The sequence below is a fragment of the Microchirus variegatus genome (genome assembly GCF_963457635.1).
Source record: "Microchirus variegatus genome assembly, chromosome: 16".
Classification (NCBI taxonomy): Eukaryota; Metazoa; Chordata; class Actinopteri; order Pleuronectiformes; family Soleidae; genus Microchirus; species Microchirus variegatus.
The window spans coordinates 2,518,176-2,660,206 of NC_139817.1; the positions used below are offsets into that span (position 1 = coordinate 2,518,176).

General features: G+C 45.3%; 10 protein-coding genes across 10 annotated transcripts in view; 8 read left to right on the forward strand and 2 right to left on the reverse strand.

The window, feature by feature from the left end:
- Nucleotides 1–13,936: 13,936 nt before the first annotated feature.
- Nucleotides 13,937–38,417, forward strand: kcnd2 (potassium voltage-gated channel, Shal-related subfamily, member 2; the record flags this gene model as incomplete). The annotated part of the gene is made up of 6 exons (XM_083902843.1): nt 13,937–15,048; nt 32,271–32,433; nt 32,881–32,979; nt 35,374–35,469; nt 35,572–35,828; nt 38,222–38,417. 6 exons carry the CDS (start codon nt 13,937–13,939, stop codon nt 38,415–38,417), a joined length of 1,923 nt encoding a protein of 640 aa, XP_083758969.1.
- A 4,509-nt stretch (nt 38,418–42,926) lies between these two features.
- On the reverse strand, nt 42,927–49,820 carry tspan12 (tetraspanin 12). The gene is made up of 7 exons (XM_083902122.1): nt 49,216–49,820; nt 45,854–45,936; nt 45,602–45,737; nt 45,428–45,493; nt 44,724–44,831; nt 43,602–43,745; nt 42,927–43,509 (listed from the first exon to the last, which is right to left on the reverse strand). The coding sequence occupies exons 1-7, from the start codon at nt 49,279–49,281 to the stop codon at nt 43,195–43,197; spliced, it is 918 nt and encodes a 305-aa protein (XP_083758248.1). The 5' UTR covers nt 49,282–49,820; the 3' UTR covers nt 42,927–43,194.
- An 845-nt stretch (nt 49,821–50,665) lies between these two features.
- Nucleotides 50,666–55,921, forward strand: ing3 (inhibitor of growth family, member 3). Its single transcript, XM_083902498.1, has 12 exons — nt 50,666–50,784; nt 50,929–51,000; nt 52,233–52,333; nt 52,492–52,557; nt 52,657–52,753; nt 52,854–52,925; nt 53,012–53,128; nt 53,236–53,399; nt 53,500–53,693; nt 53,811–54,003; nt 54,833–54,871; nt 55,005–55,921. Exons 1-12 carry the CDS (start codon nt 50,757–50,759, stop codon nt 55,119–55,121), a joined length of 1,260 nt encoding a protein of 419 aa, XP_083758624.1. The 5' UTR covers nt 50,666–50,756; the 3' UTR covers nt 55,122–55,921.
- A 745-nt stretch (nt 55,922–56,666) lies between these two features.
- On the forward strand, nt 56,667–73,571 carry cped1 (cadherin-like and PC-esterase domain containing 1). Its single transcript, XM_083902497.1, has 20 exons — nt 56,667–58,052; nt 61,150–61,309; nt 62,987–63,081; nt 63,173–63,257; nt 63,340–63,406; nt 63,490–63,622; nt 63,723–63,856; nt 64,191–64,263; nt 64,586–64,735; nt 64,816–64,893; nt 65,741–65,859; nt 65,954–66,018; nt 66,111–66,297; nt 67,355–67,523; nt 70,990–71,089; nt 71,185–71,542; nt 71,636–71,737; nt 71,964–72,051; nt 73,094–73,240; nt 73,373–73,571. Exons 1-20 carry the CDS (start codon nt 57,786–57,788, stop codon nt 73,559–73,561), a joined length of 2,766 nt encoding a protein of 921 aa, XP_083758623.1. The 5' UTR covers nt 56,667–57,785; the 3' UTR covers nt 73,562–73,571.
- Nucleotides 73,572–75,757: 2,186 nt separating this feature from the next.
- On the forward strand, nt 75,758–82,218 carry wnt16 (wingless-type MMTV integration site family, member 16). Its single transcript, XM_083902499.1, has 4 exons — nt 75,758–75,893; nt 79,886–80,112; nt 80,985–81,313; nt 81,393–82,218. The coding sequence occupies exons 1-4, from the start codon at nt 75,787–75,789 to the stop codon at nt 81,867–81,869; spliced, it is 1,140 nt and encodes a 379-aa protein (XP_083758625.1). The 5' UTR covers nt 75,758–75,786; the 3' UTR covers nt 81,870–82,218.
- A 2,865-nt stretch (nt 82,219–85,083) lies between these two features.
- Nucleotides 85,084–110,982, forward strand: stab2 (stabilin 2; the record flags this gene model as incomplete). Its single annotated transcript, XM_083902844.1, has 68 exons — nt 85,084–85,122; nt 86,323–86,447; nt 86,519–86,634; nt 88,027–88,112; nt 88,195–88,357; nt 88,439–88,561; nt 89,589–89,785; nt 89,904–90,031; nt 90,914–91,047; nt 91,153–91,232; nt 91,769–91,918; nt 92,002–92,145; nt 92,247–92,309; nt 92,404–92,520; nt 93,088–93,141; nt 93,219–93,299; nt 93,969–94,121; nt 94,721–94,780; nt 95,065–95,166; nt 95,247–95,333; nt 96,209–96,320; nt 96,414–96,591; nt 96,675–96,768; nt 97,377–97,535; nt 97,629–97,724; nt 97,803–97,895; nt 98,550–98,597; nt 98,695–98,822; nt 98,917–99,019; nt 99,110–99,187; nt 99,882–99,971; nt 100,058–100,165; nt 100,266–100,397; nt 100,505–100,633; nt 100,725–100,787; nt 100,874–100,972; nt 101,058–101,253; nt 101,371–101,466; nt 101,654–101,711; nt 101,799–101,872; nt 101,944–102,069; nt 102,153–102,226; nt 102,307–102,378; nt 103,048–103,167; nt 103,240–103,284; nt 103,367–103,470; nt 103,547–103,679; nt 103,786–103,902; nt 103,989–104,048; nt 104,131–104,295; nt 104,376–104,465; nt 104,542–104,688; nt 104,785–104,844; nt 104,929–105,052; nt 106,373–106,522; nt 106,597–106,701; nt 106,788–106,895; nt 106,984–107,177; nt 107,256–107,397; nt 107,515–107,648; nt 107,740–107,905; nt 108,922–109,028; nt 109,126–109,245; nt 109,336–109,482; nt 109,569–109,679; nt 109,772–109,903; nt 110,680–110,787; nt 110,875–110,982. 68 exons carry the CDS (start codon nt 85,084–85,086, stop codon nt 110,929–110,931), a joined length of 7,554 nt encoding a protein of 2,517 aa, XP_083758970.1. The 3' UTR covers nt 110,932–110,982.
- Nucleotides 110,983–111,145: 163 nt separating this feature from the next.
- ovch1 (ovochymase 1) lies at nt 111,146–115,742 on the reverse strand (the record flags this gene model as incomplete). The annotated part of the gene is made up of 12 exons (XM_083902845.1): nt 111,146–111,331; nt 111,419–111,555; nt 111,649–111,747; nt 112,512–112,669; nt 112,753–112,972; nt 113,055–113,087; nt 113,176–113,326; nt 113,412–113,551; nt 113,635–113,824; nt 113,892–114,151; nt 114,549–114,629; nt 115,685–115,742. The coding sequence occupies 12 exons, from the start codon at nt 115,740–115,742 to the stop codon at nt 111,146–111,148; spliced, it is 1,713 nt and encodes a 570-aa protein (XP_083758971.1).
- A 2,710-nt stretch (nt 115,743–118,452) lies between these two features.
- LOC310938353 (UPF0606 protein KIAA1549) lies at nt 118,453–126,672 on the forward strand (the record flags this gene model as incomplete). Its single annotated transcript, XM_083902846.1, has 19 exons — nt 118,453–118,552; nt 120,248–121,528; nt 121,608–121,690; nt 121,774–122,073; nt 122,211–122,391; nt 122,500–122,559; nt 122,664–122,815; nt 122,887–123,064; nt 123,147–123,331; nt 123,516–123,721; nt 123,800–123,927; nt 124,129–124,343; nt 124,434–124,669; nt 124,750–124,885; nt 124,999–125,292; nt 125,382–125,438; nt 125,509–125,632; nt 125,727–125,881; nt 126,448–126,672. 19 exons carry the CDS (start codon nt 118,453–118,455, stop codon nt 126,670–126,672), a joined length of 4,296 nt encoding a protein of 1,431 aa, XP_083758972.1.
- A 4,109-nt stretch (nt 126,673–130,781) lies between these two features.
- On the forward strand, nt 130,782–137,864 carry svopl (SVOP-like; the record flags this gene model as incomplete). The annotated part of the gene is made up of 15 exons (XM_083902847.1): nt 130,782–130,905; nt 131,030–131,121; nt 131,391–131,489; nt 131,645–131,716; nt 132,768–132,892; nt 133,184–133,247; nt 133,352–133,477; nt 134,608–134,736; nt 135,601–135,674; nt 135,796–135,992; nt 136,088–136,199; nt 137,127–137,208; nt 137,309–137,398; nt 137,648–137,761; nt 137,853–137,864. 15 exons carry the CDS (start codon nt 130,782–130,784, stop codon nt 137,862–137,864), a joined length of 1,512 nt encoding a protein of 503 aa, XP_083758973.1.
- Nucleotides 137,865–139,754: 1,890 nt separating this feature from the next.
- mical3b (microtubule associated monooxygenase, calponin and LIM domain containing 3b) overlaps nt 139,755–142,031 on the forward strand; it is a gene marked incomplete at both ends in the record, with an annotated part of 16,522 nt that continues 14,245 nt past the window's right edge. Inside the window, 9 exons of the mRNA XM_083902848.1 lie at nt 139,755–140,018; nt 140,102–140,309; nt 140,390–140,503; nt 140,586–140,687; nt 140,778–140,933; nt 141,182–141,282; nt 141,379–141,636; nt 141,721–141,836; nt 141,914–142,031. The exon at nt 141,914–142,031 is cut by the window's right edge and continues 9 nt beyond it. Coding sequence (XP_083758974.1) covers nt 139,755–140,018; nt 140,102–140,309; nt 140,390–140,503; nt 140,586–140,687; nt 140,778–140,933; nt 141,182–141,282; nt 141,379–141,636; nt 141,721–141,836; nt 141,914–142,031 — 1,437 coding nt within the window. The remainder of the gene's footprint in view (nt 140,019–140,101; nt 140,310–140,389; nt 140,504–140,585; nt 140,688–140,777; nt 140,934–141,181; nt 141,283–141,378; nt 141,637–141,720; nt 141,837–141,913) is intronic.

Genomic DNA, 142,031 nt, shown 5'->3' on the forward strand with positions numbered 1-142,031 from the left:
CTTATTAATGTCCAGATTGGGGACTTGTTGGTGTCCAAATTTTGGACTTGTCGGTGTCCAGATTGGGGACTTATTAATGTCCAGATTGGGGACTTGTTGGTGTCCACATTTGGGACTTGTTGGTGTCCACATTTGGGACATGTCAGTGTCCACATTTGGGACTTATTAATGTCCAGATTGGGGACTTGTTGGTGTCCACATTTGGGACATGTCAGTGTCCACATTTGGGACTTATTAATGTCCAGATTGGGGACTTGTTGGTGTCCAAATTTTGGACTTGTCGGTGTCCAGATTGGGGACTTATTAATGTCCAGATTGGGGACTTATTAATGTCCAGATTTGGGACTTGTTGGTGTCCACATTTGGGACTTGTTGGTGTCCACATTTGGGGCTTGTCGGTGTCCAGATTTGGGACTTATTAATGTCCAGATTGGGGACTTGTTGGTGTCCAAATTTTGGACTTGTTGGTCTCCAAATTTGGGACTTGTTGGTGTCCAAATTTGGGACTTGTTGGTGTCCAAATTTGGGACTTGTTGGTGTCCAGATTGGACAGATTGAGACTTTGTCCCACTCCGTCCTCTCAGTGTGGTGAATGTTGGGGATTTGTTATGTCCTCCTCGTCCGTCCAGGTCCTCAGTGAGATTGACACTGGGGACTCGTTATGTCCTTTTCTGTCCTGACCTGATAAAACTTGTATGAGCTTCAGGACCAGTTCTTCTGCCTCTGGTCCTCGTGGACCTCTGAGCACCCTGAGTCTTGTTTTAATGACTCGCTGTCCACTGTCCACTGTCCCCTGATGTCTATGACGAGGACGGACGTGTCTCACAGGTGGACAGAACTACCAAGGACAAATGTGAAAACGAAGACTCTTTGTTTCCAGTGGAGTGAGATGTCCTGTCGATGTCTGTCCACCAGAGACACTGAGGACACTGAGGACAGACTCACAGAGACAGTTGGACGGACAGCGCTGAGTCACAGCAGCAGATTAATGTCTTGACCTTTGCTGCGACGCGTTCTTCCACCATATTTATGATCATTATTTCCCGTCTCTCGCAGCCTCGTCCTCCATCTCCCACAGACGACAGGGACGGAGGACGAAATCCGAGCCGAGACACAGCAGAGCGGAGACGATCTTTCATCATCAGGAGGACGGAGGAAGTGTCCGAAAACAGCTGACACTGGTAACCATAACAACAGCACTGATGCCGCAGCGGTTTAGTTTTCTGTGGACGTTAAGCTAACGACATGTGTCCTCATTTTAGTCAAATATTGCTCAGAGTTGTTTAATCTGCCGGAGAAAAAGTTTCCCAAACCTCATTCACTCATTCCTTGATTTACATAAATGCTGCCCGCGTATGCTAGCTGCCAGCGTATGCTAGCTGCCAGCGTATGCTAGCTGCTATCATCGTCCACCATTTGAACACCAATGTTGCTTTTCCACAACACAGTGCTAGCATAGCTCTACTCAGTTTCAAAATCTACTTGTAATTCTAAAATGTACTTAAAATTCCAAAATCTACGCATAATTCCAAAATCTACGTATAATTCCAAAATCTACGTATAATTCCAAAATCTACTTATAATTCCAAAATTTACGTATAATTCCAAAATCTACGTATAATTTCAAAATCTACGCATAATTCCAAAATCTTGCATAATTCCAAAATCTACGTATAATTCCAAAATCTACGTATAATTCCAAAATCTACGTATAATTCCAAAATCTACTTATAATTCCAAAATCTACTTATAATTCCAAAATCTACGTTTAATTCCAAAATCTACGCATAATTTCAAAATCTACGTATAATTCCAAAATCTACATATAATTCCAAAATCTACTTAAAGTTCCAAAATGTACGTATAATTCCAAAATCTACGTATAATTCCAAAATCTACGCATAATTCCAAAATCTACGCATAATTTCAAAATCTACGTATAATTACAAAATCTACGCATAATTCCAAAATCTACGCATAATTCCAAAATCTACGCATAATTTCAAAATCTACTTAAAGTTCCAAAATGTACGTATAATTCCAAAATCTACACATAATTCCAAAATCTATGTATAATTCCAAAATCTACTTAAAGTTCCAAAATCTAAATCCCTGAAAACATGTGTTAATCTCCAATATTTAGCAAATCTAGCTAACATAGAGTTAGCTCGCGCCCTGTCACTTGTTTAATTTGCATTCTTGCTAACTTCCTGTTTGTCAACAACGAACGGGACGAACTCTGAGTCACTTTCTTGATAAATAGTTTCATTTTGATTGATGTTATTTTGGTGTTTTCGTGCTAATTAATGAGGCAAACGCAAACAAACGGCGAGAAGACGAAGTCGTGAATATTTATGAGCAAAACTCTGCCTTTAATCAACACAAACACTCATAAAAACACAGCGAGGAGTCGTTAAAAACAGATTCTGATCCGCTCCCTCGTTCAGGACCTTGAATGCTCCGCGGCGCGGTGCGTTCACTGACACAGCTGCTGTAAGTAACAGTGATTATCAATGATGTATGTGAGTGTAATTCAGAGTCACAGCTAAAGAACTTAATTAGGTCACTCTCTTGTTTTAATCACCTCTCTGTCCACAGAGCGTCCTCGTCCTCCTCACACTCTCTCACTCTCAATCTCACACTCTCTCACTCTCACTCTCACACTCTCACACTTTCTCATTCTCTCCCTCTCACTCTCACACTTTCTCACTCTTACACTCTCACACTCTCACTCTCACACTCTCACTATCACACTCTCACACACTCTCACTATCTCACACTCACACTCTCTCTCACTCTCTCACTCACACTCTCTCTCACTCTCTCACTCTCTCTCTCACACTCTCACTCTCACACTCTCACTCTCACACTCTCTCACTCTCACACTCTCACTCTCACACTCTCACTCTCTCACTCTCACACTCTCACTATCACACTCTCACATTCTCACTCTCACACTCTCACTATCACACTCTCACAAACTCTCTCACTCTCTCTCTCACTCTCTCACACTCTCACACTCTCTCACTCTCACTATCACACTCTCACTATCACACTCTCTCTCACTCTCACACTCTCTCTCACTATCACACTCTCACTCTCACACTCTCTCTCACTATCACACTCTCTCACACTCTCACTCTCACACTCTCTCACTCTCACTATCACACTCTCACTATCACACTCTCACACACTCTCTCACTATCACACTCTCACACACTCTCTCTCACTCTCTCACTATCACACTCTCACACACTCTCTCACTCACACTCTCTCTCACACTCTCACTCTCACACTCTCTCACTCTCACTATCACACTCTCACACACTCTCTCTCACTCTCTCACTATCACACTCTCACACAGTCTCTCTCTCACTCATACTCTCTCTCACTCTCACTCTCTCTCACTCTCTACTTTTGTTTAGAACCGTAACTTGTACGAGACGATAAGTTGATTCTGAGTGTCTGATCCCAAAATCCCTGGAATCATTTGCGTAATCCTGCGTCAGGACTGAATCGTCTAATCTGTGCTTTCTCAGGATTAAGACGTTGTAAAAGTGTTAGAGTCGTTTGTTTATATTTTATACCGTGAGACTCAGTCTGTGAGTGTAATGAAGGAGTGAGTAAAGGATGATGAAGAGCAGCCGCTCACAGCAGATTAGACTGTGAAGCTTCACTGAACCTCAATGAAGAACATTAAAGAAAAACTTCATCTGAGAGTGAAAGTGACTTTTAATCTGTTTGTCTCTCTGGATGTTCTGCTGACTCAGCGCCTTCTTATCGCAATTCGTCATCTATTAAAAGTGTGAAAGTCACTTCAGACTAATTAAAAGTTCACGTCCAGAACGTTCACATGGGGCCGCGACAGGAAGTCAGCGTCACATCATCACAACTAGGAATAAACCATTTATAGATCTGTGAGCTCCAAACACTGGCTCACGGCCCTCAGAGGGGTCGCAGGTGATTAATGGGGGTCCGTGAAAAAACTGTTTAGTTCAGATCTATGTTGATATGTTTTAAATAACAGGTGTTGAATTAAGTTTAAGTTAATTAGTTATTGCAATATTTTGTCGGACGATTTCTATATACGTGTATATATGTATGTATATATTAGCATTATCAGTATTTTGCAATATCATGATAATATTGTGCCGTGACTCAAATATAGTGATATCGTATCGTGATAATATCATATGTGACTCAAATATAGTGATAATATCGTATCGCGATAATATCGTATCGTGACTTAAATATCGTGAAACTATGATATTGCGACTTAAATATCGTGATATCGTAAATATCGTATCGCGATAATATTGTATCGTGACTTAAATATCGTGAAACTATGATATTGTGACTTAAATATCTTGATAATATCGAATTGTGACTTAAATATCGTGATAATATCGAATTGTGACTTAAATATCGTGATAATATTGTATCATGATATCATATTTTGACTTAAAAATTGTGATAATATCGTATTGTGACTTGAATATCATGATAATATCGTAACGTGATAATATCCAATTGTGACTTAAATATCGCGACAATATCGTACCATGATAATATCCAATTGTGACTTAAATATCGTATCGTGATAATGTCGTATTGTGACTTAAATATCATGATAATATCGTATTGTGACTTAAATGTCGTGATAAGATCGTATTGTGACTTAAATATCGCGATAATATCGTATCGTGATAATATCGTATCGTGATAATATCGTATTGTGACTTAAATATCGTGATAATATCGTATTGTGATAATATCGTATTGTGACTTAAATATCGTGATAATATCGTATTGTGATAATATCGTATCGTGATTTGAATATCGTGATAATATCGTATCGTGATAATATCGTATCGTGATAATATCGTATCGTGATAATATCGTATTGTGACTTAAATATCGTGATAATATCGTATTGTGATAATATCGTATTGTGATTTGAATATCGTGATAATATCGTATTGTGATAATATCGTATCGTGATAATATCGTATTGTGATTTGAATATCGTGATAATATCGTATTGTGATAATATCGTATCGTGATAATATCGTATTGTGACTTGAATATCGTGATTATATCGTATTGTGATAATATCGTATCGTGACTTAAGACGTGTTAGAAAAGTTTAAACGCTGGTGTAAATGTCTTCATGTCATTACTTAGTTTTTCTGTCCGTCCTCTGATGTCCAGGTTTGTGGACATCAGAGGAGACGCGAGGACAGTCCTGCGTCCGTCCACACTGAAGACAAACGAGCCGCGTCTCAGCGTCCAGACGCCCCGTCCACCGTCTCAGGGACACTTTTGCTTCCCGTCGGTGAGAAGACGAGGACAGTATAAACCCCGTCCGTCCTTCAGTTCGTCTCTGAGCGGCTGTTTACAATCTGCTGCGTTCACTGACCTGGAAAGTGAATCAGACGTTTGACTGCCCGCTGAAAACTTTCCCCCTGACGCTTTCCCACAATCCTTTGCTGCTGCTGCTGCTGCGAAAGGAAGCAATTTTCAAAAACGTCCAAAAAAGTGAGAGGACGGAGACTCGGCAGGATTTGTTTTTACTTCTTTTTTTGACTCTCAGCCGCAGCTTTAATCAAACCCTCGTCTGATCTCGAACCTTTTTCTTCTGTTTTTCTCGGCCTTGAAAAGGCGGGAAACTCTCGCGCGTCCTTCGTCCTCCAGAGCCTCGTTTCATCGTCCTCTTTTTCACTCTCTCGCTCTTTATCGCTCCATCCATCACCTCCCGTCCCGTCCACGCTTTACTGCGGCTGCAGCGTGGACGCGCCGCGGTTCGGCTTCAGCCGCTCTGGCTCTGCTCGTCATGCCTGGCACTGACGAGGGAAGGGAAACGAGGAAACGATGGAGGAAAACACGTGGGATTGAGGTTGTATTCAGATTACGGGGCGAGACTCGGGTGTCACATTTGTTCAGGTGATGAAGTCGGACTGTGTGATAATCTACTGCTGCAGCTGGAGACGACCAATCAGAGCAGAGCTGGATCAATGCTATTCTCCTGCAGTGTGTGTGTGTGTGTGTGTGTGTGTGTGTGTGTGTGTGTGTGTGTGTGTGTGTGTGAGAGAGAGAGAGAAAACATGTAAATGTGTGTTTTCCTCCGATTCACTCTCTCTATCATCCATCAGCCTCACACTGGATCCTGAAGCTGCAGAGTTTTTTAATTAACCCTCCTCCTCCTCCTCCTCCTCCTCCTCCTCCTCCCTCTGCTCCTCCCTCTCCCTCCCCCTCTATCATCCAGGAGGCCGGAGAGAGGGAGGCCGGAGGGAGAGAAGTAGAAGAAGAAGAAGAAAAAAAAAGTGAGGAGTGAGGAGATAATGAGGAGATGGAGCTGGAAGCAGAAGAGAGAGAGAATCACCTGAACTGATGGATGGAGAGGAGTGTGTGTGTGTGTAGGTGTGTGTGTGTGTGTGTGTGTGTGTGTGTGTGTGTGTGTGTGTGTGTGTGTGTGTGTGTGTGGGGGGGGGGGGGTCGTCTCCTCATTACCTGGAGTTTCATCACCGTCTTCTTCCACCTGGATGTCACGTTGGTCACATGACCCGTGAATAAAATCTGGATCACACTTCACTGACGGAGAGAGGAAGTTAAACCGGGGCAGGGAAGTTTGTGTGAGGCGTTCAGGGACCGACGTGTCGTGAATGTGGCGTTCAGGGAAGACTTTTCTCTTCAACATGTCATGAGGCGTTCAGGGACACACTTCTGATCAACATGTGATGAGGCGTTCAGGGACCGACATGTCATGAGGCGTTCAGGGACCGACGTGTCATGAGGCGTTCAGGGACCGACATGTCATGGGCCATTCAGGGACACATTTCTGATCAACATGCCATGAGGCGTTCAGGGACCGACGTGTCATGAGGCGTTCAGGGACCGACGTGTCATGAGGCATTCAGGGACACTTTTCTGATCAACATCTCATGAGGTGTTCAGGGACCAACATGTCATGAGGCGTTCAGGGACCAACATGTCATCGGCCATTCAGGGACACATTTCTGATCAACATGTCGTGAGGCGTTCAGGGACCTACATGTCGTGAGGCGTTCAGGGACATTTTTCTGATCAACATGTCATGAGGCGTTCAGGGACACTTCTGGTCAGCATATCATGAGGCGTTCAGGGTCACTTTTCTGATCAACATCTCATGAGGCGTTCAGGGACACTTTTCCGATCAACATCTCATGAGGAGTTCAGGGACGGACATGTCATGACGCGTTCAGGGACATTGTTCTTATCATGTCATGAGGTGTTCAGGGACCAACATGTCATGAGGTGTTCAGGGACCAACATGTCATGAGGCGTTCAGGGAGACTTTTCATCAACATGTCATGAGGCATTTAAGAGCACTACTGATCGACATGTCATGAGGCGTTCAGGGACACACTTCTGATCAACACCTTATGAGGCCTTCAGGGACTATTATGATCATTTTCATCTCATGAGGCGTTCAGGTACACATCTGATTAATAATCTTCTTCATTTGTGGGGGTCTTTCAGGACCTGGTGCCAAACCAGGACCAGAACAAGGACCAGGACCACTTCAGGGTCCTCATTTTTTTCACTTTCTCTTTCCTTCACGTCTCATAGATTTTTCTTCACCAGTCCTCCCAGTGCCCCCCCGTCCTTTATGTCCACATTAGACACATCTTTTCTCTGCAGAGGTGGGCGGAGCTTACACTATATATAGAAAATGGAGGATAAAGGCGAAGTGATTCTAAAGCTCCTGGGAGAGAGAGAGAGAGAGAGAGAGAGAGAGAGAGAGAGAGAGAGAGAGAGGGGGGAGGACGTTCATGTCCAGTCAGTGTTGTCTCACCTCGGAGCTGCACAGGAAACAGGAAACAGGAAATAATGTTTTCTTTCTCATGTTCAATCCCTCACAATAAAAGGTTAAAAGGCTTTTAATGTGAAAACAGGAAGTGCCCGACAATGGACCAGTGACCAATCAGACGACAGCTCAGGTGTCTCGTCTCTAGAGTTTGGACATGTTCCTGAAACTGTCCAGAGGGAGGCGCTGTTCATGTTCATGTAAACATCTGCAGAAGACCACGTGGACATTTTCTAGAACTTTTCCTCTGTCAAATGTCGGAAAAAATGCTAACATTTCATGTAAAAACAGAAGGAAAGTTTGGGATACTTCACGTACGATGTTCCGGACAATGCTGAGATGTTTCCAGAACATTTTCAGGACATTTCCAAGATTTATTTTTAGGACTTTCCTGGAACCTTATCTAAACGGTTCTTGGACATTTTAGGGACAGTTCCAGAACAATTGTAGGACAGTTCGAGGACATTTTAGAGACTTTTCCAGAACAATTGTAGGACAGTTCGAGGACAATTGTAGGACAGTTCCAGGACATTTTAGAGACTTTTCCAGAACAATTGTAGGACAGTTCGAGGACATTTCTAGGACATTTTAGGGACAGTTCCAGGACATTTTAGAGACATTTCCGGAACATTTGTAGTACAGTTTCTGGACAGTTCCAGGGAATTTTAGAGACTTTTCCAGAACAATTGTAGGACAGTTCCAGAACTAGTTCCAGAACTATTGTAGGACAGTTCCAGGACAATTGTAGGACAGTTCCAGGACAATTGTAGGACAGTTCCAGGACATTTTAGAGACTTTTCCTGAACAAGTGTAGGACATTTCCAGAACAACTGAAGGACAGTTTGAGGACAATTGTAGGATAGTTCTAGGACATTTCTAGGACATTTTAGGAACAGTTCCAGAACATTCGCAAGATGTTGTCTAGACATTTCCGATATTTATTTATAGGACTTTCCCAAAAACGTTTCTAAACAGTTCCAGGACATTTAAGAGACATTTCCAGAACTTTAGCAGTAGGACGTTGCCTAGATGTTTCAAAAACATGTCCCGCTGTTTTCTTCTCCAGAAAATGTCCACAAACACTTCTGACAACGACCATGTGACCCAACGCCGCGTAGATCATCTCGAGTGTTCTTCACCTTCAGAGACGCTTCGACTGAAAACTTTACTCGTCTTTTTTTTTTGAAGGACACAAACAAACAGACGTGAAAACGGGAAACAGTTGACCTTTGACCGCTTGTCTTCTCGGAGCCGGACGGACGATCGATAAAGACAGAAAGATTGATCGTCTGAATCTCGCTGCTGTCCATCACTGTCGTCTTCATCCATTCGTCATGGACATGGACACGTTGGTCCACGTTGTTGTCCAAACCCGGAGAACTCGTCTCTGTCTCTGATTTTAGCATCTAGCATTAGCGACTCGTCGTAAACGAGGAGACGCAATCACTTACTGCGCCTTTATTCCTCAGCGCTAACATTACGACGCCCTAGCAACCACCGCGGCAACCATCCGTCAACGTCTGCTTTAATGTTATCATAACAATCGACTGCAACACCCCGACGGCCACTTAATGCACCATTAGATAGCTAACAACCGCCGGGTAACCATGGCAACAAACTGGAATAAAAAACTTTATTACCGTTGTTATGCTCGTTTAATCGCGGGAAAAAATTTCACTGAGCATAATTCATTTTGTTAGCGAACTGACACCGAGCGAGCATTAAGACGCGGTACTGCCTTAGCAACCGCACCCTAGCAACCAAGCGTTCATCAGGTTTTATTTCTTTCGTTAACTGCGTAACCCTGGTTCTCCGAGAACAGGAAGTGATGACAGCGAGAGGTCAGAGGTCATGTGGTCCGTGACATCACATCCTCTGGTCCCAGGACGTCTCTGGTTGTCCTGTCGGAGACACATCGGGACATCCTGACAAATGTAGTGTCCACTGTGTCCACAGAGGGCTCACCTGGTGCCCCCCCTGGTGCCCCCCCCCCCCACACACACACACCTCTGTGTTGCTGACTCAGCGTTCTGCAGCAGGAGACAAAGTGTGCAGTCACCATGTGTCTCCGGTTTGAAGGACGAGTCCTTCCTTCCCGAGGCCGATCGTCCCCTCGAGACGATTTAGGACACGGGGATCAGAGCCAGTGGTGCGTTCAGGCGCTTTGTTCTTAAACCTGAATGAAAAACTGTCCCTCGTGTCTCGAACCCTGTCGTCTGAGTCTTAAAGTGGTCTGAGACCAGAGACCAAGCTAAAGTGAACAGGAAGTAACGACGTGAGGTCACTGAGGTCACAGTTAAAGTTAAAGAGACCAAAACCTGGTCCTAATGAGACGGAACTTTTGGACATTTTACACAATCAAGACTTTACAATTATTACAGAGGAAACACAATCAACACACAACTGCTGTTTGCTGCTGTTGTGTGTTCATTGTGTTGCGGTATTATTGTTGTGTTTTGTAAGTAGTTGTTTTATATTTGTTGTTTTGTTCTTACTAATGTTGCCGTTTCCGTCTCCGCAGCAGCAGATTGTTGTTGTATTGTTGTTGTGTTGCTGCGTTGTTGTTGTGCTGTCATTGTGTTGTTGTTGTCGTTGTCGCTGTGTTGTGGTTGTGTTGTCGCTGTGTTGTCGTTGTGTGGTCGTTGTGTGGTTGTGTTGTCGTTGTGTCTCCTCCTCAGCAGCAGCAGATGATTGTTGTGTGGTTGTTGTCTTCGTTGTGTTATCGTTGTGTCTCCTCTTCAGCAGCAGCAGATGGTTGTTGTGTTGTCGTTGTGTTGTCGTTGTGTTGTCGTTATGTTGACGTTGTGTTGTTGTTGTTTTGTTGTCGTTGTGTTGTCGTTGTGTTGTTGTTGTGGTGTCGTTATGTTGACGTTGTGTTGTTGTTGTTTTGTTGTTGTTGTGTTGTTGTCATTGTGTTGTCGTTGTGTTGTCGTTGAGTTGTCATTGTGTCGTTGTGTTGTTGTTGTGTTGTCGTTGTGTTGACGTTGTGTTGTCGTTGTGTTGTCGTTGTGTTGACGTTGTGTTGTCGTTGTGTTGTTGTTGTGTCTCCTCCTCCGCAGCAGATGGTTGTTGTGTTGTCGTTGTGTTGTTGTTGTGTTGTCGTTGTTGTCGTTGTGTTGTGTAGTCGTTGTGTTGTCGTTGTGTCTCCTCTGCAGATGGTTGTTGGTCAGTGTGTGAACACAGATGAAGAAAACAAACTAAATAATAAATGTTTAAAGTCAAATAAATAAATAAAAAAAGAATTCTTTGCAGCTTCAGTCTGAACGTGTTCAAGGCCAAACAGCAGCTGCTGCCCCAGGGGCTGATGGGAGGGGGGGGAGGAGGGGGCGGGGGGGCCTCACTTTACACCTTTGGTCTGTTTGAAAATGAACCTGAAGGGTTTTTTTTTTTTTACACTGACAGAAAGAAGAGGATGAAACATTCAGTTCATTTAACTTTGTCTTTTCTGTCAGCAGGGGGCGCTGTGGTCCACAGCCGCTCTTACGTAACGTCACTCGCATGTAATTGGAAAAATATACATATTTAATAACGTTTGGTATGATCACGTTTGAACTTCTTTTAAAACGTCTCACAGCGGCAGGTGTCCCCGCGGTGAGGTCACGTGAGCGTCCAGATAAAGGACGATGTCCCCCTCTTTGCGATGCCGTCTCTGGGGGACAGCGAGGACCTGCAGCGGTGTCAATAACGCTGTCCAGAGGTGGGAAGAAAACGAGCGTCCATACAGATGAGGACGTTTTCCATTGATCTGTGTGTGAGAGAGTGATGTCTTCTGGGACAGAAAGAGTGAAAGTGTGGACGACTGACGGCTAATGAGACACATGAAGGACACGTGTCCTACATGCTGTGGAAAAAGTGCTGCATGAGGACAAACGTGTCCCCTGGGTTTCTGAGAGACGCTACTGTAGCTAACGAGGTGGACTCTCTGAGTTCATGGATGGACGTCACATTATGAGCGCCCCCCTGTGGTCAGATTTAATACTCGAAAAGTCGGACAAAGCCCGACATGGATTTTAAAATGGCTGCTTGTATTAGCAAAACATGTGGTGCGTTGTTATTGACCGGTGTTGCTAACAAAGGCTAGCCCAAAATACGCATGTGTCCATGTGAATGAAACGCAGAGTTAGCTGCTCAGACGGAATGCTATGGTAAAAGCGTTAGCTGTCGACTGAGATCACAGAGTAAAGTGTTAGCTATCAGATAGCGGAGTTAGCTGTCAGCGCAGTACGGGCAGATTCAGCTCTTAGCTCAGATCAGACAGCAAAGCTAGCTGTTAATACAACTAATTCACCTATTTAGCGCTTAGCTAAGTTCAGCTAAGAGAGTAAGCTGTTAGCTAAGGCCACATTTAGCATTTCAACATCTCAGATAGCAGAGTTGCTGTCAGCTCAGCTTAGTGACTATACTGTTAGCTAAGCGCAAAATTAGCTCTTGGCTCAGATAGCAGAGTTAGCTATTAGCTCTTATAGTGATTTTAACTGGTAGCTCAGAGTAGAGTTAGCCTTTAGCTTAGATAGCATTAGTAGCTGTTAGTTTAGGATATAGGTAAATATGTCGCAACGTGATCGGATGGTGTCAAAAAGCTATGGCTAGCTAGTTAGCATGACCGTAACCCCTGACCTTTTGACCTGATTAAATGATAGAGGGACGTTGTTTTGATCTTTAAAACTAGCACACAACAGGCTTACGTCTTCGCTCTTATGCTATGCTACGCTACGCTAAGCTAACTGTAACGCAACGTGTTGTTTAAAATCTAAACACAGATGTCTTTCTTCTTCTTCTTCTTCTTCAGAGTCTGTAAAAAAAAAACCACCTCACGTACTTTTGTTCTGAAGTTTCGTCAAAACGCGAGGAAGACGATGAAGGTCGGACATCAAAGATACGTTCAAACAGGATGTCTCACTCCATGAAGACAAGCGGAGACAAGTGAGGTAACTCCACGTCTTTCATTCTTTTCGCCGTTTGTTTTCTTTGGAGACCTCAAGGCCGTAACCACGGTAACCAACGCGACAGCTAAACTACAGTGTGTTCACAGTCACACACACACACACACACACACACACACACACACACGTGTGTACAAAAACAGTACATTCCTCTTAACTTAATTATTCATCTCATCTTAAAGTTTTAAGATTGTCAACATGACTTCACAGAGACACACAATCAGCAGTCAGAGGAGGTCTCACTCTGCTGCCAAATCAGGGAACAAAGAAAACGACCCAAAGGAGTTCCGATCAATGAGTGTGTGTTTGTGTGTGTGTGTGTGTGCGTGCACTGAATACCATGCTTGATTGATCTCACACACACACACACACACACACACACACACACACACACACACACGCTAACTGATCAGCTCTTAATTGAACTCGTCGTGACGTCATCACACACCTCTGCAACTCTTTGACTTCCGCATTGATGAAGATCCTCTTCACTGATCTGATGATGATGATGATGATGACACACGTGACGTTTTCTCTTGACAGTTTCACTCTGCGTAAAGGCGGAGTCACCGGGCGACACGCCCCCAACTAAGAGTGTGTGTGTGTGTGAGTGAACACACACACACACACACACTGGTTCTCAGCTGCTCCACAGAACAAGTCGCGTCGTCTCTGCAGGTGAACATCACTCTTCTCCTGCTGTAGTTCAGTTCACTTCAGCTCGGTTCGGTTCGGTTCGGTTCGGTCCTCTTCGCTGCAGGTGCCGGAGCAGCAGCAGCAGCGAAACCCCGGGTCGTTCCGGCGGACAGAGCCGGAGTACAGCGTGCCTGTGGCGGCTTGGCGCAGCTCCGCGTCCCGGTGCAGAGCGCGCGTTTGTCCGGGTCTTAAACTTGTTGTTGTTGGTAAGAAAACGAGGAATTCGGATTATAAACGAGTTTCCGGTGTTTTCTTCACTGGCCACGTGTGGATCTGTGTGGTTTTTGGCGGGTTTTTACGCGTCAGGTTTTGTGCGTAAAACTCCCTCCATCTGTTGCCCGGCTCTGAGTCGTTCCATCCGCGGATGTGCGGTCGCTGCTCCGCCGCTCCGTGAACCTCCTCTGACGGCTCCAGCTCCAGCTCCAGCTCCAGCTCCAGCAGCACCACCATCATGGCAGCGGGGGTCGCGGCGTGGCTGCCGTTCGCCCGCGCCGCCGCCATCGGCTGGATGCCGGTGGCCGCGGCGCAGATGCCGCTCCCGCCGCGCGAGAAGCGGCGCGGCAAGGACGCGCTCATCGTGCTGAACGTGAGCGGCACAAAGTTCCAGACGTGGCGGGACACGCTGGAGCGGTACCCGGACACCCTGCTGGGCAGCACCGAGCGCGACTTCTTCTTCCACGAGGAGACCAACGAGTTCTTCTTCGACCGCGACGCGGACATTTTCCGCCACATCCTCAACTTCTACCGCACCGGCAAGCTGCACTTCCCGCGCATGGAGTGCATCGCCGCGTTCGACGAGGAGCTGTCGTTCTTCGGGATCATCCCGGAGATCATCGGCGACTGCTGCTACGAGGACTACAAGGACAGGCGGCGCGAAAACCAGGAGCGGATCCAGGACGACGAGGAGAGCGAGCAGAACAACGACCTGGTGGCCTCGGACCTGAGCTTCCGGGAAACCATGTGGCGCGCGTTCGAGAACCCGCACACCTCCACCATGGCGCTGGTCTTCTACTACGTCACCGGCTTCTTCATCGCCGTGTCGGTGATGGCCAACGTGGTGGAGACGATGCCGTGCGGACTGGCGCAGGGCCGCGGCCGGGAGCTGCCGTGCGGCGAGCGCTACGCGCTGGCCTTCTTCTGCCTGGACACGGCGTGCGTCATGATCTTCACGGTGGAGTACCTGCTGCGGCTGTTCGTCGCGCCGAGCCGCTTCAAGTTCGCCAAGAGCGTGATGAGCGTGATCGACGTGGTGGCCATCATGCCGTACTACATCGGCCTGGTCATGACGGACAACGAGGACGTGAGCGGCGCCTTCGTCACGCTCCGCGTCTTCCGGGTGTTCCGCATCTTCAAGTTCTCGCGGCACTCGGCGGGACTCCGCATCCTGGGCTACACGCTGAAGAGCTGCGCGTCGGAGCTGGGCTTCCTGCTCTTCTCGCTCACCATGGCCATCATCATCTTCGCCACCGTCATGTTCTACGCCGAGAAAGGGTCCAGCGCCAGCAAGTTCACCAGCATCCCCGCCGCCTTCTGGTACACCATCGTCACCATGACGACGCTCGGGTGAGTCCCCCGCTCGGCCCCCTTTAAGGGTGGGTGGTTACCCTGGGGGGGGGGGGGGGCGGGGCTCAGGAAATGGGCGTGGCCGAGGAGGCAGAAAGTTTCAAAAAAAGTAGAAAGTTTGTTTTTGTGTCGCTGTCCATGGTGCTGAAAACAGACGACCAGAGGGAACTACGGTGTTTGGTCACATTTTAACCTCCATAACTCACATGGGTGAAGTCACATGACTCTAATGTGTCCTGGGGAGCTTAAAAAACCTGAAAAATCAGTTAAAAAAATTACACGTAAAAGTGTTTATTTAATGAAAATGTTGGAGTAGAACGTCTCGGTGTAAAGGAAGACGTCTCTGCGGTGGACGGGCGGCGTCGTTTTCTCCGTCGCCGTCCGTGTTCAGACACAGGAAGTCGAGTTTCACTCTGACGAAACATTAGTTCACACCTGCTGAGACAGGTGTGTTTACACACACAGACACACACACAGACACACACACACACACACAGACACACACACACCTGCTGCTCAGGTGTTATGTAACCACAGGGAGGCGACGGCGTCAGAGCGTCTGTTGTTGTGAGACAGGAACCAGGTGAGACAGACAGACAGAGACGTATATATATTTTATATACGTTTATCTGCCTTATTGTTTTCACTCTGTGTGACCAGAGACACTTCCTGTACCGGTGGACGGGGACAGAGGACAGTTAGAGACAGTTGAGAGAAGTTGAGGACAATTTAGGAGAATTGAGAACAGTTGAGGACAATTTAGGAGAATTGAGAACAGTTGAAGACAGTTTAGGACAATTAAGGACAGTTGAGGACAATTGAAGGCAGTTGAAGACAGTTAACAGTTTAGGACTGTTGAGGACAATTGAAGACAGTTGAATACAATTGAAGGCAGTTGAAGACAGTTGAGGACAATTAAGAACAGTTGAGGACAATTGAAGGCAGTTGAGGACAGTTAAGAACAGTTGAGGACAATTGAAGACAGTTGAAGACAGTTGAGGACAATTAAGAACAGTTGAGGACAATTGAAGGCAGTTGAAGACAGTTGAGGACAATTGAAGACAGTTAACAGTTTAGGACTGTTGAGGACAATTGAAGACAGTTGAATACAATTGAAGGCAGTTGAAAACAGTTGAGGACAATTAAGAACAGTTGAGGACGATTGAAGGCAGTTAAGAACAGTTTAGGACTGTTGAGGACAATTGAAGACAGTTGAGGACTGTTGAGGACAATTAAGAACAGTTGAGGACAATTGAAGACAGTTGAAGACAGTTGAGGACAGTTAAGAACAGTTGAGGACAATTGAAGACAGTTGAAGACAGTTGAGGACAGTAAAGAACAGTTGAGGACAATTGAAGACAGTTGAGGACAGTTAAGAACAGTTGAGGTCAATTGAAGACAGTTAAGAACAGTTGAGGACAATTGAAGACAGTTTAGGACAGTTAAGAACAGTTGAGGACAATTGAAGACAGTTGAGGACCGTTAAGAACAGTTGAGGACAATTGAAGACAGTTGAGGACAGTTAAGAACAGTTGAGGACAATTGAAGACGGTTAAGAACAGTTGAGGACAATTGAAGACAGTTGAGGACCGTTAAGAACAGTTGAGGACAATTGAAGACAGTTGAGGACAGTTAAGAACAGTTGAGGACAATTGAAGACAGTTGAGGACAATTGAAGACGGTTAAGAACAGTTGAGGACAGCAGAGGACAGTTGAGGACCAGTGAGGACATCTGAGGACACACGTTCCAGCGTCTGGTCGTCAGCATTAAAAGTTGATATGAAGATAAATGTGAGACGAGGCTCAAAGAGACACTCGATCCTCACAATGTCTCCAGGTGTTTGACGTGTGTCCTCGTGTGTCCTCGTCAGGACGAGTGGACAGGAAGTGGTTCAGAGAGTTTAAAGAGGGACAGTTAATCAATCACAGATAACATGATGCAGGTCAGTGAACGTGTGGGACGGACGCGTTAATGCAGCTAATAAAGTCTGTCACACACACGCACACACACACACTCACACACACACTGTTTTAATGAGGTGTGTAATGAAGCCTCCTACAGGAGCAGTCGAGCTGAAAACATGAGTTTTGTTGTCAGAGGAATTACCCACGGTTCCTGAACGCTGCACCTATTTAATTCCGAAATGACCCTTTAATGGAGGGACATCGCCGTGACAACGCCGCGACAACACCGCGGCCTCGCCAGAGCAAAGCTGATGTCAATCACAGCAGCAGAAAAACACCCTCAGGGTGGGTAACGTGGGAGGATTTGCATATTTGGAGTCATGTGACAGGAAGTGGGCAGGTACCACGCCCACTGGCCACGCCCCCACTTCCCTGTGAGCGGTTTACCGCTCGGATGCTTTTTACGCATGTAGTGACGTCATCAGAGTGTCGACCAATCCACGTGAGAGTGTTGGTGTTTGTCCACACCGTTTTCAAAATAAGAGTCTTTGTTTCTGTTTGTCCACACGAAAAATAATACGATGGAAAAAGTTTTTCAAATTAAAAGTCCCAGTCTCTGTTAGTCCACACTAAAAACAACACCATGCAGTTTCCAAAATAAAAGTCTCAGTCCCCATTCGTTCACACGAAAACAATACCCTGCGTTTTTCAAAATAAAAGTTTCCGTTCCTATTTTTTAGTCCACACTAAAACACAACCATGCAGTTTTCAAAATAAAAGTCTCAGTTTTTGTTAGTCCACACTAAAACACAACAATGCATTTTTAAAAATAAAAGTCTCAGTCTCTGTTAGTTCACTCTAACAGGAGTCTTTTCAAATTAAAAGTCTCAGTTTTTGTTAGTCCACACTAAAACACAATCATGCAGTTTTCAAAATAAAAGTTTATTTTCCCATCAGTCCCCACTTAAACAATCAGCAGTTTTCAAAATAAAAGTCTCAGTTCCTGTTAGTCCACACTAAAATGGTATGTACTTTTCATAATAATAGTCTCAGTCCCCATTCATTCACAGTAAAACAATACCCTGCATTTTTCAAAATAAAAGTTTTGGTTCCTATTTTTCCACACTAAAATACACACTTGCTGTTTTCAAAATAAAAGTCTCAGTCTCTGTTAGTCCACTCTAACAGGAGTCTTTTCATATTAAAAGTCTCAGTTTTTTTTAGTCCACACTAAAACACAATCATGCAGTTTTCAAAATAAAAGTTTATGTTCCCATTAGTCCACACTTAAACAATATGCAGTTTTCAAAATAAAAGTCTCATTCCCCATTTGTTAACAGTAAAACAATACCCTGCATTTTTCAAAATAAATGTTTCCGTCTCTGTTAGTCCACACTAACAGAATAAAATGCACAGTTTTCAAAATAAAAGTCTTTTTTTTGTTAGTCCACAATAAAACGAACAATATTTTTCAAAATAAAAGTCTACTGCTAATGGTGTTGACACAAAATCTTCATCATCATCCGATGATGAGGTGAATATTGTGATCATGGGTTTGTTGTGGTTTTGCTGACATCAGCTAAAATAGAGTGTGTGCGTGTGTGTGCGCGTGTGTGTGTGTGTGTGTGTGTGTGTGTGTGTTATGGATGATCACATCCTGCTCTTGATCTATGAATCTTGGCTCCGCCCGCCGAGTCATTAAATCACAATCGCGACAAGGCAAAATCAATTTCTGCCGACTCATCACAAATAAACTGAAGTAAAAAAAAAAATAAAGTTTGAAATAAAACTATAACTTTATTGAAAATCATTACCAGTGACGATGTTGTTTGGGTTGTGCAGCACACACACACACACACACACACACCTGACCACCTGACATCACGTGTCCCTCCGCACCTGTGGGGGGCGTGGCCTGTCCTTGAGTCCCTGGATCAGGTGTCCTCCTCGTCCTCCTCGTCCTCCTCGTCCTCCACATGCTCCCTGTGTGACCTGATCTCCAGTCAGTATCCGGTGGCTGCACCTGTCACCTGTGTGCACCTGTGTGCACCTGCGGGCCATGTGACCCGTGACCTGTGACCCCGCCCCCCATTGGCCACGCCCATTCCTAAAATAATCCACACGTGAAGAAGACAAATGTCCCCGCGACACGTGGACTCACGTAATCTACGAGACACGTAGTCCTGATCCTGCAGACATGTAGACGTGTCACATGACCTGTGTGTGTGTGTGTGTGTGTGTGTGTGTGTGTGTGTGTGAGATCATCATGTGTTCACAACACTTTTTTCAAAATAAAAGCCAAACCACACGTTTTTCTCTGTTCCGGTTAGTCCACACTAAAACATTAGCATGCAGTTTTCAAAATAACAGTATCAATCTCTGTTGCAATCATGCAGTTTTCAAAATAAAAGTATCTGTTCCTGTTAGTCCACACTAACACAAAAAACCAGCACAGTTTTCAAAATAAAAGTCTCAGTTTTTGTAAGTCCACACCAAAACACGATCATGCCGTTTTCAAAATAAAAGTATCTGTTCCCATTAGTCCACACTTGAACAATATGCAGTTTTCAAAATAAAAGTCTCAGTCCACAGTAACTCAAAAACCACACAGATTTCAAAATAAAAGTCTCAGTTTCTGTTAGTCCACATATTTCAAAATAAAAGTCTCAGTCAACAGTAACACAAAAACCACGCAGATTTCAAAACAAAAGTCTCAGTTTCTATTAGTCCACAGATTTCATAATAAAAGTCTCAATTTCTGTTAGTCCACAGATTTCAAAATAAAAGTCTCAGTTTCTGGTAGTCCACACTAACACAAAAAACCCACACAGTTTTCAAAATAAAAGTCTCCGTTTCTGTTAGTCCACACTAAAACGATATGAACTTTTCATAATAGAGTCACTAAAACTAAACTATGCAGTTTTCAAAATAAAAGTCTCAGTTTCTGGTAGTCCACACTAACACACAAAACCCACACAGTTTTCAGAATAAAAGTCTCAGTTCCTGTTAGTCCACACTAAAACGATATGAACTTTTCATAATAGAGTCACTAAAACTAAACTATGCAGTTTTCAAAATAAAAGTCTCAGTTTCTGGTAGTCCACACTAACACACAAAACCCACACAGTTTTCAGAATAAAAGTCTCAGTTCCTGTTAGTCCACACTAAAACGATATTAACTTTTCATAATAGAGTCACTAAAACTAAACTATGCAGTTTTCAAAATAAAAGTCTCAATTTGTTGGTCTACACTAACACAAAAAACCCACACAATTTTCAAAATAAAAGTATCAGTTCCTGTTAGTCCCCACTAAAACAATATGAACTTTTCATGATAAAAGTCACTAAAACTAAACTATGCAGTTTTCAAAATAAAAGTCTCCATATCTTTTAGTCGACACTAAAACTAAACTACGCAGTTTTCAAAATAAAACTCTCTGTATCTTAAGTCCACACTAAAACAAACCATTTCACATTTAATTTTTGCATCTTCTTCTTCGAAACACATACCCACAGTTTTCAAAATAAAAGCCTAATTTTCTGTTCCACCACACTTTTATTTATTATTTAAAGTATTTTTTTAAAGTCTCAAGTCAAATTTTCTTCTTCCTTCTATTTGTTTCTCTCTGAAGTTGAGACAGAGTGAGACCTCTCTCTCTCCCGCTCACCGTACAGCGTCTCTGTTTGATCCGTTTACGTCGGATGTAAAACATCAGTGCGTCTGTTTGTAGCTGCACACACACACACACACACACACACACACACACACACACACACACAAAGGCAAAAAGGTAAATTGGTTGCTGTGGAAACAGCCTGGACCTGAGCAGCCGATTGGCCCTAAGCATGTTAAGTGTGTGTGCGTGTGTGCGTGTGTGTGTGTGTGTGTGTGTGTGTGTGTGTGTGTGTGTGTGTCAGAGCAGATTGCACATAAACAGTTTGGACGAGTAACAGATGAAAGTTAACTAAAAATAAAAAAAAAATCAGATGGTTCAGTTCTCTCCCTGCACCAAACCTCTGGGGGACACAGGAGCTGCTGGTCCTCTGCTGCCTCGTGTGGCCAACTTTGTGTCACTGAGGTGAATCGGAAACCAAGGTTTTTAGACGCCAAATTTTTCAAAATAAGTCATTTGAAGTTAGCGGAGGAGGCGGCAGTGGATCGACGGCTCCCTGTGAACTCCCCGTGTGCTGCGACGTTAAATCGACGGTTTTCTCTATGGGGTTTTGGTGCAGGGAGAGTGAGCGGATCAAAGAATATCTTTAACTTTAAAAAGTCTTCGTAACACACAACAGACACTTTTTATGGATCTGTTTCTATTCCTGGTTTTTAATATCATCTTTTGTGTGTGTGTGTGTGTGTGTGTGTGTGTGTGTGTGTGTGTGTGTGTGTGTGTGTGTGTGTGTGTGTGTGTGTGTGTGTGTGTGTGTTATGTAATATGAGCACACGAGCAGGTGCGGAACAAAGAGGATAAACTCGCCCTGTGTGGGGTAGGGTGACACACACACACACACACACACACACACACACACACACACACACACACACACTTCATGGGCCCCGTGTGTGTGTGTGTGTGTGTCAGAAGTTCAGGAGGTGTGGTTCTCTGGGGGTTGTCATGGTAACCGCAGAGGCTTTACTGTTGTTCTGTTGGTTCTAATGGTCCTGCTGCAGAGTGATGATGATGATGATGATGATCTTCCTCGATCTGTTCCGTTGGGCCTCGGGATAGTTGTTGTTGTTGTTGTTGTCGTCGTCGTCGTCGTCGTCGTCGTTGTCGTCGATGTCCGTTGTTTGTTTCCACGGTAACGAGCAGCAGGTCACAGGAGCAGCAGCTCTGGTCAAATCACGTTAAACCATTTAAATCCCTGAGATTCATCCATTATACACAAGGTGAATCACATATTTACAACGTACGTTCATCCAATATTCATGAACGCACCTTAATGTCCTCGCATTTATCAAAATAAGAGTCTAACTCTGTATTAGTCCACACTAAAATAATATGCTGTTTTCAAAGTAAAAGTCTAACTCTCTGTTAGTCCACACTAAAACAATACAGTTTTCAAAATAAGAGTCTAACTCTGTGTTAGTCCACACTAAAACAATACAGTTTTCAAAATAAGAGTCTAACTCTGTGTTAGTCCTCACTAAACAATACAGTTTTCAAAATAAAAGTCTAACTCTCTGTTAGTCCACACTAAAATAATATGCAGTTTTCAAAATAAGAGTCTAACTCTCTGTTAGTCCACACTAAAACAATACAGTTTTCAAAATAAGAGTCTAACTCTCTGTTAGTCCACACTAAAACAATACAGTTTTCAAAATAAGAGTCTAACTCTGTTAGTCCACACTAAAACAATGCAGTTTTCAAAATAAGAGTCCAACTCTGTGTTTGTCCACACTTAAACCATACAGTTTTCAAAATAAGAGTCTAATTCTGTGTTAGTCCACACTAAAACAATATGCTGTTTTCAAAATAAGAGTCTAACTCTCTGTTAGTCCACACTAAAACCATATGCACTTTTCAAAATAAAAGTCTCAGTCTCTCCATCAGTCCACAGTAACAAAAATCCACGCAGCTTTCAAAATAAAAGTCTCAATTTATCTTCATCCACACTAAAACAAACCATGCAGTTTTCAAAATAAAAGCCTCCGTTCCTTTTAGTCCACACTAAAACAAGCCATGCCGTTTTCAAAATAAAAGTCCCCTCTCCTTTTTAGTCCACACTGAAACAAACCATGCTGTTTTCAAAATAAAAGTCACATCTGTGACGTTTTAAGGGCCTTTTAAAGGGTGAATTCCCTCATAAAAACTCAGAGTATTGCCTTTAATTCCCCGATTAAAAAGGCCGTCATATTTTTGCTTAATTAAGGCCAAGTTTTGCAGGTTTAAGTAATTATTTCTTCTCCAAAAAACAGAATTGAATTCATGAGAAAAAGCTCTTAAAGACACAGTAGATGCTAATGTGTTGCCGTGGAGATAAAGACCCTCATGGAGATAAAGACCTGCTGTGAGCTGCAGGTGAATCTCATCTGTGGGAGAAACCACTGAGGTGAAAACTGTGGGATTGAGGGGTTTTTACAGAGGCGATGGAGGCCCGTGATTGGACGACGGGGGTCACGCGGCAAACGTGGAGTAAAGACGGAGGACGGAGAGGAATCAGGAGGAGAAACGTGTTTTATTTGTGACAAAACAAAACCTTTAAACTGTGGTTTGATCAAACTCAGGGTTTTTATGTCTGTTATAGTTGATTTTCCTCTTCTTTCAAACGTTAACGTGACGTTAATTTAACTGTTTATTCACAGTTGTAGAGGTTTTTCCGTCCTGAAGGCTGCAGTTAATCCCTCAAATATAATCCCTTAATTTATACAGGGATTAAAGTCTAGCTCTCACTTTGACTTCAGGTAAAAAAAAAAAAGAAATAAGGTGTTTTGAATATTAATGAAGGTTTATTGAGGTCACGAGGATTTCTGATTTATAACCTTGTTTCTGACTCGTTTTTGACTCGTTAGCGACTCATCGTTTTGTTATCGACTCGTTGTGACGAGTTTATGACTCGTTGGCGACTCATCGATTTATTGCTGACTCGTGATGAGTTTTTGACTCGTTTGTGACTCATGGATTTATTGTTGACTCGTTGTGATCAGTTTTTGACTTGTTGGCGACTCATCAATTTATTGCAGACTGACTGTGACTCGTTTTCGCCTCCTTCGTGACTCATCGTTTTGTTGCCGACTCGTTTATGACTTGTTTTTGACTCGTTGGCGACTCATTGATTTGTTGGTGTCTCGTTGTGATGAGTTTTGACTCGTTGTGACTCATCGTTTTGTTACCGACTCGTTTGTGACTCGTTTTGGACTCATTAACGACTCATCAATTTGTTGCTGACTCGTTGTGATGTGTTTTTGACTCGTTGGCGACTCATCGATTTATTGCCGACTCACTGTGACTCGATTTCGCCTCCTTTGTGACTCATTGGGTTGTTTTTTCGACTCGTTGGCGACTCATCATTTTGTTGCCGACTCGTTGTGACGAGTTTATGACTCCTTTGCGACTCATTGATTTGCTGCCGACTCGTCGTGGCGTCTTTTCATCTCGTTTGTGACTCATCGTTTTGTCGCTGACTCGTCAAAATCCACGTAATGATCTAAACGTAGCGGACGGCGTTTGTCCTCCGCGATGATGTCGACCTCAGTAGCTGTTTCCACGGCGACCTGTGGTGGACGCACTAGAACCCCGATCACATTTCGTTCCTCTGTCTGTTTATTATCGTCACACGTCGCATGTCGTAGCATGTAGCTAACGGTGCTGTACCCATTAGCTCGTGTGTGTGTGTGTGTGTGTGTGTGTGTGTGTGTGTGTGTGTGTGTTAAGAGCAGCAGAGCGTGAATTGTAAACACTTTTCTTCTGGATCGCCACGGCGACCAGATGGTGCTGCATGAGGACCATCACCAAGGTGACCGCGAGGGCGACGACCACACACACACACACACACACACACACACACACACACACACACACGTACATGTGTAACTTGACCCTGACCATGTGACCTGATGTTGACTCGATTTTGATTAATTTCAGGTGGAATCACCTCACAGATGTTTTCACCGGTGGTTCCCTGGTCACATGGTCACATGGTCACATGGTCACATGGTCACACAGACAGTCGTGTCATCGGCGTATAAAAGAATCACTCAGAACTTTCTGGATCTGTGGAGAACTTTACCTGCTCATAGCTGTTACCGTGAAGATGTCGCATCTGAACTTCTTCAATGTTAATTCGTCACCAGATTAAAATTCTGAATCCAATCTGGATGAAACTTTGTACGATGGCAGAGAACCCGATCCTGCATACACGTACCAAATTTCAAACAAATCCGTTGAGTTTTGACAGAAATATATAATTATAATTTTGGGTAAAACTGTTCATTCTCACACTGCAGTCTAACCCTAACCCTAAAACTAGGTCTTAACCCCCAAAAAGGTCCTTTAAAATAGTGAAGACCAGAATAAATGTCCTTTTTTTTGGTCCTCACAAAGACACATACAACAAGACACACACACACACACACTGAGCGAGTTGATAAGTTAAGTGTCTCTGAGACTCGGTGATAAGAGGCGTTCACTGACTCTGTGATAGTGCTGCGAAATAAAGTGGTGCTCTTATTCTCTTTAATGACACACACACACGCACACACACACACACACACGCACAAATGAAGTTCCACTGTTGGGGGTGATGGGGACAGAGGGGTGTATTGGGTTACCACGGCGACAGCAGCATCCCTCAGGCTCACCACGGCGATTAAAACCTGCAACACAATCAGCTTCGCTTCCTTTGCCCAAATTAGGAAGCGGACGCGAATAAACGACAACAAAGACACAAAGAAGAAGAAGAAGAAGAAGAAGAGAGAGGGTTTTAAAATCAGTCAAATTCATGATTAAACTCTGTCGTCGCGTGCGGCCGACGATCCCATCGCTGATCCTCGCGTGTCGTCGTCGTCGTCGTCGCGGTCCGATGGCGCTCTGTCGTGTGTGGGCGGAGCCTCTGGCTGCCATCTCCTTATGGTGGAGATGCTGTGGGCGATCGTGTGTGTGTGTGTGTGTGTGTGAAGATGTTCGGAGGAGGATGGTATCGTCGCCCGAGGACACACACACACACACACACACACACACACACACACACTCACTGATCTGTTTACACTCGGTTGTTTTTTTGCTTAACAGTGAAGATTTGTCGTCGTTAAAGACACAACGACGACACAAAAAAACACGTTTTTAGCCACTAAATAAAAGCCTCATCGTATAAAATCCACGTCAGTTTACGTCTATTGTATCTTCAGAATGTTTTTGCCTCTTTTTCTCACTTTAAAGCCACTTTTTCCGTCAGGAAACCGACGTTTGCGCCGCTTTCTAAACCCACTCGAAAACCGTCGTTTTTTTAGCCTGTGGCGACAAAGGAGTCGTAGATCCGCGATTTCCGCCGTCAGCGATCTCAGACGTGCTATTTTGTGTGAATTCTGCCTTTGAAAACCTTCGTTCGGGACTCACCTCGGTGACGCAAAGCGACCACACGAGGCAGCAGTAGACGGTGCAGCGCCTGTGTCGACGTGAGCTAAAATCGATGGTTTTTCTCTGTGGGGGTTTGGCGTGAGCAGGAAAACGTCGTTTTTCTGTCGGAAAAGTGCGTCAAACGGTGAGATTAAGTCGCAAATATAGATTTTTTAGGGTGACTCTTTTGCTAAGTGGCTAAAATGGGTTATTTTTTTTACTGCTGAGTCATGTTTTCACTCCACGCTGTCAATGCACGCACACTTAAAACACATGCAATAGCCCTTTAATGAATAACATACACAGTAATAGTCAAATAACATCCAATAATGTGCCGTGAAATGAAAACAGGAACATGAATGAAGGAAATAAAATGACCTTTTTCTACTGTTTTTTTTTTTTCTTCTAATCCATCTCTCGACCTTTTGCGAGCTTTTCTTTTATCTTCCTTTAAGCTTTAGTGTGTGTGTGTGTGTGTGTGTGTGTGTGTGTGTGTGTGTGTGTGTGTGTGTGTGTGTGTGTGTGTGTGTGTGTGTGTGTGTGTGTGTGTGTGTGTGTGTGTGTGTGTGTGTGTGTGTGTTCCCTGCAGGGAGTCCGTCAGCAGATCCCGGATCAGAGCGTTGCTCATTTATCTGAGCTGGTTATTTATAGACACTGAGACTCGCAGCTGGAGGAGGAGGAGGAGGAGGAAGAAGGAAAAAAAAAAAGAGCGTATTCATCCTTTAACATCAGACATCAACACGGCGCTAATCTCTTTATCCATATGTTTTGATTATTTAATCGGATTAATCGCCCCGTTTACGTCTCTCGTTTTAACTCGATTAAACCCACACACACACACACACGACTCAGGTGACCTCTGACCTTTGACCTGAGGCGGTTAAACGAGTATTTTTTTAATACTAATAATTAATGAGATTTGTTTGTGTTTAAAGGGATTTGTTGAGGGTATAAAGTCATTAATCAGGGATTAACTCATGATGTTGCCAGAGCTTAATTTTGGGCGATTGAATTCAGGTTTTAAGGGATCAGTTAAGGATGATTTCAATTATTAATTTAAGGCTGTTTTCATTCCGAGAATCTTTTTGTTTTTTGAAGAAACAGCTCACTGTCAAAGTGCATTAGAGCAAATGGATCCGGATTTTCAAAAATTCATTAAAATTATTTCTTAAGAGATTTGCAAATATTTTCAACGGATCCTTGTTCAGGGTGATGCTGACTATTGTGATGCTAAATTTCAAGTCATTCCGAGATACTTTTTGTTTTTGAGATTAAACTCAGCTCACTGTCAAAGTGCATCAGGGAAAATGGATCATTTCCTGAATTTTCAAAAATTCATGAAAAATATTCCTTTAGAGGTTTTCAAATATTTTCAACAGATCCTTGTTCAGGACGATGCCGACTATTATGAGGGTAAATTTCAAGTCATTCCGAGATACTTTTTGTTTTTGAGATTAAACTCAGCTCACTGTCAAAGTGTATCAGGGCAAATGGATCATTTCCTGAATTTAAAAAAATTAATTAAAATTATTCCTTAAGAGGTTTGCGAATATTTTCAACTGATCCTTGTTCAGGGTGATGTTGACTATTATGATGGTGAATTTCAAGTAATTCCGAGAAACTTTTTGTTTTTTTGAAGAAAGTCAGCTCACTGTCAAAGTGTATCAAGGAAAATGGATCATTTCCTGAATTTTCAAAAATTCATGAAAAATATTCCTTAAGAGGTTTTCAAATATTTTCAACGGATCCTTGTTCAGGGCGATGCCGACTATTATGATGGTAAATTTCGAGTCATTCCGAGAATCTTTTTTTTTTTTTGAAGAAACTCAGCTCACTGTCAAAGTGCATCAGGGCTAATGGATCATTTCCTGATTTTCAAAAATTCATTAAAATTATTCCTTAAGATTTTCGCAAATATTTTCAACTGATCCTTGTTCAGAGCGATGCAGACTATTATGATGGTAAATTTCAAGTCATTCCGAGAAACTTTTTGTTTTTTTGAAGAAAGTCAGCTCACTGTCAAAGTGCAATGGATAATTCAAAAATTCATTAAAATTATTCCGTAAGAGATATGCAAATATTTTCCACTGATCCATGTTCAGGGCGATGCTGACTATTATGATGGTAAATGTCAAGTCATTCCGAGAAACTTTTTTTTTTTTTTTTTTTTAATTAAGGTTGTTTTGGGATGTTTGGGGAGCTTAATTGGGGATATTATAAGGATTTGATTGGGGTGATTTAAGGATAAATTAAGGTTGTTTTATGAGTTTATAAGGGATTCATTTGCCTTCAGTGCAAGTGTGACTTCTGTGGTGTGTTCAGGGTCCGTCGGGCGACTGAAAGTTGATCCGTTTAAACCGAAGACGGTTTACGGTCGTTAGAGAGTGAGCTCCAGCGTTTACACGCTGAGCTCATTAGAGGATTTTCACGCTTCACTTTTTTTTCGCTGAGGCTGCCTTCAGGGGTCAGAGGTCAGAGGTCAGAGGTCAGGGGACAACAGTGCATCTGACACACGATCTGCTGCTCAGTCTGTCACGTTAGAAGAGTCGATGTCCGTCCTCCGTCCTCTTCGTCCTCGTCTCTGTCTTCTGCTCTTTGTCAACATGTTTTTTTTTTTTTTTTAATCTCTTTCTTTTATTTGAGGCTTTAAAGTCAGATCAGCTCTGAGCTGAGCTTTGAGCTGCGGGATAATGGGCTTCATCAGTCGCCCGCTGAGCTGCTACAAAGCTCCACAGTTCCTCCTGCTGCTGCGTTACCACCCGCCAACAACACATTACACACACAGTGTCACACAAAGACACACACTCGTCAAAGTTGACATGTCACATCGGAGGGAAGCGTTGACGACCGACGGCCTGAGAGAGTCTTAGTGTTCTTCATCCAAGTCACTGAGGTTCAGAGCAGAGTGAGACATCACGTCTGGCCGGGGCGAGACACCAAGTTCAGAGCAGAGTGAGACATCACAAAAAGTTGATGAGGTCATGAATTTGGAGCAGAGTGAGACATCACATGTCTCTGAAAGAGTTTGTGAGTTTGGAGCAGAGTGAGACATCACGTCTTTGAAAGAGTGAGTGAATTTGGAGCAGAGTGAGACATCACTTCTATGAAAGAGTTCATGAATTTGGAGCAGGGTGAGACATCACTCGTCTTTGAAAGCGAGAGTGAATTTGGAGCAGAGTGAGACATCGCTCGTCTTTGAAAGAATTTGTGGATTTGGAGCAGAGTGAGACATCACTCCTCTGAAAGAGTGAGTGATTTTGGAGCAGAGTGAGACATCACTCCTCTTTGAAAGAGTTTATGAATTTGTAGCAAAGTGAGACATCACATGTCTTTGAAAGAGTTTGTGAATTTGTAGCAGAGTGAGACATCACATGTCTTTGAAAGAGTTTGTGGATTTGGAGCAGAGTGAGACATCACATGTCTTTGAAAGAGTTTGTGGATTTGGTGCAGAGTGAGACATCACTCATCTTTGAAAGAGTTTGTGAATTTGGAGCAGAGTGAGACATCACTCATCTTTGAAAGAGTGAGTGAATTTAGAGCAGAGTGAGACATCACTCGTCTTAGAAAGCGTTTATGAATTTGGAGCAGAGTGAGACATCACGTCTTTGAAAGAGTGAGTGAATTTGGAACAGAGTGAGACATCACTCGTCTTTGAAAGAGTGAGTGAATTATGAGCAGAGTGAGACATCACGTGGGCTCAATTAAAGGACAAAGATCTTCTATAGAAGAAGATGAGTTGCGGCGTCGCAGACGAAAACCACCAGTTCTTCGTGTTTCTGCGCTGAAACAGAGCCATGAGGAGCACGGCCTGTAGGTGGCGCTCTCTCCGTCACCGTCTTGTCTTCACCGTCATTAACTCACAGCAACAGATGAGGCGTTCAAAGACGGGTCAGGAGATCAGCAGATCAATGCGTCCCCTGTGTGATGTCATCCATCAGTGGACGCTCCTGTGGACGCGAGTGACGGGACGAGACTCGGCGGACACACACACACACACACACACACCTCGCCGTGGTCACATGGTCACATCATGGTCACATGGGTCTCTTTTATTAATGGCCGCCGCGTCTCTGAGGTCAGGCGATCGTTTCGTGGCGAGCAAACGTGATTGATGGTATGTTTTGTTTTTTTCCGACGTCGATGTGACGCCTCCTTGTTAAACACCGAGGAAGATCTTTGTCCTCTGTCACTTTAATGTCCGTTTAAAACGTGGGAATTTATTTTTTTTATACACAGAGCTGTCCTCGGAGACAAAAGACGACGTCCAGGTGGTGGACGTTAATAATGGACACGCACACACACACACACACACACACACACACACACACACAGATAATCTATAATACATGCTGACTCTCATTAGTGTGTGTGTGTGTGTGTGTTAATGGTTTGGTCCAATTGAAGCATGAATGATTCAGAGGCAGTGAACGCAACACGAAGTCACTTTATGAAACGTTAAACATGTTGTTAACACACGACACGCTCTGTGCGTGTGTGTGTGTGTGTGTGTGTGTGTGTGTGTGTGTGTGTGTGTGTGCGCACAAAAAAAACACGTTAAATTTTAATGTTTTACTTTGCGATGATTTAACTGAAGCCGAAGCTTCGTAAAAACATGTTTTTTTATCCCTTTAATGTACTAAATATATATATTTTTTTCTCTATACAGCGCCACCACGAGGACAGTGGCCTGTAGAGGGCGCCATTATCACACACACACACACATATGCAATATCACACTGTTTTCACCTATTGTGGCGTTTAACTACAATTCCCATGATCCCTCGGGGCAAATCCCTGATGTTACCGCAGCCGAATTCACGAACACGAGCACCTCTTTTTAGAAAAGTAGGTTTTACGCTTATAAACACGTCATACATCACTGTGACACTGAATTAAACCCTAAAAATCACCATTTTCTCTATGAGGTTCTCAATGCAGCGTCGCTGCCTTTGCTTTCAAATGGTGTTTCGCCGTGTTGACGTCAGAAATCATGGTTTTATACTAAGTCAGAGTGTGACGTCACAGCAGCCGAATTCACGAACATGACTTCCTGTTTTCAGAAAACTAGTCTCTCACTGATAAACATCACATACATCACTGTGACACTGAATTAAACCCTAAAAATCGCCATTTTCTCTATGAGGTTCTGAATGGAGCGTCGCTGCCTTTGCTTTTTAACGTAGTTTCACCGTGTTGACGTCAGAGCTGATGTTTTATACTAAGTCGGAGTGTGACATCACAGCAGCCGAATTCACGAACATTACTTCCTGTTTTTAGAAAAGTAGGTTTTCACTGATAAACACCTCATACATCACTGTGACACTGAATCAAACCTAAAAATCTTACTTTTCTCTATGAGGTTCTGAATGGAGCGTCGCTGTCTTTGCTTTCTAGTGGTGTTTCATCGTGTTGACGTCACAGATGATGATTTTATACTAAGTCAGAATGTGACGTCACAGCAGCCGAATTAACTAACATGACTTCCTGTCTTCAGAAAACTTGTCTTTCACTGATTAACACCTCATACATCACTGTGACACTGAAGGAAACCCTAAAAATCGCCATTTTCTCTATGAGGTTCTGAATGCAGCGTCGCTGCCTTTGCTTTTTAACGTAGTTTCACCGTGTTGACGTCAGAAATCATGGTTTTATACTAAGTCAGAGTGTGACGTCACAGCAGCCGAATTCACGAACATGACTTCCTGTTTTCAGAAAACAAGTCTTTCACCGATAAACATCACATACATCACTGTGACACTGAATTAAACCCTAAAAATCGCCATTTTCTCTATGAGGTTCAGTTTGAGCTTTTTGTCTGACTGCGCAATATCAGAAGCTGCAAATTGACCGCGTCTGATGTCAGCGTTTCGTGTCGCTCGCGAGTCAATAAAGTTTTAAATTGGATGGAGACGGACGTCCACTGGGACTGTGGACACCAGTGAGCGCTGAGCATGCTGGGAAGCAAAAGGGCGAGCATCATCACAGGGGGGGGGGAGAGAGAGAAGAAGAACACGTCGTCCTCGGAGACGTCGTTAACTCGGACAATCTATTTTTACTCTGACTTAAACAAATGTGTTTACACTGGGTATGATAATGAAGGCGCCACAGGGACGCAGCGCTCTGGCTCCGCCCAGTGGACGAGCACTGAACTGCAGCTTCCAAACAAGTGTTTAAAGATGCAATTGAGGTTTTATTTTAATTTTTTTTTTTTTTTTTTTTTTTTAAGATCTCCTCTGACTCCGCCCCTTCCTGTCCCCTCAGGTACGGCGACATGGTGCCGAAGACGATCATGGGCAAGATCTTCGGCTCCATCTGCTCGCTGAGCGGCGTCCTCGTCATCGCGCTGCCCGTCCCCGTCATCGTCTCCAACTTCAGCCGCATCTACCACCAGAGCCAGAGGGCGGAGAAGAGGCGGGCGCAGAAGGTGGGGACCCTGAACGCACCACGATCCCACCCCCACCCCCCGAAATCCCTCCCCGGTGCCCTCTCACTTTAAATGTCCGTCACTGTATGTATGCGTGCATGTAACGGGAGATGGACGGTGCGTTCACTGTCCCTGCTCAGTTTAGACGTTTCTGTGCAGAGAAGAGGGGGGCGGGGCTTAAAAACATCAACAAACCACTTTCATGGTTGTTTTTGAGTCACGGTGATTGAGTTAGGAGTTATTATTCACACACAAGAACACACGGTTTCTGTTTTTTAAAGTTCATTTTCATTTTCTGTAACTATGAACACGTTCGCATTCACAAGCGCTAACGGCTAACGGCTAGCCGGCTAAATGACGGCATCTTAGGCCGCGTCACGTACCCTCGCACACACACACCTGGACAGACGAGCTAAACGAACGTTCTGTGTATGTGTCCACACGCAGAAAACCAGCCTCGCTAGAATTCACGCAGCGAAGAGCAGAGGAGCTAGCGCTTTTTTGCGGTACAAACACAGCCGGCCGCCGGTCGACCACGACGAGGAGGTAACAGTGGAAACACAAACAGTCGTCGCTGTCGTCGCGGTGGCGTTGCTCTACTTCTGTCTCCTTCCTTTTTTTTTTCCCTCTTTGGTTGTTGAGTCGTGAGCAAACATGACCTCATGTATGCTAATGTTAGCAAAGGCGCCGCAGGCCGCTGCATGACAAGGGGAGGTGTAGCTGTTTAACTTCACTCCAGATGTTTGTCGTCGTCTTCCGACTCACTTTTCTGGTTCAACCATAACATTTCTTCGCTGCTCACGTTATTTTTCAACAAAACAAGGTTTTCAGGCTAAGCGCTAACAGCTAGGAGCGCTATGTGAAGCCTCCACAGTTATTTTTTTATGATTCATACTTGACACACCAACAAAGATGGCTTCCTTAGAGGAAGTCATGTGACTTTGCTACTGTCACTGATAAGCTATCTTTTGGCTAACCTTTAGCTGTTTTTAGCAGACTTTTAATCAAATTACAACCATTATTTGGCTAACTTTTATGTTTACCAATTTTTTGGCTAACCTGTCGCTATCTTTTGGCTAACCTTTAGCTGTTTTTAGCAGACTTTTAATCAAATTACAAACATTATTTGGCTAACTTTTAAGTTTATGTTTACCAGTTTTTTGGCTAACCTGTATCTATCCTTTGGCTAACTTCTTGTCCGTCATGCTGCGTTCCATTTGTGGTCAGAACTTGGAATTTTCAAGGTCAGGAACGCCCCCCCCCCCCCCCCCCCGGACATCTTTTAGTCGTATTTGTCGTATTCGTTTCACCGTAAATCACATTTCGCACAAAATCATAGACATGTTGCTACGCTAGTTGTGTGCGCCGAGACTGTTGTTATCGACTGGTATCGCTAACAATAGCTAGCCCAAGATACGTTTGCATAATTCTCAGCTGGAACGTGGTGAACCTGCAGGGACGTCACTCCGAGTTACGATATCCGTAACTTGTTTGGTGAAGGGGGCGGAGCTTATCACATAAGGAAAGGCCATGTGACTGCGTGTCATGGTCACAGCTTCCTGTTTGGCCCCTGACGTGGATTTAAAGCGCCCCCTACAGGAAACTGTTAGAGTTGAACCGATGTCACTCCTCGTCTGTCGCTGTGTTGTTCCTCTTCTCTCTTACCAGACGTGATTCCTCTGTGTTTTGCATGAGCAGCCACCAGGAAGCAGATCTGTCACCTTTCACTTTTCCTTCCTCTCAGGCTCCGCCTCCTCTTCCTCTGTGTTTTCCTTGGACTTGCTTTGGTTGGTATTTTGTTTGGCTCGACTGCATCGCTGACTGTTCTTGGCATCAATAAGACGCGTCTTGGGTTTCATCAGAGTGTGTGTGTGTGTGTGTGGAGGAACGAGGTCAAAGTGAGCCAGTTAGCGGGGTCGTTTAGAGGGGGGGGCGGAGTCAGTGCGACGCAGAAGTGATGATGGAGGCGTCGACATCTGAGAAGCTCTGGAGATCATTAGTTTTATCTTTTAAGAGTCAGGTGAGGTAATTGAAACACACAGAAGATGTGTCAAGTTTGTGCTAAACTGTTAGCTAATACGACAAGTTTTGTTAACAATGAGGTCATTGACTTTCCTAAGGGTTTCCCGACTTGTTAGCATGATTTACGTTAGGGTCCTTGGAACAGGGCAAGGGTCATGTCCTTCTTTGTAAGAACACAGAAGATGTGCTAAAGTGCTAAACCTGAACAAGTCACCGCTAGGACTGTTAGCTAATACGAGAAGTGTTGTTAACAATAACATCATTGACTTTCCTAAGGGTTTCACAACTTGCTAGCATGATTTACGTTAGGGTCCTTGGAACAGGGCAAGGGTCATGTCCTTCTTTGTAAGAACACAGAAGATGTGCTAAAGTGCTAAACCTGAACAAGTCACCGCTAGGACTGTTAGCTAATACGAGAAGTGTTGTTAACAATAACATCATTGACTTTCCTAAGGGTTTCATAACTTGTTAGCATGATTTGCGTTAGGGTCCTTGGAACAGGGCAAGGGTCATGTCCTTCTTTGACTAAGATTGAGTCGTTTCTTTGAAGCTACCAACATTTTGTGACTTAATGAGAAGGTTCTTGGATCCATGACTTGGGTTAAGTGTCTCCAGCAGGAACATCCATGATTTCCATTAAGCTAGCTAAGACAGTGAGATGTTCATGTGTCCTTAAAGGTCTTAATAATATTTTTTAACCTACAGTCTGACCACCAAATGTTTCTTCCAGTGACGTTATATTTTTAAGTTGATTCACGTTGCCGACTGATGTGCTACAACCCTAAAAGGCTCCTTCCTCCAGGAGGGTCCTCGGAAGTCCGAATGATGTCTAGAAGTTTGGTGTTCAACCTCATTCAGATCAGCCCTCGTGTGTGTCCTTCACGGAGCTCACGTCGTCTTATGTCTTTGTCCCCGCAGGCGTCCAAGGAGGCGGGACAAGCGCTGGTTTCTAACAACAACCCCACCTTTGAGGTGCACCGCCATCACCTGTTGCACTGTCTGGAGACGACCACGGTGAGTTCATTCATCCGCCTTTAGACCTTGTACTAAATTTCTCACCCAAACATCTCACCATCCCCGTAAACCGCCCCCCCCACCCCACCCCCTGTTCCTCAGAACCACGAGTTTGTGGACGAGAAGCTGTACGAGGCTGGCTGCAGGGAGGTGGCGCTGGTGAAGCAGGCTTCCCGCGCCTCCTCCGTCTCGTCGTCCTCGTCCTCGCCGCCGCGCGGCCTCTCGTCGTGCTGCGCCCCGCGCAGGAAGCGGAAGACCTTCGGCGGCGTGCCCAACTCCAACATGGCCGCCGCCGGTCTGCGGGGCAGCGTCCAGGAGCTGAGCACCATCAAGATCAGGGAGAGGCCGCTCACCAACAGGTAGGCGGGGGTTCTGTTGGGTTCTTTGAAGACGTTCTGATTTCGGATGTAGGGGTTCCCAGGTTCATAAACCCTCGGTAGCACCTTGGGGTCAAACAAGAGAAAAGGTCGCCCACCTGGAACCCCGATGGAACATTTTAGTAGCTTGTAGAACTCAGACCAGTACTGATCTTGGTCTTAACTTCCTCTATTGGCTTTGTCAATTTGATCAATCGTTGCTTCTCGATGAGGATTTGGAGCCGCTCTAGGTAACAGAAGTACTTATCGGAGGTTGTTCCCGGCGGGCCTGCGAAAGAGGTTGTTAAGTCTTTTTTTTCCGAGCGGCTTCATCCAGATTAAAGTGTCTTGCAGGGGGTTGTTAAGGAGATATTAACGATGGCTGCCGTTGCCATGGTTACCTGCCAGTCTGTCGTATCCAGTTAACCCGAAGCCAAAGCGGAGAACACACGAGACGTGTTATAGCATTATAACCGAGTCTATAAATACGCCCGCATTCGCTGTTCACATAAACAGAGCGGTACACTTCCTGTACATGAACACATGCAGCGTGGATCATGTGACGGAGCAGTTCCCATGGAGATCCAGAGCAGGAATCCCGAGTATGTCCAGCTGTGGGACGTCTGGGATCCGTCTCTTGGACGTGGACGAGGACACCCACTGTCTCTCTGACTCTGTTTCAGCTCAGTGTGTTTGTGTAACCGTGTATAAACACACGCTGTGGATGTACGGACGTAAATGCTAGCGTCTCTGCGTCCAAATCGACATGATACGCGGCTTTTACTGCCTTTAAATGCCGCCTTTATGTTAAAACTATCACTTTGCTGCACTGCCCCCTACAGGTTATCGTTGGGATCGAAAAAACGATGTCGCAAAAATATGAGTTTATCGTCTGCATATGTAAAAAATCCACGTATAGGCCTTTAAGTTACGTTTGTCGTATTCGTTTCACAGTAAATCCGTCATACACAATCGCAGACGCGTTGCTACGCTAGTTGTGTGCGCAACTTGTGTGTTGTTCGACCGGTATCGCTAACAATAGCTAGCCCGAGATACGTTTGCGCTTCATACTTCTCAGTTACGATTTCCGTACTGTTAGTATGCATCATTATAAACTTTATATCAAATGTATGTTATTTATATTAAAACTATCACTTTGCTGCACTGCCCCCTACAGGTTGTCGTGGGGATCGGAAAAACGATGTCGCAAAAATATGAGTTTATCGTCTACATATGTAAAAAAATCCACGTATACGCCTTTAACTTACGTTTGTCGTATTCGTTTCACAGTCATACACAATCGCAGACATGTTGCTACGCTAGTTGTGTGCGCAACCTGTGTGTTGTTCGACCGGTATCGCTAACAATAGCTAGCCCGAGATACGTTTGCGCTTCATACTTCTCAGTTACGATTTCCGTACTGTTAGTATGCATCATTATAAACTTTATATCAAATGTATGTTATTTATATTAAAACTATCACTTTGCTGCACTGCCCCCTACAGGTTATCGTGGGGATCAGAAAAAATGATGTCGCAAAAATATGAATTTATCGTCTGCATATGTAAAAAATCCACGTATAGGCCTTTAACTTACGTTTGTCGTATTCGTTCCACAGTCATACACAATCGCAGACATGTTGCTACGCTAGTTGTGTGCGCAACTTGTGTGTTGTTCGACCGGTATCGCTAACAATAGCTAGCCCGAGATACGTTTGCGCTTCATACTTCTCAGTTACGATTTCCGTACTGTTAGTATGCATCATTATAAACTTTATATCAAATGTATGTTATTTATATTAAAACTATCACTTTGCTGCACTGCCCCCTACAGGTTGTCCTGGGGATCGCAAAAAACGATGTCGCAAAAATATGAGTTTATCGTCTGCATTTGTAAAAAATCCATGTATACGCCTTTAACTTACATTTGTCGTATTCGTTTCACAGTAAATCCGTCATACACAATTGCAGACATGTTGCTACGCTAGTTGTGTGCGCCAAGTGTGTTGTTCGACCATTATCGCTAACAATAGCTAGCCCTAAGATACGTTTTCGTTTCATACTTTCTCAGCTGAAACGTGGCGAACAGTTACGATTTCTTTATATAACTTTATATTAAATGTATATTATTTATATCAAAACTATCACTTTGCTGCACTGCCCCCTACAGGTTATCGTGGGGATAAAAAAAATAAAAAAAACGATGTCGCAAAAATATGACTTTATCGTCCGCATGTGTAAAAAAAATCCATGTATAGGCCTTTAAGGCTTCAAAATAATCTACGGATTATTTAAGACTAACAATGATTCCGGATCTGATCTGATCCAGGATCAGGATTCTCAGCACTTACGTGTCTAATCTTTAACCGTTGTGTTTTCTCATTGTAGCCGTTCCAGTCGATCCAGTCTGAACGCCAAATTCCAGGAGACGGTTCCTCTGAACTGCGAGCAGCCGTACCTCACCGCCGCCGTCATCAGCGCGCCCACGACGCCGGGCGCCGCGCCCAGACGGGACGACTCGGCCGCCGCCGCCGCCACCGCCGCCGCCGCCGACTACTCCCAGGCCAACATCGTCCGGGTGTCGGCGCTCTAGGTAACGCCAACCCACCAGCAGGGGGACAACGGGGACCGCAAAGACTCGGATTCGGTCGGTTCTGGTGTTTCCACGCTGGACGTCGTGAGTCGGCACAAACTTTTAGTAAGTCCACCTGATTTGGGGGAGGAGTCAGTGTGAACGAACAAAAAGGACAAACTTTTTCAAAAGTGAAACTTTTTTGCAAATGTCTGCGTATTTATTCTAAAAACGCACACAAACAACTGGTGTAAATGTAGCATTGTTTGTTTTTTTAGCGCGGTTTAAAGGAGAATTCTGACGTTTTAGGAAGGTCACCCAGGTTAGCCAGTCACACCACATTCGGACGAATTTCATAGCATTAGCGTAGCCCGTTCCATCGTGAACAAGACCCCCCCGAGATGCTTAAACTCCTCCTCTTCCTCCTCGGGCCCCGTATCTGATGGAAGAGCTAAGCTAACGAGGCTCCCGCTGGTTTTCTATTGGGGTGAAATGACCTCCGTACAGCGTGGTCTGATACAGGCTGGTACAGTCGGACGAATTTCACACATGTTTTTGTTTAGCTAGCGTAGCCCGTTCCATCGTGAACAAGACCCCCGAAATACTTAAACTTTTCCTCTCGAGGTCGGACCGCTCCACGGTCCCGTATCTGATGGAGGAGCTAAGCTAACGAGGCTTCTGCTGGTTTTCTATTGGGGTGAAATGACCTCCGTACAGCGTGGTCTGGTACAGGCTGGTTCATGTATACGCAGACGACTCCCTCATCTACGTGGAATGGGCATTGAACTCAACACTGCGAGGGTTACTTTTCCACGTTTTCTTTATTCGACTCTGGATTTTTCCGACCGTGAACGTTTCACGCGTTAATCTGATCCCGTTCTTTCAATTTTTAAAAAACGTCTTTTGTCCACAAAAACAAAACGAAACACGTGAATCGATTATCGACTATTAGGAACACCTAGCTTAAACTAAAAAAGAACGTGCTAACATATTATATTTATTTTAAAATTATGTTTAAAAAATGACATAAATTTGCATATAATTTGAATTTATTTTCTTATTCACTATTTTATTAGAAATGTTTGTTTGTCTTAAATTTATTTTCACTATTCTAATTTCATTCTATTCATTTTTTTATACTCACTGATGCACTTTTCTTATTCTAATGTTTCATCGTTTCTTATTTATTTGTTGACATACTGTATATATGTGTGATTTTATTCACACGTGACCAAATCACACGCCGATGATTCGTATATAGAACGCGAGTTCATGTAAAACATGGTAAATATTCTGCTCCTCCTAAAATGACAGTGTTTTCCTTTAAATCTCAGAGTTTAGTTTGAATATTTGAGCATGTGACTGTGTGTTTGAGTGCATGGACCGATCTGTCATCCCTCTGCATGAAGCTGACCGTCTTCCTCTCTGCTGTACAAAAACACACAAAAACACACAAAAACACACCATGAAAACCTTGAAGACGTCTTTAGCTGTTGTTGTTGTTGTTGCAGTTTTGTTTTGTTGTTCCTGAAGTGTGCGTTTTCCATTCGAACCAGAGGTCTCCATCTATTATTCATGACGGTAGTTGACAGAATTTTCAGATAAAAGTGTTTAGGAGCATATTTAAGATGCTTAATTATTGTATAAATAACAAAAATAACCAATCGTAAAGTGGTGGGCCGCACGAAATCAACTGATGGGCCACATTTGGCCCACGGGGCCCAGGTTTGAGACCCTCTGATTTGTGCTACGACATCAATTTGGTTTTTACAAATACAGGGAAAAACTACTTCTTGTTGTTTTATTTTATCCTAAATTTGACACTAGCTAGCATTGGATAGCGCTAGTATTAGCAAATACTAGTTGTTTTTCCAGACAAAAACAGCTTGTTCTTATACAATTATTAGCCAAGCACTATCTAAACCAGTATTAGCTCGCACTTAACAAAATTATTGTTAGCCTACAACTGAGTTGATAAACTGATATTAGCTAGGACTGAACTACTCTTAGCTAGCTCTTATTTTCTAAGCTGATATTAGCCAGTATAACTAAACTATTGTTAGCCTATAGAGCTGATTTGGAACACATAGGACTGAGCTAGTCTGAGCTAGTTCTTATTTTCTAAGCCAATATTAGCTAGTAATAAAGCTAGCTAAAAAAAAAAAAAAAAGCATTAGATAGTGCTAGTTATCTAAGCTAGTGTAGCACCCAAGGTGTATGGTCTTCTACTTCTGGTTTGCTAATTACAATAACTATTTTTTTTCCCTAAGCATACCTTGCTAATAACAATAACTATTTTTGTTAGCATACCCTTCATGTCTATGACATCAACAAACACACCACGCTCACTCACTCTCTTTAACTCCAAGCTAGTGCGTACGCTAGTGTTAGCCAGCACTAATAATGCAAACTGGTATTAGCTTGTACCCGTTAACTGAGCTGGTATGAGCTAGCACTAGCTTACATTGACAGATGAAGGGATTGTGGAAATAATAAGAGTATTTTTTGTCAGAGATGGTTTTGTGGTTTTAAACTGTTAGCTTTAGCCTCTTGGTCATTGAGGGAAAACTGTAACACGAATTAGCATAATGTAGCTTCTGCACTGAACCAGACCGACATTTGATACAAACTACGTTTTCCTAACAAAACATTGAAAGTCTTCTTCCCTGTTTAAGGAAACTCTTGAGACTTTGTGTATTCGAAGAGGATTATCTGGATTCTGGATTCACCTTGTGAACGTTTCTACGCCACAGATGGATTTATTTTTAGTTTTTTGTAACGCACACCGGATCAGGTTCAGTGAATCTCTGAATTCCAATCTTTCCTGCGTCTGCCGTCGGAGAACCAAAGTTTCATCACTTGGACATTTGTGGACGACTGAAATCAGTCGATTTCGGCTGATGAATCATCTCAGTCTGGAACACTGGAACTGTTGATTTTTTTTACTTTTTTCCGTCCGTAAACGTCGGCCAAATTCAACTTTTTCAGACGACGATGCAAACTTTAACCCTGCTGACAGTCACGTTACGTCATATGCAAAATTGCTGTTGTGGTTCTTAACGTTGTACATGTTTTTGTTTGCGAGAACATTCCACGTGGTATTTTTATTTTATTTTATCCAAAATTTGACACTAGCTAGCTAGCATTAGATAGCGCTAGTATTAGCAAATACTAGTTGTTTTTCAGGTTTTAAAAAAAAAAGGCTAGTTCTTACAATTATTAGCCAAGCACTATCTAAACCAGTATTAGCTAGTACTTAACTAAACTAATAACTATTGTTAGCCAAGAGCTGATTTGATACACCTAGGACTGAGCTAGTTCTTATTTTCCAAGCCAATATTAGCTAGTAATAAAGCTAGTAAACAAACCTAGCATTAGCTAGTGCTGGTTATCTAAGCTAGTGTAGCACCCAAGGTGTATGGACTTCTACTTCTGGTTTGCTAATAACAATAAATATTTTTTTCCCTTAGCATACCTTGCTAATAACAATAACTCTTTCTGCGTCCCTAAACGTTGGCCAAATTCAACTTTTTGCTAACTTTACGCAAACTTTAACCCTGTCATGTTTTTGTTTGCGAGAACAGAGATGACAGAAACATATTTTTGGGTTCCTTTCATGTCGTAATTCCTGGTGTCGTGAACATTCCATATGGTATTTTTATTTTATCCTAAATTTGACATTAGCTAGCATTAGATAGCGCTAGTATTAGCAAATACTAGTTGTTTTTCAGGTTTAAAAAAAAAAAAAGGCTAGTTCTTACAATTATTAGCCAAGCACTATCTAAACCAGAATTAGCTAGTACTTAACTAAACTATTAAGTACTAGCTAATATAGCTAAACTATAGCCTACAACTGAGTTAAGCTGGTATTAGCTAGGACTGAACTAGCTCTTAGCTGATATTAGCCAGTACTAATAACTAAACTATTGTTAGCCAAGAGCTGATTTGATACACCTAGGACTGAGCTAGTCTGAGCTAGTTCTTATTTTCCAAGCTAGTAAACAAACCTAGCATTAGCTAGTGCTGGTTATCTAAGCTAGTGTAGCACCCAAGGTGTATGGACTTCTACTTCTGGTTTGCTAATAACAATAAATATATTTTTTTTCGCTTAGCATACCTTGCTAATAACAATAACTCTTTTTGTCCGTAAACGTTGGCCAAATTCAACTTTTTGCAAACTTTATGCAAACTTTAACCCTGCTGACAGTCACGTTTACGTCATATGCAAAATTGCCGTTGTGGTTCTTTACGTTTTATTCATGTTTTTGTTTCTGCGAGAACAGAGACGACAGAAATCTATTTTCCGGTTCCTTTCGTGTGTGTCGTGATTTCCTGGTGTCGTGAACATTCCGCGTGGTATTTTTCTACAACGTTTGCATGGTCTCGATGGATCGGGACGACGCGTTTGATTTGTTTTTACGGTTTGTGTTTTATCGACACGGGGGGGTTTTGAATTGTTGAGAATTGTTTTTCGTGTAAAAAAAAAAAAAGGAATAAAGAGAGGAAAAAGTTTGAATTTAAAGGATTGTTTTGATGAAGTCTGTCAATAAATAATCTTTAATTCATTCACAGCAGTTGATCTCGTCCACACCGGCTCCGTCTGCAGGGTCTGGTGATCGAATCAAACGTTCCATTTTTATGAAGTCCAGTGAGAATCAACGTCACACATGTTCTTATGTACAAATATATTATAATAATTAACCCTTTCATAGAGTCTGGATGAGTTCCTGCTCACAGGTGAGTCAACGCTCCACTAAATTCCTCCTCAGGCCTGCAGGAGGCGCCGCTCGGCAGTGGCCTACGACAGTCGCTCCATCTCAAACTGCACTTCCTGCGGTTTGGCGTGGCCACACCCCGACTGCGGCGCTCCAGCTGATGAGGGTCCGTGCGTCACGGTCACGGGGGCGGAGTTGGCGTCCGCCGGCGGTGACCCCGCTGCCGCCGCCGCCGCGTCCGTTTCCGGGGCCTTGCGTCCGTAATAAAGCGCCCAGAGCAGCGTGAGGGTGAGCGCCATGGCCAGGATCTGAGCCACGCCGATGGACACGCCCAGGAAGCGCAACACCTGCAGGTGCTTCGTCCCGCGGATGAAGGAGTAGATCTTTGGACCGCAGCCCTGGAACATGTTCAGTTCAAGATGGCGTTACGTTGTTTTTTTTTTTTTAAATAAACAGATAGAAAAACGAGCTGAAGATCGTGGCGTCTCACCTCTTGGTGGAGGTCGCTGAGGTCGTGGTAGTGGGCGTGGCGAGCGCAGCCCGGATACTGGTTGGAGCAGCAGGAGTCGGGTGGCCACTCCATCTCTGTCATCTCCAGCCAATCGGTGAAGTACATCACGCCGCAGCATTTGAACTGTAAACAAACGCGGGTCACGTGGCACCGGGGTCAGGACGTTAAGGACCTTTTTTCTGGCATAAACACTGACTAAAACCTGGTCCTAATGAGGCAGAACCTCATTTCTGAGGGAACTGGTTAGGCTAACGGTTGGGGTTGGGGTTAGCGGTAAAGAGGTTAAGTTAAGAGTAGGTCTCCAAGAAATGGATGTACGTCAATGTAATGTCCTCAGAAGTCATGGAATTTTCAAAACCTGGTCCTAATGAGGCAGAACCTCATTTCTGAGGGAACTGGTTAAGCTAACGGTTAGGGTTAGGGTTGGGGTTAGCAGTAAAGAGGTTAAGTTCAGAGTAAGTCTCCAAGAAATGGATGTACGTCAATGTAATGTCCTCAGAAGTCATGGAAATTTCAAAACCTGGTCCTAATGAGGCAGAACCTCATTTCTAAAGGGACTGGTTAGGCTAACGGTTAGGGTTAGGGTTGGGGTTGGGGTTGGAGTTAGCGGTAAAGAGGTTAAGTTAAAAGTAAGTCTCCAAGAAATGGATGTAAGTCAATGTAATGTCCTCAGAAGTCATGGAAACCAGAGTTTGTGTGTGTGCATGTGTGTGTGTGTGTGTGTGTTTCTATCCTCATGGGGACCAACAAAAACGTACAAACCTATCTTCGTGGGGTCATTTTGACCTTGTGGGTCAAGTTAATGGGTTTTTTCAGGGTTAAGAACTGGTTTAGGGTTAAGTTTATGTCCATGATATGTCCTCTCAGAGGTGGAAGAACAAGTTTGTGTGTGTGTGTGTGTGTTCTTGTATGTGTATCTTTGTGAGGACCAAAAAACTCACTTTGACTGGTCCTCAGGTTCTTTTGAGGTTTAAGACTAGTGTTTGTGTGTGTGTGCGTGTGCGTGTGCGTGTGTGTGTGTGTGTGTGTGTGTGTGTGTGTGTGTGTGTGTGTGTGTGTGTGTGTGTGTTTGTGTGTGTGTGCGTGTGTGTGTTCGTTCACCTCTGTCTGGAAGCTGTTCCAGGTGTGCGTCAGCCACTGGTGGCGCTGCAGGCCGTAGTTTGGCATCCGAGTCTTGAGGCTGATCATATCAGAGCGCTGCACTGACGGCTGCACACACACACACACACACACACACAGACACACACACACACACACACACACACAGTGATGATGATGGATTGGTCCTAATGCTCCGCCCCCCCCCCTCCCCTCCCTGATAAACACCAGGTGTGTCCACTCTGCTCTGCTGATAACAATCTGACTTCATTACCCACAAACCCCCGCTGCAGGCAGGTGACACCACAGTCACCGTGAGGTCAGTGTTTACATCAAATTGTGTGACTTTTGCAAAAAAAAAAAAAAAATTCCCTTAAATCATTTAATTGTAGAAATGTTGTCATTTTTTGTCATTATTAACTTTTATTTTGTATTTTTTTATTTTTTCTGTTTGTCAGAATTTTTGATTTTGTTGTTGTTTTTGTTTATTTTGTTGCCGTCTTGCCCGTGTGCGTGCGTGTGCGTGCGTGTGCGTGCGTGATAAGCAGCAGCTGTCTCACATGTCCGTTTATTCTTAGACGAGAGTTTAGTTTGAATCAGCAGCTGAAAATATCTGAACCCTGCAGCTGCTGCTCACACACACACTCACACACACACACACAGTGACAGCAGGGGGCGCTGTACTCCCGGGGGGGGGGTTTCCTCACCTCGTCGTACGTCCACACTGCGCTGGACAGCTCCACGCAGAAGATGACCAGCAGACTGCACAGGTACTGCAACACACACACACTGTGTCACGTCAACGTCTTATCATCGTCACCTGACCTCTGACCCCTGACCCCTGACCCTTGACCCCCCCAGGTGTGTCTTTGTGGACTCACCCAGGAGAGCAGCAGCAGGTCACAGCGGAGGACGCCGCAGTATCCCACCATCGCCACGATGATGAGGAAGCAGCACACGGCGATGATGACGGGATGGACGGCCGGAGAGTACGTGAGGACGGCTGCTTCCTCCAGCCTGGACGCACACACGCACACACACACACACACACACACACACACACACTGGTCGTGTGACATCATCACGTGTCTGAGCCGCAGGTTTTTTTTTATTTTTTTTTTACGTGAACTCACCTGGTGTGGGCTGTCAGGGTCAGGACGGTGTTCAGAGAGTCTCGGATCCACGCCGCCACGCCGAGCACACACGCTGACATCAGCTGGACACGCACACACACACACACACACACACACACACAGAAATAAACACACACGGATCAGTTTCTGCTGCCTACAAATAACATCTCGGAATGTGAGACATGTTCCCACAGACGGACCGACGTCCTGCTTTCGCTACAAACATCGACTTTCACTTTAAATCTTTTTTATTTTCACTGCGATTGTTTTAACTCTGACTGTAAAACTATAATTTATCACATTTAACTCACATTGTAAACGTTTAACATTCCACTGTAAATCGTTTACTGTCGCTGTAAATTTGAACCTTCACTGACTGTCGTTGAATATGCTGTAAACTCTGAACGCTTCACTGTAAATGTTTTACTCTCACTGTAAACTTTAAATGTTGATTGTAAACTGTAACTTTTCACTGTAAACTTTAACTCACACTGTAAACTTTAACTCTCACTGTAAACTTTAAATGTTCACTGTAAACTTTAACTTTCAGTGTAAACTCTTACTGTAAACTTTAAATGTTGACTGTAAACTTTAACTTTTCACTGTAAACTTTAAGACATCACTGTAAACTCTTACTGTAAACTTTAAGACATCACTGTAAACTCTTACTGTAAACTTAAATACATCACTGTGAACTTTAACTCTCACTGTAAACTTTAAATGTTCACAGTAAACTTTAACTTTCACTGTAAACTCTTACTGTAAACTTTAAGACATCACTGTAAACTTTAACTCTGACAGTAAACTTTAAAAGTTCACTGTAAACTATAACTTTCACTGTAAACTCTGACTGTAAACTTTAAAACATCACTGTAAACTCTTAACTTTTCACTGCAAACTTCAACTTTTCACTGTAAAATTTAAACCTGTTCCTGTAAACATTTATCCGATCTTCTAACTGTAAACTTTAAACCTCGTCTTGTTGTTTCACTTTCACCGTAAAACTCTAAACTTTCACCGTAAACTTTACAATATCACTGCAAATCTTAACCTTGACTGCAAATCCTAACTCTAACCTTAAACTTTAAACCGAGTCTTGTTGTTCAACTTTCACCGTAAAATTCAACTTTCACTGTAAACTTTAACTTTCACTGTAAACTCTGAGTGTAAACTTTAAGACATCACTGTAAACTTTAACTCTCACAGTAAATTTGAAATGTTCACTGTAAACTTTAAACTTCCACTGTAAACTTTAACTCTCACTGTAAACTTTAACTTTCACTGTAAACTTTAACTCTCACTGTAAACTTTACAATATCACTGCAAATTCTAACTCTAACTGGAAATGTTCACTTTTCACTGTAAACTTTAACTCACACTGTAAACTTTAACTCTCACTGTAAACTTTAAATGTTCACTGTAAACTTTAACTTTCAGTGTAAACTCTTACTGTAAACTTTAAATGTTGACTGTAAACTTTAACTTTTCACTGTAAACTTTAAGACATCACTGTAAACTCTTACTGTAAACTTTAAGACATCACTGTAAACTCTTACTGTAAACTTAAATACATCACTGTGAACTTTAACTCTCACTGTAAACTTTAAATGTTCACAGTAAACTTTAACTTTCACTGTAAACTCTTACTGTAAACTTTAAGACATCACTGTAAACTTTAACTCTGACAGTAAACTTTAAAAGTTCACTGTAAACTATAACTTTCACTGTAAACTCTGACTGTAAACTTTAAAACATCACTGTAAACTCTTAACTTTTCACTGCAAACTTCAACTTTTCACTGTAAAATTTAAACCTGTTCCTGTAAACATTTATCCGATCTTCTAACTGTAAACTTTAAACCTCGTCTTGTTGTTTCACTTTCACCGTAAAACTCTAAACTTTCACCGTAAACTTTACAATATCACTGCAAATCTTAACCTTGACTGCAAATCCTAACTCTAACCTTAAACTTTAAACCGAGTCTTGTTGTTCAACTTTCACCGTAAAATTCAACTTTCACTGTAAACTTTAACTTTCACTGTAAACTCTGAGTGTAAACTTTAAGACATCACTGTAAACTTTAACTCTCACAGTAAATTTGAAATGTTCACTGTAAACTTTAAACTTCCACTGTAAACTTTAACTCTCACTGTAAACTTTAACTTTCACTGTAAACTTTAACTCTCACTGTAAACTTTACAATATCACTGCAAATTCTAACTCTAACTGGAAATGTTCACTTTTCACTGTAAACTTTAACTCACACTGTAAACTTTAACTCTCACTGTAAACTTTAAATGTTCACTGTAAACTTTAACTTTCAGTGTAAACTCTTACTGTAAACTTTAAATGTTGACTGTAAACTTTAACTTTTCACTGTAAACTTTAAGACATCACTGTAAACTCTTACTGTAAACTTTAAGACATCACTGTAAACTCTTACTGTAAACTTTAAGACATCACTGTAAACTTTAACTCTCACTGTAAACTTTAAATGTTCACAGTAAACTTTAACTTTCACTGTAAACTCTTACTGTAAACTTTAAGACATCACTGTAAACTTTAACTCTGACAGTAAACTTTAAAAGTTCACTGTAAACTATAACTTTCACTGTAAACTCTGACTGTAAACTTTAAAACATCACTGTAAACTCTTAACTTTTCACTGCAAACTTCAACTTTTCACTGTAAAATTTAAACCTGTTCCTGTAAACATTTATCCAATCTTCTAACTGTAAACTTTAAACCTCGTCTTGTTGTTTCACTTTCACCGTAAAACTCTAAACTTTCACCGTAAACTTTACAATATCACTGCAAATCTTAACCTTGACTGCAAATCCTAACTCTAACCTTAAACTTTAAACCGAGTCTTGTTGTTCAACTTTCACCGTAAAATTCAACTTTCACTGTAAACTTTAACTTTCACTGTAAACTCTTAGTGTAAACTTTAAGACATCACTGTAACCTTTAACTCTCACAGTAAATTTGAAATGTTCACTGTAAACTTTAAACTTCCACTGTAAACTTTAACTCTCACTGTAAACTTTAACTCTCACAGTAAATTTGAAATGTTCACTGTAAACTTTAAACTTCCACTGTAAACTTTAACTCTCACTGTAAACTTCAAATTTCACTGTAAACTTAAACTCTCACTGTAAACTTTACAATATCACTGCAAATTCTAACTCTAACTGGAAATGTTCACTTTTCACTGTAAAATTTGAACTTTCTCTAAATTTGACTCGACGATTTTATATCACGCGTGATTTTCAACAGTAAATCAGTTATGTTTCTGCTTGATGATGATGATGATGATGATGATGGTGATGATGATGATGATGATGAAGATGACTCGCACTCACCCAGAAGAGCAGGTTGAGCGCGTACAGCAGACAGCGCAGACACCTCACCGCGTCCTGCCGAGCCATCCCGACCCGCTCACCTGAGCCCGGGACACCATGACGTCATCTGAGCCCGGGTCACCATGACAACAGAACCCACTGAGGAACCCACTGAGGAACCCACCGAGAAACACGCGGGTTTTCAGTCACACGAGATTCCTCTCTGTGCGTAAAAGGCGCATTCTGCTGCTGCGCTCCTTCTCTCTCGGCTCTGTCCGTCGTCTTCTCTCGGCACTTCGGGTTTCTCCGTCACTCGCTCGCTCTCTGCAGGGGAAACTTTCTTCGCGACAGGTGGTTTCTCACTTTGCTTTCAGTCCCGCCAGAGGATGGAGCGCGTGGTTCTGACGCTTCTGGAGCAACGGTCGCGTGTTCGGCTCACAGCGTGGAGTCCAAAAGTGATCCAGACCAGAACTTTTACACACTGAGACGACAACTGTGACCGAGGACGGAACTGTAAAGTCCACGATCCAGCTCCAGAATCCGCTCCGGGTCCGAACCTGTGAGTGTGGACAGAGTCCTGTGTCCTGTGTCCTGCTCCGTCTTCTTCCTCCTCCTCACTAATTAGATCCGCAGCAGCCGCTCCCTCCTTCCCTCCTTCCCTCCTTCCCTCCTCCCTCCTCCTCAGAGTCCTGGGGGAGGACAGAGGAATGTGTGTCAGAGGGACAACAGGAAAACACGGACACGTGGAGGCCTCTGCTGGCAGCACCGACACTGTCCACACACTGTCTGCAGTCCTGCGGAAGTGACTTCTGTTGTTGTTGTTGAAAAAAATAAAATAATAATAATAACAAAACCACATTAAACAGTTCGTTTTGCACAGGAAATGTAACAAAACCGGTTGTGTATCCATCAATATCTGGTTTATTATATACTAATATACATGTATAAATTATGCATATAGTTTATTCCTATGTTTACACGTATATTTTTCATTTACTCTTGAAAATGTGCAATTGTGCAAATCTAACTATGTATTAGTGTTGTATTTTTTTGTCCATACATTCTGTCTATTGCTAGAAGACATAGTGGCTTCATAAATTTGACATACAATGTATAATGTGAAAAATAATTGAATAAAATGAGGATAATACTGCTTATTTATACAGTTTGTGTAGTGTACATTATAGTTTTACATATATAAACATCAATATAAAAACAAACATTTTTATATCTGACTCCTAAACTGTTTTCGTATTGTTTTTAATCCGTAATATTGTGTTAAAATCGTATTTAATCCTTAAAATCACCCAGAAATGTCGAGAAATCGTCCGGAGTCGCTTTTGAACTCCGTTTCCCACAAGGCATCTCTTCCCGAGGACGCAAACTTGACGCACCGTACGTCGTTTCGACCAATCAAATCAAGGCGAGGCGCTTACGTCACTCGCTCTGACCTCAGCTCAGTTCTCGAGCTGTTTTTTTTCTGAGAGACACCGCGGCTGACGGCGCCATATTGAAAGAACAGAATTGTATCGTGAAACGCGTTAAACGTCGACTTTTTCACCATGTTGTACCTCGAGGATTACCTGGAGAGTGAGTATGTCACTGTAGCGCGGCGGCGGGGGTGGCCCGGCCGCGTTTTGTGCGCTAAATGTGCACCATTTTCCGACTTGTGCGGCCGCGGCCGTTAGCCTAGCCGCGCTAGCATGTAACGGCGTCTTCTTCTTCTGTTGGCAGTGATCGAGCAGTTACCCATGGATCTCCGCGACAGGTTTACGGAAATGAGGGAGATGGACCTGCAGGTTCAGAGTACGTACACTGTGCCGGTAAACACACCGAGTAAACACAAATTAATCCGTCAGATTATGGACTATAAGCCCAATTTTAACAAAAAAAAAGCTCATGTTAGGGCGAACAACATGTCTGCTAACACGAGCGGTTCATTCAGCGGTTATCGGACTGTTGACGAGCAGGTTTATTGGCAGGTAAAGTTTACATAATACTATTAATATAGATTATATGCACATAAATAATATAACTAAAATAATTTGAAAAGATAAACAGAAAAGCCACTATTCACAACAGAGTGTATGTCATTTAAAACAAAAATCAGTGCAATCAAAACATAAGTTATCAGACTGTTGCTAAGCAACGACATCAATTCTAACATTATTAATGTAGCTGTTGGCACTAGGGATGTAATGGTTATTAATAGGTTACTAATTAATTGTCAACTATTTTGATAATTCATTGATTGGTTTTAGGGATTTTTATACAATTAAAACCAGTTTTCTTATTATTCAGCTTCTTAAATGTGAATATTTTCTGGTTTCTTTGCTCCATTTAACAACATAATCGTTGACAGTGAATACATTTCTGTTTGCGGACAAAAACAAGACTTTTGAGAAATGATGATCAACATTTTTTAACATTTTCTGACCAAACAAGTACTCGATTAACAGAGAAAATAATTGGCAGATTAATCAATAATGAGAATAATGGGGTTAACAGCAGTTTGTTAGTATGAGTTTACACCAATTTAACACGATTTTACACGTTTTACCTCTGCTTGTGTATCAGCTTATATCAGTTTACATTAATTTACACCCGTTTAACATTTGGTTATATTATTTTATACCAGGTATGATGAGTCTGTTGACACATTTATGTCTGTTCCCAAGTGTTTACACTTTCTATACCTCTGTTTTGTCATGTCTAACATCTGTTTATACCTGTTTTCACCACAGTTTACATTTGTTTACATTCTCATTACCAGTTTAACACCTGTTCATGTAAGCTTACGCATTATTAACATCCATTTTGTGTACAACTCAATATTTGTTGACATTTGTTTGCACATTTTCTGCACCTGTGTACAACAGATTTCACGTGTTTACATCTGTTTGAGTACATATGATGTGTATTCGTGTGACATTTGTCTTTTGAGTCTTTATGTTTTTATGCTAGGTTATTGATTTACTTAAGCTTGATTTGAGGAGTTACCACCTGTTTATGTCATGTTCATCTTCATCCTCTCGCAGACGCCACCGATCAGCTGGAGCAGAAAGTCATCGAGTACTTTGTCAACGCCAAGAAGAACAAACCAGAGTGGAGAGAGGAGCAGATGGAGGTCATTAAAAAGGTCAGGACACAACTATCTTGGAGGCTCTCGACACATCTGGAGCTCACATCCGCTCTGAGTGACTCAGTCACAGCGTTCACACGTGTTTGTCCTATCTTTGTAAATGTTATGAAGCGATGTCTCACTCCTCGGTCTTTTTTTAAAAATTATTTTTAAAGGATTATTACAAAGCTCTGGAAGATGCCGACGAGAAGGTGCAGCTGGCAAATCAGATTTATGATCTGGTGAGTACGACGTTCACGTCAAGTCTACATGACTCCGCCCCCCCCCCCCCCCCCCACTGTCCAGTTTGTAAGACGTCTGTCTGTCCGACTGATTGACAGGTGGACCGTCACCTCCGTAAACTGGACCAGGAACTGGCCAAGTTCAAGATGGAGCTGGAGGCCGACAACGCCGGCATCACGGAGGTCCTGGAGAGACGTGAGTCGAGATCGATAATAATTATATCATCTTTATTATTATAAATGACGATGATGAAGATGTTTTAAACCTTCTTGTCCTTTGTCTTCTTCGTCCTCAGGGTCTTTAGAGATGGACAGTCCGTCCCAACCCGTCAACAACCACCACGTCCACTCTCACGCCACGACAGAGAGTGAGTAACGAGGATTTACTTTACGTCGCGCGACTAAGTCGTCCTGCGCGTTTTTGTTAAAACGTGTTTGTTTTTCGTCAAAACAGAGAGGAAGTACAGCGCCCCCGCCCACCACACCACCGAACACGTTCCCGAGAAGAAGTTCAAGTCCGAAGCTCTGCTCTCCACGCTCACGTCGGACGCCTCCAAGGAGAACACGCAAGGTCACTGACCACGCCTCCCCGTTTACACTCGCCTCCTTCTTCCCCCCCGCCGTGTACACTGACCCCTGTTTACCTGCGTGTGTGTGTGTGTGTGTCGCCCCCTACAGGCAGCCGTACCAACAGCACGACCGCGGCCACCAACAACGTGTACAGCGTGAATTCTTCTCAGCCGCTGGCGTCGTACAACCTGAGCTCTCTGCCCGCGGGGCCCGGCGCCGGGGCGGGCGCCATCACCATGGCCGCCGCTCAGGCCGTACAGGCAACGGCGCAGGTATAGGGTTTGTTTTGTTTTACGTTATCCGACATGTTGTAAACGTTAGCTTGTGAAGTCGTGTTCGCTAACGCCGTCATCGTGGTCCCTCCTGTGTCAGATGAAGGACGGCAGGAGGACGTCCAGTCTGAAGGCGAGCTACGAGGCCATCAAGAACAACGACTTCCAGCTGGGCCGAGAGTTCGCTCTGTCCCGGGACAACACGGGATACTCGTCCTCCGCTCTGGCCTCCACCCTCACCCAGACCCTCACTCCCACCACCACCACCTCCGACTCCAGGGGGCGCAAGTCCAAGTACGACCTCACACACACACACACACACACACACACACATTTATATGTCTGAATGTTTATGTTTTTAATGGGTTTTTAGTAGTGAAACTCGTGTTGTTGTTGTTTTTTTTTTTGCAGAAGCAACGTCAAGTCTTCCAATCACCAGTCGTCTTCGTCGTCCTCCTCTTCCTCGCTGTCGTCGTGCTCGTCGTCGTCGGCGCTCGCTCAGGAGCTTTCCCAGCAGGCGTCGGCGCTTCCCGAGGCCGAGGCCACGAGCCAGGTGGACTGGACCTACGACCCCAACGAGCCCAGATACTGCATCTGCAACCAGGTACACACACACACACACACGTCTGTAACCAGGTACACACACACACAGAAAGAGAGAGACACATACACACGTCTGTGACCAGGTACACACACACACACACACACACACCGACTGTGACCAGGTACACACACACACACGTCTGTGACCAGGTACACACACAAAGAGAGAGAGACACACACACACACCTGTGACCAGGTATACACACACACACACACGTCTGTGACCAGGTACACACACAGAGACACACATGTCTGTGACCAGGTACACACAGACACACACACACGTCTGTGACCAGGTACACACACAGAGAAAGAGAGAGAGAGAGACACACACGTCTGCAACCAGGTACATACACACGTCTGCAACCAGGTACACACACACACATCTGCAACCAGGTACACACACACACACAGAAAGAGAGAGAGACACACACGTCTGCAACCAGGTACACACACACGTCTGCAGTCTGCAACCAGTTACACACACACACACACGTCTGTAACCAGGTACACACACACACACAGGTCAGTAGCAGGTACACACACACACACACAGGTCAGTAACAGGTACACACACACACAGAGGTCAGTAACAGGTACACACACACACACATCAGTAACAGGTACACACACACACACACATCAGTAACAGGTACACACACACACACACATCAGTAACAGGTACACACACACACACATCAGTAACAGGTACACACACACACACACAGGTCTGTAATCAGGTACACACACACACATCTATAATCAGGTACACACACACACAGATGTTTCGTGGTGATGATGAAGCTGATGATGAAGATGATTTGTTGCAGGTGTCTTATGGAGAGATGGTCGGCTGTGATAACACAGATGTGAGTGTTTTTATAAAGTTTAATTCTCTAACGATTAAAGATCTTTGTGTTTAAATAATCTTGATTATTGATCTGTGACTTCCTCCTCCTCTTCCTCCTCCTCTTCCTCTTCCTCCTCCTCCTTCCTCCTCAGTGTCCGATCGAGTGGTTCCATTACGGCTGCGTGGGCCTGACAGAGGCCCCCAAAGGGAAGTGGTACTGCCCTCAGTGCACGGCCGCCATGAAGAGGAGAGGCAGCCGCCACAAATAGACCCCGCCCCCCTCATGATGGATTTAAACCCTGCAGAGTGTCAGAGGTCAGAGGTCACCGGGCTGCTCACACTCACGCAGCTGACGGTGAAATAAAAAAAATCGTAAAAAAACATACAAAAACAAAAAAAACCAGAATATAATTTGACAGATTATCTGATCAAAAGTGTCTGATTTAATTAATCCTGACTTTATTTTGGCTAAATCTGTCTTAGTTAAGTCAGACTTGACTCACGTTAAGATCACGACGCTCACATCATTATTTTTTTTATTTTTTTTGGGCTTAGACGTCACCTGACAGACAGATTATCTGCTGAGGTCAGAGGTCGACCGGTCAGGCTCTGACAGGAGGTCACGTGACTCCGCCCATCACAGGAAGTGAGCTCAGACTGTCTGGATTATCATTATGAAAACCTGACTTTATTAGGCTTTAATCTTAATCCTCCATAATCCAGATTAGACTAAAGTGATCTTTAATAATCCAGGTTTTAGTTAGTCCACAGTTATAGATTTAAACCGATCGGCGTCGAGTTCCTCCTCTTTTTTTTTTTCTTTCAGTCATTATCGTGTTGAACTCTGCGCCTGATTGGTTGTTTGCGTGAAAGCCCGACAGGCTCCGCCCCCCGCCCCCCGCCCCCCCCCCCACGTCGATTTGAACGTAAACACAAATAAATGTGACCTCACACCTTTTGAGAATGTACTGTGTGTGTGTGTGCGTGCGTATGTGTGTGTGTGTTTCTCCAGGATGTGTAAAAACAAAAAAAAAAATGGCGTCCAATAAAATGGTTGATGTTTTTTAAATCTTGTTGTAAAGGACTTTTTTTTTTTTTTTTTTCATTCTCCACATTTTACTGATGATATCGGGTCGGATTAAATGTAAAGTTACAGCTAATCTCGTAGTTTAACTTTTGCAGATAATCAATAACTTCAGAGTAGGTCATTGAACGCATCGGCCACTTAATCCACATCATTTCCTCTTCACTAAATTCCAGTCAAACAAGGATGATTTTACCCACACACACACACACTCTGCACACGTGTGTATGTGTGTGTGTGTGTGTGTTCCATAAATAGATTGAAGTGTGTGTGTGTGTGTGTGATGGGGTGGAGGGGGGAGGGGCAGAGGGCAACAGAGCGGACTTCATGTGAAACAGCAAAAGTTCAAAAATAAAGCAAGAGGAAACGACGTGAGGCGTTCACGGACCTCCGCTCTCAACAAATGTGGATTTAAGTGAAACCAGATGGTTCATGGTTCCGCCTGCCAGACCAGACCAGACCTCTTTAGGACTTTTCCAGACTTCAGGACTCCTCCAGGACCCGGACCAGCTTCCTCAGTCGCTCCGCTGTTTTTCTTTTCGAACCTCGGATCCTTGATTCGCGAACTTTTAAATCGGTTTTCCGGGATTTTGTTGGACGTTTCCCCGGCTCCTCTCTCTCTCTCTGAAGGGTTCCCCGTTATGTCTCCGTTTGTTCCCGGAGTCTCGATCAGCTGACGACACGGATCAAACCCCCCCCCCCCAACCCCCCAACCCCGGGTCGTTCCCCAGTCCGGGTCCAGGAGGATGACTTTTCTCTTCGGAAGCGTCGTGACCTTTTTCCAGGACAACGCGATGAGCCCGAGAGCGTCGACGCGCACAGAGGTCGCCTGAAAACCGCAGCCGATTTAAACGTTTGACTCGTCGCTGAGGAGATTTAAGGACTTTTAATATCACAAACAAACATCTCCTCGTGTTCTCCTGATAGTATCTGTGAATTCGGCGTAAACATAATTAGTAAAAAAAAAAAGTATGTTTATTTGAATCAAGCTCGCGTTTACAAACAAGTCGGCGGTTGTACATTCCTGTCAGATCAGGCGCGCGGAGCCAGACTCCATTGACGATTAGTCCGTTTTTAAGTTTGATTCGTTTCCGATGCAATTCCTTTACATGTGAAATGTAAATTAACGCTTCTTGCATTATCTCGCGAACACAACGGTTGTTTCGGCATAAATATAATAACTCAAAAGTAAACAGTTCTTTTCCTGTGAGGGGAGCCAGCAGTACTCCGTTGAACAATCGTCCGATTTTAGATTTGATTCGTTACTGATTTAAAAAGTTTGACATTTAAAATGTTTTGAACACTCTTTACCTTGTCTAACAAACACGCAGGTCAATTCGGCATAGATAAAACCAAAGAAAATCAACTTCATTAAAATCAAAACAAGTTAAAAGCACAGCGCCTGACTTCTTTGAAAAATAGTCCGGTTTAAAGTTTGGTTCGGTTCTGCTGTGGTTTCTTTAAGTTTGATTTTTTTTAAATACATGTTTTTATTTCCTCATGGACACACCGGTTAATTCGGCTTAGACATAATACATTAAAAAGGTGTTTTTTGTTATTAAAAACAAACTTTTTATTCAGCAGGAACGCACCAGTCTCCATTGGAGAAGTCTATTTTAAAGTTCGCTTGATTCTGGATTAAAGTTCGCTGTGTTTTTAAAATGACGCCGCAATGACTCTGTTTACTCCCGGGGGATCCACTGGTGAATTCGGCGTGAAAATCGGACGTTTTTAACGGAATAAGACTCGGAACTTTTAGCGTGTTTTCCCCCCCTCTCAGTAAGCCGAAGCCGGTGGAGATGAAGAGGGGGCTCCGTGGAGAGACACCGGGGGGAGTGAAGCGGTGACCATGCGGGGTCTCCTGGCTTCGGCCGGCGGGCTCCTCCTGGCGCTGCTCCGCCGCCGCTCCTGCACCGGCCCGCCGCCGCCGCTGCTGCTGCTGCTGCTGCTCGGTGTCGCCGGGTGTCTCTTCTACCGGACGGTGACGGTGGCGCGCAACCGGCTCCGCTCCGGTGCGCAGCCCGCGGCCCGGAAACCGTCGCACGACGTCACGATGGAGGAGACGAGGAGGTTCATCTCTGACCTGGAGGCTGCGCAGAGACGGAGGGACGCTCGGGTGAGTTCACCTGTCAATCAGAAATAATCACTATAATGTTCAATAATTTGTTGTTCAGCTTTTAAACCTGATGTTTATTCATTGCATTAAAAACTCACGAATAATTATAATATATTGCACACGTTAATACATTAAAAAATGGTTGGGAAAAAAACTCTTCAACCAAACCCCATTCAAAATTTACGCATTTTAACGTTTATTTGTTCGCTAACCGGTATTTTTTACTATAATCAACGCAAAATCACATCCCATCACACGTAACACTTTGTGATGATGTATTCGGCTTTGTAGTAAATCATAAAACTGTGAGCTTTTAAACCAGAAACTCAAAATAGTGACGATAGTTAAATGTTCGTCTCAAAACTGTCACCAAACCTCATTCAGAAAAACTGCATTTTAAGGTTTGTTGAGTTGCTGAGAGGCAATTTTTTGCTATAATTAACACTAAATCACATCCCATCACACGTCACACGTTGTGATGATGTATTCGGCTCTGTAGTAAATCATAAAACTATGAACGTTTTTTACCAGAAACTCAAAACAGTGACGATAATTAAACTTTCATCTCAAAACTGTCACCAAACCTCATTCAGAAAAACTGCATTTTAAGGTTTGTTGAGTTGCTGAGAGACAATTTTTTACTATAATTAACACTAAATCACATCCCATCACACGTAACACGTTATGATGATGTATTCGGCTCTGTGATAAATCATAAAACTATGAACGGTTTTTTTTACCAGAAACTCAGAATAGTGACGAATATTTACTTTTCGTCTCAAACCTCATTCAGAAAAACTGCATTTTAAGGTTTGTCGAGTTGCTGAGAGACAATTTTTTTACTATAATCAACACTAAATTACACTCCCATCGCACGTAAGACATTGTGGTGATGCATTCAGGTCTGTGGGAAATCATAAAACCATGTACGTTTTTTTAACAGAAATGAACCACATTCATGTCAATTAACAACTTTATTCAGAATAAAAACCAACAACATAACAAACATTTTCCTCAGACGTAAAAATCATGTTTAAAATAAGTGAATCGTGTATTTGAGACGTTTAAACATCCATTATGTAATAAAAAAATAAAATCATAATCGAGGAAAAACATACATATAGATGCTGTATATGATACAACATCAGACTATATGAAGTAAAAATGAACATTAAATCATTTTAGCTGTTGTTATTTACTCCTGATCTCCTAATGGACTTCTGACAAAGAAGTGTCATGGCCGACCGCTTCAAAGCTGCCTCCGCCTCTTTGTTCCCACTATTTTTAGACAATGACAGGTTTTATTTCACTGCGGCGTGATTGACAGCTGCACGGGCCAATCAGCTGTCAGCGTGTGAACCGCCGGGTATTTTAAGTGTCACTTGGTGTTGAAGGAAACCTGATGCGTTGATGTTATGTTTATTTAAGTTTATGTCGTGTAGGGTCACTTCCTGGTCTGTAGGTGGAGCCACTCCCACCCGAGAACAACAACACACACACACACACACACACGTCCTGTTTGTGAATCTGCGGGAGAGTTCGTCTCTCTGACCTCGTACAGTTCCCGCTGCGTGAACGTGGGCGAGACTTCCGAGGAACGTAAAACTGCAGCTGTTGAAGAAGACGCTAAACTCCGCCCCCCACAGCAGGTGACCGAGGCCGTCATTGGACGTCCTGCTGTTTGATTGACGGCAGGTCAGACAGGCGGCAGGAAGCAGAGTTTGGACAGCTGTCCTCATCAAGGCCACTTCAACCACCTTATAGAAAGACAAGGCCACCTTAAAAGAGACAAATCCACCTTAAGAATACTGCAAAAATACAGTAAATCACGTCAAAACCACCTTAAATTAGACAAATCCACCTTAAGAATACTGCAAACAAAGGTAAAATGCATCAAAACCACCTTAAATTAGACAAATCCACCTTAAGTATACTGCAAACAACAGTAAAACACGTCAAAACCACCTTAAATTAGACAGATCCACCTTAAGAATACTGCAAACAACAGTAAAATACGTGAAAGCCACCTTAAATTAGACAAATCCACCTTAAGTATACTGAAAACAACAGTAAAATCTGTCAAAACCACCTTAAATTAGACAAATCCGCCTTAAGAATACTGCAAACAGCAGTAAAACGCATCAAAACCACCTTAAAAGAGACAAATCCACCTTAAGAATACTGCGAACAACAGTAAAATGCATCAAAACCACCTTAAAAGAGACAAATCCACCTTAAGAATACTGCGAACAACAGTAAAACGCATCAAAACCACCTTAAAAGAGACAAATCCACCTTAAGAAAACTGTGAACAACAGTAAAACGCATCAAAACCACCTTAAAAGAGACAAATCCACCTTAAGAATAATGCAAACAACACTAGAATGCATCAAAACCACCTTAAATTAGACAAATCCACCTTAAGAATACTGCAAAAAACAGTAAAATGCGTCAAAACCACCTTAAATTAGACAAATCCACCTTAAGAATACTGCAAACAACAGTAAAACACGTCAAAACCACCTTAAATTAGACAAATCCACCTTAAATATACTGCAAAAAACAGTAGAACATGTCAAAACCACGTTAAAAGAGACAAATCCACCTTAAGAATGCTGCAAAAGACAGTTAAACACATCAAAACCACCTTAAATTTACACAAAACCACCTTAAAAAGACACAAATCTGCTGAAACAAACATAAAACCTCCTTAAAAACCACAAACCCAGAGACCAAGAGGAAAAATAACCAAAAGGTCTGAGGCCTTTACAGGAGAGGGGGGGGGGGGGGTTTCCTGGTCATGTGACCAACACACACACACACACACACACACACAATGTCCTCGTCTCACTGAGAGGAAGAAAAACACTGAAGTCAAACTGAGGACAGACGCTGCCAACATCCTCTGTCCAACGTGGAGTGAATACTGAGAGACGTCTGGACGAGGGACAAAGACGACTGTATTCATGAGAGACAAGAGAGGACATGTCAATCAAACTGTCCCACAGAGACTTTGTCCTCCCAGAGGAAGCCATGTTAATAATGTCTCTGTTTTGGACCACATGTGGACCTAACGTCCATCATCTTGTCCCCTCAGGTCCAGTCCTGGTCTCAGAACCGGGCCGTGGTTCTGACGGGTCAACACCAGGTCTCTGACACCGAGGTCCAACTGTACCAGCAGGTCCTGCGGCAGCTGGACTACGACGTCCACGTGTCCACGTACGCCGAGACGAGCAGTGTCCTCAGAGCGCAGCAAGGTGAGGGACGACGGAGGACTGAAGTGAAGAAGGTGATGGACAGATTGGAGACAGGTGAAGGACAGGTTTAGGACAGTTGACGGACAGGTAAGGAATGGGTGGTGGACAGATGGAGGACAGATGGGGCAGGTGAAGGACAGGTGGTCAAAAGTTGATGGACACATGAAGGACACATGAAGGACAGGTGAAGGACACGTGAAGGACAGGTGTTTGACAGATGTTGGACAGGTGGTCAAAAGTTGATGGACACATGAAGGACAGGTGAAGGACACATGAAGGACAGGTGAACGACACATGAAGGACAGTTGAAGGACACATGAAGGACAGGTGATCAAAAGTTGATGGACACATGAAGGACAGGTGAAGGACACATGAAGGACAGGTGATGGACAGGTGATCAAAAGTTGATGGACACATGAAGGACAGGTGAAGGACACATGAAGGACAGGTGAAGGATAGGTGATCAAAAGTTGATGGACACATGAAGGACATATGAAGGACAGGTGAAGGACACGTGAAGGACAGGTGTTTGACAGATGTTGGACAGGTGGTCAAAAGTTGATGGACACATGAAGGACAGGTGGTCAAAAGTTGATGGACACATGAAGGACAGGTGGTCAAAAGTTGATGGACACATGAAGGACAGGTGAAGGACACATGAAGGACATATGAAGGACAGGTGAAGGACACATGAAGGACAGTTGAAGGACACATGAAGGACAGGTGATCAAAAGTTGATGGACACATGAAGGACAGGTGAAGGACACATGAAGGACAGGTGATGGACAGGTGATGGACAGGTGATCAAAAGTTGATGGACACATGAAGGACAGGTGAAGGACACATGAAGGACAGGTGAAGGATAGGTGATCAAAAGTTGATGGACACATGAAGGACATATGAAGGACAGGTGAAGGACACGTGAAGGACAGGTGTTTGACAGATGTTGGACAGGTGGTCAAAAGTTGATGGACACATGAAGGACAGGTGGTCAAAAGTTGATGGACACATGAAGGACACATGAAGGACAGGTGTTTGACAGATGTTGGACAGGTGGTCAAAAGTTGATGGACACATGAAGGACAGGTGGTCAAAAGTTGATGGACACATGAAGGACAGGTGGTCAAAAGTTGATGGACACATGAAGGACAGGTGAAGGACACATGAAGGACATATGAAGGACAGGTGAAGGACACATGAAGGACAGTTGAAGGACACATGAAGGACAGGTGATCAAAAGTTGATGGACACATGAAGGACAGGTGAAGGACACATGAAGGACAGGTGATGGACAGGTGATGGACAGGTGATCAAAAGTTGATGGACACATGAAGGACAGGTGATGGACAGGTGAAGGACACATGAAGGACAGGTGAAGGATAGGTGATCAAAAGTTGATGGACACATGAAGGACATATGAAGGACAGGTGAAGGACACATGAAGGACAGGTGAAGGACACATGAAGGACAGGTGAAGGACAGGTGATGGACAGGTGAAGGACAGGTGATGGACAGGTGAAGGACACATGAAGGACACGTGAAGGACAGTTGAAGGACACATGAAGGACAGGTGAAGGACACATGAAGGACAGATGTTTGACAGAAGACTGAAGGACAAGTCCAGGATGTGATTGGTCAGCTCCTGTGAGTGACAGGTGTGCGTCTCCATGGTTACAGACGGGAGTGGGTGGAGCCTGTTGCTGTGTCTGAGCAGCGCCGAGCGCAGTTGCCTCAGAAGAGTTTCCTTCTCTCACCTGCGGCGACATCAGACGGTGAGACTCGCCTCGCGTTTTTCGAACCAATCGCAGCCCGAGGCTCCGCCCACGCGGTCGCGACCTCTGACCTTTGCGTCTCTGTCCTCAGGTGAACCTGATCCCGGCGCTGATGGACGCCTTCACTGACGCCGGCGGCGGCCTGTGTCGCCTGTTCGCTCGCTCTCGCCGCACAGGTGAGTCATCCAGGTGAGATCAGGATCATGACTCAGCGTTTTTCTTTTTACATATATTTACCTGTGTTTCTACCTGGATCAGATTTACCCATGAGGCCGTTCTCCTGTGGCCAACTGACCAATCAGAAGCTGCCGTTTCCTCAGGACAGGTGAGTGACAGAGTAGAAGAATATATTAATGTACATTACACCTGTGTGTTCACCTGTGTGTTCACCTGTCCGTCACCTGTCAGAGCCCCGCCCCCTGGTCTGGTCGCCATGGTGAACCTTTACGTCCTGGTGACGTCGCTCACGCCGCTGACATCATTCCTGCATCACGTCAGCGCGGTGACGACCAATCAGGAGCCGAGAGGACGAACCACCAAGGTAAAAAAACACACACCTGAGTGGGCGGAGCTACAGGTGTTTGTTTCTTTGTGTTTAAACAAAGCTGCTTCCTGTTTGGTGTTAACCCCTCCCCCCTCAGCTCAGTGACTTCCTGCTGCAGCAGCTGGGACCAGCGAGCTCCCATCATGCTTTGCGGCAGGTGAAGCAGGTGATTGGTGAAGTGCTGCAGGCAGCGGCGACGTCGACCAATAAGAAGAAAGAAAAAGACAACAGGTAAAATATATACATATATGTATATTTATGTGTATATATGTATATACATGTCTATATATGTATATATCTAGACATATATGCGTATATATGTAAATATACACATATGTAAATATATATACATACATACATACATATATATGTAAATATACACATGTGTATATATATATATACATACATACATATATATGTATATTTGTGTATATACACATACATATATGTAAATACATGTGTATATATATATATATATATATATATATAAGCATATATATACATATATATGTATATATGTATGTATATATATAGGAAGTGATGTTAAATTGATGGTGTGTTGCAGGTGTGTGTTGTGTTACCAGCTGCTCACCTTCACGCTGCTGTTCAGCGGCTCCATCACACCTGAAATCATCCAGGTGAGACTTCCTGTCACCCAGAACATCGCCGCAGCTCTTCAAAATAAAAGCTTTTACCTGACTGATCAGAGTGAGACCTCCTGTCACCCAGAACATCGCCGCAGCTCTTCAAAATAAAAGCTTTTACCTGACTGATCAGAGTGAGACCTCCTGTCACCCAGAACATCGCCGTAGCTCTTCAAAATAAAAGCTTTTACCTGCTGAATAACTTAACTGATTTAGAGTGAGACCTCCTGTCACAACATTTACACCTTTCCCCCTTTGATGGATCTTTGTTTGGCTCTTCAAAATAAAAGCCCTTAATAGCAGAGTTTGTCTTCAGGTGGACACGGACCTGACGTTCGCGTCCCTGAGAGACGACACGTTCGACGGACAGATCAGCAGAGACATGATCCTGGAGGACACGCTTCACTTCCTGCTGGGGACACAACCACACCTGTCCTCATCGGACGGGGAGACGGAGGCGGGACAGGTGAGTCCTGCTGATCCTGAGTCAGCGTGAGGACATTAACACAACATGTTAACACTGTGTGTGTGTGTGTGTGTCCTCAGTACGGTCTGTCAGGCGAAGACTTTCCTCGTCTCCTTCAGTTTCACAGACAGATGTCCACGTCCTCCGCCTTTCAGCTGGTAAACAAACCTTTAATGTTGTTTAATGTTGCTTAAAAATACTGCAAACAAGGGTAAAACATGTCAAAACCAGCTTAAATTAGACAAATCCACCTTAAGAATACTGCAATCAACAGTAAAACGCATCAAATCCTCGTAAAGAATACTGTTAACGGCAGTAAAACACATCAAAACCACCTTAAAAGAGACAAATCCACCTTAAGAATACTAGGAACAACAGTTAAATGCATCAAAATCACCTTAAAAGAGACAAATCCACCTTAAGAATACTGCAAACAACAATAAAACGCATCAAAATCACCTTAAATTAGACAGATCCACCTTAAGAATACTGCAAACAACAGTAAAACACGTCAAAACCACCTTAAAAGAGACAAATCCACCTTAAGAATACTGCAATCAACAGTAAAACGCATCAAAACCACCTTAAAACCACCTTAAACAACAATAAAAATACATCAAAACCACCTTAAATTAGACAAATCCGCCTTAAGAATACTGAAATCTACAGTAAAACATATCAAAACCACCTCAAAACCACCTTAAATCTAATTTAAAAGAGACAAATCCACCTTAAGAATAATGCAAACAACAGTAGAATGCAGAGAAGAGACAAATCCACCTTAAGAATACTGCAAACAACAGTTAAACAAAACTTTAATGTTGTTGTTTGTTGTTGTTGTTGTTGTTGACATGGTTGTGTAGAGACTCACAGCAGCTCCAGTGTCAGTGTGTGTTTCACAGCTGCTGCTTTCAATATCGCAGATACACAGCTGCGCCTGCAGGTGGAGCTGCTGCACCACACACACACACACAGCTGTCTCTAACGTTGTTTGTTTTTCTGCAGCTTTCTCCCAGCACCTCCTCCTCCTCCTCCTCCTCCTCCTCCTCCTCCTCCTCCTCCCTCTCTGACCTCCTGATCAGGATCAGCTGTTTCTACGACCTCCAGATGAACGTCAGCTCCAGGTGAGAGCAAAAAAAACTTCCCATAATTCCCTGTTTTACACATCCTGTCCGTCACATCCTTCATCCAATCTGAACGACCACACACCCCTGACAGAATCGACGACGCCAATGCTTCGGCCAATCGGGAGTCGCCTGTGTCCTCGCAGGGCGGAGCTTCAGGTCAGACGCTGACCTCACACACACACACACACAGCATGTTTGCCATGACTCCAGTTCCGGTCTGTGATCGGTTGCCTCTCCGTGTCTTCCAGACCGCTGTGCCGACCCCCACCTCAGACAGATCTACACTGACCCCGCCCTCGCCCTGACTCCGCCCTTCAGCCCGCGCGTGAAGGAGTACCGCGCCGAGGTGACCTTTGACACGGTGACGGTCCGAATCCGGCCGATGCCCGTCAGCTCGGCGTGTCGCGTCCACCTCGACGAGCACCGAGGACCCAGGTGAGGGCGGGGCCTAACCCCCTGACTCCGCCCCCTAATCTAATGCTAGTGCAATGTAACTGTTTTTTGTAGTGCTGGGCACGTTAACGGCGGTTAACAGCGTAAGTGGCGTCAACGTTAGCGCACATTATCGCACGTTAGCGCATGACACGTGTCCATGATGCAATGTAACTGTTTTTTGTAGTGCTGGGCACGTTAACGGCGGTTAACAGCTTTAATGGCGTCAACGTTAGCGCACGTTAGCGCACGTTAGCGCACGTTAGCGCACGTTAGCACACATTAGCGAATGCCGCGCCTGTCCATGATGCAATGTAACTGTTTTTTGTAGTGCTGGGCACGTTAACGGCGGTTAACAGCGTTAGTGGCGTCAACGTTAGCGCACATTGGCGCACGTTAGCGCATGTTAACGCATGACACGTGTCCATGATGCAATGTAACTGTTTTTTGTAGTGCTGGGCACGTTAACGGCGGTTAACAGCTTTAATTGCGTCAACGTTAGCGCACGTTAACGCACGTTAACGCACGTTAGCACACATTAGCGAATGCCGCGCCTGTCCATGATGCAATGTAACTGTTTTTTGTAGTGCTGGGCACATTGACAGCGGTTAACAGCATTAATGGCATCAACGTTAGCGCACATTAGCGCACATTAGCGCATGTTAACGCATGACGTGTTTCCATGATGACTGACCGGAAAAAAAGGCGCGTCATGTTTACGTGCCGTGGCACCAGAGTCCAGGCACCGTTTACCAGTTAGCTCCGTTAGCTCCTTTAGCACGCCTACAGTGGAACTGGAGCGGTCTGTTTATTAAACGAAAAGAGCAGCGCTAACAAATAACCAGCGTACCTGTGTACTGCGTATGTGCTTTTAAAGTTTAGCGTTACTTTAGAAACTCATTTTAACAATCGGGAGTCACGCAAACATGACATTTTTCCGGTCAGTCGTCATGGAAAGGCATCATGTGCTAACGCTGACACTGTTTGCTGCCGTTGACGCCGTTAGCTGCCGTTAACGTGCCCATCACTAGCTTCTTTTTGTTTTGTTTCGCGCTAACAGGATGGCTAACTACCCGGTCGGCCTCGGCGACAGCAGGATCAGCATCCTGGTGACGGACGACAGCGACGCCGATCCCGTCGTCATGACGATCTACACCGTCCACGTGTACCGAGAGAGCCGGCCCAGCCTGCCCATGTTTGCCGACCACGTGAATTGCAGCTTCGTGCAGGTGGGTCAGCCGCTGTAATCTGATTACGATAATCTGATCTTGTAATCTGATTACCGCAGCTTGTTCCAGGCGTCGTCCTCACCTGTTCTCTCGTCTCACCTGCGGTCACGTCCTCACCTGTCTGCGCGGCTCGGGTTCCGTCTCGTCCCTCGTCCTCGCGTCTCACCTGTTTCGTCTGTTTGTCTCTCGGTGTTCCTTCCTGATGTCTTGTGTTTCCGTCTCGTCCCTCACCTGTGTCTCACCTGTGTCTCACCTGTGTCTCACCTGTGTCTTTAATGCCTCTCGTCTCGTCCCTCACCTGTAGACAGGTGTCTGTGTTGTTAGCATCCCTGACGTCTCCTGTTAGCGTCCGTGACGTCTCTAGTTTGCGTCTTGTCCCTCACCTGTCCTCTCTTGTCCACCTGTGCATCTCTAATGTCCCTTTTTTTCATCACAGATGGACATTGAGGATCTGACGTCTCTTGTTAGCGTCTCTGACGTCTCTTGTTAGCGTCTCATCCCTCACATGTCCCATCTGGATGTCTTCTGTTAGCGTCTCTGACGTCTCCTGTTAGCGTCTCTGACGTCTCCTGTTAGCGTCTCTGATGTCTCTTGTTAGCGTCTCTGACGTCTCCTGTTAGCGTCTCTCACGTCTCCTGTTAGCGTCTCTGATGTCTCTTGTTAGCGTCTCTGACGTCTCCTGTTAGCGCCTCTGACGTCTCTTATTAGCGTCTCTGACGTCTCTTGTTAGCGTCCCGTCCCTCACCTGTCCTCTCTGGATGTCTTCTGTTAGCTTCTCTGACATCTCCTGTTAGCGTCTCTGACGTCTCCTGTTAGCGCCTCTGACGTCTCCTGTTAGCGTCTCTGACGTCTCTTGTTAGCGTCCCGTCCCTCACCTGTCCTCTCTGGATGTCTTCTGTTAGCTTCTCTGACGTCTCCTGTTAGCGTCTCTGACGTCTCCTGTTAGCGTCTCTGACGTCTCCTATTAGCGTCTCAGACATCTCTTGTTAGCGTCCTGTCCCTCACCTGTCCTCTCTGGATGTCTTCTGTTAGCTTCTCTGACGTCTCCTGTTAGCGTCTCTGACGTCTTAGCGTCCCGTCCCTCACCTGTCCACTCTGGATGTCTTCTGTTAGCATCTCTAACGTTTCTTGTTAGCGTCCTGTCCCTCACCGGGATATGTCTCCTGTTAGCGTCCCTGACGTCTCTTCTCTGCATCTCGTCCCTCACCTGTCCTCTCTCGTCCACCTGTGCATCCCCTTGTTTCCATCACCAGTGGACGTTGAGGCTCTGATGTCTCCTGTTAGCGTCTCTGACCTCTCTTGTTAGCCTCTCGTCCCTCACCTGTCCTCTGTCCTCCACCTGTGTCTCACCTGAAGAGTAGCGGTAGGTGGGCGCGCGGGGGGTCAGCGGCGTCACCCCCCCCCCCCCCCCCCCCCCCCCCCCGCAGAACAGAGCGTCCATTGATGCGTCGTCGGCGTCCGTCTCTTTGATGGTGAAATGAAAGCGGCGGCGGCGTCCGCTTTGATCGCAGGTGATGACCACGGCGAGGAGCTCGTCCTCTTTGATCACAGGGACACTTTGATTCTTCAAGCACGAAAAAAGAAAAAAAAACATCTCATCAGTGTCCGGTGACCGCGGCTGTTTCCACGGCGACGCTGTGTTCAGTGATGCACACGAGGACGTTAGCGTTAGCATCACAGGCGGACGACAATCTGATCTTGCTTGGATTGTTTGTTTTCGTTTGTTTTGATCGGCCCGGGAACATGGATAATTAATATTCATAGCCCCTCCCCCCTTCTTTCATTCCTCAGTGAAGCGGAGCCTCTGTGACCTTTGACCTCATCTCTCCCTTACAGACTTTTATCTTTAAACCTGGTAACCGTAACTTTTAAATATAAATAATTCAAAGTGTTTGACTAAAAACTTAAAGCTGCAGTACGTAACCTTTTGGTAATGTGTTTGTAGTTAGTATGCTAACTTTGAACAGGCTAACACGCTGAAAACTGGATCCGCCAAGCAAAACTATCAGACCCCACTGAGGGAGCGTTTGTGTGTATGCAGCAGCAGAGCAGGGGCGGGTGGAGACATTCAAACTGCTACATTGTTGTGTTTTTTTTGTTGGTTTTTGTGGGTTCTGACCCTGGTCCAGACCTGGCCTGAGTGCAGGGACACATACCTGGCCCCGAGTCCGTCAGAACCACGTCAGTAGACTCGGCGTGGGCGGGGCCTCGGGGGCCGCTCTCGACGTGGCAGCGGCTCCGATGAAAGGCGGCGGCGTCTTTGTCGGCGCGCTTTCCGTGGCGTGACGGCGATGGCGGCGGCGGCGGCTGATCTCAGCGCCGTTTACACTGAGCTCAGGTACGAACAAGAAAATCCCTGTTAAGTTTTCTTGTCGCACTTTGTTGCGAGCTGCGGCGCCGCAGTGAGGAATGTGACGCCGCCGCCACGAAACCTGCAGCAGTGTGTGTGTGTGTGTGTTTACACACTCACATTATGGGGACTTGTCCTGCTGGTAGGACCAATCGTGTGTGTGTGTGTGTGTATGTATGTGTGTGTGTGTGTGTGTGTGTGTGTGTGATGGCGGTGTCTCTGAACTCGGGGTCAGACGCTGAGGCTCTCATGAGGCCTCTGAGCCGCTACAGTTTATTTGACCTTTGTCCCCGACGACAGCGGGACAACACAAGAAGAGGACGTCACATGACGTCGAGTTATCAACTAGTTCATCATGGTTACTAACTAGCTAGTTTCTGATGCTTACTAACTAGTTCCTCATGCTTACTAACTTGTTTCTGATGCTTACTAACTTGTTTCTGATGCTTACTAACTAGTTTTGGATGCTTACTAACTAGTTCCAGATGCTTACAAACAAGTTTATCATGCTTATTAACTAGTTCCTCATGCTTACTAACTAGTCCTTCATGCTTACTAACTAATCCCTCATGCTTACTAACTAGTCCCTCATGCTTACTAACTAGTGTTTCATGCTAACTAACTAGTCCCTCATGCTTACTAACTAGTGTTTCATGCTTACTAACTAGTTCCTGATGCTTATTAACTAGTTTCTGATGCTTACTAACTAGTTCCTGTTGCTTATTAACTTGTTTCTGATGCTTACTAACTAGTTTATCATGTTTACTAACTAGTTTTGAATGCTTACTAACTAGTTTTGAATGCTTACTAACTAGTTTTGGATGCTTACTAAGTAGCTTTGGATGCATACTAACTAGTTCCTGATGCTTACTAACTAGTCCCTCATGCTTACTTACTAGCGTATCATGCTTACTTACTAGTTGCTGATTTTGAACTAGTTGCTTACTAACGACTACTTTGGTCCCTGAACTCAAACTCATCATTTTTTTCCCATCATGCATCATTAAGAATGTCCCATCTCTAATCTGAAGACTTCCTCCTTTAAAATGTCTCATGCTGGTGTGTCCTCTGTCCTTGTCTGTCCTTGTCTGTCCTCTGTCCGTCCTCTGTCTTCAGGACTGTGGTCTCCTGGTGCGTCCCTCTCAGTCCTGCGGTCTCCAGCCGCTCGTCACGTCCCAAAGTCCACGTCAGATCTGCAGCTCGGGACATGAACCAGGTGTGATGTCACTTCCTGCCTGTGCGGAAATGTCCCGCTCTGTCTCTCTCGTCCGTCTCTCACCCTGTGTTTCCCGTCTGTCTCACCTGTCCCAGGGCGGTGGGTGGTCCCGTGTCTCAGCTGCTCCGACAACAGGACGTGCGATTGGCGGGAGGTTGCCTGGCGACCGGACGGCTGTTACCACCCGCTGGTGGAGCGCCCCCTGCTGCAGGAGTGCATGAAGGACAGGAAGGTGATGTTCATCGGCGACTCCACCAACCGCGGCATGATGTACTTCCTGATGGAGCGCGTGAACGCCAGTCTGTCGGACTGGGGGAAGGCCCACGACACGCTGGTCTACGGGAACGTGAACGGGGGACGGACGCAGGTTAGCTACTCGTACTACCCTCAGTTCTGGCTGGAGAGGGGGCGGCGGCCTACGTTCAGGCAGGCGCTGCTGCAGCTGCTGCACAGGTGAGACTTTAGAGAAGGGGGGCGGGGTCACAGAGGGGGGCGGGGTCACAGAGGGGACGCGGGTGTTCTGACACGTGTTACACCCTGATACAGATCTCGCCCCCTGGTGGACTCTCACCTGACAGTGCTGGTGGTGGGCGGAGTCCAGTGGGTCAGCACCGATCACCTGAGGACAGTCAGCGACGTCCTGGACAGGTGAGGATTACTCTAACCAGTGATTGGTTAGCATTGTTGCTGTGATGACTAATTGGCTCCTCCCCCTCTACTTTCTCGCCAGTTTCCGATGCATTAGTAGTTTTGCATACATACTAACTAGTCTTAGGTGTGTACTAGTTAGTTTCTGATGCTTACTTACTAGTTCCTCATGCTTACTAACTAGTACCTCATGCTTACTAACTAGTTACATGTGCTGTCCCCTCAGAGAGTCTCTCAGTAACATCCTGGTTGTGGTCAAGTCTTTGGGAATGGGTTTCCATCTTCCTGTGGACGGGATCAGGTCTCTGAGTCTGGTAGGTCCTCCCATTAATGTCCACACCTCTGTCCACACACCTCTGTCCACACCTCTGTCCACACCTCTGTCCACACACCCCTGTCCACACACCTCTATCCACACACCTCTGTCCACACACCTCTGTCCACACACCTCTGTCCACACACACCACTGTCCACACACACCTCTGTCCACACCTCTGTCCACACCCCTGTCCACACACCTCTGTCCACACCCCTGTCCACACACCTCTGTCCACACCTCTGTCCACACACTTCTGTCCACACTTCTGTCCACACTTCTGTCCACACCTCTGTCCACACCTCTGTCCACACCTCTGTCCACTCTTCTGTCCACACACCTCTGTCCACACCTCGGTCCACACACCTCGGCCCACACACCTCTGTCCACACCTCTGTCCACAACTCTGTCCACACACCTCTGTCCACACACCTCTGTCCACACCTCGGTCCACACACCTCTGTCCACACATCTGTCCACACACCTCTGTCCACACATCTGTCCACACACCTCTGTCCACACCTATGTCCACACCTCTGTCCACACCTCTGTCCACACCTCTGTCCACACCTCTGTCCACTCTTCTGTCCACACACCTCTGTCCACTCTTCTGTCCACACACCTCTGTCCACACCTCGGTCCACACACCTCTGTCCACACCTCGGTCCACACACCTCGGTCCACACACCTCTGTCCACACACCTCTGTCCACACACTTCTGTCCACACTTCTGTCCACACTTCTGTCCACACCGCTGTCCACACTTCTGTCCACACACTTCTGTCCACACCTCGGTCCACACACCTCGGTCCACACACCTCTGTCCACACTTCTGTCCACACACTTCTGTCCACACCTCGGTCCACACACCTCGGTCCACACACCTCTGTCCACACTTCTGTCCCCACACTTCTGTCTACACCTCGGTCCACACACCTCTGTCCACACTCCTCTGTCCACTCTGGACACCAAACTGTGAAAAGTGTAAACCAATAATTCACTGACGTGGCCTCGGACAAATTCGTCCTTCCGTCTTTCAGAGAGAAATCCAGAACCTGGACAGAGACAACGATAACATCGTTTCCACTGCAAAGCATCATGGGTACGAGGCGATCGACACGTTCAGCATCACGATGGGTCGTTACAAAGAGTTCCTGCAGGGGCGCTGCGCCTGCCACTTCCACGAGGTGATGAAACTTTATTGATCTGCGAAAGACGAACGACAAACTGTGTCCGAGTTTGGAGTTCCTCAGGGATCCAGTCTGGGTCCGCTTCACTTCAGCCCAGAACAACAGACGTTCTGTTTGTCTTCTCCTCAGGTGGAGAAGTTTGGCTCGTCCACCAACAGAACCAAGTCCAGCAGACCTGGATCCGGCCGCCAATCATCCGCGCAGGACGCGGACCTGGAGGCGGAGCCTGAAGCCTTCACCTATCACGTGAGAGGACCGGTGAACCAGGTGTACTCTGAGATCCTACTGAGCCGCCTGTGTCCCAGAACCAGAACCTAAAGAGTGTGTGTGTGTGTGTGTGCGCGTGTGTGTGTGTGTGTGTGTGTGTGTGTGTGTGTGTGTGTGTGTGTGTGTGTGTGTGTGTGTGTGTGTGTGCGCGCGCGCGTGTGTGTGTGTGTGAAGCAGACAGACATGAGAGAAAATGTTTAAAGCTTTTTTTTTTCCTTGAGCTCATGAAGGCATCATTAGTCTTTATTTTAACAGTTGACAGCTTGTCAATAATCAATAATAGTTAATCAATAAATGTTATATATGTATATAATAATATATATATATATATATATATATAATGTATGGCAGTCTTATCATCAACATACGTATTCGCAGCTAGGATGTGTACTAGTTTTTTACTCACTAGTCTCTGATGTATAGAAAACTGGTTTCGACTGCATTCTAACTAGTTCCTGATGTTTGCTAACTAGTCTCTAATGCATACTAGTTAGCTTCTCCTCTGATGCATAGTAACTAGTTTGGACTGTACTCTAACTACTTTCTGATGTACAAGTAGTTTTGCATACACACTAACTAGTCTCAACTGTGTACTAGTTAGTTACTGATGCCATCCCTACTAGTTTCTGGCGTATACTAACTAGTCTCTTGTGCCGACTAGTTGGTTTTCTGATGCATACCAACAAGAACAAGTTTCTCATGCGTACTAACTAGTTCATCACTTGTGTGTACTAGTTAGTTTCTGGTTTGTACTGACTAGATTTAGATTTTAGTCTCGGGTAAAACCATCTGTTTTATCAGAAGTTAATGTCTGATTATCTGACCTGTTAGTGGTGGATTATTGACCAGTTATTGGTGGATTATTGACCTGTGATTTGTAGATTATTGACCAGTTATTGGTGGATTATCTGACCAGTTATTGGTAGATTGACCAGTTATTGGTGGATTATTGACCTGTTATTGGTAGATTGACCTGTTATTGGTGGATTATTGACCTGTTATTGGTGGATTATTGACCAGTTATTGGTGGATTATTGACCAGTTATGGTGGATTATTGACTCATTATTGGTGGATTATTGACCAGTTATTGGTGGATTATTGACCTGTTATTGGTAGATTGACCTGTTATTGGTGGATTATTGACCTGTTATTGGTGGATTATTGACCAGTTATTGGTGGATTATTGACCAGTTATTGGTGGATTATTGACTCATTATTGGTGGATTATTGACCAGTTATTTGTGGATTATTGACCAGTTATTGGTGGATTATTGACCTGTTATTGGTGGATTATTGACCTGTGATTTGTAGATTATTAACCTGTTCTTGCTGGATTATCTGACCAATTATTGGTGGATTATCTAACCTGTTATTGGTGGATTATCTGACCTGTTATTGGTGGATTATTGACCAGTTATTGGTGGATTATCGATCTGTTATTGGTGGATTATCTGACCTGTTATTGGTGGATTATGGACAGATTATTGACAGATTATTGACCTGTTATTGGTGGATTATTGACAGATTATTGGTGGATTATTGACAGATTATTGACCTGTTATTGGTGGTCTTCCTTCTCTCAGCCTTCATGAGATTATTATAATCTTAAACTCACTCAGTGACCTTTTGATGAGAAAACCTTCAGAAAAACCAAAGATGATAAACACGTGTCTTATATTTGATTCTCTGTTTATATTTTTATTGTTGTTGTTGTTGTTTTTTCTATATTTTTCTACAGATGTTTATTTTACCTTTAACGTGTTCACATGCTGGAAATATAGACTATATATATATGAATATTTATATTGATGCTTAAAAAAATGGATGAAGCTGTTTTGAACTAAAGTGACTGTGAATGTTGTCGTTTAATAATCTGAGATTATAATAATCCGCAATAAAATGTAACTTTATCATTTTAATAAAACTTTCACACGATACATTTTATTATTATTATTGATTGATGGATTATTAGTCCAGCAGACTGTGTCTCTCTCTCTCTCTCTCTCTCTCTCTAATCCCGTGCGTCCAATGAGAGTCCAGCTGTGACGTCACCCATGAATATGAATCCACCGCTGCTGGTCCAATGAGGATCCTCCGGGACCCGGACTGGTCCTGTTGGTCCCGCGGTTTCTGCGGCTGGAATAAAAACCGTGCGGCTGAAGAGGAGACAGTGGAGAGACACCATCACCATCATCATCATCATCATCATCATCATCATCATCATCATGGATTAGCGCGCTCCTGGTCCGGGTCTTACTATGAAGACTAGAAGCGCATGGAGAAGGAGGTGATGGAGATCCGGATCAGCGGAGTCCGGCACATGTGCGCCCTGGTCCTGCTGCTGATCTCTGCGTGTCCGCTGAGCTGCGCTGGAACCTGGATGTGAGTAATTAATGATATTTAACTTATTATTAACGAGGAAATAACTGTGTTTTTTATCAAGGAGAATAAATCCAAACGAAACTCCATTGAAGAAAGTGCGAATTTAAGGCTTTTCAGTTCGTTTCAAAGATTATTTTTTATTATACAAGAAAAAAATCATGATGAAGATGTTGGTGTTAGGAGTTTGTCTTCACTTCGGCTTATTTTATAATTCCACAAAAGCGCTTTAAACGAAACTCTTGTCTGTTTTTTTTTTATTAACAACCCGCGCGCTCTTTGTTTTCCTCCGCAAAAACCAAACCCCGTTCAAAAACCCGTGTAATCTAATAATCGCGGCGCTTCTCTGATCAACGCGACGTTTAATCTGCGGTTCACTGACGCGGCTTTTGTGCGGTGAGAGCAGCTCTACTGTTCGGCTCAGGTTTAACACACAGTCACCGTGAAGCTGAGCAACATCTGGGCTGTTTATGTTTGACATTTTTACATTTTTTTTTTACAGAACCTGTCAGTGAAGTTTCTCAGGAGAGTGAAATAAAACTGGACCTGGATCTGAGGTGAAACTCATTCAGGTCCAGATGTTTCTGATCCTCTCCAGGTTTTTCGTTTTTATTATTCTTAGAAAAAACAGAGGTGAATTAAATCCAATCCTTTTTTTTTTCTTTCTTTTTTTTTGGAGTCTTCATATATTTTTCATGTTTTGCTGCAGCTGTTGAAATCAATTTAAATGAAACTTAGAGACTTTGAGACTTTGTCTCCATGAGCAGACTTCAAAGACTGAGGAAGAAGCTTCAGATGTTTCTCATGATTTGATTGAGTTTCATGTGATTTCCACACACACACACACACACACACACACACACACACACACACACACATTCTTGTACTTGCTGCATACTGAGGACCAGCATTTCCACTTCATAAATCAACACAATTACAAATATCTACTTCATGAATGACATCTATATAGAACTACTGGTTGCAGTACCATAAAATGTTTGCAGGTGGAGCCCCAGAGCAAAAAGGGCTGGAAAACTTTTTTGATTTTTTTTTTAAAATTTTTGGTCAAATTTTTACAAAAACATCATACTTATACTATGTCAACCAAAATGTAAAAAAAAAATTTGACCAAATATTTTTGGTCCAAAATTTGACAGAAACGTCCTACTATACTATGTCATCCAAAATTTTTTAAAAAAGGAAAAAAGAAAAAGGAAATTTTGACGCAAAATTTGAAAAAAAAAATTTGGTCCAAAATTTGACAAAAAAAATTTGACTCAAAATTTGACCAAAAAAAATTGGGTCCAAAATTTGACAAAAAAAATTGGGTCCAAAATTTGACAAAAAAAATGGTCCAAAATTAGATTTTTTTTTTTTTTTTGACAAATTGAGTATAGCATGTTATAGCAACCTAAGGAAGTGATTTAAATGAAAACAAAGTGAGGACCGACCAAAATGTCCTCACTCTGTAAAAATGACCTCACTTTGTTGGTTAAAATCCCTCACTGGTCCTCAGTATGCCACAAGTACAAGAACACACACACACACACACACACACACACACACACACACAGCGTGACTCCCCACAGAACCAGACCTTGGTGTGTTTTTGCGCCTCAGTGAAGTTCACTTCATGTGGAACAGATGTTTTTTATTCACTGTTTTGTTCAAACGTTTAAGAAAAACAAATCTGTTTTTTTACAGTAATTTACAGTGAATTCAGTTTAAATCAGTGCAGATTAGACCGGATTATATAGAAACAAACTCTTTTATCGCTTTGTTTTACTGGATTGTTTAAATGTTAATGAACACATGAACGCATCCATATACACAGGTGACACAGTATGTCCATGTGTATTTGTACATTAATGTACTTTTAAATGAGCCTTCGATTAAAGGCATAGTTCTGTTTTTTTAGTGGTTCTATGAGGACACAGGATCACTCTCTGTAAAAAAAAAAAAAATAGTTTTGACTGCATACCAACTCGTTTCTGATGCATACTAACTAGTCTCTAATGCACACTAGTTCGTTTCTGGTGCAAACTAGTGCATACAAGTTAGTTTCTTATCCATACTATTTCGTTTCTAATGCATACTAGTTAGTTTCTAATGCATACTAGTTCATTTATGATGTGTACTAGCTACTTTCTGATGTATACTAGTTAGTTTGTGATGTATTCTAACTTGTCTCTAATGCATACTAGTTCATTTCTGATGCATACTAGTTTGTTTCTGATGCATACTAACTAGTCTCTAATGCATACCAGTTAGTTTCTAATGCATACTAGTTAGTTTCTGATGCATACTAGCTAGTTTCTGATGCATACTAGTCCATTTCTAATGCATACTAGTCCGTTTCTAATGCATACTAACGAGTCCATAATGCATGCTAGTTCGTTATAATGCATACTAGTCTGTTTCTAATGCATACTAACTAGTCCCTAATGCATGCTAGTTCGTTTCTGATGCATACTGGCTAGTTTCTAATGCATACTAGTCCATTTCTAATGCATACTAGTCAGTTTCTAATGCATACTAGTTTGTTTCTGATTAATACTAGTTAGTTTCTGATGCATACTAACTAGTATCTAATGCATACCATTTAATTTCTGATGCATAGGAGTTAGTTTCTGATGCATACTAGCTAGTTTCTGATGCATACTAGTCCGTTTCTAATGCATACTAAGTAGTCTCAAATGCATACTAGTTAGTTTCTGTTGTATAATAACAAGTTTTGACTGCATTCTAACTAGTTTCTGATGCTTACTAACTAGTTTCCAATGCGTACTAACTCATCTCTGATGCATACTATTTCGTTTCTAATGCATACTAGTTGGTTTCTAATGCATACTAGTTCATTTATGATGTGTACTAGCTACTTTCTGATGTATACTAGTTAGTTTGTGATGTATTCTAACTTGTCTCTAATGCATACTAGTTTGTTTCTAATGCATACTAGTTCGTTTCTGATGCATACTAGTTTGTTTCTGATGCATACTAACTAGTCTCTAATGCATACCAGTTAGTCTCTAATGCATACTAGTTAGTTTCTAATGCATACTAGTTCGTTTCTGATGCATACTAGCTAGTTTCTGATGCATACTAGTCCGTTTCTAATGCATACTAACGAGTCCATAATGCATGCTAGTTCGTTTCTGATGCATACTAGTCTGTTTCTAATGCATACTAACTAGTCCCTAATGCATGCTAGTTCGTTTCTGATGCATACTGGCTAGTTTCTAATGCATACTAGTCCATTTCTAATGCATACTAGTCAGTTTCTAATGCATACTAGTTCGTTTCTGATGCATACTAGTTTGTTTCTGATGCATACTAACTAGTCTCTAATGCATACCAGTTAGTCTCTAATGCATACTAGTTAGTTTCTAATGCATACTAGTTCGTTTCTGATGCATACTAGCTAGTTTCTGATGCATACTAGTCCGTTTCTAATGCATACTAACGAGTCCATAATGCATGCTAGTTCGTTTCTGATGCATACTAGTCTGTTTCTAATGCATACTAACTAGTCCCTAATGCATGCTAGTTCGTTTCTGATGCATACTGGCTAGTTTCTAATGCATACTAGTCCATTTCTAATGCATACTAGTCAGTTTCTAATGCATACTAGTTTGTTTCTGATGAATACTAGTTAGTTTCTGATGCATACTAACTGGTATCTAATGCATACCATTTAATTTCTGATGCATAGGAGTTAGTTTCTGATGCATACTAGCTAGTTTCTGATGCATACTAGTCCTTTTCTAATGCATACTAGTCCGTTTCTGATGCATACTAAGTAGTCTCAAATGCATACTAGTTAGTTTCTGTTGTATAATAACAAGTTTTGACTGCATTCTAACTAGTTTCTGATGCTTACCAACGAGTTTCCAATGCGTACTAACTCATCTCTGATGCATACTAGTTCGTTTTTGATGCGCACTGAGTAGATTTAGATTAATAATCTCTGGTAAATGTGTGTCTTTCATGCTCAGGTGGCTGGGCATGACCTCGGCCGGAGCTCTGGAGAAGCTCGGCTGCGCGAACCTCCCTCTGAGCCAGAGACAGCGAGAGCTGTGCAGGAAGAAGCCGTTCCTGTTGCCCAGCATCCAGGACGGCGCCCGGCTCGCCATCAGCGAGTGTCAGAACCAGTTCAGACACGAGAGGTGGAACTGCTCCACCACCAACGAGCTGTCGGTGTTCGGACACGAGCTGACAAGTGGTGAGTTTAAAGACACGTGAATTAACCCGATAATACTGAATAATATGGACCGACTGGCTTAATAATGCTTAATAGCACACATAATAACACTTATTAGCACTTAGCAAAACTAAATAAGGCTTAATAGCACACATAATAACACTTATTAGCACTTAGCAAAACTAAATAAGGCTTAATAGCACACATAATAACACTTATTAGCACTTAGCAAAGCTTAATAATGCTTAATAGCACACATAATAACACTTATTAGCACTTAGCAAAACTAAATAAGGCTTAATAGCACACATAATAACACTTATTAGCACTTAGCAAAACTAAATAAGGCTTAATAGCACACATAATAACATTTATTAGCACTTAGCAAAGCTTAATAATGCTCAGTAGCACACATAATAACACTTATTAGCACTTAGCAAAGCTTAATAATGCTCAATAGCACACATAATAACACTTATTAGCACTTAAACATATAATTACGCTTAATATTGCTGATAAACTCATATTGATACTAAATAACATGTTTAATCCTTCATAATAACACTTAATAACGCTTATTAACGCTTATGAACCTCTAATAACACAATGTTGCTGATAAACTAATACTAAATAACATGTAATAATCACAATAACATATAATACTACTTAATCATGCATAACATGCTTTATAAGGCTTAATAACACACATAATATCAGTTATTAACGCCTATAAAGCTTAATAATGCTTATAAACATTTAATAACGCTCAATATTGCAAATAAACAAAAAAGAATAATCGCATGCTAACTAAAAAATACTGAATAACTTGTTAAATGAGCCATAATAACACTTAATGACCTGATGATGTCACTTCCTGAACTTCTGTCCAACAGGAACCAAAGAGACGGCGTTCATTTACGCGGTGATGGCGGCGGGTCTGGTGCACGCCGTCACGCGCTCCTGCAGCCAGGGAAACACGACGGAGTGCGGCTGCGACCCGAAGCTGCGCGGCGGCGGCGGCGTGACGGCCGAGGGCGCCGTGGCGGCCGAGGGCTGGCACTGGGGCGGCTGCTCGGACCACATCCAGTACGGGACCTGGTTCAGTCGCAGGTTCATCGACAACGCCGTCAAAAACGTGTCGACCGCAAGAGGAGGAGGAGGAGGGGGAGGCGGTTACACGCTGCTCGCCATGAACCAGCACAACACGGAGGCCGGACGCCAGGTGAGTCGGCGCGAAAAAAAAAAAAAAATCTGCATTTTTGTCTCCCCCGTCGCCTCACGTGCGTCCTCATCTCCTTCAGGCAATCGACAAGACGATGGCGACGGACTGCCGCTGCCACGGCGTCTCCGGCTCCTGCGCGGTGAAGACGTGCTGGAGGACGATGGCGGCGTTCGAGCGCGTCGGCGCTTACCTGAAGGAGCGGTACGAGCGCGGCGTCCAGGTGTCGGACCGCGCCAAGAGGAAGACGCCGCGGCGGAAGGAGCAGCAGCAGCAGCGGCGGCGCCGCCCGACCGCCGACAAGCACCAGCTCGTCTTCGTCAACAAGTCGCCCAACTACTGCCTGGAGGACCGGCGGCGCGGCGTCCCCGGCACCAGGGGCCGGCGCTGCAGCCGGGCGTCGCCGGGACCCGACGGCTGTAACCTGCTGTGCTGCGGCCGAGGGTACAACACCCACGTGGTCAGGCACGTGCAGCGCTGCGAGTGCAAGTTCGTGTGGTGCTGCTACGTCCACTGCCGCCGCTGCGAGAGCATGAACGACATGCACACCTGTAAATAAAGACTCTTCTGGATTTTTGTCCGGAATGTTCCAGGTCCTGGATCCTGCATAAACTGCTCTGGATCCCATATAAACTGCTATTAATCGTACTCTGGATCCTGTTCGGACGTCTCTGGGTCCTCTTTAGTTTGCTCTGGCTCCTGAGCAGACTTGTTCTTGGTCCTGGTTCCTGTTTAGACTGTTCTGGATCCCTGTTTAGACTGTTCTGACTTGTCCCCCGATCCTATTCTGGACCTTGTAAAGACTGCTTTAGATGACTGTTCGGGATCCTGGTTGAACTGCTATGGATCCTTCTCTGGATCCTGTTCAGACTGCTACACATCCTGGTTAGGCTCTCCCGGAACCCGATCAAGACTGCGTTGGATCCTCTTCAGACTGTTCTGGATCCTTTATAGACTATTCTGGATCCTGGATCCTTAATAGACTATTCTGGGTCCTGGATCCTTTTCAGACTGTTCGGGATCCTTTATAGAGTATTCTGGATCCCGGATCCTTAATAGACTATTCTGGATCATGGATCCTTTTCAGACTATTCTGGATCCTGGATCCTTTTCAGACTGTTCTGGATCCTGGATCCTTTTCAGACTATTCTGGATCCTGGATCCTTTTCAGACTGTTCTGGATCCTGAATCCTTTATAGACTATTTTGGATTCTGTATCCTTTTCAGACTGTTCTGGATCCTTTATAGACTAGTCTGGATCCTGGATCCTTTATAGACTGTTCTGGATCCTGTTTAGATGGTTCTGGATCCTTTGTGAACTCTCTCTGGATCCTGGATCGGGATTAGACTCTGAATCACAAACTTGTGGTTTTAAAATAAAAAAAACAAACAAAAGTTTTTTGTATCTTATTTTGTCGGTAAACGTTTATTTATGTGTAAACAATGATGTGTTTTGTTACTTTGAGACAATAAAAAAAAACAAAAAAAAAACACAAAAACCAGAATCCGATGTTTGTAAAAATGGACTTTAACGTTAAAAAGAAGTCTCTGTGTAAGAAAGCTTTTCTCTTCTGTTTCAGCCGAATTCCTTGAGTCGAGAGTAAATATTTGAGCAGGAAGTGACGACGCGGCGTCAGATACTTGGAGAGTTTCCACTGACGGGGGACGACAAAGACGGACGGACGGTTTTTCTGTGAGTCAATGACGTCACGGTGTCTGAAAACAAAATCACGTCAATGATAAATAACTAGCTTAAAAAATAGACCAATTCTTTATTGTTTAGCTTTATTTCCCTTTCCCTAGCCTTTAGTTTTATCTGGTTTAGTTTAGCTTAATATAAGATTAGCTTAGTCTACTGTTTATTTTTAACTCAGTTTAGACTTTTTTTTGGTTTTGTTTAGCTTAAGTTAGCTTAAATCTTACTTTAATTAGTTTTAACTTAGCTTTTAGTTGAGTTTAATGTAGGTTTAGTTTTGTTTTTAGCTACTTTTTTGTTACCTTAATTTTGCTTAGCCTTTAATTTGGTTAAGCTTGGCTTTTAGTTTAGCTTAATAAGAGATTAGCGCAGCATTTTCTTTTTTTAAGCTTAATTTAGCTTAGCTTTTATTATATTTTGTTAGCCTTTAGTTCTATCTGCATTGGCTTGGCTTTCCACTTAGCTTAATATAAGATTAGCTTAATCTACTGTTTATTTTTAACTCAGTTTAGACTTTTTTTGTTTTTGTTTAGCTTAAGTTAGCTTAAATCTTACATTCAATAGTTTTAACTTAGCTTTTAGTTGAGTTTAATGTAGGTTTAGTTTAGTTTTTTATGTAGCTACTAAACTTTTTTGTTACCTTAATATTCTTTTAAAAAATATTGTTGTTTTTTAGCTTAGCATTAATTTATTTGAAATTTGGCATTAATTTATTTGGTTAGCCTTTAGTTTTATCTGGTTTAGCTTGGCTTTTTGTTTAGCTTCATATAAGATTAGCTTAGTCTACTGTTTATTTTTAACTCAGTTTTTTGTTTAGCTTAATATCGCTTAAATCTTACTTTAATATGTGTTAACTTAGCCTTCAGTTAAGTTTAATGTAGGATTGTCTAAGTTTTTTCTTCTTCTTTTTAGCTTAGTTTAGACCAGGTTTTTGTTTAGCTTAAGTTAGCTCAGCCTTTAGTTTGTTATTGGTTAAAATTGGATCTGCTAAATTTAGTTTAGTGTTTAGTATCTTAGTGTAGTTTGGTTTAGCTTAGCTTTTAATTAAAATGAATTTAATTTAAAAATTAAGTTTATTTGGGGGGTAAAAAAAACTTTATTAGTAACAAAGTCTATGACAAATTTTAACAGTACACTGTAAATAAATCAAAGTAAAAGCATGAAGAGAAAGAGATGATGAAATACACAATTATTATTATTTAGTATTTTTTTTAAATAAATAAAAACAAAAGCTGAGTCGGCCGTTTTAGAGACGATTGATCCTGATTCTGTCAGCACAAATACTGTGTGTGTGTGTGTGTGTGTGTGTGTGTGTGTGTGTGTGTGTGTGTGTGTGTGTGTGTGTGTGTGTGTGTGTGTGTGTGTGTGTGTGTGTGTGTGTGTGTGTGTGTGTGTGTGTTGAATAGCAGGAAATCCTGGATTGTAAATAAGAATCTGTTCTTTTTCGCTTTCCTGAAACTTTCTGCTCGGTCATCACACACTGATAACAACACACACACACACACACACACACACACACACACACACACACACAGGGTTCTCCTCATGTCTCTACATAACCTTTTATTCAAGGTTCAAAATGAACTTTATTGACAATAACGCGTTAACGTCTTACTCTAATTCAAATCTTAGTCCTAAACTTTATCGAGTCCTTCAGAAATGAGCGTCTGCCTCATTGGGACCAGGTTTTGGTCTCCATGAGGACTACAGCTCCTGAAGTAGGTTTCAGTAAATATGAAGTGTTTATTCGTATATTTTTGTGACTTTTTTGTGCACGTTTGTTTTTTTTTGTTTATTCATTTATTCGTTTGTTGTGTGACCTCCTCATGTGAGTTAAAAAACAGCTGAGTCAGCGCTTTCTCTGGTCAGGATGTCCAGGAAACATGTGGGGGGGTGACGGTGGTGGTGGGGGGGGGGGGGTGATGGTGGTGGGGGGGACGGGGTTAGAGAAAAGGCTGAAAAGAGGCCGAGAGCTCGAGTCCAGGATCAGAAGAGTCCAGGATCAGGAGACATGGACGTCAGTCGGAGCTCAAAGATCCTGCTTTTTTCTCTGATGACGACGACGACGACGATGATGATGACGATGATGATGAAGACTTCAGCTGCAGCACAACAGGTAACTGCACTCATTCACTCATTCATTCATTCACTCATTCATTCATTCATTCATTCACTTCCAGACAGTTTCAATGTAAAGAGATGTAAAATAAACTTTGTGTTTGTGTGTGTGTGTGTGTGCGTCACTTCCTGTTTACCCTCCACACCCTCGTCTTTATGGGATTACGATCGCTATCGCTGTTACCATGGTGACGTGTTCTGTTTTTCCATGTTTCCCGTCCAAAATAAAATTCCATAACAGTCACGTGACCGGATTTGTGACAATAAAAGAACAATCCGTGATTTTATGGACGGATGTAATGAATAAAGAAGGGGGGGGGGGGGGGGGGCACGTGATGGTAACTATGGTAACTGCTTTAAAATGTATTAAAATTGGTGCTGATTTGACACTTGTTAGTGCTAATGCTAATGTTAGCTTATGCACCAGAATTGTATTGTATTGTTATTTTTTTATGATTTTATTAAAGCCAGAAGAGTAAGTCCTTGACAGAAAGCTCTAATAATTAAGTTTTTTAACAGTGAGCAGCTCCCCCTGCTGGACAAAAACAGGCACAGCATCAGTGTTGCCGCTACTTGGTCTTAGCCCTTTGGATTTTAGTATTTAGAGTTCTAAGGTTTAGCTTATTTTAGTCCATCTTTTTGGTTTGTTTACCTTTGTTTATCTCTCATTCTAATTCAGTCCAGTTTTTGGTTAAGCTTAGCTAGCTTAACTCTTCAGTTTAGTCAAGTTAAGCTTAGGTTTTATTTTATTTTTAGCACACTTCAGAACAGTTTTGGCTCAACTTAATTTAGCTTACCTTCAGTTTGATTTGGTTTAGCTTAGCTTTTAATTTTGCTTATTTTAGTCCAGCTTTTTGGTTTGTTTACCCCAGTTCACCTCTTAATCTAATTCAGTCTTAATTTAGCTAGCTTGTTTTGTCTCTTTGTGTTTGTAGCTTAATTTAGACCAGTTTTGCGTTTATCTGTTTTCGTTTAGGTTTTATTTTAGCTAAGGCCTTAATTAAGTTTAATATATATTAGGTTAGCTTTGTTAGCTTAAGCTTATTTGGTTTCACTAAGCTTTTTGGTAGGTTGAATGTTTAGTTAATCTTAGCTTAGTTTAGATTCGACTTTAGCTAACACCCTAATAACATTTGATGAGTTTTTAATGAACGTTCTGATGTCGCGTCTCTTTTGTTTGTTTGTTTGTTTGCGTCAGAACGTTTGCTCAAACTCGACGGTGCTGAGGACGCGGTCGTCCTGTCACTCGTGCAGCGTCAGTTTGTTGATCCCGTGTCCGTCGGGATACAAACAAACGCCGCACTCCGTCACCCAGGACTGCAGGTGAGTCGCGTGAAGGAGGCGCGTCCAGACGTCCACGAGGAAGAGCTTCTTAACCTGTGCGTGTTTTTCAGGTACTACATCAGGACGGCCAGCCTGAGATTACCACTGAGCGGCTGCTCTTTCGAGTGTTACCGCGAGGTGGAGCTGAAGAACTGTTGCCCTGGTTACTGGGGACCAGACTGCATGGGTAAAGGAACCAATAACAGAGCAACTTCATGTCTAATGTCCGTGCTAAGCTAGCACCTCTAAATTGCTGACAACATGTACGTGTGCAGCAGTTTATCTTAGCATAGTGCCACTATCGAGCCACATTAGCTTTAGCTGCTGACGCTACCCGGACTACCCCTTTCACCAGAGTAAGGGGGAGGAGCTGGGGGTGGGGACAGCGTGACACATGTCACATGTCCTCAATCCCTGGATCCAGGAGTCCAGGATGCAGGTTTATACTCCAGGGACCAGGACTTCCTTCCTCACTGCACACTTTGGTGTAGAATCAGAAATTTTGCTGACTGACTTACCGTGTGACTGACTCCGCCCCCAACACACACACACACACACACACACATTCTTGTACTTGCTGCACACTGGGGACCAGCATTTCCACTTTATAAATCAACACAATTAAAGAACTACTGGGTGCAGTACCATAAAATGTCTGCAGGCGGAGCCCCAGAGCAAAAAGTGTGTGAATCCACCAGGGCTGGAAAATAATGGGCTTTTGTACCATATTGAGGACCTCTGTTAAAAACACAGTATAGCATGTTTAATACAACCTCAGGAAGTGATTTCAATGACAACAAAGTGAGGAACGGCCAAAATGTCCTCACTTCGTAAAAATGTCCTCACTTTGTTGGTTAAAAACCCCTCAGGATGCCGCAAGTAGAAGAACACACACACACACACACATTTCTACTTTATAAATCAGCACAATTACAAATTATCTACTTCATGAATGACATCTACAAAGAACCTATTGGGTGCAGTACCATCACATGTCTGCAGGTGGAGCCCCAGAGCAAAATGTGTGTGAATCCACCAGGGCTGGAAAATGATGGGCTTTTGTAGAGTAGTCAGAGTATAGCATGTTTATTACAACCTAAGGAAGTGATTTCAATGAAAACAAAGTGAGGACCGGCCAAAATGTCCTCACTTCGTAAAAATGTCCTCACTTTGTTGGTTAAAAACCCCTCAGTATGTCACAAGTACAAGAACACACACACACACACACACACACACACACACGCATTTCCACTTTATAAATCAACACAGTTACAAATTATCTACTTCATGACTGACATCTACAAAGAACCTACTGGGTGCAGTACCATCAAATGTCTGCAGGTGGAGCCCCAGAGCAAAAAGTGTGTGAAGCCACCAGGGCTGGAAAATAATGGGCTTTTGTAAAGAAGTCAGAGTATAGCATGTTTATTACAACCTAAGGAAGTGATTTCAGTGAGGACCGGCCAAAATGTCCTCACTTCGTAAAAGTGTCCTCACTTTGTTGGTTAAAAAACCCTCACTGGTCCTCAGTATGCCGCAAGTACAATAATCTGCTGACTGTTTCCTGTCCTCGTGTCAGAGTGTCCTGATAGCGCCGACAGACCCTGCAGCGGCAGAGGCGTCTGCTCCGAAGGACTGGGAGGGAACGGAACCTGCAGCTGCAAGGTAACACACACCTGAGACACACACACACACCTGTAATATACACACACACACCTGAGAATTGTGTGCATGTGTGTGTGAGTAGGCGGGCGTCGCGGGAACAGCGTGTGAGGACTGCCTTCCGGATCGTTACGGCTCCACCTGTAGCTCGGTGTGCGCCTGTCGCCACGGCCTCTGCAACGCGGGATTACAGGGCGACGGACGCTGCACCTGCTTCTCAGGATACAGAGGCCCGCAGTGCGACCAAGGTCAGTCACCTGACCTCTGACCCCCGTCTGTGACCCCTGACTGACCCCCGTCGTTGACCTCTGACCTCTCTCGGTTTGCAGAGATCGCGGAGTGCGCGGCTCTCGGCTGTCCGCAGTTTTCTCGGTGTATGGGAGAAGCCCTGACGGGGAAGCTGGTGTGTCAGTGTGCGGTCGGTTACCAGAAGTCAGGAGAGCAGTGTTTGTGTGAGTCATTATGTCATAGTTATATCATAATAATATCATTTTTGCAGACTGCAAATCATGTTTGTGTTTTAAAAATCGTGTTTCGGCGTCATGTGGCGCCACCTGCCGCCGTCAACCGACCGTCGCGGTCAGTAGAGTCTCAGCTGCCCGAGCGACCGCCGGTTGCCATTTACGTCAGAAAAACGGAAACCTAAAAGACCTCGGTGTTTTTTAATTATTGAATGTAGTAACTGTTTTTGGCCACATCCTTTAATCCTCAAGATTCTCCCCGAGTTTGACACTCGTTAATGCTAATGCTAATGTTAGCTTATGCTCCAGAATTGTAGTGTATATTTTATCATTTCATTAAAGCCAGAATTGTAAGTCCTTGACAGAAAGCTCGCATAATATGTTTTTTTTAACAGTGAGCAGCGCCCTCTGCTGGACAAAAACAGGCACAGCATCAGTGTTGCCGCTACTTGGTTTTAGCCCTTTGGATTCTTGCCTATTTTAGTCCATGTTTTTGGTTTGTTTACCTTTGTTTATCTCTTATTCAAATTCAATCCAGTTTTTGGTTAAGTTTAGCTTAACTCTTCAGTTTAATTTAGCGTACCTTCAGTTTGATTGGGTTTAGCTTAGCTTGATCCATTGATAACCCTAACCCACATTCTTACATATGGCACCTTTAATACTCAAGATTGTCCCGGAGTTTGACACATGTTAATGCTAATGCTAATGTTAGCTTATGCTCCAGAATTGTCAATGTTTTGGCGTCATGTGGCGCCACCTACCGACCATTGCAGTCAGTAGAGTCTCAGCTGCCGAGCGACCGCGGGTTGCCAGTTACGTCAGAAAACGAAGCCTAAAAGAACCTCTGTATTTTGAATTTCAATGTAGTAACCGTTTTCGGCCACATTCTTACATACGGCACCTTTAATCCTCGAGATTATCCTCGAGTTAATCCAGAGATTATACCCGGATTATCCAGAGTTTTTGCTTGACATCTTAAACATGGCATAAAAACACACGAATCCTCTTTTGTCCGCAGCTGTAAACCCGTGTCTCCGGCAGCCGTGTCACGTCCACGCGTCCTGCGTCCACACGGGTCCAGGTCAGCACATGTGCGCCTGCAACGAGGGCTACAGCGGGGACGGACGCGTCTGCATGGTCGTCGACCCGTGTCAGACCAAACAGGGAGGCTGCGCCGGCGAGTCGGCGCGGTGCGTCTTCGACGGACCGGGGAAGGTAAGAGGGGAACGGTGGGGGTTTTCCCACCAGACCAGGATTAAGATGGAACAGTTCATGTCTCCCGGGGGAGGGGGGGAGCGAACTAACCCTGCCGCGTCTTTGTTGGCGTTTTCAGTCTCACTGCGAGTGTCTTCCTGGTTTCGAATTCCTGTCCAACGGCGGCTGCAGCCTGAAGGAACTGTGCGGACCTCGCTCCTGTCACGCCAACGCCAACTGCACCACCGCGGGTCCTGGACAGATCGAGTCAGTAAACCCGCAGAGCACGATCTGTTGTTAAAGGGATAGTTTCGGAATTTTGGACACGAGACCTATTCTCCAACTCAGCCGGTGTGATGGAGACGTCTGGAGACGTTTTCAAGAAATTTCATTCAGTTCTTCTAGTGGGGTCGTACCCATGTTCCCCGTTTTTCCCCAAAAAGGTCCTATGTTCCCCACTTTGTGGAAGCCTGGGTGTGGAGCTCCAGGGTAAAGGCTTAGGGTTAGGGTAAGGGTTGGGGTTCGGGTTGGGGTTAGGAGTTAGGAGTTAAAAGAATAAAACTTAAATAGCACTGGCCTACTGATCCGGTTGGTGGTGGAGGTCCAGTCCAGGGTCGGCGGACGGGACCAGGGTGTGATCCCCAGGCAGAGTTCTGGGCAGGAAAGAGGGGGCCCACTGTGGAGAGAAGTTAATTAAAATCCAGTGAACTTTTGATGTTCCCCACTTTGTGGAAGCCTGGGTGTGGAGCTCCAGGGTAAAGGGTTAGGGTAAGGGTTAGGGTAAGGGTTAGGGTAAAGGGTAGGGTCTTATGTACCCCTGGTCCTTTTGGGTGAAAGCGGGGATCATAGGACCCTTTTTCTTGTCGGTATGAGCGTTTCTAATGCCATGCTAACTTGCGCTAGCCATAGCGCCAGCGAGCTCGGCAACTAGAAGAACTGAATGAAACATCTTGAAAACGTCTCCAGACGTCTCCATCACACCGGCCGAGTTGGAAAACAGGTCTTATGTCCAAAATATCACGGACTATCCACCTTGAAGGTGTGGTGAGGTCTGGCTCACGTCCCTCTGTCCCTCTGTCCCTCTGTCCCTCTGTCCCTCTGTCCCTCTGTCCCTCTGTCCCTCTGTCCCTCTGTCCCTCTGTCCCTCAGTTGCGTCTGTCTCCAGGGTTACGTTGGCAACGGTAAGGTTTGCTACGGCACCATCATGCAGCGTCTGAACGAGCTGAACACAGAACCCGGCGGACAGTGGAGCGGTCAGCTCAGCAAAGCCATCGCTCTGTTCGGTAAGCGTCTCTCGTTCCTTTCCTGTCGTCGTCGTCGTCGTCGTCGTCGTCGTCGTCGTCGTTCTGTCCTCGACTCTTCTTCCAAAACCTCTGTCCTGTTTCCAGGTTCCGTGTCGTGGCCGCTGCAGAACCTCGGCCCATTCACCGTGTTCGTCCCGATCAATAAAGGCTTCAAAGGAACGGCGGTGAGAACCACGATCCGCTGATTAAATGATGGAAGCTCTTAATATTTTTTTTGCTTTTGTTGAGCTTAAGTTAGCTTAAATCTTACTTTAAATAGTTTTAACTTAGCTTTTAGTTGAGTTTAATGTAGGTTGAGTTTTGTTTTTAGCTACTTTTTTTGTTACCTTAATGTTGCATAGCCTTTAATTTGGTCAAGCTTGGCTTTAAGTTTAGCTTAATAGAAGATTAGCGCAGCTTAATTTAGCTTGGCTTTAATTTTATGTGGGACACCCCTTAAATGCATATACGTCTTCAGACTGTAGGGGGCAGAATAACAGAATAACTGTGAGTCAATGACGTCACGGTGTCTGAAAACAAAATCACTTCAATGTTAAACAACTAGCTTAAAAGATAGCTTAATATACACCCTTTTTTAGCTTAATTTGGCTTAGCTTTTATTTTATTTGGTTAGCCTTTAGTTATATCTGGTTTAGCTTGGCTTTTCGCTTAGCTTAATATAAGTCTCTGTGTCTTCACCTGTCCCTCTGTCCGTCCACAGGTGAAGACCCTGACGGCCGACTTGTCCAAAGCCAAGTACTTGTGTAAGATGCACATGGTGGCCAAGATGATGCCGTTCGACAGCCTGAAGAAAACCGACGTCTTCTACACGCTGACCGGGAAAACAGCCGAGACGGACACGACGCTGGGGGTGAGCGGACGTCCTCGTCTCTGCCGTCCGTCCTCGTCGTTGTCCCCCCCCGTCCCCTGACTGAGTCTTTGTTTTTAATCCAGGACTCTCAGACGAAGATCCGCATCCACGGCAGCAGACAGAAAGGCGTCATCGTGCAGTCCGACCTGGTGGCGTCCAACGGGCTGATCCATTTGATCAATAACCTCATGCAGAGCGTGTCTCCCACGGTGGACAGTGACCCCGAGGTAGAGGACGGCGGGTTTAAGCAGGCGTGCGACGCCGTGACGACGACGACGACGACGTCCACCGACTCACCCGTTTTTCGCGTTTTTGTTTTTCCCCTCAGGAGAACCTGATGAAGATCATCGGCGACTACGGGAAGTTCGAGACGTTCAAGACTCTCCTGGAGGTACGCTTCCTGTCACGTGGTAACGCCGTATTCGTGGCGTCATATCCGGGGGGGGGGGAACAATGTAACGACGATGCGTTCGCTGTCTCCACAGAAAACCGACCTGGCGTCAGTCATGGATCTTCCCGGCCCGATCACCGTCTTTGCCCCGACGACTGCAGCCTTTCAAGCCATGACAGAGGGACATCTGTCTTACTTTACCAGCGCTCAGGTAACAAATGCGTTTTCTGTGGTTCGGAATCTGTCGGATCGCGAAATCATGTTATGGCGTCATGTGGCGCCACCTACCGCCGTCTACCGATCATTGCAGTCAGTAGAGTCTCAGCTGCCGAGCGACCACGGGTTGCCAGTTACGTCAGAAAAAAAACGAAACCTAAAAGACCTCGTTATTTTGAATTTTGAATGTAGTAACCTTTTTTGGCCACATTCTTACAAATGGCGCCTTTAATCCTCAAGATTATCCTCAACTTGTTAATGCTAATGCTAATGTTAGCTTATGCTCCAGAATTGTAAGTCCTTGACAGAAAGCTCTAATAATATGTTTTTTAACAGTGAGCAGCTCCCTCTGCTGGACAAAAACAGGCACAGCATCAGTGTTGCTGCTACTTGGTTTTAGCCCTTTGGATTTTTGCTTATTTTAGTCCATGTTTTTGGTTTGTTTACCTTTGTTTATCTTTTATTCAAATTCAAGTTTAGCTTAAGTTGTCAGTTGCGGAAACAATGCAAAGGCGATCTAGCTAAGCTAGCTCCGTCCTGACAAAACTCTTTGAATCTTCAGGGTCACAACAAACTGCTGGAGCTCATCAGGAACCACGTGGTCATGTCCACCTCTGTGAGTACGATCGTCTTTACCTGAACTCAACACTGCTTCTTCTGTGACGATGATTTCTTTTACCTCCTGTTTTCAAGCTGGAAGTTTTTAACGCCGCGTCGAGCCCCAGGATTTTGACAATGGCCAATCAGGTTCTGGAGATCAACGTGACAGAAAATGTGAGTGTCAAATTCTGGAAGACAAAGTTTTTGTCAAGTTTTGGACCAATTTTTTTTTTCAAAAAAATTGTCAAATTTGGGACCAAACATTTTTTTTCAAAAAAATTGTCAAATTTTGGACCAAATTTTTTTTTTCAAAAAATTGTCAAATTTTGGACCAAATTTTTTTCCCCAAAAAATTGACATAATTTTGGACAACAAAATGTAGTATGACTTTACGACAGTATAGTTTGTCAAATTTTGGACCAACATTTTTTTCAAAAAAATTGTCAAATTTTGGACCAACATTTTTATTTCAAAATGTTTTCAAATTTTGGACCAACATTTTTTTTCCCAATTTTTTTTCAAATTTTGGATCATATTTTGTTTTGATTGTCAAATTTTCGACCAACATTTCTTTTTCATTTTTTTTTTTACATTTTTTGACCAATTTTTTTTTTTAAATTGTCACATTTTGCACCAAAAAAATGTTTTCCAAAAAATTGTCACATTTTGGACCAAAATCTTTTTTTCCAAATTTTTTTTTCGAATTTTGGACCAACATTTTTTTTTCTAAAAAATTGTCAAATTTTTGACCAAAACTCTTTTTTCAAAAATATTGTCAAATTTTGGACGACATAGTACAGTAACAGGGTCGTCTGGACCTTTCACCGCTCTGTCGTCTCTCAGGGTCAGTTCCTGGTCAACGGCGCGGCGGTGGTGGAGGCAGCCGTGGAAGCGAAGAACGGACGCCTCTACGTGATGGACGGAGTCTTGGTTCCGGCCTCCGTCCAACCTGTGCTTCCCCACAGGTGTGAAACCACCGAGACCAACAGCGTCCAGGTGAGACTGACTCACTGACGTCGGACAGTTTCAGTCTCTCTATACAAGAATCTGACCTTCTTGTTTTGAAGCCTCCAGAATCGCAATTCGACCGACAATATGTTGACGTTTTGCGGGGGGGCAGTATTGGATGATACCAGCTGTCAATCACACTGGCGTCCACTCATATGTTGCCGTACTTCCATACATCTGTATTCTTTTAAATCATGTTGTAGTAAAAGAACTGGAAATTATTATGAATCGGTCGGCCCCCGGGGTACAGAAGGGAAAAGGGTCCCCCCACACCCCGTTTCAGGGATTGGGGTGGATGAAATTAGAGATTAAGACACTAATTTCCCCACAGAAATCTTATAAATGAAGAAGTTCCTTTTCCCATAGACTTCTATTAAAATGAACTTCATTTGCAAGCAGCAGATTCGCCCCCTGGTGGCTACACAGTATATTCTCACTTCTGCATTGGCGTCCTCAGGTGAACCAGAAGATCTACTTTTCATGTTTGGTCCCTGTCCCAAAAACTCACCATCGAAACCCAGTGAAATCACAGCCGTGGCTAATGCTAAGCTAATGCTTGAACCAAATTAATTTTTTTGCGTTTTCAGGGTGAATGTATGAGCTGCTCCAAAGTCAAACTGGCTCAGTGCTCGTCCGGAGTTTACCTGGTAAGTCAGCATTAGCATTGTAGGAATTATTGCCATCGTTTGTATTGTTAGCATGATTAGTGTAATCAGCATTGTTAGCATAATCAGTATGGCCGGAAATGTCAGCATAATCAGCGTATTTAGCTTTATTAGCACAGAATCGTCAGCACCGTCGGCATTGTTATATCAGAATAAGCACTGTTAGCATAATCAGCGCAGTTGGTACCATCCTCATTGTTAGCATAATCTGCATCATCATCATGTGTCACAACCCTGATAGACCATCAATCTGTGTTGTACTCTAGGGTTACTACACTTTCGGATGTGTTTACACGATGTCCATTGGAAATCCGCCCATCGTGGTGCCGGCCAGGGGCTGCGCGATGCTCTGTAACCAGACTGTGACGGTAAAACGACGACAACAACAACGCGAGTCACGTGGGTACATTCACTTCAGCGCTGACTCTCTCTCTCTCTCTCGGTTTAGACTCAGGCCTGCTGTAAAGGTTTCTACGGCGACGACTGCACTCCATGTCCGGGTGGATACCAGACCCCGTGCTCCGGACACGGTCAGGTCAGACGGCAGACACATCACTTCTAAGTGCTAACCTTTGTTTTAGCTAGTTCTGTTATTCATGGGAAGTTTTAAGATCCTGTATATGTCCGTGTAAAATTTAGCCCTTGTGGTTAGCGAACCTCCCTTATAACCGGAGGGTTGCCAGTTTGATCCCGGGCAGGTCAATACGGTGGCCCAGAGGTGTCAGGCCAAATACAAACGCCACAACACAAACACAAAAGCCACAAAACAAATACAAAAGCCACAACACAAATACAAATCTGTTGTGGGTTACTTCCGTTGTGGCTTTTGTATTTGTGTTGTGTCGTTTGTATTTGCGTTTTGGCGTTTGTGTTGTGGCTTTTGTGTTTGTGTTGCGGCTTTTGTGTCTTTGTTGTGGCTTTTGTATTTGTGTTGTGGCTTTTGTGTTTGTGTTGTGGCGTTTGTGTTTGTGTTGCGGCTTTTGTGTTGCGGCTTTTGTGTTTGTGTTGTGGCTTTTGTATTTGTGTTGTGGTGTTTGTGTTGTGGCTTTTGTGTTTGTGTTGTGGCGTTTGTGTTGAGGCTTTTGTGTTTGTGTTGCGGCTTTTGTGTTTGTGTTGTGGCGTTTGTGTTTGTGTTTGTGTTGTGGCGTTTGTATTTGGCCTGACACCTCTGGGCCGCTGTAGGTCAAGGGCTGGGGTTCCTGTGATCAAGTTACTCAATCCCCATTGACGCCCCCAGTGACTGGGTTGATTGGACATTCTCAAATGCAACCCAAGCCACAGGGGGAACCACATCCAGTGGACTCCATTTGCCGGGTCCAAATGTTGCGCCAGGAATCGTAAAAAAAAAAAAAAAAAATGTCATGGTTCTTTTTTACGGTGTTTGGTACCAAGGATTGTTTACTTTTACAGTGCTCAGAAGGCATCGAGGGAAACGGCTCGTGCATCTGCGAGCCCAACTTCCGCGGCTCTCGCTGTCAGTACTGTTCGTCCCCCAACAAATACGGACCCAACTGTGACAAAAGTGAGTCCTCGTCTCCCTTGTTATGACGTCATTACAGGTGTTGTGCCGTGTCAGCCTCACCTGTTTGTGTCCGCCCCCCCCCCCCCCCCACAGCCTGCCTCTGCATCCACGGACAGTGTAAAAACCAACCGGAATCAGACGGCCGATGTAAACCGGACTCGTGTCTTGCGGGCTTCACCGGCCTGTTTTGCGAGCGCGCGACGTCGCCGTGTTCTCATCAGTTCTGCCACGCCCACGCCGACTGCGACTTCAGCCAACAAGGGCCGAAAAGGTGAGTCCGTTTTGGAGCTGTTCTGCCAGAGGAACAGCAGGAAGCGGTAGAGAAATCAACACGTGTGCTATTTGTGTTTTTAGGTGTGTTTGTAAACCCGGTTACCGAGGCGACGGCATCACCTGCGTGGAGTCCGACCCCTGTGCGCAGCCTCTGCGCGGCGGATGCAACGTGAACGTAAGTCGCGCTAAAGCCGCGCTTCCACCGAGTGGAGCGGTTACATTTGGTTCCGAGCGGAATAGTACCAAAAACAACCAAGCGTTCCTTTGTTTGGCACCCTTCCCTTGTTATGGGTACATGTTATAAAATTGAACGATACGGTCAGGGTGGAGCCAGACTGATTCCACCCACGACAAAAAAACTTTACTCGCACCAGTACGATGTTACGCTACGTGGTCATCCGACACATCCCACTCCCCCCCGCCTACCAAGTAAAAGTACTGTTCTCAGTTGGAATGCAAGCCAGACCCCACGGGCCATTCCGAACCATACCGTAGTGTTTGACGGGATGGCAGGAGGTCCTGTATATGTTTAAATAAGTATGAAAAATGTCCATGTAAAATTTAGCCCTAGTGGTTAGCGAACCCGTCTTATAACCGGAATGTTGCCAGTTTGATCCCGGGCAGGTCAAGGTTCTGGGGTTCCCGTGATCAAGTTACTCAATCCCCATTGACGGAATGCAAGCCAGACCCCACGGCTTTACCTTTCCTAAAACCATACCGTACTGTACCAGACTGCCTCGTCCCGCCACGTTTGACTCTGTACCTGTTTGCTGCCCCCTGCAGGCTAAGTGCATAAAGACAGGACCCGGGACTCACATCTGCCAGTGTCTGACGGGATGGCAGGAGGACGGAGACGAGTGTCAACCGATCAACAACTGCAACGGTCCGGACCGAGGAGGCTGCCATCCCAACGCCACCTGCATCTACGTCGGACCTGGACAGGTGCGGTTTTATCCTTTTCATTGGGTTAGGGAACCCCCCCCCCCCCGGGTCTTGTCTCTGACCCCTAGCCCTGTTTTTGTCCATCCCACACAGAGCGACTGCAGCTGTAAATCTGGGTACAAAGGAAACGGACGCGACTGTGAAGCCGTGAACCAGTGCGTCACCGTCGCTGGTGGCTGCCATTACCTGGTGAGTCGGGGGCGACGCATCACAGTGACCTTCGTACCCACACCAAGGTCACGGTGACTTACTTGTTTGTGTCCTCAGGCCACCTGTCGCCTGCTGTCCTCTCAGTGGACATGCGTGTGCGATGACGGGTACATCGGGAACGGGCAGCTATGTTACGGTGCCGTGGATCAGGTGAGTGTGGTGCATTCACTGTCAAACATGTTTTCAGGATGTTATTATGCTAATAATGCTAAAATAATAACGATGCCAATAATTCTTTCAATGCTAATAATGATGATTATGCTCACTATGCTTAAAGCTAAAAAAAAAAATAACAATGCCAATAGTTGCTACAATGCTAATTATGCTGATTATGCTCACTATGCCAATAATGCTAAAAATAATAACGATGGCAATAATTCATACGTTGCTAATGATGCTGCTGATGTTCACCATGCTAATAAAAATTCCTACAATGCTAATAATGGAGATTATGCTAACAATGGGGATTATACCAACTATGTTGATTATGCTAACAGTTCTGCATACGGCACTATGCTGCAATAATTGCTACAATGCTTATTATGCTGATTATGCTAACATTGTTGATTATGCTAACAATACTAACAATGACACTGCAATGCTAACAATGCAGAGGGTGTTAACATTGTTGATTATGCTAACATTGTTGATTATGCTAACTATGCTAACAATACAATGGCAATAATTCCTCAATCGCTAATGATGCTGATTATGTAAGAACGGACGCTGCAACGAAGGACTGACGGGTGACGCTGTGTGGTGCATTCACTGTCAAACATGACTCAGCGTTCCTGATGTTTTCAGGAGCTGATGGCGCTGCCCGACACCGCCGACTTCTTAAAGTGGACTAAGGTGAGCGTTATCAGGAGAACCTGGTCTCGGTCCTGGTCAGACCTGCTAATCTTTGTGTTCCTGACACGGTCTCTGTCTCTTTGTGTCTCGTCTTCAGGACTCTGGTTTGTCTCTGGTGGATCAGAACATCACCCTCCTGGTTCCGTCTTCAGCCGCCGTCGCCAAAATGTCCGCCGAAGACAAAAACTTCTGGACGACGAAGGGGAACCTGCCGAGTCTCGTCAGGTCACAGTGATTTTTTTCATTCTGACGTGATTTTTTTTATTTTTTTTAAAAAAGAGACAACAATGTAAACAAAGTTTGTTTTTATCTCGGACAGAAATCACATGATCGCAGGAAACTACCCGCTATCCAACCTCAGCTCTGTGTCCTCCATCAAGTCACTTCTCACAGTAGCACTTCCTGTTTCGACGTCCAATGAGGCGAGTCCACGGAGATGATGCTGTGTGTTGGCTCCGCCCACAGGACTGTTAATGTCCTCTAACCTGGTTGTACGATGTTTGTTCTCCCAGGTCGTAACTGTAGGTGGCGCCGCCATCACTACGTCCAACATCGCTGCAACCAACGGCCTCATCCATATCATTGATAAGGTAAAGATGACGATGATGTAGCTTACGCTAACAAAGAGGATGATACCAACTGTGCTGATTATGCTAACGGTGCTTATTCTGATAACAATGCTGATGGTGCTGACGATTCTATGCTACTAAAGCTAAATATGCTGATTATACTGACATTTCCCGCCATGATGATTATGCTAACAATGCTAACAATACAAACGATGGCAATAATTCCTTCGATGTTAATGCTGCTGATTATGCTCACTATGCTAATAATGCTAAAAATAATAACAATGCCAATAATTCCTACAATGTTAATTATGCTCACTATGCTCATAATGGTAAAAAATAATAACGATGGCAATAATTCATACATTGCTAATGATGCTGCTGATGAACGCTATGCTAATAATGCTAAAAAAACAATAACAATGCCAATAATTCCTACAATGCTAATAATGGAGATTATGCTATCATATTCCAACTATGTTGATTATGCTAACAGTTCTGCATACGGTACTATGCTGCAATAATTGCTACAAGACTAATGATGCTGATTATGCTAACATTGTTGATTACGCTAACATTGTTGATAATGCTAATTATGCTAACAATACAATGGCAATAATTCCATAATCGCTAATGATGCTGATTATGCTAACAATGCTAATGACACTGCTGATGATGACATTGACAATGAACACAACACTGTTTTCGTCCACAGGTTTTGGTCCCCGACAGGAAGTTGAGCGAAGGGCTACTGGCGATGCTCGCACTGAGACCCGAGTTTTCGCTGTTCAGATCATACGTCATCGTACGAACACACCTAGCACACACGCACGCATGCACGTAGAAAACGCTCACATATGAACACGCGCACTGACGGAATCTGTTTTCCAGGATTACAACCTGACAAACGAGATCGAACGAGCGGACGAGTTCACCCTCTTCGCTCCGACGGACGCGGCCGTCAACGAGTACCTCAAGAAAATGGCTGCCACCGCTCTGGTATGACCTCGTTCTTGTTAAACATAAGCTAGTTTCCACGTCACGGGTCAGCGGTTGCTGCTCACAACAGGAAGTTACATTTATTTGGTCGCCGTAACAGGATGTGAACACGACGCGTTACCACGTGGTGGCAGGAGAGCGCCTGCTGAGGACCGACCTGCAGCCCGGCGGATACAAGCAGACGCTGCTCGGATTCTCCTTCCAGCTTAAAATCTTTCCCCAAGACGGAAAGGTCGGGAACCTGACACTGACGTCGTCATCTATGAACACCTGAGCACATGTGGTCCTGACTCTCTGTCTCTGTCTCTGTCCCTGTCCCGCTGCGTCTTGTTTTTGCAGCTCTTCGTCAACAACGCTCAGATAAACGAGTCCAACCTCCTGAGCGGCAAAGGCGTCATTCACGGTTTGTCGGCCGTTCTCCAGATCAACAGGAACCGATGCGACGGCGCGGTGTACAAGAAAGTCCCGGTAACGCCTCCCGGGAGACAAATGAGGGACACGAATGAGACGAGTTCAGCTGTTTATTAAACATGTCCTCTGTCCTCTGTCCTCTTCACAGGGAATGTGTGTTGACTGTTTGTTCGCAAAATCTGCGATCTGCCCCAACGACACCGTCCCAGACGTAAGTCATGAAGACCGTCCTCTCCTTTGAGACGCTAGCTAACGCTGAGGGTTTTCCGTGTCTGACCTCCGACCTCTTCTCTGCAGAAATCTGTGAGGACCAGGAAGTGCATGGTGAGCAGAATGTTCGAAGGCGAGCGCCTGCTGTCGATCGGCTGCAGAGCCACCTGCCGCCAAACGACCACGGTACGTTTGCGTCTCCTGTGAGACACGAAGGCGCCGCGGTCAGAGACGCGGGTCATTGTTAACCGCTCTGATTGGTCGTCCCCAGCAACCGAAGTGTTGCGCAGGGTTTTTCGGGCAGCACTGCGAGCAGTGTCCCGGGCTGAAGGGTCAGCCTTGCTACGCTAACGGCGCGTGTTTGGACGGGACGAACGGGACCGGCGTGTGCCAGTGTCAGCTCGGCTTCAACGGGACGGCGTGTGAGACGTGTCAGAACGGGAAATACGGCGTCCACTGCGATCAGGGTTAGTATGATGTTCACTATTCCTACAATGCTTTGCAAGGCAATGGGGAGCATCTGTATCTCTGCATGTCCCCCAATGTCCCCCTAATGTCCCTATAATGTCCCCGTTTGCCCTCAGAGTGCAAATGTAAGAGCGGACGCTGCAACGAAGGACTGACGGGTGACGGGACGTGTGAGTGCGACGTCGGCTGGAGAGGAGTCCTCTGTGATGAAAGTAAGACGACAAAGACGCAGGGACAGTTTAGTTTAGTTTAGTTTATTGGGTTTTTTTGTTAACAGGGACCATGTACAGAACAGGTTCTATACCAGGGTTAGCTAAACAGCTAATTTGCACCTGTGGTCCCTGGGCAGGATGTTCAGTCGTATTCATTGTACGCTGATGACTGCGTTCCGTTTCGCAGAGATCGCGTCCACAGCTGACGAACTTTGCGGCCCAGTGAAATGTCACACCAGCGCAAAGTGAGTCCAACCGACCGACGTCATCATTGTGCCCCCTGCTGGACGCTGTCTGCCCTCACGGCTCATTCTTTTTCTGCTTTCTCGCAGCTGTGTCACCGGACCGACCGGCCCTCAGTGTCTCTGCGCGGCGGGATTTTATGGAAACGGGACGTACTGTCAAGGTAAAGCATCGTCCCTAAAGCACCTTTGTCCGTTTGTCGTCCGTTGAGACTCACCATGCTCCTGTGCGCAGCTAAAGACGCCTGCGCCACCAACAACGGCGGCTGCAGTCTGTACGGCGTCTGTAAGAAGACGCAGCCGGGACGCAGAGACTGCGCCTGTGTCAGCGGCTACAGCGGCGACGGCCTCATCTGCGTCGGTAGGTGTCTCGTCCGGGTTGTTTTCAGTTCAAGTAGATTCTGTATTTGAGCCGCAGCGGGGGATTTTTTTTTCCCCTCACAGAGATCAATCCGTGTCTGGAAGGAAAGGGTGGTTGTCATGCCAACGCCGACTGCATCCACATCGGACCAAATAAAGTAAGGACGCGCTCCCGAGTGTCCGACTTTGAGTTGGCCATGTATGATTGTTGCTAACTGACCGGTGATTCCTTGTGCAGACGTCCTGCGCCTGCAGCGCTGGTTACTCCGGTGATGGACAGCGCTGTGTCATGATCAACCTGTGCGAAAAGGTAAGAGAAATCTGGGTCCTTGAAGGCAGCGCAAATGTCGCTTCCATCGAGCTACAGTTCGGTTTGGGACAGTATGAAACGGTGACGAAACTCCAGCCTGACCTTAGCGTAGCATTTTACTCTGGTCAGGACCGTATCTTTGTGACACCCGACCGTATGTTTGTGACACCAGACCGTTTTGTGACACCCGACCATTTTGTGACACCCGACCGTTTCTTTGCGACACCCAACCGTATCTTTGTGACACCCTATCATTTTGCAACACCCGACCGTATCTTTGTGACACCCGACCGTTTTGCGACACCCGACCGCTTCTTTGCGACACCCGACCGCATCTTTGTGACACCCGACCGTTTTGCGACACCCCACCGTATCTTTGTGACACCCGACCGTTTTGCGACACCCAACTGTTTTGCGACACTCGACCATATCTTTGCGACACCCGACCATAACTTTGCGACAGCCGACCGTTTCTTTGCGACACCCAACCGTATCTTTGTGACACCCGACCGTTTTGCGACACCCGACCGTTTCTTTGCGATACCCGACCGTATCTTATACCCTTATACCGTATCTAATCCTAACCTACCTGACCGTTTTGTGACACCTGACCGTTTTGTGACACCTGACCGTTTTGTGACACCCGACCGTGTCTTTGTCTGTCTCCAGAAAAATGGCGGCTGTCATCAGTCAGCGCGCTGCGCCATGGTCACCCAGGGTGTCCGTAACTGCACGTGCAGGACCAGTTACCAGGGAGACGGATTCAAATGCAAAAGCAACGTGGAACGGGTGAGCACCTGAACACAAGCACCTGAAACTCACCCGTCTTCCTTCCCTAACGCCTGACGCGAATCTTTGCAGGAAATCCTCGTGCGCAGATTACGAGAGTTCTTCTTCGGTCTCGCGGTGAGTGAAAAGCTCAAAGTTTCTGCGGCGCCCCCTGCAGCAGAGACGACCGATTTAACGGCAGGAAACTCTGTGTTTTCAGGTGGCAGAAATTTCTCTAAAAGGCCGCGGCCCGTTCACCGTCTTTGTTCCGACAACTGCCGCCTTTGAAGCGGACAAAAAAGGCATCAGCAAGGTGACCGATCGGTCGTTTTTACCCAGAGTTCTGTTGGGTTTTCTCTTCCGTTCACCTCGTCGTCACTGCTCTGTCTTTTCAGCTCAGAGAAAAAGACACTGTTGGCGCCATCTTGCGCGGCCACATCGTCATGTGCCACACGTTGCTTCCTGCCGACCTCAGTCGCCCCCGGAACTTGACGACGCTGTCTGGACGCGTCCTGACCACCAGGTCCACCCAGGTACTCTGACCTTTAACCCTAGCCCTCGATCTAAGTCTTCTGGACTTTGACCACCATCGCGATTGAATTTGTGTCATCGTGTCAATGACTGAATCGAATATTTCAGGGCAGCATCTTTGTCAACGAGGCTAACGTCACGTACAGCGATGAGCCCAGCATCAACGGAATTTTCCACGAGATCGACAAGATCCTGCTTCCTCTGAAGGAGGCGGAGCCGAGCAACGTGAGTTCACGTTCAAACGATCAATGAGTTCGCGATTAATCGACCGCTGGTTATCTAAAAACTGTCTCGACACGTCTCGCACACAGCTGACCCTGAACGACGTGACCAATCGCCACGGTTACAAAACCTTCTACAAGCTGCTCCAGGTGAGGCTCCGCCCCCCCGGACCATCCCACCACTGGGCGTGGTCACATGACGCTGATGTTTTTGTTTTTCCACGTGTTTCAGGACACAGGTGTGGTGACGACGCTGTTCCAACCCGTCACCCTTTTCCTGCCGTCTGACGCCGTCATGGCGTCGCTGCCGCAGCAACAGAAGGACTTCCTGTTCCACCCGGACAACCAGGCCCAGCTGGTGGAGTACCTGAAGTACCACATCCTGCAGGGCCAGAAGGTGATTCAAAGCAAACGCCAACGCTCAGCCACCAGGGGGAGCTCTGTACTCGTTGTTTTAGCTCCTCCCCTCTTTCTCAGGTTTTTGCCGAAGTTCTGGTCCACCTGGACGCGCCGCGGACACTCCAGGGCTCGCCGCTCTCCTTCGCGTGCGGCGGACCAGACAACATCGTGAGTGCGGCGGGAAACATTCTCGGGGGAAGTGGGCGAGGAATCGAAATGACGGATCAACTTTTTCTTCAATCAGGGAGAAATCTTCGTTAACGACGCAAAGTGCCGGATTACGCAAAGACACCTCCTCTTCAACAAAGGCATCGCCTACGGGATCGACTGCCTGCTAACGCCGCCGAGCCTCGGAGGACGCTGTGACGAGCAAACAACCTTTGAATTGAAGGTAACTCCTCGGTGTCTGCGGCGCCCCCTGGTGTGTGTGTGGGCGTCATTGTTTTACACGAATAAAAATTAAAAGCTGCGTTTTATTCTTTGGCAGCTGAGCTGTGGACTGTGCCGTTCCCAAGCGACTCGCTGTCCTGCAGGATCCAAACAGAAGGTCTGATCTTCATTGTGGTCTCTCTGTGACTCCCCCCCCCCCCCCGTGTCACTTCCTGTCCTCATTGTCTCTTCCTGTTTCCAGGAGATTCAAAAGTGCGACCTGCCCAACCTGTATGTTGCCAAGAACTCCGGCTGTCTCAGCATCTGCATTGTCAAAATTTGGCAGCCAAAGTGTTGCCGTGGTTACTATGGACGCGACTGTTTGGGTGAGACGACGGCTTACAAATGTTACCGTAGTAACACAATGATCATATAATCACATCAAAAGCTTCATCGTTAAATTAAAAACTACATTTTTCTAATATAAATTTTGTTTGAAATAGTTTAGCTTTAAAAAAAATAAATTAAAAAAAATTTCCTAAAAATTGTATATTTTGAGATCAAAAGTGAGCTAGTTTTGTCACTGAAGCATTTAAATTTAGAGGATTTCACACACTTTTTCTTTTAATATATTTTGTCACATTTCTGCCTCTGCATAAGTTTTAACACAATTTGCTCCTGTACAAGTTTTGTCTCATTTGTGCTTCCGTACAAGTTTTGTCACGTTTGTTCTTCCATACAAATTTTTGTCACGTTTGTGCTTCCATACAAGTTTTGTCACGTTTGTGCTTCCGTTTAAACTTTTGTCACGTTTGTGCTTCCGTACAAACTTTTGTCACGTTTGTGCTTCCATATCAAGTTTTGTCAAATTTGTGCTTCCGTACAAACTTTTGTCACGTTTGTTCTTCCGTATCAAGTTTTGTCCTTTCGTTTAAAGTTTTGTCACATTTGTGCTTCCGTACAAAGTTTTGTCACATTTGTGCTTCCGTACAAAGTTTTGTCACGTTTGTGCTTCCGTACAAAGGTTTGTCACGTTTGTGCTTCCGTACAAAGGTTTGTCAGGCTTGTTCTTCCATACAAAGTTTTGTCACGTTTGTGCTTCCGTTTAAACTTTTGTCACGTTTGTGCTTCCGTACAAACTTTTGTCACGTTTGTGCTTCCGTATCAAGTTTTGTCAAATTTGTGCTTCCGTACAAACTTTTGTCACGTTTGTTCTTCCGTATCAAGTTTTGTCCTTTCGTTTAAAGTTTTGTCACATTTGTGCTTCCGTACAAAGTTTTGTCACGTTTGTGCTTCCGTACAAAGTTTTGTCACGTTTGTGCTTCCGTACAAATGTTTGTCACGTTTGTTCTTCCGCACAAAGGTTTGTCAGGCTTGTTCTTCCATACAAAGTTTTGTCACGTTTGTGCTTCCGTACAAAGGTTTGTCAGGCTTGTTCTTCCATACAAAGTTTTGTCACGTTTGTGCTTCCATACAAATGTTTGTCAAGTCTGTGCTTCCGTACAAGTTTTGTCACGTTTGTGCTCCCGTACAAACTTTTGTCACGTTTGTGCTTCCGTACAAACTTTTGTCTTGTTTGTGCTCCCGTACGAACTTTTGTCACGTTTGTGCTTCCGTACTTCAGAGACCAGGTTACACTTGCTTTGTAAACTAAGTTGTGACATCATTCACATACTGGACATCATCATCTGTTTACCTGTATCCAGTGTGTCCGGGTGGAGTCGCCTCCCCGTGTAGTAACCGTGGTAAATGCGACGACGGTCACCTCGGTAACGGCACCTGTACGTGTGACGCAAGCTTTGGGGGCGTGGCCTGTGCAGAGTGCGACACGGGCTTCTTTGGGCCCACCTGTCGAGGTGAGGGTCCTCCAGGGTGACGGGTGACGCCGACGGTGTCGCTGCGCTTCGGCCTAACGTTGTCTGTGTTTCAGCCTGTAACTGCACTGAACACGGGTCGTGTGACGACGGACGCAGAGGGACCGGCGGGTGTTTCTGTGAGGCCGGCTGGACGGGCGAGCGCTGCGAGACGCCGCAAGGTGAGTCGTCGCCGCTCAATGACGCGCGCACGCGCACGCGCGGTTGTCTCGGTGTCTCCATTTTGTCCTCTGTGCGTGTCCTCCAGCGGACACCCCTCAGTGCTCGCCGCCCTGTTCCCCCAAGGCCGTCTGCAAAGAAAACAACACCTGCGTCTGTCGGCCGTTTTACGAAGGCGACGGATTCACCTGCGCAGGTGAGCATGCGCGGCGCGACGTCGCTCCCTGAAGACGCCATCGTCCGTAAAATGTCGTTCACAATGTGTCCCCCCCGTGCGTCCTCAGTGGTGGACATGTGTCGGGTGTGGAATGGCGGCTGCGCCAAAGGAGCCCGCTGCGCTCAGAAAGGCGGTCAGGTGACCTGCACGTGTCCGCGGGGACACTCCGGGGACGGCTTCACGTGCATGCCCATCGACCCTTGCGCCGCGGGAGACAACAGCGGCTGCCACGAGCACGCCGTCTGCACCATGACGGCGCCGGTGAGGCTGAGCTCGCGTTGACGGGGTTGCGGTTTTGCGTTTTTTGTCTGTCCTGACGTGACGCGTCTCTGTGAACAGGGGAGGAGGCGGTGCGCGTGCAAAGACAACTACATCGGCGACGGCGTGACGTGTGAGGTCAAACAGCTGCCGATCAGCCGCTGTCTCCAAGGCAACGGACAATGTCATCAAAATGCCAAATGTACAGATCTTCACTTCGAAGGTAACCGTCCGATAAATGGAAACAACATCGGTTTAAGTTGAAAGTTTAGGGCTTTTGTTGCAGCCGGTTACTTCAAAGACTCTCGTGAATGTAGGATTTTTCTGTTCTCTATTCCAGACTCGACGCTCGGCGTGTTTCACATGCGCTCGGACGTCGGTCAGTACAAGCTAAACTTCACCGCGGCTCAACGCGCCTGCACTGCCGAGGGCGGCGCCCTGGCTACGTACACTCAGCTGTCCTACGCTCAGCAGGTCAGTAAACGCACCACGGGGGGGGGGGGGGGGGGGGGGTTCAACACACCTGCTCCCTTGTTAAAATTAAAAAATCTGCTGCCCCCTGCAGGGTGGGCTCAACATGTGCGCCGCGGGCTGGTTGGACGAGGCGCGGGTGGCTTATCCGACCACGTACGCCAACCCCAACTGTGGTTTCGGACACGTTGGGATTGTGGATTATGGCGCACGCAAGAACACGAGCGAGACGTGGGACGCGTTCTGCTACAGGATGAAGAGTGAGAGAAGAAGACGGAACACATTCTAATGTTTTATTCTGTTATATTCTTTACGTTTTTTGTTTTTTAAACGACAAAAATATAATATTTTTGTAGTTAAATCAACGACAGAGGAGAGAGGGAAATGCTAATGCTAACAGCAACAGACAGGAAGTTGTCCGAAAGACAGATAAGAGTAAGCGAAACATAGGTAAATGTAGTTAAAATTATTCAAAACAAAGCTAAAAGTTGGCAAAAGTATAGCTTAAAGTTCACAAAAATAGTTATAGTTGTATTATAAATAGAAATTTGCCTAATTAGAACACCTATTTTTATATTTTTATTTCAGTTATATCTGTGTTAAAATTGTGTGGTCAGTGACATGAGAGGGAGGGAAATGCTAACGGAAGCAACAGACAAGAGGCTAGCCAAAAGATAGTGAGGAGTTAGCAAAAACAAAGCTAAATGTAGCTAAAATTATTCAAAACAAAGCATGGAGATGGCTAAAGTTGGCTAAAAGTTATCAAAAAGAACGGCTAGCAACTGTGACAAAAATAGCTACATGTTAGCCAAAATAAAGTATAAGGTTAGTAAAAAATAGTTGGCTAAAAGGTTATCGCATTAAAACAAGGAAATACATTAAGAAATTAATAAATAAAAATGTGGGAAAATGTAAAATATTTGTAGCTGTTTTGCTCAACAACAGCAGAGGAGGCTAAAATGCTAACTGCAGCAACAGACAAGAAGTTGGCCAAGGCTATAGAGAGAAGTTAGCATACATGACATGCAAATGATAGCTAGAAGTGAATTTAGAATCTGTGTGAAAACTGTGCGCTCAATGACAGCAGAGGAAGCTAAAATGCTAACTGCAGCAACAGACAGGAAGTTGGCCGACAGATAAGAGTTAGCGAAGGCATAGCTGAACTGAAATGTAGCTACAATTGTTCAAGAGAAAGAAAAAGACTTAGCAAAAGAAAGCTAACGGTTAGCAAAAAAGGTTAATTAGACATAAAATATACTTTTTCGTTGATGTTCAGAGGTCCAGTGCGAGTGTGTCGTCGGTTACGTTGGAGACGGATACAAGTGCACAGGAAACTTGCTGCAGGTGCTCAGGTCCACGCCGACCTTCTCCAACTTCCTCACTGTGAGTCTCGACGTCCCATGATCCTCTCGGAGTCTCGTTAACCTTTGACCTTCACTGCGATGTCGTGACCTCCTTCTTCCGTTTCCTTCTTCATCAGCAAATCCTGAACTACTCTCAGACGTCGGAGCCGGGCAAACGGTTCGTGAAGCGTCTGAGCAACGTCACGTCGCCGGCGACGCTGTTTGTCCCCGAGAACGACGGTCTCCCCAGCAACCAGGTCAGTCCCGTCACATGACCTCGCCCCGTGTCTCTCTCTCTACCGTCCGTCCTCGGACGTGTCCTCACCCGTCTCTCCGTCCGTCCTCAGACGCTGTCTCAGCGGGACATTGAGTTCCACCTGGTGGACGGCCAGGCCCTGGTGGTCGGCAACTTTAAGAACGGCAGTCGCATCAAAACCAAAGTCGGGAGCCTGACGGTCACCGGTGTGTCGGACCTGCTCAACCCGAGCGTCCTGGTCTGTAGCGCAACTCGTGTCCAACACAGGACTAAACTAAATATTGTCCAGTCGACCAATGGTAACGCTCGCTTCCTCTTCCGCAGTCGTCTCATTACATCAACAACCGCTTCGTCACGGTCCCCGACGTCGTCGCCTCCAACGGCTTCATACACGTCCTCCAGGGACCCCTCAAAGCCCCGCCCCTTCGCCACGAGGTGAGTTGTCGTTGTCGTCGCGGCGACGCAGTATCCTTACCGTCCTGAGTGAACATGTAAACGCAACGCTGTCTGTGATTGGCTCTCCGCAGATGCACGCCTCGCACAAAGCGGGAATAGGCATGGGCGTGACGCTGCTGGTCGCTCTGACGGCGGTGGTTCTGTTTGTGGGTTACAAGTTCTACACGCAGACCAGCAGAGGGCTCCACTTCCACTACTTCAAGGTGTGTAACTATTATTCTTCATTACTGTTAGCATCATTACCATTGTTAGTATCTTAATTACGGCTAGCATCATTACCATTGCTAGTATCTTCATTGCTGCTAGCTTTATTACCATTGTTGGTGTCTTCATTACTACTAGCATCATTACCATTGTTAGTATCTTCATTGCAGTTAGCATCATTACCATTGTTAGTATCATCATTGCACTTAGCATCATTATCATTGTTAGTATCTTCTTTGCAGTTAGCACTATTACCGTTGTTGGCGTCTTCTTTACTGCTAGCATCATTACCGTTGTTGGCGTCTTCTTTACTGCTAGCATCGTCACCGTTGTTGGTGTCTTCTTTACTGCTAGCACCATTACCGTTGTTGGTGTCTTCTTTACTGCTAGCACCATTACCGTTGCTGGTGTCTTCTTTACTGCTAGCACCATTACCATTGTTGGTGTCTTCTTTACTGCTAGCATCATTACCATTGTTGGTGTCTTCTTTACTGCTAGCATCATTACCATTGTTGGTGTCTTCTTTACTGCTAGCATCATTACCATTGTTGGTGTCTTCTTTACTGCTAGCATCATTACCATTGTTGGCGTCTTCTTTACTGCTAGCATCATTTCTATTATTAGTATCACCTTAAGCAAGATTAGCTTGATTGTCATTAGTTGTTTGTTAAGATCTTTAGCTTAGTTGTCGTTACCAGTTAGCATTACCAGTTACTAAAGGCTTTTTTTAGTTGAAGGTCTTTGACGGAGTCTCTCTGTCTTTTGAATTCATCAGGACGAAGAGGAGGAGGAGGAGGAGGAAGCTCCGCCCATCGACTTCAGCCGCAGCATCGCTAACCCGGTGTACGACTCCGCCCCCGAAACGACCACAAACGACGTCACAGTGAGTCAAAGTCTTCGGCCGATGTTTTTAAAGTAAAAGTTAAGAATTTAAAAAAACCCGGACGTTAACGATGCGAAACGTTTACAGGACGACAAACGCGAGGCGGCGGTCGCAGTGTCGTACGACCTCCTGCAGGACGGCTGAGGGGGCGGAGCTTCGCACGACCTCCTGCAGGACGGCTGACCAAGTGAAACGATGTGTTCAGGTTCCTCTGATTTAATCTGTGCAAAAATAGTCATCGGCGAAACGTTGATTAAAATAAAAGTATTTTCGCCTCATTTTGTTTCGGTTTGTTTTTGTCCACGTAAACAAAAGACTGAAGTTCAGACACGGCAGGTGAGCGAGAACGGAAACTTTATTAGTAGTCGAGGACGTCGTCGTCGTCTTCCTCCTCCGTGACGTCACTGATCCAGGAGTGATAATCCGCCGTCCCCGTGAAGACGGACGGCTTGTCCGCGTCGCAGCGCTGGCTGCCCCAGGCGAACACGCCAAACAGGAAGTAGGCGCCGCGTTTGCGGCAATACAGAGGAGCTCCGGAGTCGCCCTGCGGAGGGCGAAGGTCAAGCGTCAGTCACAACTGTAGCCCCGCCCCCTCCCCCTTTATCGAAAACTTTAACGAGGCGTTCATTACCGTGCAGGAGGCGGAGCCTGCTGGATGAGCACAAATATGAGAGGCGGCGATGAGACCACTCCCCCACCTGTCCTCGCAGGTCGTCCTGTTCACCCGGGACAGTCCAACGTGGTGGACAGTTTTGGAGTCCAGGTTTCCTAAAGGGGGACAGAGGACACATGTTCTTGTTAGCGTGTCCCTCAAGACGAGACAAGTCCAGATGCGCGAGACACTTTGGACACCGGAGTCACCTGTTGCGTCCGTGGCGCCCCAGCCCGCGGTGAAGCAGCTCCAGCTGTCGTTGAGCTCCTCGTCGTCGTCGGGGAGACACACCGGAGACACGTCGGAGTCTGTGGACAGAGACGGAGGGGGGGGGGGGGGGGGCGGTGGACATATCAGTTCTGTAGCCGCGTCGCCGCGAACATGCAAGAAAGAGGAAGTGTCCGTCCCCAATACGTCCCCCTTAAAATTTCGGCTTGGTTTTGAGCGCCCTCAACCGTAAATTCCCCTCGTTGAGAGAAGTGGTATCGGGACATCACTACATGCTAATTAGCTTAGCGAACGTGCTAACCTACGTCACATGTTGACAATTCTACCGGTGGAGCGCGCTACTGTTTTCATTCAGGAAAAATGCGCTCTTTGGGCGCTCGGCGGGTAGCCGTTCGCTAGCTAGTTAGCTAGCTGCTTTCATAAATGGTCACTTACTTTCTGACATTAGTGTTCAAAGCTCAACGGTCCTTTGGATGTGTATCAAAGCAACATATTCCAACACAATTCGACACTGTAACGTACTAATTTGCGAAAAATATATTAACAACGAAAATGTTCCTCGGCAGATGTGGCCGCCATCTTTGTTAAAAAAATAAGCCGGCTCGCTGAATTCGCAAAGCATCATGGGTAATTTCACCTTCCACTTCTTATTTTAAGCCCACACCAGAGCTGACTACGTTTTGAGGGTTGATTATAAGGGCAAAAATCGCATTTCCCCTTGCTCCTAGCTACACGTGAACGCGCAAAATGTAGGGTTAGGGTAAAAATGTAGGGTTAAGGGGGAAAATGTAGGGTTAGGGGAGGTATTGGGACGGGGCCGAAGTGTCCGTGTTTGCGTTTGTACTGAATCGGGCCGGGACGCTGAGGCGGATCAGGGACAGGTCCGGTTTTGGCGGGAACCCGGAGTCCTGAGGCAGGCTGAGGACCTCGTCCACAGGGATGGTCTGAGACGACGAGAACCGCAGGTTGTGAGCTCCCAGAACCACCAAGTCCTCTTTAGCTCTGCCGGGGGGGGAGAGTCAAGATCAGAGAAAAATGGTGGACGTAAAGTAAAACCCGTTAAACGTGTGGACGCGAGGCCTTACTTGACGTTGCAGTGTTTGGCGGCGAGGACCCAGCGGTGGTGGACGAGGACGCCGCTGCAGTAGTGGCGTCCCTTGGACTGGAGGCTGACCTGCCACGGCCAGAAGTGTGGACACGACTCCGTCACGTTCTCCACGGACAGCTTGCCCGACCTGGACGGCGAGAGAGCGGCGCCGCCCGGAGGCTCGCAGTCGGAGCTCGCCCGGCGGCCGCACTTCTCCTCTGGCGAGGTCGCAATAACGCAGAGGTCAGAGGTCGTTTTTGGGCGAACCGGTTTCGCGAGAATCACAGCGGTCAAACAAACCTTCGTCCTCGACGTCGTCGTCCATGATGTCGTCTGCGAAACACAAGAACACATACGTCACTCGAACGTCTTCCGCCTGCGAAAAAAAAACTCGGGGCGTCTCCGCGGCCGGCGGACTCACTCAGGTGGTTGTACAGCCACTTAGCCTGGAGGTGGAGCTTAGTGTAGACGCCGGGTCGGCCCCCTCGCCCGCAGCCGACGCCCCAACTCACCAACCCGGCCACCTCGTACCTGGTCCCGGTGAAGCAGGACAGAGGACCACCCGAATCCCCCTGAAGGGACAGAGTTGGGAGACAGAAGACGGCTGCAGTCCCTCTGCAGAGGACACTTTTAACGGGACAAAAGGGGATAGGTCACCTGACAGGCGTCGACTCCGCCGCCTTCTTGGCCGGCGCAGAACATGGACTTGCGCATTCTGCCGCTGTAGAACTGGTTACAGACGTCGGGGGGCAGCACAGTCACGTTCACCTCCTGCAGCCGGTTGACGCGAGGACCGTCTGGAGACACACGAGGACACAGAGACAGATGTGGACACGGAGAGGGACGCAGAGACGTGTCGAGGACGCCGGCGTCCACTCACTCTCGCGGGTGGAGCCCCAGCCCGTGATGGTGCACTCCCTGAACAGTGGGAGGGCCTTGGTCCAGAGGTGGATGGGTTTGATGGTCGCCGTGAAGACGAGCGGCCGCTCCAGCTTCAGCAGCGCGACGTCGTTCTCTTTGGTGCGCGAGTTGTAGCCGCGGTGACGGACGATGGAGGCCACGCCCACAATCTGAAAAGCCACAGGTTTCACTTTCACTTTTTCCACTTATCACAATTTCAATTTCCCGGTCGCTCACTTGTTGCCCCGCCTCCTCGGGGTTGTCCAGGTCGTGTTTTCCCGCCACCACGCTCCAGTGCGCCGCCTTTTTGAACCGCTTGAAGCAGTGGGCGGCCGAGACGACCCACAGCGGCCCGACGACGGCGCCGCCGCACGCCGGCATGTCGGCGAAGCGCAGGCACACCTGCCAGGGCCACGAGTGCGCCCACGCCTCCTGACCGCCGATGATACGAGACTCCGCCTCCAGCTCCGGCAGGAAGGAGCGCTTTCCCGCTATGTCTGGGGGTCGACCACCGGGGGGCGCCAGGTCAGGTCAAAGAGAAATAAATAGCGTTTGACTACGTTTTAAACTATATATTATTGTAGAAATAAGACAATGATATTCACCATTACAAAAATACTGCAATAACAATATTAACAGTTATGTTATTGTATTGTAATCTTCAATATTTACCCTATTTATTAAAAAAAAAGTATATTTTTTTCTAATATAAAATGTATTTTTTACAGTAACTTAAGATTTACCTGAATTTTACTCCGTTTTTGTCACGTTTATATAATTGAAAAATCGAACATATTCAAAATATTGACATTAAAATATATGATTTAATTCTAAAATCCCTCAATAATTATTAACTTTTTTTTCCCCTTCTTCCCATGACGTCTTTGAACGCACCTCTGTATCCAAAGAGTCCAGGGATAGCTCCTGGTTCCGGAGAGTCATTGAACGTCTCATTTGTTTGTGTCCGGTTTCCAGCTGAGGACAAAAACTTTTATATTTAATTTATATAAATGAAATACTACATTTCTTTATATAGTGCCTTTAAAAACATGTCACACAAGTACTTAACGGTCCCACCACAGCACTCTGCCAGTAGTAGTATCTCTTAAAAAAGTAAAATTAAACTTCAGGGACAGGAAATGACATCAGCCACGGAGGCTACTGGAAGCTAACAGCAGTTAGCACTCGGAAAAGTGATCATTAGCAGGCTCTAGCAGGCACAGTGTCGTCATTTATAACATGAATCCGCTGGACAGATAAATCCTCTGAGGCTGGAAGTTTGTGGAGAACTCTGCGCTGCACTGTGGAGCCAAGAATAGAACTTTTTGTGGATTTTTCTGGTTTTCGGACACCGTTGCCCTCTTAAAAAGTTGATTTTTGCACAATATGGGACCTTTAAACATAGATTCTGTGCTAATTTACAGCTTTATCTCTGACCCTTTAATATCATTTTGTACTGCATCATTTTTAAAAATACACAAATAATCACAAGCGATGTTAAGTGAATTCAGCTAATTTGTTTGACGACCCTTGAAAACAGCCTCCCGTGGTCCACGTGTGGGTCCTGACCCGGGCTTTGGGAACCAACGCTCCAACAAACCAGGTAAGTTCAGCTCAAACGTGCAACTTTACAGCAACGAATGTTAATATATTCCATGAACTGCACCTTTAAAGACACTCATCATTTGACTGATGTCTGATCCACGTTAATCTGGTCTCACCTGTCTCTGCTGCAGCAGTGTTGTTGTTGTTGTTGTTGTTGGTATTGTTGGTATTGTTGTTGTTGTTGTTGACCTGTGTCTCAGCAGCGTGAGGACACAGGAGACACACGGACAGAAGACAGACCACAGACAGCATCATCATCATCATCATCCTCACGTCTCTCTCACACTCACACACACACTGACTGACTGCAGCTCTTCATCACCTCACCTGTGTGATGATGATGATGATGATGATCGCTCACACCTGCTGTCACTGACGAGGCCGGAGGGGGCGGGGCTTCGGCCTGACTGACTGACTGCAGTTACCGTGGAAACCGGGTAGTTTTGAACCTGTGGTTACTCTGTGGTCTGTGCTGGCGGCCATTTTGAGCTCTTAAAGGACATCTTCTTTATTATCAAGTAGGAATTACCCACAGTTCATAGCATGTGGCTCTACGTATATGTGTATATGTATACACATATACAAGTGTATATATATATATATTTACGTATATATACATATGTATATATACACATATACAAGTGTATATATATATATTTACGTGTATATACTTATATATATACATACGTGTATATATACAAATATACAAGTGTATATATATATATATTTACATGTATATACTTGTATATATATGTACGTATATATATACAAATATGAAAGTGTATATATATACAAATATGAAAGTGTATATATATATATATATTTATGTGTATATACTTGTATATATATACGTACGTATATATACACATATACAAGTGTATATATATATTTACGTGTATATACTTGTATATATGCGTACGTATATATACACATATGCAAGTGTATACATACACAAATGTATATATATATATTTATGTGTATATACAGTATATACTTGCATATATACGTACATATATATATGTGTACATGTATGTATATGTATATGTACATATATACATACTAATGTTTAATTTTGTTCAAATCTTAATAACTTTTGGACTAATCCTCCTAAATGTTACAAACTGGACCTTTAAATCACACACGCGCACACGCGCACACACACAAACACACACACACACACACACACACACACACACACACACACACACACACGTGTGGTGATGATGATGAACGTGGAGCGTCCAGTGGGCGGAGCCTGGTTCCGCTGGTATCAGTGGGCGTGGTTATCTGATGACGAGGATGGTGAATGACGCTGCTGTGATGATGAAGATCCTCCTCCTCCTCCTCCTCCTCGTCGTCCTCGTTCCCGCGCAGGGAGCGCGCAGCGCGGCCGTGGAGGCGTGACGCGCCGGAACCGCATCTCCAGGATGACAGGTAGGTCCGAACCGCGTCCTGCGGTGTTGGCCCGGCTTTGGCTCGGCTCGGCTCGGCGCGGTCCCGTTTCGTTTTCTCTTTTACTATCGTGACACGCTCCGCGGTCGCGTTCGGTTAATCCTCGGTTTGGGCTGCGGTCCATTTCGCTCTCTCTCTCTCTCTCTCTCTGGAGACACGAGCGTCACGCGCCGTCACACTAAACCGAGCCGTGCCGGGTCGTAAAAAAAAAGCGCGGATGCTGCACATCATCATGCCGGGATTAGAGGCAGGATAACTGGGTCAGTGAGGGGAGGCCGAGCCGAGCCGAGCCGAACCAGAGAGAGAGAGAGAGAGAGAGAGAGAGGCCGGGGAGCAGTGCTGGTCCTGAGGAGAGAGAGAGAGAAGATGATGAAGATGAAGATGAAAGAAAAAAGAAAACCTATTTTAAATCAAATAAATAAATAAATAATAATAATGGAGTCGTTTCCCTCTGAGCTTCATCTCAAACCTCCTGATCCTGGATCAGATCTCCTGGATTATCGTTAGCACGTCGTTAACGTAAAAGATGATGAATTGTTAACGATGACTCAGCACAAATCAGTGTTTTCATCAGAAGAACACGAGCCTCAGCGTCTCCAAACGCTGCTGTTTGAAGACTCTGCAGCTCCAACTCCTGCTTTTCCATCAGTGATCGTTACCTGACACCTGATGCTTTTTCAGTACAGATACTAAAACGCGACGTCCACAGAACGCCGGTCACTGATTGGTCAGAGTGTGTCGTCACTGAAGAGTGCGACGTCCGACAAGTTTCTAAGACGACTTGTTTCTAACGACAAACTGTAGATTAAAGTTAGAAAGACTTCAAAATCTACTTAAAACTCCAAATCTACTTATAGTCCCAAAAATCTACTTATAATTTCAAAATCTACTTTAAACTCCGAAATCTACTTAAAGCTCAGAAATCTACTTATAGGGACAAAAATGTACTTATAATTTCTAAATCTTCTTATAATTCCAAAATGTTCTGAAAACTTCAAAATGTACTCAAAACTCCAAAATGTACTTAAAACTCCAAAATCTACTTAAAACTCCAAAATCTACTTAAAACTCCAAAATGTACTTAAAACTCCAAAATCTTCTTAAAACTCCAAAATCTTCTTAAAACTCCAAAATCTACTTAAAACTCCAAAATCTACTTAAAACTCCAAAATGTACTTAAAACTCCAAAATCTTCTTAAAACTCCAAAATCTTCTTAAAACTCCAAAATCTACTTAAAACTCCAAAATCTACTTAAAACTCCAAAATCTACTTAAAACTCCAAAATCTACTTAAAACTCCAAAATCTACTTAAAACTACAAAATCTACTAAAAACTCCAAAATCTTAAAACTCCTAAATCTACTTATAATTTCAAAATAAAAGTCTTTGTGTTGATATATAGTTCCCAATTCTTTGATGCAAAGCTAATATTTAAAAATGTTAAAAAAAAAACATATTGAATATTGAGTCATTATAATTTCTATATTAAGGCTACATTAACATGTGTGTGTGTGTGTGTGTGTGGGGGGGGGGGGGGTAAAACTGTCCCTGGGGTCAAAGGTCAGGATCTGAGGGGGGACATCTGTGACGTCACCCGTTGTCCTCTGTGGTCCTCAGGTCGTCCTCACAGACCCCACGTCCTCTGACGACCATGGACCCGGAGATCCTGCCGGACCCCGGCTCCAGGACCAGGACCAGGACCAGGACCAGGACCAGGACCAGGACCAGGACCAGGACCAGGATGGACCCCCGAACGTTAGCGTGCAGACAAACACTCGGCCTGATCCTGCTGGTGACGTGCACGCTGGTTTCCGTGGCGACGTCGAGTTCACCTGCCGCAGGTGAGAAACGCTGACCTCTGCAGGCCTAACAGAGGCGCTGACCTCTGACCTCTGACCTCTGTGTCACAGCAGCTCGTGTCCAATCAGTGCAGGGGTCAGGGGGGTCAAAGGTCGAGGCAGTGCATCATGGGAGAAGAAGGAACCGCGGGCTTAGAAGGGAAGTGTGGGTGTTTGAGGTGCTGAGTGTGCTGTGAGCGCCCCCTATATGTGAGAAAGACGCTTAATCTCAGTAAAAATATCTACTGAAACATGCGATATCCTAAGTATATATATAATTATATGTATATATATATATAATATCTCACTGTAAGGCAGCTTTTCCCTAACAGGAAACGCTCTCTCACACCAAACCTCTTTGAGAAAATGCGCCCCCATGCGCTAAAAACACTGATTTTCTCTATGGGATTTGGTGTGTGGGAGTGTGTGTGTGTGCGGCTGACGACGCTAACGCTAACTGGACAAGTCTCGACTAAGTGCGACGTAAAGCAATAAACGCGCTCTTAAGACGTCGCGGGACTTAATCTGACGTGGATTAAACGAGATTAGGCTTTTGTCGAGTGCTTTTAAAGTCGCGTTTTCACCGCAATCCAGGAACTGTCGTCGCTTTAAAAGATTAGATATATGAAACGGGTCGTGATGATCGATCGACATTTCCTCCACATCTATCTATCTATCTATCTATCTATCTATCTATCTATCTATCTATCTATCTATCTATCTATCTATCTATCTATCTATCTATCTATCTATCTATCTATCTATCTATCTATCTATCTATCGTTCGTCCCTCTGTGTGTTTGAGGGCGTTGTCTGTTGAATGCCAATGACTCGTCTCCATTCGGCACGTGACGCTGCCGCAAAGCACGGCGTCGCCACGGCAACAAGGCTCCAGATGAAAGAGACCCAGTCAAGGCTGAGTGTGTGTGTGTGTGTGTGACCAAAAGACAAATAGGTTTAAAGTGACTGCAGCAAGAAACAGAGGAGGAGTTAAACCTCAGTCTGTGTTGTGATATAATATTCTGTACATGCTGTGTGTGTGTGTGTGTGTGTGTGTGTAGGCTAGTGGCAAAATCTGCAATATACTATATAAAATCCTATTATCCTCTTAAATATGTGCTTATTAACGTACGAGCACTTCCTGTGTCCACTCTCGGTCCACTTCTAAAAATTGGATTATTAGTGCACACTTAATTTCTGCTGCCAGTAGGTGGCGCTGTTAGCTGTGTCAATGTGTAAACCACTAGGTATCCTTCGGCCTAGTTTGGACTCTATTCCCCAGGATCCATATATTTACGACAATATATCATAGCATCATTGTGAAAGAATCCGAGACCTCTCTTTGGTCATAGTCCTCGGATTTGGTCAGGGTCCACTTGTTCAGGGTCTTCAGATTTGGTCAGGGTCCTCTTGTTGGTCAGGGTCTTGTTCTTTGGTCAGGGTCTTCAGATTTGGTCAGGGTCTTCAGATTTGGTCAGGGTCCTCTTGTTGGTCAGGCTTCTCTTGTTCAGAGTCATGTTCTTTGGTCAGGGTCTTCAGATTTGGTCAGGCTTCTCTTGTTCAGGGTCTTGTTCTTTGGTCTGGTCCTCAGATTTAGTTCGGCTTCTCTCTTTGTTCAGGGTCTTGTTCTTCGATCAGGATCTTCTCTTGGCTCAGAGTCCTCTCCTCGATTCTGTCTCTCTGGTTCTTCTCCCACAGGTGGGCTGGACCTCAACAGGACGATGGAGCCCTTGTCACCTCCGTCAACATCACCACCACCCTCTTCGTCAACCGACAGTCCGCCCTATGACTCTGGTTACCCTGGTAATGGTGGTGGCGCAGGTGGACGTCAGGAGGACTTGGACTCTGGTGCTCAAGGAATCCACCTCCTCCTGAGACCCCCTGACTACCTGTCCCCCAGTCTCCCCCCACCACTCCCCCCTCACACCCAGACCATCATCACCCCTCCTCCCTCCTGGGAGCAGGGCCCTTCCCTGGAGGAGGCCTGGGGCTCTGGGGACTACCTGGAGACTCTGTCCTTCATGGTGCCTGACGGTGAGGAGCTAGCACTGGCCACGTCGCTGCCCAGCCACCCCTACGACGATGATGCCGTTGGGGACTGGGTCTCCTATGACACCGCCTTCCCTGCCCGCCCCAGTCTCCCCCTCTCCACCCCTCTCCCCCTCTCACCCTCCTCCTCCACTCCCAGCTTCCCCCTTCATACTCGTCCGACCCATCCGGACGTCTTCCCCACTTGGGACGAGGACTATGACCTAGAGGATATGAGGCCTTTGGAGCCGACAGAAGTGCTGCTGCCAGACATGAACAGTCTGGAGTACTACAGCAACCTGGTGGCCAAGGAGAGAGAGAGGGAACGAAAGAAGGAGCTTGAGAGGGAGAGGGAGAGGGAGAGGGAAAGAGACCAGGATCAGGTCAACCAGACAACACAACCTCAACCCCCACCTCCATTTCCATCCCCAAGCTCGAGTTCTCCTCCAGATCAGAAACCCGAGCATCCTCTGGCGGGGCCAACGCCTCCCCTAACCCTCTCGCCAACCATCACCGGTGAGAAGAAACCACCTGCTCCAGCAACCACCTTCAAACCCGTCTCCACCCCTCCCACTGTTCCAAAACCTAAAGACCACATTCCGGTCTCTGGCAGATACCCTCACCGCCCCCCGTCCAACACCACCGGCCGGGTATCTCCACCTCCCCCGCTGGGGCCGCCCACCCGTCCTGACAAACCAGAGAGTCCTGCGGTGGTGACAGAAAAACCAGCACAGGCTCCACCAACGAAGATGACCACCAAGCCGACCACCACCACGACCACCAAGTCGACCACCACCACCACCATGACCAAGGCCACCACCACTACCCAACTCACGGCCATCAGCCTGACCAGAGCGCCCCCTGTCACCACACCTAGAGTGGCGCAGACCCCGCCCACCCGGCAGTACTTGTGTAACATCACCAAGCCAGAGATGTACCTGGTCAGAGTAGGTAAGACATGTCCGCGTCACGTGATGGGACGAGTTTCTGAATGACCTTCGTTAACCTGAGTGTGTTTGAATCTGTCCAGTCAGCTCCAAAGGCTCCATGTCGGGTTTCAGTCAAGTCCGGGATCTTCTGAAGAGAGAGTTCAACCGAACTGTGGAGCTTCAGGTGAATATACGCTTTGAACCTTTGACGTGGACGGACATTGACTTTCTGTCCTACGACTGACAGCTTGTCCGTCTTATTCTCAGTTCCTCAGATCTCCGTCCAGCTTCGCCTTTCGCGTCGTATCGGGACCGCTGGTGTTCACCGCCATTGCCGTAATCAACGCTCTGCGCCAGCCTCCGCGCTCCCTCGGCCTGGTGCCCTCGGTGTCGACGCTCTACTCCGTGCCCGACCTCAGGTTCCAGATCCACTCTGTGCTGCAGTTCGTCCCCGCCCACGTCGACGTCCGAGTCTGCAACTTCAGCGAACGGGTGGAGAGAGGGCTGATGATGGCGTACGCCGAGACACAGAGGCGGTCACATGAGACGGGAAACATCACCATACAGGTAAGGGTGTTACCTGTGATCTAAAAGTACGACATCCAATACCGATATTGGTATTACAAAATCTGGGAAATCTGATCCAGTGATTTTGACCAATACCGATACTCAGTTTTGTATCTTCCTGTCCACGTCTTGTCCAGCTGTTGAACATCACCGTGTCCCGGCTCACCTCTGAGCAGAAGGTTCCAGTCGACATCTCGTTTGCTGTGCGTGATGGGCGGGGCTATGTCCCAGGGTCAGAGGTCAGCGAACACCTGAGGAAGCTCAGCGTGGTGGAGTTCAGCTTCCTCGTGGGGTTTCCCGTCCTTCAGATCGCAGAACGTACGTTTGTTGGCAATTAAATTCTCCTTTGCACGTCGTGTGCGTTTAAAACATGTTGATGTGATGATGTAGCGTGTGCTAACCATGTTGGCGTGTCCTCGTCCGCAGCCTTCCACTACCCGGAGCTGAACACGTCTCACCAGCTGCGCTCCACCTGGGTCCGTACAGGTGAGAACTCTTCAGACATAAGACAAATGGACAGGACAGGGTGCTAATCTTAGCTTTAGCATTAGCTTGATGATACTGACATGGGTAATCATGTGTCCTCTCAGTTCTTCTGGGTGTCCAGGATCAGCTCGTGGCTCAGAGAAGCTTTAAAGCTCACCTGGAAAGACGCCTGGCTCTGCTGCTGGAGGAGGGCCTGCAGGAGGCTAGCAGGAGGCGCTGGAGAAGAGCAACAGCAGTGGGCAACAGTAGCCTGCAGGTAACACCGTAAACCTTTCTGGTATCGCGATCCACACAGCGCTGCGTTTCACTGACCTTTTCTGTCTTTAGGTGGTGCGGGTTGTGAAGATGTCAGGCGCACAGCACCCCCTGGAGGTCTTTTATTTTGTGGAGGGTCCAAGAGGCGAGCGAGTCCCAGCTGAGACGACGGCCGCCACCTTGAATCACCTGGACCTGCAGAGAGCTGCCATTGTCCTGGGACACAGGATCCAGAGACCGCTGGCCCAACGTGAGTCGCTAACGTGTTGTAATGTGATTGATTAGAATATGGTCCTGACTGTCCCTCACCTGTCTCTCTTTCTTGCGTCCAGCCGTGGAGACGATGTCTGTCCCTCCAGCAGAGACTCAGAGCAGCAGCATCTGGCTGATTGTGGGAGTGGTTGTCCCCGTCCTGCTCGCCGTCTTCATCATCATCATCCTTTACTGGAAACTCTGCGGCTCAGAGAAACTTGAGTTCCAACCGGACGCCATTAACACGATCCAGCAGAGACAGAAGGTCAGGGGTCAAAAGGAAACCGTCCTCCGTTAGCTAATGGACGTGTCCTTTGTTAGCTTACAGACAAGTCGTCAGTTTACAGATATGTCCCGTTAGCTCATACATGTTGTTTGTAAGTTGACAGACTTGTCCTCTATTGTCCTCTGCTAACTCCTAGTTAGCTAACAAACGTGTCCTCTCTTAGCTTCAGGCTCCTAGCGTGAAGGGCTTTGACTTTGCAAAGCTCCACCTCGGTCAGCACAGTAAAGACGACATCATGGTGATCCAGGAACCGGGGCCGCTGCCTGCCCCCGCCAAAGAGGCCACGCCCTCTGATGGCGGCGACCTCAACACTCCCAAATCCAAAGGATCGTCCACTAAGGCGGGCCGGTCCGGCCGCCGCAGGGGAAGGTCAGACATGTTTTGTTGTTGTTTTGTCTGTGATTGTCCACCGCTGTCGGTGTTTACAACTCAAACGTCTCCTCTCAGGCTCAGCCCATCAGACGGTGACTCATTAGGTAGTGACCAATCCAGCGGCAGAGAGTCAGCAGAGGAGAGCACCAGACCTGTGGCCACACCCAGTGAAGTTAAACAACACAGGAAGACGCCTAAAAATGGTGAGTAACGTGGAATCCATAGCTGTGTTATTGATTGATTGACATTGAGCTCCAGGGTTTGACGATACCTGTGTTCTTCTGTTTCATGTCTCTGGAATAAAAGGGAGGAGCAAGATAGGTATGTTTACCTTCCATCATCACCACCACCATCATCACCATCACCCGTGTCTGAGGTAAAACACAGTTCTCTTCCTCCGGCAGCTCACTCGGGCAGCGGTCCAGACGAGCTTCTGTCCTCGTCCTCCATCTTTGACCACGTCGACCGTCTCTCGCGAGGCTCGTCCGACGGCACCCGGCGGCAGGCCAACAAGGTGCAGCTGATCGCCATGCAGCCGCGGCCCAGTCCGCCGCCGCAGCAACAGTTGCCGCCGCAGCAACAGTTGCCGCCGCAGCTGAGCCCCACGCTCACAGAGAAGGTCAACACAGAGGTGAGACGATCGCGGATGTGAAAAACTCTATTCACCCTCAGGACGTCTGACGTGTCGCGGTCCTCTGTCCTTCTGCAGGTGGCGCTCAGACACAAGTCAGAGATCGAGCATCACAGGAACAAACTCAGACAGCGCGCTAAGAGACGCGGTCAGTGCGAGTTTCCCTCGATGGACGACATCATGGATGCCTTCGGAGATGGACCGGTCCAGAGTGAGGTGGCACAGCGACTCTACAGCTCCGCCCATGACCACATGGACTGTATTCTGCAGGCTGACGCCCACTCCCCACCCACCTTCTGCGAATCCAGGAAGAGGTTAGTGAGACCAGGCCACGAGAAGGTAAAACTGAAGACCTTTTTCTTGGTGACAAATCTGTTAGTGTTTGTCCTTCCAGGGGTAGACGCTCTCCTCACGGTCGTCGCGCTCACCCAGGACCTGGAAGTCTTCCTGACACCGACAGAGATAGACTGCTCACTGATCAGAACGCCACCTACAGGAAATACCCCGGACTCAACAACGTGGCGTACATGGTGAGACAGAACGTGACGATAGGTCCAGTGAACCCAAGTCGGAACTCGGAACTCGAAAGTTTGAACTGCCGATCAAAGCTCCAAACATCTTTATTCAATCTTGTCTCTTACAGTCAGATCCAGACCTTCCTCCAGATCAAGGCAGTCCGTCCCCGACTGACGAGGTGTTCGACTCGGCCCCGGCCCCTCCGCCCTACATGCCCCCCCAGCCGTCCATCGAGGAGGCCCGGCAGCAGATGCACTCCCTCCTGGATGATGCTTTCGCCCTGGTGTCGCCATCCTCACAAGGCAGCGCCGGGGTGAGCGGGGTAAGCCCTGCCTTGCCCAGTCCCTCCCCTCTGGCCTGCCCCCTGGGCAGACAGTGGAACCCTTACCCAGCTGCCCACTCCCACAGCCCCTTTTCTGCAGTGAGTGTGTCAGACTGCAGCTGAGGCCCAAACCTTCAGTCATGAATTATTCTTCAGGTCTCATTGTTATTCTCTTCTTCTCCCTGCAGAGATACGCAGAGCTGGGAATGTCTCCGACATCAATCCAGGGTCTCCTGCAAAGGTCAGTGCTTCTAAAACCATGTCCAGGTCTGGACCTGAATTAGCCCTGACACTTTTTGTGTTTCCTCCAGGCAGGGCCTGAGCTCAGGAGGGTACATCTCCACTGGAGATCGGCTGCAGGAGTCAGTTTACTCCAACAGGGGGCAATACGAAGACCCTCCCTCCTCCTCCAGACCAAGACCTGTAGGGGGCAGCACAGGTAAAGCCGTCTGGACATCTATGGTGGAACCACCTTGTAATTCCATCATGTAGGGGGCAGTGGTTGACTTTGTCCATTGAATGTTTACCCCCAGGTGCGCAGCTCCACCACCTCACACAGGTGGGTCTATCCAGTCAGATCAGGGCTTACCCCGTGGTGGGTCGCAGCATGTCTGGCCCCACTGGATCAAGCTGGAACCAGCAGCACTCAGACCAGGACCTATCCAGACCTGGAGACAGCAGAGAGAGCGTAAGAGTCCGCTGTGAAGGGTGTATGATAATGTGTTTGTGTGGGAACAAACAAGTCCATGTTTGGGTTGGTCCTGATCAGACTCTGGGTGACTTTGTACAAATCAAACTGATGTCCGATGTCCTGTATCTGGATTTATTTTCTGGCCTTATCTTCACCGTCAGGCCCACGGTTGGCGTAGTGGTTACCACTCTTGCCTTTGCAGCAAGAGGACCCAGGTTCCTGGGTTCGAGCCCAACTCGGAACAACTTCGGAACAAGGGCCTTTCTGCAAGGAGTTTGCATGTTCTCCCCGTGTGTGCGCTGGGTTTTCTCCTGGTTCTCACAGTCCAAAAACATGGAATATGGGGATTAGGGTGAATTGGGCACTCTAAATTGACCGTAGGTGTGAGTGAATGGTTGTTTGTCTCTATATGTGGCCCTGCGATGGACTGGCGAACTGTCCAGGATGTACCCCGCCTATCGCCCAATGTCAGCTGAGATGGGCACAGCACCCCCCGCGATGGATAAAGCAGTAGATAATGGATGGGTGGATGGATATTCACCGTCTCTTCTTTCTCTCCACAGGTGCTGTCATTCCCCGAGTTCTCCTCCTCCTCGGTTTTCCAGATGCCCAGCTCCTCCTTGCGGGACCCATCAGCGCCACCCCTCCTCCTGACTTCTCCCACTCCTGAATACCCAGCGGAGGACGCCTCGCCCTCGGCCCACACATCTGCCTCACTTATCAAGGCCATCAGAGAGGAGCTACGTCGTCTGGCCCAGAAACAAGCTGCTGTGACCAGCTACTCTTAGACTGGCCTGGAATTGTTCGGGTCAGGACAAGGCTGGCCGCAACCCGGGGATTTTATTGAAACCAGTCAGAGCATGTGAGGATCCTCAGTCTGGATTCGATTCGAGCAGATCTACATCTGTGTCACTAAGTCCAAAATTAACTCGCCTGTCTCTTAACTGAAAGACCCCCCCGGGTACTTTACAGGGTTCCGTCTGCCCATTTTCTCTGTCAGTCATATTCAGATCAGCGTTTTCATTGAACAGGAGTGGGGCTTTTCACGTTTCCACTGAAGTGCTTCCAAGACTGGAATGTCCCTCCTAGAGTCATGCTTTCTGAATGTGGGGTGTTGGTGGTCCCTCCAGACCTTCTGGAGTCAATCACACTTGATGGAGTTCTGGAGCAGAATTTACTTCCTGTAGTCCTGGATGGATATGTCTCTTCTGGATTCCTAGAGTGGAAGTGTCACTCCTGGTCTCCTGGAGTTGAAGGTCCCCCCTAGGTCTTCTGGAGTCAGTGGTCCTTCCTGGACTCCTGGAGTGGATGGTTCCTGCTTAGCTCCTGGAGTGGATGGTCTGTAATGGTCCATCCTAAACCTTCTAGTGTGAATCATATCTTCTGAAGCTCTGGTTTGGACAGTCTCTCCTGAATCTCTGGTTTGGATCATCCCTCCAGGATTCCTGATTTGGATCATCCCTCTGGGGGTTCTGGTCAGGATTGTGCCTCTGGAACTTCTGTGGTGCTAACCATCAGCCTCATGCTCATCATCATCATTTTACTCACTAACCACCTGTTGCCTTCCACACCTCCATCAGCCAATGGGAATCAGGTCTCTTTTCACAAACCACATTGATGAGGTCTTTGCACTGTCGACAGCAGGTGGCGGCGTTCAGTTCCTAAAAGCAAAGGGACAAAAAGAGGAAGAAGTATATATAAATATCTATGAGAATGAATATAAATATACTGTATGTAAAGAGATAGAATACAATGAGCACAATATTAATGTCAGAGTTATTATCGCAGTATTGAGATGTTACTTATTTTTATCGCTTATATCCGAAAGTAACTTTATTTTAACGAGAAAAGACCAAACTACTGTTCGTTCGATGGTTGTTTCCTCTTGTGTTCGCGTTGGCTGTAGATTTTCCCGCCGTCTTCTGTTTCTTCCGTAGAGATGTCGCTTAGCGTGGCTGCGCACTTTTGCGTGTTTATGTATCAGTGGCAATGAGAAAGAAAAAAGAATCGCATCGGTATATATATATATCGCGCTTTATGTCACCGATTTGTCGCACTCATCGGGTCAGCGACGGAACGCCGAGTCCGTCAGACGACGGGTGCGGGAAAAAGGCGGGAAACGGTCGCTCAAGCAGACACTATTAGTTGACACAGCAGTGCCCCCCGGTGGCTGTGATAGATGTTGCGCACAACATGTTTGGTTTGACTGTTTCCCGTCGCAGCTGTTTTCCTGTCCGAGGCTCCGACAGGGTTTGTTTATCGTCTCCAGCATGTCCGACTCCGTCTGAGGCTATTAGCTGCTCGTGTTGTCCGTGTTAGCATGCTGCTGCTAAGAAGATATTTAAAGAAAAAACAAAACAAAAAAAACAACAGCGTTTATAGAAGTGAAGAGTGAGCTGAGTGATTAATGTCACAGTGCCATGAAACCATCCTTCATCCAAACAACCCCCACACTCCGTCTTTTTTTACGATATTTTTGACGACGTAAGAAGAACGTGGATGTGATGTGTTGAATAGATAAGAATATTTAGACGATGTTTTATTTGCGAACTCTTCCGACTTTGGACTCGACGCGCAACCGATTTGCGACCGCGCGCCCGTCGGTCACGCTGTAGGGGGCGTGGCCACGCTCCCACTGGATCACATGGTGCTAATTCAAGGACTTTCAAGGAAGCGCGAGAGGAGAATTAAAAAAAAAAAAACCTCAACGTTTTCCTCAGTGTTTTCCTCGATGTTCTGTGTTCGAGCCAGCGGACGGACAGTCACGTGACCGGTGACCCGTCGCGGGGCGGATGTTCGACTCGTGACAGAACGCGAGGTCCAGACCGGAGTGACTCACCCGATCGCGACGTTCCGAACTCTCAGTTTCGCCGCTAACCAAACGCCCGCGCGCCCCGCCTGCAGAAACATTCCTAACACTCCCGACTGGCAGCTTTACCGAGTCCACGTCAGAACCAGGGTCCAGGTGTGATCCAGGTGCAGCAGCAGCAGTCCCCCCACACCCCCGTCCCCCCGGCGTGGACAGTGGGACACCGGCGACGCGTGAACACTGCCAGCAGCATCACCTGTCCACCGGGTGTCTCACGACGGGACATTTTTTGGACCAATCGGCGCGCGACAAAAACGCGGAAAAAAAAACGCTCGGATCCAACGTTTTCACGTTTGTCATAAATCTGATGTTTAATAATTTGAGTCTGTACGGAGGATCGTTGATGCCAGAAAAAAAATGTTTAAAGTTTTGACTTAATAAGTAAAAAAGAATAAATATATGTCATTTATTACACTGTTGTTTGGTCTCGTGCTCAAAGGGAAACGTATATTATTATCATGAATTCATAAATATAACTATATAAAAGTATTATTGTATTGAATGTTATTCACTGTGTCAACAAACGCCTCTGTTGATGTCCCTGACAATCCGTGCTTGACGCTAAGCCCCGCCCCCCTCCTCCCCGGCGACACACTTCCTGGTTTACCTGTGCAGGTGAACACCATCGCGGAAGCAGCAGCGGAAGCAGCAGATGAGGACCGAGTGTTAAACGTGAACGCGGACCATGAAAACAGACGAGTTCAATCATTAACCAGGTGAGTTTTTTTTTTTTTAATATCATGACGTTGTGTTCCCGCCGCCACGCGACGTCATTTCGGACGTTTCCGGCATTTCCGGCGTCCGCGTGCAGACCCCCGGGGGGGGGGGGGGCTAGCCGCCTTCCTCCCCACCGAACTCCGTTCACTTTTCGGTCAATTTAACGGTTCCTACGCTCCGTGACGTAAAAACTTAGCCGAACACGTCGACGTTCGCTCAGGGGCGACGTGACAGAGATTCCCGGTGTGTTCGGCTGTGACTTATCGGCCTCATTTAAACCCCAGTTTCAGTCAAAACTTGTTTGTTGATCCGTCTCCAGTGTAATCACATTTATACAAACAAAGTGCTCGTTGCTTCAGGATGTTTTTTTATTAAAAAAATAGTCAAATCAAGTCTCGTGCAGTCTGTGGGTAAACAACAGCTTAGAGAGTTAAATAGTTTTTTTATGGGTTTGGGTTTTGGTTTAGTTTCCTTGTTTGTCCACTCACTAACCTGACACCAAAACAACATGATTTAAATAGATTTTTACTGCGGGTTTAATGTGTATGTGTGTATGTATATGTATGTGTATATATGTATGCATATATATACATAAATGTGTGTATGTGTATATATGTATGTATATATATATATATATAAATGTGTGTATGTGTATATATGTATGTATATATACATAAATGTGTGTATGCGTATATTTATACATAAATGTGAGGATGTGTATGTATGTATATATATATATACATAAATGTGTGTATGTGTATATATATATATATATATATATATACACACAGATGTATATATAAGTATATATATAAAAGTATATATTTACACGTGTGTGTGTATATATATATACTTTTATATAAACGTGTGTGTGTATATATATATACATATATATACACGTGTATGTATATATATACATGTATAGAACTTTTGTGATATATATATATATATATATATATATATATAAGTATATTTACACCTGTGTGTGAATATATATACTTGTATATACACGTGTGTGTGTATATATAAGTATATATACACGTGTGTGTATATATATACTTGTATATACACGTGTGTGTGTATATATAAGTATATATATATACACGTGTGTGTGTATATATAAGTATATATATATACACGTGTGTGTGAATATATATATACCTGTATATACACGTGTGTGTATATATATATATACATATAATGAACTTTTGTGATGTTGATATTTGCCGATGAACGCGGTTCAGTTTCACGCAAACGCAGCGTTCGCGCGCTCCGCAGACGCCCGGCGACATGAGAAGACGAGAGGGCGCCATGAACGACAACATGAAGACGCAGCTGGTGAGCGCCATCCACCTGCAGGAGGTGGAACTGCACCCGAGGCCCGCCGACGACAAGCAGGCCGTGGTGGACCACAGCGGCGGCGGCGGCGACGACGGTGAGTCTGCGTGTGCCGCGTAGATGCGAATAATCACAACCTCTTGGCGCGGTCGCTCGCCACAAGGTGGCAGCAGCACTTGACTGTGTGTGTGTGTGTGCGTGTGTGTGTGTGTGTGCTTCAGCTGATCCCACGTACACGGTGGAGGACGCCGTGGAAACTATCGGCTTTGGTCGGTTTCACGTCCTGCTCTTCGTCATCATGGGGAGTTCAAATGTGAGTTCCTCTCTCTCACACACACACATACGCACACACACACACACACATACGCACACACACACACACGTGTTTGCACAGCTATTCTGCTGTGGAGTCTGCTTTGGTTAAACAAAGACTGATCCCTAACCTTAACCACACCCAGCTAACGCTTAACCACAGTTCCTAACTCCCTCACAAATGAGGTTCTGCCTCATTAGGACCAGGTTTTGGTCTCCATGAGGTGATGGCGCTCATACGTCTGCTTGTGTTGTTGTTGTTGTGTGTAGATCATAGAGGCCATGGAGATCATGCTGCTGGCCGTCGTTTCGCCCGAGATCCGCTGCGAGTGGCGTCTGGGTGACTGGCAGGTCGCCCTCGTCTCCACGGTGAGGTCCAACAAAACCCCCCCCCCCCCCTTAAAACCTGCCTTTGTGGGGACGTTTTGTCTGGTTTAGGGTAAGGGTGTGTCACCAGGAAACATGAGGTTTTTTAAAATAGGTTTTTGATGATAACGTGAGTGTGTGTGTGTGTTCTCTCACAGATGGTGTTTCTTGGTTTCATGCTCTTCGGCGCTCTCGGAGGATACGTATCTGACAGATACGGACGCTGGAAGGTGAAACGCTGTTGTCACGCTGCATATATATATATATATATATATATTGTATGCATATATGTGTGTATGTATGTATATGTGTGTGTGTATATCAATCAATCTTTTGTGTATCAATCAATCTTTATATATATATGTGTGTGTGTATATATATACGTGTATGTATTTATGTGTATATATATATGTATATATGTGCGTATATGTATAGTACATGTGTGTATTAGCGATCGATGGCTAATGTCGATCGTTTTGTCCATATGCATGTATATATATATATTGTATGTATATGTATGTATATATATATTTGTATGTATGTATATGTATATGTATGTACATATATATTTGTATGTATGTATATGTATATGTATGTACATATATATTTGTATGTGTATATATATATTTGTATGTGTATATATATGTATATATATATATGTATATATATATATACGTGTATGTATATATGTATGTATATATATATACGTGTATGTATATATGTATGTATATATATATATACGTGTATGTATATATGTATGTATATATATATATACGTGTATGTATATATGTATGTATATACGTGTATGTATATATGCGCATATATGTACAGTATATGTGTGTATTAGCGATCGATCGCTAATAACGATCGTTTTGTCCATATGTATGTATATATATATATATATTGTATGTATGTATATGTATGTATATATATATATTGTATGTATATGTATGTATATATATATATTGTATGTATATGTATGTATATATATATATTGTATGTATATGTATGTATATATATATATATATTGTATATATATTTACGTGTATATATATATATATATACGTGTATGTATTTATGTATATATGTGAGTATATGAACAGTGTGTATGAGCGATCGGTCGCTAATATCGATCCTTTTGTCCATAAAATGTTGAAAAATTTCGATGTTAATGGTTTCTTTGTTTCTTGGAACAAAGAAACCAGAAAACAATGTGTGTGTATCTTGACACTTTACTGTGTGTGTGTGTGTGTGTGTGTGTGTGTGTGTGTGTGTAACCAGGTTGTGTGCGGGGGCTTCGTGTGGAGCGCCTACTTCTCTTTCCTCACGTCCTTTGCGCCGACGTACGGTTGGTTCATCTTCCTGCGCAGCATGGTGGGCTGTGGGGTCGCAGGAGTGTCACAGGGGTCAGAGGTCACACACTCACACACACACACACACACACATACACACAGAACTCTTTCCTGAAGCTATATTTAGCGGTAATTAAAAGATATAGTTGTATAATGTAAACAGTAGCGGGCCCAGGGTATAGCCTTGTGGAGTCCCACTTCCGACAGGTGTACTGTGAACTGCAGGAACACAGGAGCTGATCCAGCTGTTTCTATATAACATTTAATTTATCATATATACTTAATAACACTCATTATATACAGTGATACTTTATCATATATAACACATGAATATAAACCTTTCAGATTCGTGTTGAAGACAGAGTTCATCCCAGCCAAATATCGCGCCTATCTTCTTCCTCTGGCCTCGGTGAGTCCGACTTGACTTTACTTTACGTCGCGATGCTGCTCTGATGTCGTGATGATGTCGTACGTGCGGCAGATCTCCCAGCATGCTCTCTGTCTTTGGGTCAGATCTTCTGGATGATCGGCTCCATGCTCATCATCGTCCTGGGGATGGTGGTGGTGCCAACCATGGGCTGGAGGTGGATGATCCGGATCTCCGTGGCCCCGAGCGTCCTCCTCATCTTCCTCTTCAAGGTCTGAGTTTTTTTTTTTATTTTGGACCAAAAAAATGTTTTGAATTTTTTTTCAAATTTTGGACAATACAGTATAGTATGACGTCTTTTTCAAATTTTGGACCAAAAAAAAATTTTTCGAAAAAAAATTCAAATTTTGGACGACATAGTATTGTATGATGTTTTTCTCAAATTTTGGACCATTTTTTTTCTCGAAAAAATTTTGGACGACATAGTACTGTGACATTTTTATCACATTTCGGACGATTTAGTATAGTATGACTTTTTTTTTCTTTTTTTTTAATTTTAGGCCAAAACATTTTTTTCAAAAAAATTGTCAAATTGGACGACATAGTATAGTATGGTGTTTTTTTTAAAATTTTGGACCATTTTTTTTTTGTTTGTTTTAATTGTCAAATTTTTTTACGACATAGTATAGTATGACATTTTTGTCAAATTTTGGACCAAAAAATTTTTTCCAAAATTTTTTTCAACATTTGGACAATATAGTATAATATGAAGTTTTTTCCAAATTTTGGACCAAAACATTTTTTTTCGAAAAAATTTTCAAATTTTGGACGACATAGTATAGAATGGTGTTTTTTTCAAATTTTGGACCATTTTTTTTTTTTTTGTTTTAATTGTCGAATTTTTTTACGACATAGTATAGTATGACATTTATGTCAAATTTTGGACCAAAATTTTTTTTCCAAAAAAAATTTCAAAATTTGGACAATATAGTATAATACGACGTTTTTTCCAAATTTTGGACCAAAAAATTTTTTTTCTAAAAATTGTACAATTTTGGACGACATAGTTTTGTATGTTTTTTTTTCAAATTTTGGACCATTTTTTTTTCTCGAAAAAATTTGGACGACATAGCACTGTATGACATTTTTGTCACATTTTGGACGACATAGTATAGTATGACTTTTTATTTTATTTTTTTATTTTGGGCCAAAAAATTTTTTTCAAAAAAAGTACGGAAAAAATGGAACGGTTTGGTCCAGGACTATTCCAAATGGAAACACAAAAGATTACGTACCGTTCAGTTGGGTGGAAACCTTGTCTGATCCATGTTTAAAGGACTTTTTGGGGCTTAAGACCTGGTTTTAGGTGTGTGTTGATTTGATCGATGGTTGTTTGTTTCAGTTTATCCCAGAATCGGCTCGCTACAACGTGTCGGCGGGCAAAGTGGACGAGGCCCTGAAAGATCTGCAGTGGATCGCAAACATGAACCGAGTGCCGCTCCCCGCGGGACGACTCGTGGAGGGGGCCGAGGTACGCGTTTGTTTATTTGTGGAGACGGTTTGCGGTCACATGACGTGGTAAACGCTTACGGCGACATGTTCACCGGTGCTGTCGATCGAGGACAACTCTCCCTCCGTTTTTTTCTGAAATCTTTTAACGACGATAAAATCATCGGCCGCTCCTCTGTGTTTTTGTCAGTCAGTGCAAACAGCTGCAGTTAGCTGTGTTCACCAGCAGAGTGTGCTGTTGTTACTCACAGAAATGTGAACCCAGAGCCACTTTCAGACTCTAATGAGCCTGAAAACTTGAGACATATTCACTTAAAATTAGTTTTTCTTAACTTAATTTAGCTGATTTTAAGAATTTAAACCTTTAATAGGTAATAGGCTACATGCACAATGGAACTTCCGCCTAGCAACCGTGGCTTCCGGTGAGCTTGGCTGCTTCCAGTAGGTCGTGTTGTCGTTGCGATTTCCCCAGAGACGCTAGTAGAGTCATAGAGTCGATTTTATTTTCGAAATAATTAGCGGATTTCCAATACGAGAGAACGCCAACTGGACATTATTGTGTAAAATCGTCTTGGTACAATAGTACGATAAACGTTCATAGGTGTGCGAACCGAATGGATGGTGAGGGTACGATAACCGTCTCCCTTGTCCGCTAATTTTTACGAATAAAATTGTCTATACGTGCTAGCACTTCACTAGCATCTCCGGTAAATCACAACGACAACGCGACCTACCGGAAGCCACGGTTGCTAGGCGGAAGTTCCATTGTCCACGTAGCCTATTAAAGCTTAAAATAAGCTGTAGTGTCATTATTTGTCTATGTCTGTGACACACGAGTTCCCCTAGAGGGCAGCATTAGTCGCATGAAACCGCGTTTGTGTTTCAGGAATCTCGAGGCAGCTGGAGGACACTTCTCAGTCCGTCGCTCAGACGAACGTCCCTGCTGCTCTGGTACACATGGTAATGTTGTGTTTGTTTATACACGATAGCAAAGTCATGCTAACTTTGTTTACTGTACTTCCCGCACTTTTCTTACGTCTTCGTAAAACCTCGCCTCCGACCTTTTTTTGCGTCCCGTCAGGTTCGTGGCGTCCTTCTCTTACTACGGCTCGGTGCTGGGCAGCTCGGAGCTGCTGGAGAAGAACCTGCTGTGCGTGACGGACGCCGACCGCGACCACCAGGTGAAGCACCTGCACGAGGACGGCCTGTGCTACTGCATCCCCTTCGCCTTCGCCGACTACCAGACGCTGCTCATCAGCTGCCTCGGAGAGTTCGCCCGTGAGTCGGTCGCCGTCTTCCGACGCTGACGTGGTTCTGGTCTCGCTCAGGTCTCACATTTGCGTCCCCCCCCCCCCCTCTTCCCTTCCCTTCAGTGATCCCGTTAAACATCTGCCTGCTGAACGTGTGCGGACGCCGGAAGACGCTGACCGTGGTGCAGCTGATGGCGGCCATTTTGTTCATGCTGATCAGCATCTGCACCACCATGTGAGAACTTCAGACCGCTTGGTCCACTTCACTTTTAGGAAAAAAACCCTGGTCTGGTACAGGTTTATGAGGTCCAGACCGTTGTACACTCTTAGAAATAAAAATGCTAAGTAGAACCATATAAGGTTCTTCGGCTTGTCCTCATAGGAGAACCCTTTTTGGCTCCATGTAGAATCTTTTTATAAAGGTTCCACCTGGAACCCTTTTGGAGGGTTCCACCAAGAACCCTTTTAAAACCCTTTATTCGGGAAAGGGGTTTTAAAGGGTTCTGTGGATCAAAATAGTTCTTACTGGAACCACCAGTTACTTGTTACCAAGAACCCTTGAAAAACCCTTTCTTCGGGAAAGGGTTTTCAGGTTCCAGGTAGAACCTCGGCCCTTGTAGAAGAACCCTTTTGGAACCCTTATTTCTAAGAGTGTAGGACCAGCTTCAGATGAGCCAAGTTCTTGTTTATCAGGACTTCAAATTCCCATTTGTACAACATTTTTACGTCCACCTGTCCCAAACGTGATCTCCGTCACTGCCCGACATACCTCGTTACGGTATGGACGTTACGCAATACGTCCTCTAGAGGGCAGTGTCGAGTTACAGGCGTCAACGACCGTGGAGACCATTTTTAGAGAGTGTTTTATTGTGCTTTACCCGCAGAAACACAAGCGTACTTCGTGGCGGTGGATTATAAGACCACTGATGTTAGTCGTACCATTGATTACGTTTGTCCACCGCGACGTTTGACAACTTGCTTTGTCGGATAATCCCTCAAATTAAACAAGCCGCGTCACTAAAGACTCTTCTCGGCTGTTTTCCTGACTGATTAGAGTACTGACTCTATACCGCCCCCTTGATTTCTGGTGGTATTGCTCCATGTTTGCGTCGTCTGACTGTGACCAGGTTTATGAGGACCTTGTTTTTCGTCCTCTCTCCAGGTTTGGCTTCACCGTGCTGCTCTTCCTCCTCCGCTCTCTGGTTTCCATGAACTTTAACGTGGTCTACATTTACACGGCAGAGGTTCGTCCACGCCGCTTTTCTACTGAACTGGTTTTTCGGATTCTCAGGTGGTGATGATGATGGACGTTTGTCGTTTGTTGTTTTTCCTGTTCCTCCTCAGGTGTATCCGACCGTGGCTCGGTCTCTGGGGATGGGCTTCTGTACGTCGTTCAGTCGTATCGGAGGAATGATCGCGCCGTTTATCGCGCAGGTGAGCGTCCGGTCGGACTTGTTTTTCTCGCGCTCGGTTTGTTTACATACTTCGTCAAAAGTCGGATAAACACGCGGCTCAAGTTGAAGTTTTTCAACTTGAGCCAAGAATGTGGCCAAGAAATCGCTTTCAACTCTATTGACCGTCTTAGTCGGACTACGACCGTAGCCTGATTAAACCGTGCATGTAAACGTTACTGACTGCGAGGCGTTCAGGTGTCTGCCGTGTGTAACGCCGTGTTGCCTTCAGGTGCTGATGTCTCAGTCGGTGATTCTGGCTCTCAGCCCGTTCGCTGTGAGCTGCGTCATCTGCGCTCTGGGAAACTTTCTACTCCCGATAGAGACTAAAGGGCGCGCCCTGCTGGTGAGTGTCATTCTACACTTTGAACAAACTGTATTTTTATTTTTTTAATCCTTAACATTAATTTTCTTTCCTTATTTTTTTTCCCCCCCAGCAAAAATCTTGACCCCAAACGAGACGTCTTCACCGATTGTTCAGGTCACATGTGCAAACATAATGAACGTTATTAATATTAAGTGTTTATTAGTTCTTTTTTTATATACATATAGAAATTAGTTAATTTATTTATTAATGAGAATAGAGAACGCAGCTATCTGCGGTTTACTTTTTCATAAATCTTTGTTTAAATAGCGCTATATTCTAAACTAGAGGCTAGTTCTTCTTTCACTTTATCCCCCGTCCCTCCGAAAAAGACAGGGAAGGGAGCGCTAATGAGAGCAACGAACAATGTTAGCCATTATAGCTAAAATGTAGCTAAATGACAGTCAACAGTTAGCTAAAATCATAGCTAAAGGCTACCCAGAGGATACTTAGAAGGCTAGCTAAAATTTAGCCAAGACCTAGCTTAAAAGGTAAGCTAGGAGTTAGCATTTCAGCAGGAGCAGCATTTTTACATTTTGTACTGTTACAAACTTCATGACCACGATGTCCTTGTGTATTAAAATGACGAAACGTCGTGTTTGTAGATCGTTTGGGTTTTTAGTTTATCGGACGTTTAGATTTTTACGGGTAAAAGAAAAGCTGTGATTTGCTGAATGTTTACACAAATGTTGAATTCCGATGTTTAAGGGAAAGACAAAACTATTCATTAAAAAAATAAAAGTCAAATGTTTGTCATTTGTTTCTTTACCTACGCAAACTATATTACGTTTATTTAGCGATTAAGCGCCACCTACTGTCTCTGTACTGTTTAGCTCTGCTGGTTTGTTTACTTTTGTCTCTATTCTCACTATTTTGAATGTGTGTGTGTGTGTGCGTGTAATGACGCTGGTGACCTCACTGTGGCGCCGCACGTGCTGAGGGCCATCACTTAACTTCTGATCTGTTAATCCCGTTAGCTCAGACACTGAGCTGCGTCTGTCCTCGGGGGGGCGGAGTTTGTTGTCCACTGACCCCGCCCTTGACCTTAGAGACTGTGTGTGTGTGTGCGTGCGTGCGTGCGTGCGTGCGTGCGTGTGTGCGTGTGTGTGTGTGTGTGTGTGAGTGATTAACGTGGATTAGCAGCAGTCGATGCAGCCGAGCAGCAGACGGACGTCAGCTTTTTGAGACGTGAGTAAACACACACACACGTATATATGTATACAGTGAATATTAGTATTGGAATATATATGTGTGTGTGTGTGTGTGTGTGTGTGTATATATATATATATACACACAGATGTGTGTTTCATATCCTCGGTTGTTTGTGTGTAGTTTTGTGATAGTGTACAAACGTAACCATGGCAACAACAACATTTAAATTACATTTTATTTTCTTAACAGAGTATTTCATTGATGATCTTGTGTGTGTGCGTATATATGTGTGTGTGTGTGTGTGAGTGTGTGTGTGTGAGTGTGTGTGTGTTGGTGCTTGTTACCGATGGCTCGACTCGCTCTGAGCTTCTTTGTTTCTATTCACGCTGAGGATGCAAATGAGAACATGGTCATGTGACCAACTGCGGTGATGTCACCAAACAAATAAACAAACATTGTCGTGACAGCGACGGTCAGGAAACACAAGGAGGCGGAGCTTCAGGGTTCTGTAGGTTCCTTGTTTGAGGTTGTTCTGATTGACGCTGTGGACGAGTGAGTAGAGCTTAGTAATGACTAAATATGTAGTCCTAACCCTAACATATTGGTCTTGGTTGTGGTCCTACCAAGACCACAACCAAGACCATGTCCATGGTCCTGGGGGATTATATAGACGTTTGTCAGAAGAGCTAACATTAAGCTAACATGCTTCCTACTTCCTGTCCGCTCAGTCTCTCTCCACCTGGAGGCGCGCTGGAGTCCACTTGCGACATCATCAAAAGGTGACGCCCCTTCCCATGGTGACCTGCCTTCCTCCCGGGTCGCCATGGGAGACCGGTCTTACCCAGAGTGCCGCGCTCAGGAGCTGTTCGACGAGTTTGCGTCGGCGGCGACCTGCAGGGCGGCGCTGCGCTCCTTCGCTCAGCTGTGCGAGCACCTCCGGCTGGACGAGAGCGCCACCGAGAGGCCGCTGTACCGCGCCGTCAAGGAACGCCTCAACTACTGGAGGGCCAACGCTCTGTGGGCCAAACTGGACCGACGGGCGGCGCAGCCGGAGTACGATAAGGGGCGTGTCTGCAACAACACCACCGTGCGTGCTAGCTTCTCTGATCGGTCACCCGTGTTCCAGTCCCCTTGATTTTTCTTGATAAGTCTATTTTCAATTGTCCCCAGTGCGTGATCATCGGGGCGGGGCCGTGCGGCCTGCGGACGGCGGTGGAGCTGAGCTTCATGGGAGCTCGCGTGGTGCTGGTGGAGAAGCGAGACTCGTTCTCCCGCAACAACGTGCTCCACCTGTGGCCCTTCACCATCCACGACCTGCGCGGCCTCGGCGCCAAAAAGCTGTACGGAAAGTTCTGCACCGGCTCCATCGACCACATCAGTAAGCCGTCGATATGTTACGCGCCCTATCGCGGGCGAGGGACGATGTCAATGGCGCCCCCCTGTGCTTCCTGTGTGCAGGTATCCGTCAGCTGCAGCTCATCCTGCTGAAGGTGGCCTTAGTGCTCGGCGTGGACGTTCACGTCAACGTGGAGTTCAAACACCTGGTGGAGCCGCCGCAAGACCAGAGCAGACGTGAGACCGAGAACCTTTACCTGTGTGTTTGTTGTTTACTTGTCCTTTTACATGTTTGTTTACCTGTTGTTTACCTGTCCAGGTGTGGGCTGGAGGATGCAGGTGAGTCCTGAGTCTCATCCCGTCAATCGGCGGGAGTTTGATGTCGTCGTCGGGGCGGATGGACGCAGGAACACACTGCCGGGTACTAAAAACGTCCGGAGTCGTTCAGATTGGACGATGTTGACGATGTTGACGATGTTGACGATGTTGACGATGTGTCGTTTGTGAACAGGTTTCAGACGCAAAGAGTTCCGTGGGAAACTCGCCATCGCCATCACCGCCAACTTTAAGAACAGGAACTCCACCGCTGAGGCCAAAGTAGAGGAAATCAGTGGCGTGGCCTTCATCTTCAACCAGAGGTTCTTCCAGGAGCTGCGTCAGGAAACGGGTTCGTTTAGGCTTACTTTTGTTTATATGTTTGCTATTGCTATGTTAGCATCATGGTACGGTTCGGTAGGGTGGAACCGGTCCAACCTACCGTACCGTTTAACTCTGGTACTCCAAAGGGAAGGGTGTCAAGAGACGGCACTTGTTATTTTGGTACTATTCCTAAAGGAAACGGCAAAAATAATACATACCGAGCCGTTCCGCTCGATGGAAACGCGGCTAACCATCATGCGTGTGTGAATTCATCAGGCATCGACCTGGAGAACATCGTCTACTACAAAGACGACACTCACTACTTCGTGATGACGGCGAAGAAACAGAGTCTGTTGGAGAAAGGCGTCATTGTACAGGTACGACGACGCGCAATGGAATAAAAACAAAACAAAGATGGCTGCCCGGCCCGCGCGACGTTGCTTCGCTAACGGGAAGCGTTTTTTCCTTTCAAGGACTTCGCCGACACTCGGCAGCTCCTCTCCCAGGGAAACGTGGACCATGGCGCGCTGCAGGCGTACGCCCGCGAGGCCGCCGACTTCTCCACCGAGCGCCAGCTGCCGTCCCTGGACTTCGCCATGAACCACTACGGTCAGCCCGACGTCGCCATGTTCGACTTCACCTGCATGTACGCGTCGGAGAACGCCGCCGTGGTCCGCCAACGCCGCGGACACCAGCTGCTCGTGACGCTGGTGGGGGACAGCCTGCTGGAGGTGAGACAGATGGGGGGGACAATCTTGTCCCACTGTCCGACCGACCGACCTTTCTCTTGTTTACTGTCCCACGTCTTTCCACAGCCCTTTTGGCCCATGGGGACAGGCGTCGCTCGTGGTTTTCTTGCCGCGTTGGATTCGTCCTGGATGATCCGGCGTTGGTCTCAGGGCGGAGCTCCCCTGGATGTCCTGGCAGAGCGGTAAGTGGACGCACCCGGTAAGACGTCGGTGAGCGACTGTCCTTCTCGTACCTAGCGGAGACTTCATTTTCTTTCAGGGAGAGTCTGTATCGTCTCCTTCATCAGACGACGCCGGAGAACATGCAGAAGAACTTGAGTTTGTTTTCCGCCGATCCGACGACGCGATACGCTAACGTCCAGCGGCTGATGGTCGCG

Excerpts from the sequence above, each read along its gene's own strand:
- tspan12 (XM_083902122.1), bottom strand. The coding sequence starts at position 49,281 with ATGGCTCGGCAGGACGCGGTGAGGTGTCTGCGCTGTCTGCTGTACGCG. Across the intron at positions 44,832-45,427 it reads CAGTGTGGACGTACGACGAG|CCGTCAGTGCAGCGCTCTGA; the intron begins GTGAGGAAACCC and ends GTGTGTGTGCAG. Across the intron at positions 43,746-44,723 it reads GGAACAGCTTCCAGACAGAG|TTCAAATGCTGCGGCGTGAT; the intron begins GTGAACGAACAC and ends GTTTGTTTACAG.
- ing3 (XM_083902498.1), top strand. The coding sequence starts at position 50,757 with ATGTTGTACCTCGAGGATTACCTGGAGA. Across the intron at positions 52,926-53,011 it reads CTCTCACGCCACGACAGAGA|AGAGGAAGTACAGCGCCCCC; the intron begins GTGAGTAACGAG and ends TCGTCAAAACAG. Across the intron at positions 54,004-54,832 it reads GATACTGCATCTGCAACCAG|GTGTCTTATGGAGAGATGGT; the intron begins GTACACACACAC and ends GATTTGTTGCAG.
- cped1 (XM_083902497.1), top strand. The coding sequence starts at position 57,786 with ATGCGGGGTCTCCTGGCTTCGGCCGGCGGGCTCCTCCTGGCGCTGCTC. Across the intron at positions 61,310-62,986 it reads TGTCCTCAGAGCGCAGCAAG|ACGGGAGTGGGTGGAGCCTG; the intron begins GTGAGGGACGAC and ends CCATGGTTACAG. Across the intron at positions 71,090-71,184 it reads CAGCTCGGGACATGAACCAG|GGCGGTGGGTGGTCCCGTGT; the intron begins GTGTGATGTCAC and ends CACCTGTCCCAG.
- wnt16 (XM_083902499.1), top strand. The coding sequence starts at position 75,787 with ATGGAGAAGGAGGTGATGGAGATCCGGATCAGCGGAGTCCGGCACATG. Across the intron at positions 75,894-79,885 it reads AGCTGCGCTGGAACCTGGAT|GTGGCTGGGCATGACCTCGG; the intron begins GTGAGTAATTAA and ends TTTCATGCTCAG. Across the intron at positions 81,314-81,392 it reads ACACGGAGGCCGGACGCCAG|GCAATCGACAAGACGATGGC; the intron begins GTGAGTCGGCGC and ends CATCTCCTTCAG.